This window comes from Pseudochaenichthys georgianus, chromosome 13 (genome assembly GCF_902827115.2).
Source record: "Pseudochaenichthys georgianus chromosome 13, fPseGeo1.2, whole genome shotgun sequence".
In the NCBI taxonomy this organism is placed as follows: Eukaryota; Metazoa; Chordata; class Actinopteri; order Perciformes; family Channichthyidae; genus Pseudochaenichthys; species Pseudochaenichthys georgianus.
In genome coordinates, this window is record NC_047515.1 from 25,008,290 (window position 1) to 25,119,660 (window position 111,371).

Sequence of the window (111,371 nt, forward strand, 5' to 3'; positions counted from 1 at the left end):
TCTGATTCAAATGAACATGTGTATTAAAGGATGTCAGTGGATTATCCCTAAATTAGTAGATTTAGGGAACGTTTACAGATAACAGATTAAGCTAGCATACCGAAGCAAGTTAGCAACACACGTTGAACAGCCTTTTAATTGTAAATTCCGTTCTCTTAATGTCATTTCGTCCAACATGTTGAATTAGAGAAGAGGGGCTTCTAAACGGGATTGTATGCGGGGGTGGAGGGAGTTAAATATTAGATAAATATAACTTTGGTGCGTGTAAGAGTGAGTGTTTTTAGCAGAGCCATATTGTGTCCTTGTGATTCTGTTGATTATTACCCGTCTGTATAATGTTGCAGCCCAGCTGATTCTGGATTGATGGCAAAGGGAGAGGGACTTAAGTGAGAGTGAAAACACAAGGTACGTTTAATACTACTGTTTTATATAAGTAAACACGTTATCTCCCCAAGGCAATAGGTGTGCTATATAGGTGTGTATAACCCTTTCTCCTGTCTGTTGCTCCCTCTCTCAGCACAAGAACCAGAGGGGGATTCAATGGAGCCTGAATACCTGCACTGAGACCCTCATCCTGCACCCTGAGTCTCAACTCTCAGTGTTTTTCAAGCCTTTCCCTGTTTTTTTGTATTAAACAAAACATTAAGCTCTCCCAATGGTGTGGTTTTCGTTTTGTGAAAAAGTGCAAATGCAGTGTTTGTATATAAATCACATATTTTGTTGCTGTTGGTCGTGAAATTGCTCCTGCTGACTTGAGCCAGCCATTTTTTCCTCCGCTCTGTGTCAGTGGGGAAGCCGTACATTCGTACTCCTTTCTCTGAGCGATTTGAGCATCCCCAGGCAGCACATCAAACCATGGTGGCGACTAGGAGGCAGCACAGCAAACCAGGACAACACGGAGGAAAAGGCACCGACAAACTGCATGATATGCTCTTCTATGTTTATTGAATTCCATGTATTTGCAATGGATGTTCCTAAAGCAACACATTTAACATCATCATCATCATATCCTGTCGGTCTCCTGTCCTTTCTGAAAGCCATAAAGACAACATTAGTCATTTAGATAACTTGTGTCCTCAATTACCAGGGGATTACTGAAACTACCATGAATTTAAGAAAATGGTAGAAATGAATCCAATCTGAATTTTAAAGCATTACTTTAGATCCCCTCCCTCTAAATGTATCAATAAACATTAGAAAGTGATGCTCCTGACTACCATACAAGTTTAAGAAGATAATATTGGTTTGAAAGAATTCAAAGCTATAAATAAACAGCAACAGGCTCTTTAACCAAGGCACTGTTAGTAACATGTAAACTAGTTGTTCACACTAATCCTAATATTATCACTTAATATTAGCAAATTCGATTTTATTTTTGAAAACATATTGATGTAAATACATACACATATCGATTTGTTGTATAAATATTGCAAATCAAAACCTTTATTCACTAATAATTACCAAAAATCGTAGTTCTATCTCCTGTTATCAATGCATTCACATTGCCCGCCATGAACTTCCGGGGAACGATCCCTCGTCTACATGAACCACGTGACGATAACCGTTTTTGGACTTCCGGTGTCGTAACTCTTCTATTAAATAGCTCTGGGTTTAGCCTTTTCCCACACCTACTACTTGCCTGATCAGCCTGCTCTCAGCTTTCTCATTTGTCTGTGTTGTAAATGTAAAATGACTGACATTTTGTTTTAAGAACTGTTCACCTGTGGAGATTGCAGTGGCAAAGTGTTCCTGTGTAGCTGGAACACAACTCTGCAACCACAATGTTGCACTGCTGTTCCAGACCGCACACTACTCCACACTCAACCTGGCTGCTGTACCCCCTGTCCTCAGCTGCACTGAAACAGACCAGCGATGGCACAAACCAAGAACCATGTTGAGTATTTCCTTTGTGCCAAGAGCTGATTTAGTATGTTGCATCAACGACCTTTTCAATTAATTTGACAATTCTTTTGTGTATTTAATAGGGTGTGAAACCAGGCAGAGTGAGTGACATGGTGTTCATTTCCACTAAGCCAAAGCAGTTTACAGTTGCTGACGGTGTAATTGTATGTAGCCTGCTACAACTTTGTGATTGTTGTTTGAGTGTAAACTTGTTCTTAAAGTCCTAATTATCATATACACATGTTCAAAGGAGTACACGTTAAAAGGCCGTGCGGGGGGAGCTGCCAGACCCAGATGTCCTCCAAGTCAGCGAGGCATACAAGGACTTCTCAGCAGAAAATCGCACCACGAAAAAAAAAAACGAATGGCTCACTACTCAACTCAACGACTAACACTCTTTCAGAGGATATGTTGGAAATGCACACATTATATATATTTTTTGCATCTACTTTCTGGATATTGTACATCTGTTCATCTGTTATATAAACTAGCATTACTTAAATATGCAGAGACTAATTGAAATGTTTAAATATGTATTTTTCCCCCCGATATAACATCAACCTATGTTTTGTAAAAGTTTATTAAATTAATCTGTAAAATGTTATCATATTGTGGATTTATTAAATTATGTATTTTCCTTTGTTATTTATGTGTGCGTTTGTTTTGAGGATATAATTCATTAGTACCTAAACATAGTATGGTATAACTGCTTTTTGCAATGAAATACACAATTGGTTTGGGAGCAAGAAATCTTTTAATCGTTGTTGCCCAGGCTTGCCGAAATGAATGGAAACTTATCTCCCGATTATAACATTGTGTAACTTGCTGCTGTTAAATACCGTCAAACTATGTGCAATATGTGCTTTATGTGCAATATATACTTTATATACATATGCCATCTTTAATAACTGTAATATATACAGGCCCGGTTCCAGAACAAAATGACTCAGGGTGCATCTGAGATTAGAGAGGGTGCAGTGGTAAAGTGCTATTTTTATAAGTGGGGAGTGGACCTAGCACCCTAGTGGTCCTCATCTCCTCTAGGAGGGTCCTCACCTCCTGTAGGGGGGTCCGGGGGCATGCTCCCCGGGAAGATTTTCTTTAAAATATTGAAGTTAAAAGCATCAATCTGGTGCACTTTGAGAGCAAAATGAAGAGATCTATGGATCTATGTGCTCTTTGCTTGATTCATGCCTTCCCAGTCCCTTATCACGTAGCCTATAAGAGCATGGCGCCAGTTGTTGTAGCCAGTTGTGGTGAAGGCATCTGACTTACTTGAACCGAAATGTCTACATGCAGAAGATGGCATCTTTTTTACATGAATATTCCAGCCAATCTCTGTTTTGAAACCATGAGCTGCAAAATGAGTAGCCTACAGGCGAGTTGGGCACTTTTTCAAATATACCTGGGCAGGCTCTGTTTTGCCGAGGTCCTCTGGCCAACCTGATCTCACCAGAATGCGTGACTCCACCACGACTCCTTAACACCACAATGCGTGGTGGACTCACGAACTTTGTTACATTTGCGTGTCGGCACCACGCAAACAAGCCCAATGTAAAGTGAATGAGGCTCCTTTGTCGTGGTGCACACACGCATTTCTACAACGTCCTTCAGGGAGCTTTTATTCTATAAAACGTTTTTAAAATATACTTTATAGCTTGTAGTAACTCGCGGGAGGCTTCTTTTATTTTATTTGTATTCATAATAATTTTTATTTTTCGTAAGAATGTATTATGGTGCATTATTTACGATTTTTTGTTCTAAAAAAACAGTGCATTGTGTGTAATACAACTGGGATTTTTATTAAATTAGTTAGTTTTTAAGGAAGGCCAGAGCTTCAGCCGTGTCCAATAGATTGTTCCCTTTAGTTAACGTTTTTTAAAAGAACATTATATTCCTATTTGATCATGTCCCCTTTATTGTATTACGGAGAGCAATGTGAGCATCCATTCCCATTGGATAACGGAGGATTTTACACCCGGAAGTAAGTATTCCCCTTACTGTCGATTAATTTTACAGTGCTATCTGCACTACTAATCGACTCAAAAACACCAGATTATCCTTGTTAATTACACAACATTGATTGGTTTAAATTGTGTGCAATGCTTTTGTATTTTTCCCCTTCGATTCGGAGAAACAAATATGTGTTCAGTTTAGGATGGCCGAAGACACTACACTACCCAGAATCCTCAGCTATCGTTTGGGACTCCACCATGTGCTTTGCTTGACAAACCCCGTGATTTGTCCTCAACCTCTGTGATTGGATGTTGGAGTGGCAGTGCGCGAAGTGTACGCTGAGCGACAAACAGCATTTTGAAATGGAATGAAACCCATCACGCCACACTATTCAAAACAGGAATCGAACGTGTCCTACCCCCCCCCCCCCCCCCCCCCCCCCCCCCCCCCCTTAGGTCACAGGCTCCTCCAACGGTGCAACACAATAAAACAGATACACAGAAAAAATAGTGCAAGTCAATACAAAAAGAAAATTAGTAAAATAGTAAAAAGTGAAATAGTGCAATAAGAGTCTATACAAGGGATTGGAATATGATATATTAAACAAATCATTTCTAAGTAGCAGCCAGATTAATGCTATGGATGTTATTTCAAAGTGCAGGTGTTTAATAGTTGTATGGCCTGTGGGATGTCCAGCTGCAGGTGGAGAGGATGGGTGGGGTTATCTGTCTGTCCAGCTGCAGGTGGAGAGAATGGGTGGGTTATCCATCATGGACAACAGCCTGTTCAGTGTCCTCCTCTCCAACACAGCTTCAAAGGGGTCCAGCTTGATGCCGATGACAGACCCAGCTTTCCTGATCACTTTATTGATCCTGCTGGTGTCACCGGCTCTGAATAATATCAAACAAATTATTACTACTAACTTTATTGTGAAATTAAAACAGAACGGTAAAAGAATAGTTTCCGGTCTATTTTGAGGCCAGATCTCTGTAGATAAAGAAAGAACTACGACAGATGTGTACTATTTACAATGCATTCATGTGATGACTTTCAAAGAGTAAAGCAAGCACTGCTGAATAAAGTATGATTTATCTTTAACGAAACGTTTTTTTTTCATATGGAGTTGGAGGTCAACCAATCACAGAGCTTGAGGCAACGCGGAACAATAGCTGAGGATTCTGGGTAGTGTAGTGTCTTGGGCCATCCTAAACTGAACAAATCTTTGTTTCTCCGAATCGAAGGGGAAAATTACAAAAGTATTGTACACAACTTAAACCAATCAATGTTGTATAATCAACAAGGATAATCTGGTGTTTTTTAGTTGATGAGTCGTGCAGATATCACTGTGACATCAATCGACAGTAAGGATAATACTTACTTCCGGGGTAAAATTCTCCGTTATCCAATGGGAATGGATGCTCACATTGCTCTCCGTAATACAATAAAGGGGACATGATCAAATTGGAATATAATGTTCTTTTAAAAAACATTAACTAAAGGGAACAATCTATTGGACACGGCTGAAGCTCTGGCCTTCCTTAAAAACTAACTAATTTAATAAAAATCACAGTTGTATTACACACAATGCACTGTTTTTTTAGAACAAAAAATCGTAACTAATGCAACATAATACATTCTGACGAAAAATAACAATTATTATGAATACAAATAAAATAAAAGAAGCCTCCCGCGAGTTACTACAAGCTATAAAGTATATTTTAAAAACGTTTTATAGAATAAAAGCTCCCTGAAGGACGTTGTAGAAATGCGTGTGTGCACCACGACAAAGGAGCCTCATTCACTTTACATTGGGCTTGTTTGCGTGGTACCGACACGCAAATGTAACAAAGTTCGTGAGTCCACCACGCATTGTGGTGTTAAGGAGTCGTGGTGGAGTCACGCATTCTGGTGAGATCAGGTTGCCTCTGGCACATGCGGGCCGCTGAGGGGTGGCGGTGTTTGGGGAAACGAAGACCGCTGCGGCTGCTCCGCCTCCGTGGGCGAGGCGGGCAAAGCCGACGAGGCGGGCAAAGCCGGCGAGTCGGGCGTTATTGTCCACGACAGTGGCCGCGGGTAACGTAATGTCCCCATGATCTGAACTGTTATTACCTGCAGTAGATGCAGTGTTACTGCTGGCGATAAGGGCTGGTTGTTTTAACCATTTTCTGATGTCCATCACCACTGACACTGATAGCTTTGTAAGAACCTTGCAGATGACGAACGCGCAGCGGCACAGGTCACACGCACCTGACATAATAACGTTACTTACCCTTTAAATTGACCAAATAAATGCAGCAATGTTATTTAACCACAATTCCAATTTATTTTATTTCAACTAAATTCTTCTTCTTAATATTCTTCTTATTATTATTACTACTATTATTATTATTATTATTATTATTATTATTATTATTATTATTATATATGTAATATTTTTCACTTTTTTTTTTTTTCACTTTTCATTTTTCAAATGAGGGTGCATAACGACTCAACTGAGGGTGCAATGCACCCTTATGCACCCCCGTAGAACCGGGCCTGAATATATATACCGGGCTGCTAAATCCCAAGAACTGCTACAGGATTTGATTTGTTTTTTATCTGTATTTTTGAAAATTATGTAACTTTTTATCTTTTTTTTTAGCATATTGGTTATTATATTATAACTTAGTACTTTTTAACGCATATAAGATATTCAACACTAAGCTGTCTGTGGATCTTTCCTGCTTCAATGCTGCACATTTCCCCTGTGTGGGACTAATAAAGGTATTCTGATTCTGATAACGGGACGAATTTGTACAAAGGGGCACACAGCAATGTAGTGTCGACTTTCTTACACGCTGGAAGGCCAATCGCTTTTCTTTACCCCGAAATCCGCTCATTCTTGCTCTCGGTGTGACAAGCTCTGTACTCAAACCGGAAGTACTCAGTCGCACACCCAGCCGCCGGAAGTTGATAGACGCCATCTTGTGCACAGAGCCTATAGGGATGAGACTATTCGACTGCAATCACAGCCTTGTGCAGGTCTACAATCTTGTCCCTGAGGTCCTTAGACCGCTCTTGAGTCTTGCCCATGGTGGAGACGTTGGAATCGGATTGATTGATTGATTGATTGATTCTGTGGACAGGTGTCTACAGGTAACAAGTTGATATTAGGACTATTTTTTAAAGGAAGAGGACGAACTAGTCTGTGGGAGCCATACTTATTGTTGGTTGAATTTCCCACAGTTAAATGCAAATCAATATCTCTTATATGATGGACATTTCCGGATATTATTTTTGATATTCTGTCTCTCATTAGTCAAATAAACCTACCATTAAAATTATAGGCTGTTAAATTCAAAACCTTTATTTATCCAGGTAAAATCCCATTGAGATCAATGATCTCTTTTTCAAGGGAGACCTGCAGACCTGTTCATTCATTTGTAAGTGTAAACTTACACAATCGGCAAGAGATCAAATAATTATTTCCTTCACTGTATATATTTGTTTGATGTAAAATGGTTGGGCTTGGCTTAGCCCCCAATGAGATCCAATGCCCCTGGTCCAGACACTTTTAGGATTTACATTTAACTATGTATAGTTTTCTGACCTTCTGAATGTAATGTTTTTGAAGAAATGTATAGTCTTTGACAACAAGCTACATACATTCGCACGCAAGATCTGTTGATTTCATCTTGTTTCAGATCAATTAATGCAACTCATCTGAGTCAATAGAATATCTTTATACATCCATAATCTTCAAAAATGCATGTTGGCCCAGTATTATTGAGTGATAAACTAGCAGCCTTTTAATATCTATGTTATACTTAACTGGAAGCACATTATGATTTAAGAACAGGGCATGGTTATCTTGGTTCTGCTTTGTATTCTGAATAAGCTCACGTTTTTTTTGTGATATTTCAAATTTGCATTCTCTTGAATATTTGAGGGGTTGTTGTGTGTTTTGGAGAAATGATGTTCCAAAATAACGAATTAGTGATTTTGTTTTGAATAACATACTATTTTTCATCAAGAAGTTTGAAAGTTTGACAATTAAATTTAGCTGGCTTTCATTCCTCTGGCGAGAGGATCTGTTTCGTCAAAAAAAATGCAGATAATTTTAAAAATGACCTAGCTTATTCAGGTTATTCAGGTTATTCTTATTTCTGTTAGTATTAATGTTGCTATTATTATTATTTTTATAATATCGACATAGACTCCGTTGAAATACAGCTCGGCCTATTTGTCTTTTTCAAATCTTTTATTGCACGATTATTTCAGAGACATTTTCAAGGAACACTTCTGCATAGATGCTGCTTTTGGGCAAGAGCCACATCGGTCATCGTCGCAACATGTCTCAGCAGATCCACGCTCTCTATAAATAATAAATTAATCACCCAAACCAACGAAAGTTGGGATTCAATTTATTAGACAATATGAGCGATGCATTTAGCTTGTTTATACATTTCAATTAAATCATGTTTATTAATGTATATGCTTCAATCCATGATATTTTTTTATTTTAACTTAAGCATTTAATTCGATGCTTTCTTCAAGAGGAGCTTGCACCGTTGTGGTTCAGGACAGGCCTTTTCTTATGTCCTTTTTCTTTTCTCACACAAATACACTTACACATACAATGCTTCCTTCAGTCACAGTAGGAACGGAAGGAAGATTATTATTGCATTGTGTTAATTATTAATGCTTGAAATGTAGAATGTCTGGATAGTTAAGATGATAAAATGGACCTTTAATAATCCCCGTAGGGAAATTCACGTTTCAAGGCAGCAACAGAATAAGAAGAAACACAGATAATACAAATAGAATATACAAAGGAATTACAAATAATACAAAAATAAAATAAGAATAAATATGTATTAACAGCAGAGATGGCAAAAGTAAATCCTTTACTCAAGTAGAAGTAGGCTACACATACTCGTGTTTAAAAATACTCTGGTGACTGCACTTCTTTACTCAAGTAAAAGTAAAGAAGTAGGCTATGGGCTTCGAAATGTATAAGTAAAACGTATATCTATATCAACCGTTTTAAAGAGTAACTGACCTCCCTTTATATTAATAGAACAATAATGTAATTGTTAGCTAAGGAATGTTTCGACGCTGAACAACGGCAAAATGACAAAGTTCTCATTGGTCCCTCTTCTTTAGAGAAGACCGGGAAATGATGGATACACGGATCGTGTTCAAATCAATAGGCACGCAATGACTCTAAATAATAATGATCATGAGACCAAAAACAGATTAAAACTAAAGTAACGAACCTGTTTTGAAAACGTAAAAAGTATAAAGTACAGGTTTGTGTTAAAAATGTAAGAAGTAAATGTCAAAAGTCGTCAGAAAAATAAGTAGTGGAGTAAAAACTGATACCAGAAAAATGTAGTTAGGCTAACGAAATATTTGTACTTTACTACTTCTCACCTCTGATTAAAAGCAGGCAAATATAAATAACAAATAACGGGAGCTAAACGATGTATCGGTGCATATATAAGTGAGCACAACAGATATTGAATATATAAACATTTAAGGAGGTACCAGAGCAGGGGCCTGTATACGAAGCTGGTTCAACCTAACCTGGATATGTTTGAGTTAGCCGGTTGGCCTAATCCAAAACATACGCGCTCTCGCTAAACGGTACTACGACGCGGGTTATCAAGTGGATCGCTCAAGCCAGCCGTGTCCTATCTATAGGTGCGCGTTCACATGAAAGGGGTGGTATTTGGAGCATTCGACCAATCACAAAGATGGACAAGCATACTGACAGCGCAGCGTCATACTTCCTGAATGAAAAGTCAACTATAATATTAGACATATGAAGAAGTTCAACTTTAAACATCCATGACTTAAACACTTTATCCAGGATAAAAGCCTGTATTCACCTGCAAGGTGAATACAGCTGGTAACATAAAAAGTGTTTGAATGCGTACATTAACATGTTTATGATATCACTGCCCCGTCTAAAACACGAGTGGATCTGACTTTAATTACATTTGTCTCGAGTGTTTCGTCAACTTAATGTGTTGCTTGAAATAATACTTCTGTATACGTGACACTGTGAGTGTTGCACGGCCAGATACGGCTCAGCTGACTCAGATAAGAAAATATATGATACATGAAGTGATATGCCGCGGACTGTAGGCTACTTAATGTTACTCTGATTGATGGGTTAACCCGGTTGTGTGCTCAGTGCTGTGCCGAGGAGGGATGAGTCTGTGGCTGAACGTGCTCCTCATCTAGTTCTGCATGGGGGAGGCCTTGTTATTAATTTCCCATCCCTTCCACTATATGGGGCATTGCTTGAACCTTACTGAACGAGGGAAGTTTGGTGATGCCTCATTACCCGAGGGTATTTTATTAAATTGACGCCCACACGGATTTTCTATTCAAACATGAACGTTCTTTTTTTTTAATGGAAAAATAAGACAGTGTCGACTCTAGACTGCTGAGTTGCTGAGTCAGGCGCAGTCAGCCCAGCATCTTACTATTCATTTCTTCAAGAAAAATTGCTGCTGGTATTCTTGAGTTTTAATATAACACAGTAGTGGAAAGGGGCCTATTTCTGAGGTAGGAGTCTTTAGTCTACTTTTACAAACGATTTTTGTCACGGCTATAATTCTGGCTACTCCATTTGGGCAAGTTTTAGTTTGGTTCACGCACAGTTTTATTCCGTATAATGTATGAGGAACTCTGCATGAGATCACTAAGAACCTCGGGGGATAAACAAGTAAGCCCAAATGGACCGATTGATTCTTATAGTGGCTTGTCTCCGTTTAACCTGATAACATTCTCAAAACCATGCAGGATGTTCATTTTTAACAGTGCTTGCATGTTGATTTTAAGTTACATTTAGAGAGTACTTCAGTTGCATGTAAACGAAATAGTTGGTGTGACGTCTAATGAATAGCTAGAAACCTCAGTGTCCTTAATAAGCATAACAATCCTCCACCTATGGACAAGTGTGTGGCTGGTGAATGCGTCAACGCATCTGCTTCGAGTCCAGAAAGAAAAGCAGACTAAACAACTGTAACCCCCCCCCCCCCCCCCCCCCCCCCCCCCCCCCCCCCCCCCCCCAAACTTGATAATAACTGGATATTTTGTTGGAGTAGGATGGCCAATTAGGATGGCTATAGTGTCTTATTTGCGTCACATGACCAGGACTCAGCGACGGGGTGACATATTTGTAGGTGTGTATAAGGAAGGAGGAGTGCCCCTTTGATATTATTTATACAGGCCTATCATTTTCATTTGCAACACTCTAACGGTTGACCAAACAGGCTCAAAGATGCTCACGCTGTTTGCTTTCGCTTACATTTCCTCCGTTTGGCTGATTGGCGGCTCCAATGTTTGTGGTAAGTGCACGGGCTAATTCACTTTCCTAATATAACGGAGCTTAATTGGCCGTTCTTGTTCCGTTATAATGTTGGTGTTTAGTCTTTCCTCACTCATTAAGTCATTAAATGATGTGGGGGAGAGTTTAATTAAATGATGTGGGGGAGAGTTTATTTAAATGAACATTTTTAAATTTAAAATCATCAAGGCACTATACGTGGAGGAAATGTTGGGTTCCAAGTTTAATAGTCTGTTTGCAAGATGCATGTTCTGGCATGAAAATGAAGGATGTTAAGGCTTCTCTGGCAGAGCTGTATAGCTTCATGTTAGCCCTGTACATCTTCTCTGAACCTGCTGATTCATCAACTCTCTCACAGTTTATGTGTTAAGTAAAAGCCTATACACAACAACTTCATTGTTTAATACTTTATTATGTTGATAAGAAAGAAATATGGGTATCTTGCATTTTGCTGCAGGATTATGGAGCAGTATTATTTTTTTTTAAATGTTGGCAGTTTAACAAATCCTGTTATTTTCCCAATGACTCATATCTGGGTTTGTGTGCAGGGGCTGCCATGGGAGGAAGAGAAGACCCTAAAAGCGACTGCGTCCTGTAAGTGTTCTTCTTGAGTGTGTGTGAGAGGACCAAGATTGTTTTTTGATGCCTTTGACATAAGGTATACTTTATCGAAGGTAAAGTTAGTTTGGCTGATTTTTTTAGACCTTGGATTGGGAGCTGAAGAATGCATTATGTGAGGTAGCTCGAAAACAGTGGCGTAGCCCAGGTCCGCCCAGTTTACTCATTACTCATTGGTATAAAGATTTTCTCTGGGTGGAATACAGCGCGTACAGGTGTGGGCAGGTGGTGGACCTCACCACCTGACCTCACCCCCTGTACTAGCCGGTAGGATTTAAGCAAAAAAAAAAATCAAATCCCGTTTCGGAAAATCTGACAGCTCAAGCCGTAGCCAATCAAACCGCGTCTAAACTGGGAGAGATATCCCGCTGTTCATTTCTATATTACAAAAAAAGATGGAGGAGAAACTAATTATCGCTGTAGCAAATCACCCGGTTTTGTATGACCAGACCCTCTTCACCTACCGGGATACAAACCGGAGGAACCAGGCATGGAGGGAGGTGGCAGAGACAGTGGGTGAAACGGGTAGGGTTTCGCCTGTTTGGGGAGTTTATATATATATTGCTCCCATAAAATCCCGGGAGTTTTTTGCTTTGTATGTCGGGGGCGGGAGATTCATGTGATTGGTTGTTGGTCGCGTTGCTTGAATAAAATCCCCAAGCTACAGACACGCCCAGCTCCAAGCTTTTTTTGAAGCTGTAGTGTGGACGCCCACGGAGCTGTAATAATGGATATATTACACATGTTTGCTGTAATTCATCATTTGTAAAATATTATACTACATGGGCTGTATGATGTAAATCTTGTATTAAATAAAGTTAATATTACCGACGTAGATTAACGTTCCTGTAGCTTCTTATTGCACTTGCAATTGTTTTAGTTACTTGTGGGCTACTAAACATGAATAATCACAGTTACTATCCTTTTACTCCATCACATTTCAAAAAGAAATAGGCTATTGTTATTTTAACTCCACCACAGTAATCCATCATCAGCTTTACTTTTTAGATAAAGTTTTAACTCACAATTGATCATAACAGGCTTCAACATATACATTTTTATATATTACCAAGTGGTTTCATGTACAACACACACAAGTATCATGCTAAATGAAGCTCTGTTGCTTGGATATCACTAGATCCTGATGTCAGCGTAATATAAAAGTACATAACGATTGATGTGTATAACTTAGCATTATTTACTAGCTAGCCGCTAGCTGCTAACTGCCGCCTTGTTAATATAAATCCAGTACCATGCTGTCATGAACGCGCGGTGCTGTTACGTGTACGCAAATTCACGTGCTTAATGTGAACGAGCCTTTTGGGCGGCGTGGTTAAAGTTGCGCATGCATAGATATATATAAACACTAGATGACTCACCCGCGCTGCTGGCCAATGGAGACCGACGTTGCCACTTGGCCGCCATCTGCTACAGGCAGTGCTCTCATTCATAACATTATGGTTTACTATTTAAATAACCATAGCTTGCTCAATTTTCAACCAATTTTCAAACGGTTTGGTTTTTTATAAACATCAAAGATGTAGTTATGATACTGCATACTTATAATCATGGACTTTCATATGAAAATAACATTAATCAGATAAAGCAATAGCAATACACACACACACACGGTATTTATATTAAATATTTGCCGGTGTATATATTTCCATTTATTTTATTATATTGTTAATATTTAAAATAAATTATAAATAAATTATAAAATTAAAATACATTTATATTTTATATATAAAAATCGGTCTCATGTTACCACTCTGTAAGCCAAGAGTTGTTAATTTAGCAATGCCTTAGCTTTAAGAACAGGGACACAACTAATGACAATAGCATATGTTGGTATATTATTTAGATATTCACACCTTTATCAGAAGAACCAAACCAACATAAAATGTGCTCACAGACAGGCCAGTTCTGTCTAATTTATCACAATTATTTTTGACATGAGATCTTCATATCATCCTAGTTTTGTATTTAGTTTCTAGATTTGTAAACAAATCCAGAACCTTTGAAATATGTTATTGAAAAAAGACCAAGAATAATATAAACTGTACCATGTGTCCTTTTGTGTCCTTCTGTAGTCCATTTGTGGTTTGTCTTGTCTCACCCCGGCTGATATATCACAAAATCCACTGTTTAAATTGTTCCCTATATTGCCCCTATGCCCCTGTAAGGTGTCCTTGGGTGTTATGAAAGGCGGCCCCCCAACATAAATGTATTATTATTATTAAGAAGAACAACTTGGTGTGGTGTGGAGGGGATGTAGGAAGCAGGAGCAGGTGGGGAGAGATGGGGGTTCAAGGTTATTTGTTTTAAATGTGTCTTGAAGATAAGGACCAGCTGCACACAATAAAATACAGTATAACACAAAATCAATAAGACACACGGTGACACATGGCACACCAACAATCAATCAGCCTCAGCTTTGGTATTCTTTCACAACCATGTTATGGGTTTATTAGACTGAGCAAACATAAACATATGTGGTGATCCCACGGGTTCTTGTTTGCAGACAGCGGTGAATGGAACATCCGTAGGCTGCACAAAGGTCCGGCATAGTCAGGTACTTCTGTAAACACAAAGCCAGCAAATTCCTGAAGGCTATCATAATGCAAGATGTTTTTAACAAGCCAAACCACTTGGAATAAATCATGTGTAACTTAAGTTATGTTGAAAAGAAAGAGCAGTTCTGCCTCTCCCACTGGTGTAAAGTTGCTGGGTGAACTTTGTAATACTAGGTCTCACTCACAGCCTCTTGTTATTAGCCAGCTAATAGATACAACCACATCAACACATCCTCACTCCCAGGTCGGCCTATGTTGACGTTATGTCAAGTCCCCTGCCGACTTTTTCCAACGCAAGGGGGGGGGGCCTTAGCGTCCATTTTCAACGCGAGGGGGGGGGGCCTTAGCGTCCATTTTCAACGCAAGGGGGGGGCCCTTAGCGTCCATTTTCAGCTTTCCGGGATGTCCATGTGCTTCTATGGACGCTCATGGAAGCACGGCATTCGTTTGTGTCAACTGCCCTTAAAGGCAATGAAGACACTACACTACCCAGAATCCCCAGCTATCGTTTGGACTACACCATGTGCTCTGTTTGACAAACCCCGTGATAGTCCTCAAGCTCTGTGATTGGAGAGTGTGCTCCGAGGGTTACCGAGCCTCGAACAGCACTTGAAATGGGATGGAACCACGGCAGACTGTTCAAAACTGGATTTGAACGGGTCCACCGCGTCCCCCCCCCTCCCCCACCCCGTCCCCAGAACTACACATGCTGGCTATTCTGTTTCGCAACATGTTCTCTATGGCACGTCTCTACTGGGAGTTGTAGTTTTAAAAGACGTTTTCGTATTTCCCATAATAAGAAGTTGCCAGTATTAAACTGTGTACATCCCTGGAGGTTTAGGGGACAGGAAACACTCACATTTAAAACATATAATTAATAAATGGGTGAAAATTGCTGGTGCCCATAATGGGCAGTATTAATATATATACCCACACGCCAGCTAAGGTCAGAAGAGCTTTATTTAACAGCTGGACTTATGTTTGTGACCCCTCCTGTTGTTAATTGATAACATTACATTACATTACATTAATTGATAAGCCTGAAACATGCACTTGTCAAGGTTCATAGGCACATTTTGCAAATATGGCAGTAGCCATCGATCAGCTTAAAATAAGATATACTTTATTGATCCCAAGTTGGAACATTTGCGTTACATCAGCATGTGTAACAGTTAAATCTGCAGTGGTGTTTATTTGAAAATCATTTAGTATAATCACACAAATTCTGTGTTTTATATTTAACAATTCTGTGTTCTTTATTTATTGATTGTTCAATACCTGACAAGGCCGGAGATGAAATATCTGCATACATCTTATAAGAGCATAATACATTATGTATAATATCAGTTAAAATAAGTGCTTCAACATAGTTAACATTGCTGGAGGTATGCACAAATATTGATAGATGTCTTGTAATGCACTATTGAGGAACCTGCGACCCAAGTTTTTCATTCAGTGCAGAACTACACCATAGTTGTGTAGGCCTATATGATCTGTCAATAAACCTTAGAAAATCTTGAAATCTTGAACGGGATGTGCAAAATAGTCATTATATACAGTCTTTAATTAACTATTAGTAGAGAATAACGAGTAATGAATATACTTTATAGGGATCCTATTAATATCTAATAATAAAAATAATGAAATTCAATAACATGCTTTAACCACCAGGTGTCTCTTTATATCATCTGTGCACCTTTATGGTGTAAATACAGCCTATCTACCAATTGGATCAAATATAAAAGTGAGCCGAATTAGTGTTGATACGGCAAAGAGACGTATTGTGTGAAAAGAAATGTAAGATGTTGTTTAATGGCTGATATATTTATGATCCACGTCACGTTTTCAGTTCCTCATGTTTGTCTTCTCATCAGGGCTCTATAAATACAGAACTACGGCAGATATGTAATATTTAATGCAGCCGAACCGTGTATTACAATGCCGTTATGTGATGACTTTCAAAGAGAAAAGCAAGCACACTCGGAATAAGGTATTATTTTATTTTCTTTAAACGTTTTCGGTCTGTTTCCGGTATTTGTTAATGACGATGTGCTGTGAGATGTGAGACTGGAATTGCACAGGGGGAAATAACGTATCTTTAGATGCGGATTTTGTTAACTAATATGTTTGCGCTGTGGACCAACACTATACATTGACGGGGAAGGGGGTAGCAATAAAGATAACACCATTAAACAGTTACACAACATAACAGAAATAATATCGATAGCAGCGTCCCTAGCAACCACCTTGGTAACAATGAAAACGTTGGACGCAATTTCCTGAAGTAATCTTCGTAATAACTAGCAAACTAAAGATCATGTACATCCACTGCACACATAATCTGAAATAACAACTCATATTTCTCGCATCAAATGACATCAAAACGCATTTTAATAGCCAAACTAACTTTACACCCAGAATAAAACGAAGTTCGGCCATGTTTTCTTTTTCTGCAGGGAGAAATGATAGCTGGGGATTCTGGGTAGTGTAGTGTCTTCTGCCATCATTTACTCCGAAAAAAGATTTGTTTCTCCGAATCGAAGGGGAAAAATACAAAAGCATTGCACACAATTTAAACCAATCAATGTTGTGTAATTAACAAGGATAATCTGGTGTTTTTTAGTCGATGAGTAGTGCAGATATCACTGTAAAATCAATCGTCAGTAAGGGGAATATTTACTTCCGGGTGTACAATTCTCCGCTATCCAATGAGAATGGACGCTCACATTGCCTTTAAGGGCAGTCGACACAAATGAATGCCGTGCTTCCATGAGCGTCCATAGAAGCACATGGACATCCCAGAAAGCTGAAAATGGACGCTAAGGCCCCCCCCCCTTGCGTTGAAAATGGACGCTAAGGCCCCCCCCCTCGCGTTGAAAATGGACGCTAAGGCCCCCCCCCTTGCGTTGGAAAAAGCCGGCAGGGGACTTGACATAACGTCAACATAGGCCGACCTGGGAGTGAGGATGTGTTGACCACATACACAAAGAAAAGCTGCAATTTCAACATGTCCAATCATCCTGTATCATAGCCATGCTAATAATGTTTATAATAAACCAAACCGTTTGTAAATCAGTCAAGATTTCAGCGAGTTAAGAGTATTTTTGTGCAGATCACTCACCTTACAACAGCTACCATAACGTGAATCAGAGTAACTGTTGACTGTAGCAAGATGGCGGCCGGTCAGCTACGCTGGAAAATCTCCCATGAGCCATCTAGTGTTTATATATATCTATGTGCGCATGCTCTATGAGTGCACATACGGGTACTTCTCAAGCATGCCGGGTAATCTGTGACGTTTCGCTCTCTCAAAAGTTGGGCCATTTTGTCATCATGCGCTAATGAGCAACTCTCATAGGAATGAATGAGGCCCCGCCTCCCACGCTGTATCCAGTTCTTATTATACTTTTTTTTTTTTATTGAACATTTTTAAAACATACAAAAGCTCGGTGAGGATATCATCAACTTATCAACATAAGTGCAAGACATTCATTCACAATAAGACAAAAAAAAATACATCCAATAAGAGCCAGGGGGAGAGAAAAAAAGCATAAAGGCACAAAAACATTTGAGAGGCATTAAGCTTACTTAAAATAATAACCATTTGGAAATGTCATTGCAAATCTTTATAGACATGTTACAAGATTGTATTTTCCTAAGGGACAGAAAATAGGACTTGAACTAATTTATGAGGGCTTGCCTCCTCTCCATTTACTACAATGTAAATGATATTTACCCAAAATAATAATTATATTTACCAAATCAGATATGGGAGAATCCAAATTATCAATATAATATAAAATGTGATATATTTTGATATATTCCAGTTCTTATTATACATCCATGGTCTCTGCACATTTGAACAATGGGAATAGCGGTCGCGGCTCTACGGGAACTCGCCCTGCAGCTGCAAAGTGCACGCCGGCTGGGAAGAGTAGGGAGACCAGGGACAGTTGTAACGCCTTCAATATCTCCAATCACAAACAAGCTAGAGTGATGAAACTCACTCTGCACATGCTCAGCTAGATGGAAAAATTGCTGTGAAAAAAAGGAGCCACGTTTAAATCTGTCGCGAAAGATATCAGCAAAAGTGTGTTTCTGAGGTAAAACATTAACAAAAATGATATGATGTATTTTTTGGATACTGTCTTGAGGTCAAATGTATTCAATCCAAACGTATTATTAGAATCACTGTTTTGTAAGCTAAACATATAACTAGCTAAATATGGGTCAAGCTAGCAATCAGGGAGGTTCACAGGGGGTGAAAACATGACTGGTGGTCCTGGGACGGTTGTAACAATGATCACCTGGGACGGTTGTAACATGGCACATTTACAATGATGATCAATATTATTGATTGGTGTGCATTGTCCCTGTAAAAATAAACAGAATAAAATACAGTACGTAAAGTGTGTGCGTGTGTTTACAGTATACCAAATATCAGAAAGAGGAAGACAGACAGGGGAGTGCCACTTCCTCTGCTGCAGAGGGCCTCAAATGAAGTTCAGGAGGGCAAATCAGTCAGGGCAGTGGCAAAGTCCCATGATTATGCCATGTCACCCTGTACCGGTTCCATAAAAAGAAGCTGAGGTTGGAGAGTCAGGGATCCAAATCACCCCAAAGAGTAGGCTACTGGACACCCAAGAAGGTGTTCTCAACAGAGCAAGAGATGCTTTTGAGAGACTACCTGATGGAGGCAGCTGATTTATACTATGTTCTCAGCTCAAAGGAGGTAGATCTATATAATTATGGTAGAATAGGCTAACTATACAGATGGAAGTGACTTTTACACCTGCCACAACTGTGAATCAGATTAATTCCATCTGGTGTTCTGTTCATTGTTTGTTGGAGGATGTGTGAAACCTGGTGAAACCCCATTTAAAATCTTGTTGCCTTAGAATTTGACAGCTTTCCCTCTTTTTTGTCATGTAGTGTGAAAAAAGGTAACCGTTATTAATATGTTACAACTGTCCCCGTCCCTTTAAAAAAAAAAAAAAATACATTTTCCAACCTGTACTTATTTCATAGAAACATCTTAAATACATTGTTTCAGTAGTTCACACATTGAGAATGTATAATATAGCAAAAATGGCTATCCTAGTGTAAATGTTTTTTTACTTATTGGGGAAAACACAAAAAGTGTTACAACTGTCCCTGGTCTCCCCTAGCCTACGTCCGGACTCGAGACAAAACTTGCAAGAGTTCGAGACCAATTCCGAACGTCAGTCGGTAGTCGGAGTTTGAGTCCGAGTCCGTCAGTGCGCGAGTCGAAGTCCGAGTCCTAGTGCACGAGAATTTGCGAGTCCATCACTGAGCGAGTCCGGGTTGGGTCACGATGCGCTATATCTATTTAATATTATTTTAGTAATATTAAAATACATAACAATGTCATTATTATAATTCAAACAAAATACTTTCTTAAACCTAACCAAGTAATTGGTATGATTTCATCACTCCCAATCCAATGTATTAAACTATACCAGCGTGCATCTCTAGTTGGTAAGGAAAATAGGGCAAAAGACGATAATGTGAAAGCATGAAATGCATAGACATGGCACTAGAAAGTGGCATGCTATTTATTGGCCTTCCTATGAAATGATGTTGGGCTTGGAGCACCTTATTTGCATAAGCCTAGAAACTATTCAGATTCCTTATTTGTGTACAAATAGTTTACTTGGCTACTAAAAGCTTCTGATCTCCCGTCCTCCCTTTTCCCTTCATTCCACACAAAATAGTTTGTAGTAAAAAGCTCATCAAGTATTCCAGAACTCTTTCCAGCAGACGTGTTTAGTTTAGATGTGATCTATTCCTGTAGGTGATTTTTTTCCCCCTGTGAAATATGTCTGCGTGTACAGCGAAGAGTGGAAATGTGTATGTACCGGTGTGGCTATACTTTTTTTAGAAAACTCCATCAGAGGGCAGTATTACAAAGGATAAGGCTAACATGTAAATACACATGAAGGAAGGATACATTTAAATGTAAAATAACTGTATTTCCTACATAATAACTGTGATGCTAATGCAATACCAATGACTGTCTTTCAGGACAAACTTTGAGAAACTAAGTAATGACATCGGCAAGGCTGAATGCTGTGGGAATCAAGTTTGTACAGGGGCAGAGCTGTGTTGTGGAGGGCAGGCTTTCAACCCTGAAGAAGGCACGTGTTGTGAAGTAGACAATGGACATAACAAAACAGGTAATTCTCACCCATTTTTGTTAGACTAGCAAGAACTTCCAATGTTAGATTTATGATTTTAACAAGAAAATAGAGACTATACTTTAGTATGGTTGACACGTCTCATCAACGTTGCGTGGAAGTCGGAAACGGTACCGAAGGAGTGGCAGACCGGGGTGGTGGTCCCCCTTTTCAAAAAGGGGGATCAGAGGGTGTGTGCCAATTACAGGGTTCGTACGGGTGCTTGAAATCCTTGAAAATGCTTGACATTTTACGTGGTGTTTTCAAGGTTGGGAAAGTGCTTGAATTTTGGGAATGGTGCTTGAAATTGAGATAAAGTGCTTGAAAATGTAAATGCTTTACTTTTACAATAAATTGCTGTCTGACTGAATAGTTCAGAATAATATATATGATATGTTTTATAATGATTGATCATGAAAGTGTTCTCAAAGCTGGTGAAGGTGCAGCTAGTCTGAATGACTTTGTAGACTGCAGGGTAGCTGGTGGATTTACTCCAGGTGGAACTAAAGTCTGATTCAACACTTGGTTAGATTTCACATCATTCATCCAGATCTGTGAAGTAACTAAAGGTATTAAATACATGTAGTGCAGTAGAAGTACACCATGTACCTCTGAACTGTAGTGCAGTAGAAGTACACCATATACCTCTGAACTGTAGTGGAGTAGAAGTACACCAGGTACCTCTGAACTGTAGAGAAGTAGAAGTACACCATGTACCTCTGAACTGTAGTGGAGTAGAAGTACACCATGTACCTCTGACTTGCGTTCACTACCAACCTAAAAGTACCTCAACAATTAATCAATAATGTATTGAAAAGTTATTTGGCTGATTGTTTTATATCGGCTCAGCCATGTTATATGGGAGGCCTAGTCTACGTACAGATCACTAATTTTGAAATATTAAACTTAGTTTTCTTTTCTTTAATTTTGCATCCTCGTGTAGAATGCTATCACGAAACACACATTTGGTTGTTTATCGCATAAAGAACATCTGATTTAATGTGAGGTAGGGAAATAATCATTTGAGTATGTGTATATAAATATGTAATTTACAACAGCTGTAAGATCCTTGAAAAGCTGGAAAATGCACCTTGAAAATGCTTGAAAAGTGCTTGAATTTGACTTTGGAAAAGGTGTAAGAACCCTGCAATTACAGAGGCATCACACTACTCAGCCTCCCCGGGAAAGTTTACTCCAAGGTACTCGAAAGGAGGGTCAGGCCGATTGTCGAACCTCAGATTGAGGAGGAACAATGCGGATTCCGTCCTGGTCGTGGAACGACGGATCAGCTTTTTACTCTCGCAAGGATCCAATCTCTGTACTCCCAAAGCGAGAGCTGTGTCCGGGTCCTCGGCAGTAAGTCGGACCCATTTCCGGTGAGGGTTGGCCTCCGCCAGGGCTGCGCTTTGTCACCAATCCTGTTTGTAATATACATGGATCGGATTTCGAGGTGTAGTCGTGGGGGGGGGGGGGGTCTGCAGTTCGGTGGACTAAGGATTGCACCACTGCTTTTTGCAGATGATGTGGTTCTAATGGCTTCATCGGTCTGCGACCTTCAGCACTCACTGGATCGGTTCGCAACCGAGTGTGAAGCGGCTGGGATGAGGATCAGCACCTCCAAATCTGAGGCCATGGTTCTCAGCAGGAAACCGATGGACTGTCCACTCCAAGTAGGGAATGAGTCCTTACCCCAAGTGAAGGAGTTCAAGTATCTCGGGGTCTTGTTCTCGAGTGAGGGAACAATGGAGCGTGAGATGGGCCGGAGAATCGGAGCAGCGGGAGCGGTACTGCAGTCGCTTTACCGCACCGTTGTGACGAAAAGGGAGCTGAGCCAGAAGGCAAAGCTCTCTGTCTACCGGGCCATTTTCGTTCCTACCCTCACCTATGGTCATGAAGGATGGGTCATGACCGAAAGAACGAGATCGCGGATACAAGCGGCCGAGATGGGTTTCCTCCGCCGGGTGGCTGGTGTCTCCCTTAGAGATAAGGTGAGAAGTTCGGTCATCAGTGAGGGACTCGGAGTTGAGCCGCTCCTCCTTCGCGTCGAAAGAAGCCAGTTGAGGTGGTTCGGGCACCTAGTTAGGATGTCACCTGGGCGCCTCCCTAGGGAGGTGTTCCAGACACGTCCAGCTGGGAAGAGACCAAGGGGTAGACCTAGGACCAGGTGGAGGGATTATATCTCTTCGCTGGCCTGGGAGCGCCTTGGGATCCCCCAGTCAGAGCTGGTTGATGTCGCCAGGGAAAAGAAAGTTTGGGGCTCTCTGCTGGAACTGCTACCCCCGCGACCCGACCACGGATAAGCGGGAGAAGATGGATGGATGGATGAACAAAGGTCTTAAAAGTACATGTTACCTTTTATTTCTTGTTTGAATAGGTTTATCTCTTCCATTATAAAATCGGCATACTTACCACAATATATATTCTGAATTGCTAGTTACACATAGGTAAAAGTAGTCTAAAACAACTGTCCAGCACAATATTCTACCCTCATGAAGTGAAAAATTCTGATTTTTTTTTAACACTGAAAGAGGGTTTAATTGAACTGTATTTCTAATACTTTATTCAATAAGCTTTGAAACTGGTAACTGCATGTGCATTCCTACTTTGATCACTATCACAGTAGTGACAGCATCACTATTTCATCGCTACTCATTATAGCATTACTGTGCCTTCTGACTCATCTAAAGACCCTCTAAAAATAGCCTTTATTTATAGGGTTATCTGTTTACCAGCACTCTATACCCTGATTTGAATCTGTTGTCCTCTCTTTGAACCTGACCTGTTTTTTTAACTTAAACACTCTCCTGCAAAACAGAATTTTGTTTTTTTTTCTTTGAAGTTCCCACATTGAAAGAAATATAACACTTTTTGGCTGTTACTGTATCTTGACTTGTTCGCATGTTGACATACACCCTTTTTGTTTTTACAGCTGTTACAAAGGGTCTTAGTCAAAAGGTGTCATCTTGCTGTGGACTGAAGGCCTACAACGAACTCAATGATATATGCTGTGAGTCTAACATTGCAGCCAAGCCTGGTCCAAACGCCAAATGTTGTGGTAAAGGTAAGTAGAGCTGGTTGTAAATCATCTAATAAAAACAGGGTCTACACTGACATAATACAATGTATTTAGGATTTGTTATTGTATACCATTCCCCCTGAAAAACTCTTGCTTCCTCTGATTGGCTGAAAGGTGTCGATTCCTTTATAGTAACCAGACAGAATAATCAGATACCTGTGATGCAGATGTTTGTCTACAGAGTATTAAACTCTGCCTCGGGACAGCCAGGCTGAACTAAACAGCTTAGAAGTTCACCAAAAAACATACATATGAATCTGATACAATGTCTGAAGTAAAGAACGAAAACGTCATGATTCTCCTACAGCTGCCACTGGTTCAAAATAACATTTATTTTAACGTTATTTTCTGTTCTTCTGTACTTTATCCAAACCCTTGTGGCTTGCAGGATTCAAACTTGTGGCTCAGATGAAAGGGAGTTGAAAATATCATCCTGATCTTTTCCACAGTGGCATTTGATGTGGACAAGCAGTTGTGTTGTGGTCCGAAAGGATCTAAGAAGGTCGTGCCGAAAACCTCCACTGAACACCGATGCTGTGGATATAAGCCGTTCAACCTTAGGAGCCAGTGCTGCTGTACTGTTCCTCCCGAGAGTCTTAAGATTGAATCCATCAATTCCCCTTGCTGTCAGTCAGGTGCGTTTGAACGTCGACCCTTACTGTGTAACGCAGTTCAAGGTAAAGCGTAGAGCTTTGACTTTTCTTACTTTCAGGTCCATGTTTATTATTTCTGATATGATCAGTCAAAGTCAACTTTAATGTCAAATGTTCTGTGTGTTTGTACAGACAGAGAGATCGAAATAACGTTTCCAACAATCCCGAATACAAAATACAATAATACAAATATACAAATCTGTATACAAATATGTGTAAAATATGTATATCCTCTATATATACAATCAACAGACACATGTACACACATTAAGATAAAACACAAAAATTAATATTTACAAAATAACAAAATAACAGTCACTTCAATATCTTAGGGAATGTACATAGTGCAAGATTACCCAGAGCAGTGTAAAAAAGTGTCTGGTGCTGGAATTGAGTGTCTGAGTGTTTGGGGAGTTATAGTCCAGTGGGGGCAGAGGGGAGGGAGGGGAGGGAGGGGAGAGAGTTCAGCCTCCTGACAGCCTGGTGTAAAAAACTGTTCTTTAGTCGAGTAGCGCTCAACCTCAGGCTGCGGAACCTCCTCCCTGAAGGATGGAGGCTGAAGAGGCAGTTGGAGGGATGGGTGGGGTCACCCACAATTGAGTGCTTTGCGGGTGTTGTAAATGTCCCGGAGTGATGGCACCGATGATCCTCTCAGCAGTGTTCACCACGCGCTGCAAGGTCTTGCGGTTCGATGCTGTAAATATATACACAAATATGCAAGCAGAGACAAGTCAGTAAACTTGTTCGGCTGCAATGTTTTATGCTGATGCTTTCTTTTTTCCTACTTGATAAAAAAATGCCGCAAAGAATAGACGCAATACTGGGTACGGATGCCTTTGTCGTAATTGGTTTATTTCTATAATTGCCTTCAGTGTCCAAGGCTAGTTTATTTTATGTAATTTCATAGATTTTTTTCATTTGTTGGTTTGTAGAATTTCATATTGTTCATCATGATTGAGAATTTAATATTTTCACCACATTTCTCCCATGAATGTCACATTTCATTTGAGACACAAAAATAGCTCCGCCTTTACACATCTCCCATTTTGAATCTGCAAAATCTGATTGTGTCAGGAACTTCATGCTAAAAATGTGTTTGGTGTCTGTATGTTGACCTGAATATGTTTTAACAGCTCTCTGTGGAGAGAAGCCCTACAACATATCCAGTGAACTATGCTGTGATTCAACAGTTGTAAATACAACTGTGCCAGATGCCAGTTGCTGCGGTAAAGGTGAGTAGAGCTGATACAGTATTGGTGTGCAAAATAAAATGATTTGTGTCAGATTTGTTGTGACAAAAGTGATAACGTTTTAAACAGCATCTTTCTCTTTTCTGCAGTGGCATTTGATAAACACACGCACTTGTGTTGTGGTCCGCATAATAACAAAGCGTTCCTGCAGAAAGACTCCAGTGGCCACGTGTGCTGTGGACATAAGCAGTACAACCCTAAGACTGAGTGCTGCCATGAGATGAATGGAAGCCTAGCGCCAATGCAGATCAATTCCAGCTCCTGTAAGAAGGATTTATGTACGTCTGAGCATCCTCATGTGGCAGTACTGATTCCCTAGAATTCATCTGATAGAGAGAGCCCAAGAACCATAATAATTTAATTATTAACTTGGAGAAAAACATTTTACAAGACACTTAAAGCAGCAACAAAAAATGCCTCTTCAACAATAAGTAGATTCCTCAACGATAATAGGGATCTGTTTATAAGTGGGCTTCTGATTCAAATATTAACCAATATATAAAATGACAAAATAAAGCCTGTAATCATACGGTTATCAATAGGCAGGTTTAAGCCCATTAGTATGTCTACATTCTGCCTTAATGTTAAAGTTGTTTTACAATCCAAGCTGAAAGTTGTCAAAGTGCTTTTAAACGAGTTGATCTTTTGATCGCTCTTCTTTAATTTTTTTATTTCAGTGTAGGTTTAAATGGCTAAGAGGTGAACCACCGCTGTAGGACTGAAAACCCAGAGTTAACCCTGAGGTTAATTTGCTAACCCCAAATTGTGCCTTGTTGTATGGGCCTCATGAGGCATGAAGTGATTGCCTGAACATGCAGGATGACTCACTGACAGTTGCTCAATGATCATGTTTAAATGACAAGCGCCCACACTTTTTATTCATGACACAATTATTATTTCCTCACACTCAATACTTTGTGTTTTTTCTCTACAGGCGTGCAGAATCAGGTAAGAAACAAATTGATATCTTTAATTTATGTGTTTGACCTCTCTGTCGTTTGAAAAAAAGAAAAAGAAAAATTACCTGTAGACCACTTCATGTATCCATCCATCAAGTGGATGGATAAAATAACAGAAGCAACGGACTATAGACCCACTCTGCTGCAGTAGTTCTGTAATTAAAATGTAGATTGTGTGTCGATTCAGATTGATCACAATGTTTTAAAGCATTAGGTGTTTTAAAGCATTAGTGGCGTTTTGAATTATATTACCTTGAAGAACAGGGAGAAATGTAAGGAAGTGGGTATAGAGTGGTGCAGGGATGACGTATTTACCCGGAAGTAAGCTGCGCATGGGTTTCCTTGACAAAAAAACAATGGGATTTCTCCATAGGATTTTGGAAAATAGCTCGAAATAAGGTAGATGGAAAATGAACCTGTCTGATGAATGCACGTTTTGTTCAGCCAGATAATATCCACATGTCTACCCTACTTTTATAATTTTTGAATCATAAATATAATCGCCAGAAGTAAAATGATAATATAAATAATAATAATAATAATATAATATAAATAAACTACAGCCGAGTACAGCAGGGTTGCATGACTTCAACGTCATGCCAACTTAAGATCGATATTCAAACATACAGATTAAACATTGTAGAAGTTAAAGCGTTTGTTTTAACAGTTTGCAAGAGCGCAGGTACTTGCTTTCAAGCAGAACAGAGGCAGACAAACTTAGCGGGAGTGTTTACGTGTTCGGCGTAATGACGTACAACGTCCTCGACAACTTCTGTAGTCCTATTCAGCCACTTGTTAACAACCATCGTTTTTCAGACACGTAAACTCTTCAAAAATCACCAGCGGGTTCACTGCTGGTGTATTTAATGTCGAAGAACAAAACGTGATCCGTCTCTTAAATTTGTGTCAAACACAGACCTTATTTCGAGCTATTTTCCAAAATCCTATGGAGAAATCCCATTGACTCTGAGACGAGGGAACCGGATGTGCTAAAATGCTAACTCAGTTCCGGGTTTTAGGACTCGTCACTGCACCACTCTATAGCTTAAAGATATTCACATTTTTGTGTTTTGTTTTCCAGAAACCCTCTTCTCTGCTCATTTGGTAAGTAAACCAACGTTTTTGACTATCTTACTGAGAACAGCAAAATGCTATTATTGCCAAAAACTGGCAAACAATATTGTGTTGAAAATATTGACTCAGTTTTGTTTGCAATACTTGGTTAATGTGCCTTTGTGTTTATTTTTCCTTATCTCTGCACGTCCACAGCAAAGAGACAACATTTTGTATCTGTGGGTCAAAGCGTTCCAGCTCCTGTGACAAAAACCAGCCAAAGTCTCAATGTTGCTGCACCTCAGGTGTGTAGTTTTGTGTGGGTTGGACTTTAATCAGTTACTTTTATCTGATGTTAAGTCATCATATTGATGCAGGTGTGATGACACAAACCCCCTAATACGATTCATGAGCCGATATTTGCTCACCTCAGTTGCACACAAAACACCTAAAGGCAAACTGTGAAGGGTTAGACTAATATGCTACTATGCCAGAAGACCAACTGTAGGTTTAATGATCTTATGATGACTATTTAACCTGGGCACGCACACGTTATGACATGTGGGAACCATCAACAATGTTACAAGCATGAATAGCTGCTTTTATATCGTATCTTGTAAAGGCTATGCAGCAAAACATATAAGGCTCCTTTTTGCAAAAGGTGTGAGACTTGATTGATCCCAAATAACACATGCTGTCAGATCTAACAACCTTACTAAGTTTACATTGCATGTTCCTTATACAAACTGTTACATATGACATTTACAAAACTCATTACTTCATACGAGGGCTAATCTGTCACAGGAGTGGTCAACATTTGTTTATGTAGTAATTTGTTGGGGAAAGATTGGGGTCATGGGTTAGTAAGTGTAAACAGATTTAAGACTACAGAAGGAATAGGCGAAACATCTGAAACATAACGTGAAAACAGAAATAAGACCTTGGTTGTATGTATCTTTTTCTTTTGGAGGAATAAATGTAGACTTTTTCTTTTTTTAGATGTTTAAATATGTTCAGTCTTAAGTCATAAAACTGTCTTTTTATAGCATTTGATATTTGCTCAATTTCCTCAAGGATAATGTTAAGTTCATAAAACCACACATATGTTATTCCACCCTTTGCCCAGATTAGAGAACAGTCTCCTTGTGTGTCTGTCAAAAAGGGAACTTTCTTGAGAAATATTTGCTGGTAAAGTCACTTTTCAAATATTGATCCCACCTCTGAGTTACAATTTTCCCAACGTCATTCATCCCAACACCGCCTAATAACCTTACTTGTTGTTCTCCTCCTAACCCCACCATCCCTGTCTGTTCTGTAGAACGTTATGAGGGTGTCCTCACTGTGTATGACCCAAGTGCGCACATCTGCTGCGATGGCTGTGTAACTGGAAGGAAACCTTGGAAAGATCAAGTAATATACTAAACATGTGATAACTGTTTCAACTCAGCTGGGTGGAGTATTTTTTCTGTAAAGGTCAAATATTTGTCTCTGTGTTTGTCTTTGGAAAAAGAAACAACACCCTTACCGTGAGATTTGAGGGATTTTTGGTTAACATCACCTCAAAAAACAAAGGAATTGTTAAACTCCCAAGTACTTTAAGTGGCTGCCTTATGGGTCTTCTGACAACGACCTGGATCACATTTCTTTATATTTTGCAAATAAATAATGTAGTAGTTTTAGAACTGATAGAAATTCATCTCAGATTATACTGTAAAAAACAAAACTGCTGTCGTGGTGCGGCTTAGTTCAGCGGGCTCAGAGCTCCACCCAGCTTCTTATATATAGCGAGTGACTGTGTTTTTTGATCTAATGGACAGTAGAGGCTGCTTACATTGGTGTCGTTTAAGTTGACGGCACAAGCAGAAGGACGATTTTCATTTTTATTTTGGGTCTGTATTTTTTTCAGAATTCCATTTGCACAGTTTTACTTTGTTTTCTGTGATTCTTAAAGTGCTTCGGACAGACGTCTTCTTGCTTGGCACAAAGCGGAGTCCTCTGTCGTAAAGGCACCTTGTACAAGTACAGAGATGATGGAGAGGTATGTTCAGCTGGAGGGACTCATCCCTCACCTGAACAACACTACTGCGGGAGAGAACTCTATCTTCCCGAGGAGGACATCTGCTGCCATGGACAAAGGTGATTAATTATTTGTGCATGTGTTTATATTTATCATTGAAAAACATTTGTAATTCAATGAGACGGTAAACATTTCTTTGGGGTCACTTTATTGTCTGGTATATGTTTTGGCCATAGACTTGAAGGGTTTTGGCTCACTTTTGAGTGCTGCAGTGTCTGGTATGTGTTTTGTGGGTGTTCAAAGATGAACTGACAGATCTGGAATTGTGCTGTTTCTCTTGTGAGTTAGGGTGCAGACAAACTCAGACAGGAGTGGCAAGGAAAAATTCTGTGTTATTGTTTGCATAATTTCTCCCAGACAGGAAGGCATTCCAACAGCCATGCACTGATCATGTGCCTCCTTTTTTGATTGCCTCTGGAAATTGTTGTGCACCATTGAGCCAAGGAATGACTGACTGTCTGGGTTTGCAACTGCATTTATGAACATCTGCCGTGTGTGGGAAGGTTTGGCAATACTTCTGCACGTCCCTGTTCTGTCTACCAGCGGTTTACTAAAACTTGATAGGGCCCTGACATTTAAGAGTTTACGAGTTACAGTATGTGCAAGTCTGTCCTTTGGTTGAATCTTAACTTATTCAGTACTTAAAAATAATCAAATGACAAATCCAGAGAAAAGTCTGACTCAGCAGCTCTTTTAGTTTAGTAAGCTTTGGGTCTTTTGGTTTATTTATTATTTCAATTTGTTGAATATAAATTACTCATCAATCCCTATCCTAGCTGACCAGCTTGAAAAGGATTAGTCTTTTTAAGTGATCTATTAGTTGGTGAAAAATTCTAGGGAAGCTAAAGACCCAGATATTTGTTTGAGGAGGTGGGGTAGACCACACCAGAGATATTAGGAGACTGCAGGTTGGATTTAACCAGACGTCTCTGCTGGAGATGCAAGTCGGTTTACTGATTAACATTAAACAGCCTCTTATGCATGTCTGATTAAAAAGATAAGACTATACGCTCCAGGCTTCAAGTCCTTTGTTATTTATCTCAATCACCTGATTTGATATTACAAAGCTATGTTTCCCCAGGCATGCCAAAAATGGAAACTCTCACTGCTGTGGGGGGGAAGCCTACAACATCTCAGACCCAAAGAAGAAGTGCTGTGCGGGAAGACTTTACAACCTGACTGGACAAAGTGGAGAGAAATATTATAACTGTTGTGGATCCCTTCTGCAAACCATAGAGGTAGATTTTGTAATAATAATGATACCCAAAACCATTTGGATTTCAACTTCACAACTGTTGTGAGTGAATCTTGAATATTATGTGTGATGTATCTGCGGTGACAAAATATTTCTATGATGAGAAACAGCCGAACCTCACAAGGCCAACAAACTCACCATGAGGACAGTACATGTGAGATTTACTTCACCTAAAACAATGCCATGTTTAAGATTCAAATTGTTCTTGATTATCTTTTGTCTTCAAATCTCAAAGAAAGTATGTCTTATTTTCTCATGAATATGACCATTCATATTATACATAACGTCTACTTCAAATGTAGAGTGTTTGCTGCTCCAGCGAGTTCAATGAGGTGCTCTACTCTAAAAAGAGTGGGTTCGGATGTTGTGGTCACCAGTACTTCAACGCCTCACTGTGGTCATGCTGCGCAGGCAGGCTGAGTCCAGCAAAGAACCAAAACAAGAGTATCAACGGTCAGTTGTGAGATGCTTGCCTAACAGAACAGTATCTGATCTTTGTCACTTTACATGCATGGTTCAGTTTCTGGATCTTAGCAATAATATATGTGTATTATGTCCTTTCAGAATCCAAACTCCTGTCCATAAACAATCTGAATGAATCAGATCTTTGCAACAAAAGTAAGATATAGGTTTATAATTTTCTACACATTTCTGTGTACATCTAAAGATGCCTCTTGACAAATGTACAGTGGTGCTTAAAACCGTTTGTGTTTATGTCCCTGTTTAGTGCAAATCGGAACAGTGGACAGTGTGTCTCTGAACAGCATCGTGTTTCGTGATGTGCTGGAAATCCATGGAAGAAATGCCACTATGACACATTTGGCCTTGCCTCACATCCTGAAGACACCTGACTGCTGCAGCTTCCCTAAACTGACCCCAGGAAAGATCTACTTCTTTGATGGAAAGAATGTCTTCGCTGATTTCATCCACGATTCTGTTCTCCAGTCACTCTATTTCATTTTTTCCAAGTGTTATGGTCCTTAGGTCACCACCTTTACATGTTACCACCACCAGTTTCTCTGTTGCTGTATTCATGGTCAGGGTTGGTAAATGTATCTGAAAAATCTTCAGTCTTTTATTACTTATCAGCTATTTAAAAAGTAGTTACAATATTTTTCTATTATCATCATCTTAAGGGACACTGTAATTAACACGCAGCCAACTACGGTTTTTAGGCTGACAGGCTTTTCTCATGCACTTTTTATACGTCAACACACCCTTGTGACTGACAGACATCAAGCCATCCCTCCAAAATGTCCAAGTATCAGGGCATTATTTTCAACAAACTTTTGCAGAGTTTTACTTGAAACTGATTTGATCTGAACTCTGTATTGACTTTGTCTTGACTGCCTTTGGACTGGTCTTGGAAACAGTTCAATACAGAATAAGCTAATGTGCTCTGGCTTTCAGTATATTATGCTAATCATTGTTTGTTAATTGTTATACTTTATTATTTGTATTCTTTCACTAAATTCCTAGATGAAAACTGTTTGCACACATGCCATTCACTCACATTGAAATGTAAATTACAGGATTTATCATGTCATTATTATTTAATAAAGCTATGACTTAATTTAAAAGAAACATCAGGGGTACTAATGTGCCATAAGGAAGCAAAACCTAATCGCCCAAACAATAAGCTGTGCATTGACATCATGTGTCTTTATTACAAACTATTAGGCTGCACCTTTTCTGTAGAGTAGCCTACTGTTCATCTCTGTACTGTATGAACTTAAACTAAAATATATTTTCCAAATCTATACTTGAATTTCTTTCTAGTTGAAGTAAGTGTTATAAACCTGGTATTACTGTCCATATCTATTGCATGTTTATTTTTTACGACAGGACATCCTTTTGTCCTTTGTGTTTTATACATTTTATCGCAATAAAATACAATCATAATACAACTTGTTATGACTTGCCTTATTTTGAGCATGAGCTTGGGGGCTTAAAGTAAAGACCATGACATGGTCTGTTGTTTTGTGTGTGCCTTTGTAGCTAAAACTATTACGTTTTCCATCCAAATTTAGCACACATCTTCACAGAACATTTGCAAACAATAAAACATCATGCAAACAGCTGTCCCACTACCCAAAGTAAGACCTTAGTGGGATTTATTTTTGCTCAATGCAAGCAAACGTATGTTAATAAATAATTATTACAGTGTAAGACTCTGGGGCATGGCCTTTACGACAGTATTTTTATTTGTATGTATTTTACATATACAGTATATGGTGCCTTACAACTATTCTGTTGGTGTTTCAGTGTAAGATCACCATTTACAGTAATACTGAAATAATAGTTGTCTTGTTATAAATAACCATTGACTAATTGGTGTGACATTTAAAGTATACTTGCTTTATATTGTGTTATTCCAGTAAGTCTCAGAGGAAGAAAAAGGGGTGTTCCTCTACATTGGGAAAATACCAAACATACCAGACATAATGGCAGCCGTTGAGATAAAATCGAAATACTTAACATGCCATTACGTATTAGCTCATTTAATTAACCACAACTACTTTGATGTCCCACTCATTTTATGTTTGTCTTACACTTAAACTTGAAAACTTGCCTAAAACAATGGAGAAAACTGCTCAGTTGAATATTTCTCCAATAGAAACACACTTATTGTTAAGTTTTTCGATTGAGATTCACACTTTCAAACTCAAACAGGATGCTTGAAATCTGATCAATTGGAAATATGTAGTGTTTGTAGAAGTTCTCTTCTCAGAAAGAAAAAGAAGTGTCATAACTTGACACTAACAGTGAGCGTGGACCAGATTGCATAAGGACCAGTATATCTGATACAGACTCAGGCAGTAAACACATACTGTATATTGTCTGTTTTATGCTAGGTAGAGCAGGACTGCATATGTTTGTGGCTCATAAAAAGAAGAGTCAAGATGGATTATTGAGCTGGTGATAAGCAGAAGCCATACATATACAAAGATCATTAAAGCCAGAGTTAATGCCACCTGTAGACCCAGATGCTGCCGTACTGACAGACTCTCAGTTGAGGAAACTGTTGCTGTGTAAGTAATGTGTTAAGTTGCTTTGAATATGCTAGGAGTGCATGGATGACGTATAGAAAGGCAGAGACAAGAACTGGACTTACAATGTGCTCTCCTGTTTCACCATACTGATGGTGTCAATCAGCTGAGCAAATATCATCGCTCTTGATGCTGTTGCCTCTAGCATTTGACCTTACAGCACACAAAGAAGAAAAATCCACTCTACAATGAAGACATATTTCTCCTGCTGCTGCCCATCCTTGATCCCTAGCAGGGAAACTGCTCGCATCTCCTTGCTCTGTGTGCTCATTGCTCTTTACATGCTGGCTGGCGCTGCCTTATTTTCGTCCTTGGAGAGACCAGCAGAGCTAAAGGCCCACCAGCTCTGGGAAAGGAGGCTAAGAGACTTCAGCTATGAGCATAACATAAACCTTGAAGACCTGAAATCCCTGTTGTGTCACTATGAAGAGGCCAGGACTGCAGGCATCAGGGCAGAACAAGGCAGAGCTCTATGGGATATACACGGTGCCTTCTACTTTGTGGGAACAGTAGTCTCCACCATTGGTGAGTCAAGAAGAATATGAGGTATAACTGGAATAAAGTATGAAAAATGGTAACATCAGCTGATGAATCCACAATTTATCAATTATCTTTCCAGTGTTCTGCACAACATCATTTTCATCAATGTTTTTTTTTTTAAATCATGTGGTTTAGCAGATTATCTTTGTCAAATGAATGTCCATTCTTTCAAAATGCAATATGAAATATAACACGGTTCGTTTTACTGTTAATTGCTAAGTGCAACATCTATTATTCTGACTACTGCAGCCAACATTTTTATGCCACACAAATCAAAGTCAAAGTCATAGTCACCTTTATTGTCAATCTCAAAATATGTTTGTACACACAGAAAGATCGAAATACTGTTTCCCACAGTCCCGAGGTCTAAAATAACACACAAAAATAGCAATTGACAAACCAACAGATAAAACAAATTGTTCAGCACTTCCTGACACAGAGATGATCCCTTTATGACCAAGCCATATATGTTCATGCAAAATAAATCATCCACAATTACACACAATGCACGAATCCTATGAACTGAATTATAAAGGACACATTAAGCCATATTGATTTGGGGAGGCATACAGGGGGAGTTGTTTTTAAACTCAATCAATCCAAATCCATATTCTACCTTAACTTGTAGAGGACAAACATGTTCTCAAGATAAAAAATGAAACAAGCCTCATCTCTGAGAATCAATTTACAGACTTATAATTGTATCTACTATCTTTAGTCCCACCCTGTCACTGTGGAAACCAAGCGACAGATGGCACAGAGCCCTGGTCAATTTCCTTTTAACAACAACTTCCTTATTTACTGACCGCTATCAGGATACTATGTGACACTAAAACACATCCTGACAAACTTTTTTCCCCACAATCAAATGCTTTACTTATCATATGACTCATGGCTTTGGCAGATATATTTTCCTTCCTCTAGACCACTGACCAAAACAAATAATCCTAAAGAATCTTTTCACATAGAAACAGAATAAACCTCACATGTGGTTCTCCTGGTCCACCCGATAAAGACATTTCCTGAAAAACTTGGAAGGGGAACAATGACAAAGCCAGCAGAAGACGTATTTTAATCATCCAAGTCAAACGCTCAGCCCAATATTTCAACTCTTTCCCAATAAAAATATTGGCAGCATGTTATTCCATCCCCTCTCCTCCCCTCTTCTCAACTGCTTTTCTATTCCTCCTAGCTGAAAGACCCTGTTGTACGAAAAACATCAAGTATATCTTTAAATATCTCTTAGTGAAAATGTTTACCTGTCAGTGGTGCCAAAGGAAATAATAATGTGGATAGGATATGGTAGCAGTAGGATAACATGGTGGGCTACCGCCTTCATTGCTGATCATACAGTAGTAGCATGGCTACAAGATTGGAAGTTCTGTTATTGCAACACTCCAGTGATCTATCCCTGTCAGTGTTGTTGTGAAATCCACATGGATTTTTGAAATGTGTTACTGATCAATGACAGCTTACTACTATATGAATACAGGAGAACATATGCAGGTCTCTGTGTGGTCTGTGCCCTCTGTGTACATTAATAGTCCAAGTGGCCTTTCAGTGTTCCAATACCAGAGCCTCATTGACTCTCGGATGTCCTCCAGACCTCACAAGATAGAGTGGGTGAAACCACAGGAACAGACACACGTGGTCAAGGATATGAGTAAGATTTGTTTTACAAGGAGGATGTTAGTGTAAGCCATAGTTTTAAGGATCGAGGTGAAGTTACTTTGAATACCTAACCCAGTCTCACGGCATGTTGTGTTATAGTCATAAAATGGGAAAATCGTGTTGGTGAAAACGAATCAATAGATTATATTTCGTGACTCTATAACACAACATGCCGTGATACTGGGTTGGATTACCTGATGTCAGATGTGGAAGAAGTACTCATATCTTGTACTTAAGTAAAAGTAGAAATACCACAATCTTGGAATACTCTGTTACAAGTAAAAGGACTGCAATGCAAATGTTTCTCAAGTAAAAGTCTTAGAATAAAAAAAAAACTTAAAATACCAAAAGTAAAAATACTCATTATTTAGATTATCCCATTTTCTAATACTATGTTTTGCTTACAATTATTGATGCATTAATGTGTTTATCACAGCTGGTAAACATGTAGGTACATCTAATTACTGTATATACTGCAGGATAGCTTATGAATGTTACTCCAGGTCTGACCAAAATCTTATTTAGGTATTGATTATATTTCATATCATAAATCTGCAAAGGAACCTAGTGTATGAAATAAATGTAGTGCACGATTAAGCTCTGAATTGTAGTGGGGAGAACAATTAAAATACTGAAGTAAAGTACTATCTCAAAATTGCACTTAAGTAGTGTACTTGGGTATATGTACTTGTAAAATGTTTTTAACAGATAAGTTTGTCTTAAATATTAAATAGATGCTTTACAGCAGCTGCTAAATTGTTTTGGGGTAAAGGTCACGACCTCACAGACATTAATTCAATTCTACCTCCTTGGGTGATTGGGGAATTGGTGAAATCAGTACAATCCGGTCATTAATAATACAAGAACAAACCGGGGGAAGGAGGGAAGGAGGGAAGGAGGGAAGGAGGGAAGCCAAAACCCCCGCCACGACCTCTGCTACTTGGCAAAGTTCAATATATCACATGGTCTCATTCGACCAAGGTCAATTATGGTTCAAGGGAACTTGGTGGAAGAACACTTTTATAGCCAAAAAGGATACTAGGCTTTTATGTTTTATTTTTATACACACCAGCATAAAAGTGTAACTTTGCCAGGTGCACCCTTTTATTCTTAAGCACATTAAATAAATCATTTCTAAATGGCCAGAATTATTATTATTATTATTATGCAGAACAATAGGACATATATAGACACCAAAGTTCTTCAGTGTTTTATCATCTCATTTCTATAGCTTTATAAGTAAAAAGGCAGGTGTTTTCTTGTTTTAAATATTACATAGTAAAACTTACATCCATCCTAATATTGCCAAAATGCACTTACTAGGCCATGGCGTAACACAACACATTTGACAGTGGTACAAATATAATTATATGTGCAAGGTCATTAATGGTATGATAGTGTCTGTAATTGCAGATGAGAGCTTTGACCATAAATGTTTCTTTTAGGGTTCGGAGTGACAGCCCCGATCACTGGTACGGGGAAGGCCTTGCTCGTTCTCTATGGGTTGCTGGGCTGCTCGGCTACCATACTCTTCTTCAATCTCTTCCTGGAGAGAGTCATAACAATGCTAAGCTTGCTTATATTTAGGTGTCACAGAAGGAGAATCAAACACAGTGGACTGCAGGGCCGAACCAGTGAAGATGACAGAAATTAAGACTGGAAACCATCTGTATACCAAGTCACATTCATCCTTTTTGTAGCTGTCCTGCTGGTTGCTTGTGGGGCTGCCTCTCTCTATTCAGTCATGGAGGGCTGGACTTACACACAGTCCCTTTACTTCTGCTTTGTGGCGTTCAGCACAGTGGGCTTTGGGGATTTTGTTAGTGGCCAGAGAGAGCACCATGAGGACATATGGACGTACCAGGTTGCAAACTGTCTCCTGATGCTCTTGGGAGTGTGCTGCACTTATTCCCTCTTTAACACCATCTCTGTGATCATCAAACAGGGTTTGGACTGGATGATGAGAACACTGGCATGGGTGTTTGGCAGGTTTCGCCAAAATATGCTGCAACTCAGACCACTACTCAAACTCTGTTTTCCTGACTCTGAACCTCCTATATGTTATTGTGAAGATGACACTGTGCATGGTCAACAGGTGCAAGCTACCCCCAGTTCAGGCCATGGCATGATGTGGCACTACTGTCTACACAATGCTATCGGTAAATGCCTTTGTGACAAGACTCAGGTGGAAACCGTGTGCCACAGAGAGATAGACAGAGGAATCTCTGAAAAACAGGAACAGGATAATTGTCGAGAGGAATTAAATCCACTGCTTACCCGGTTGAATAAAAAATTATTCTAAAATATAATATCAATAAACAGACAGATTGAAGTTTGAATTTTATCTGTTGGAGATTTAGCTTAATGCTAAAGCTATGTGGTGTTTTAACTCCCGGGAATTACCTGGCTGACCAGCTATAGGCTACTATGTGGATACAATACCGTTTGTGTTGTTGTTTCAATGAAGATTAGGTAGGCTCGTTATCAGGTGCAGAATAATAAAATCCATTTATTCTATATTGTTGTGAATCGTAAAAGAAGAGTCCATTTCTATTCAGATGTCATTCATACAAACAATCGTTGCGATACACTCGCGCTAAGGTGCATGGTCAGAAACCATATGCCCTTCCGGGGTCAGACACACCCAATCATATGACATGATACACCTTATACCTGTGCCCCGAATTCTGGTACTCTCTGACAAGAAGCAACCATAATAGTCAAAAACGTAAAGGAAATAAATCTTGCGTGTTCATTATGAACACCTGTTGCAGAAGCCTGATGGAATCACTGTATGAACTAAGTTATCAGTGTGATGCAAACTTCTGAAGCAATGGAGACAGGACTCGGAGAGACACGGGGAGAGCAGGAACATTGATGGCAAACACTGATTGTTTATTTGGGGCCCTGGCCGGAGAATTCACAAGACATGTGCTGTGCCACGAGTTGACACAGCGGTTGCCAAACCAATTCTGAAGATCTCTACCCCAGACCCCTGTATTTAACTAGTTCTGAGAGAATAATCAACATTGTGCATAACAAGATAAAGAACTATAACACCTCTATCAGCTGACGCCTTCAGGCAGGAATAGGGAGACAAAACACTGAGAGCACAGCAACCCAAGGTGGCAGGCCTGTGCTCAGTGAGGGCAGTACTAATAAACTGTGTCAAAGTTATGGCCCTATAGGAAAATATTTACAGTTAGTAGATGCATCTGTCCTTTACTTAAAATACATACTGTAGTCATCAAAGTGTTCAAGTAATTGTTTCCTGCTAGCGATAGATGAAGGTGAATATTATGAGAATCTTAACCACGCCTCCTGTACAATTCATAAAAGAACCACAATCAGTTGATCTGCATGAGTTCTCTTCCCCCACATCTGCGATGTTTTGCTTTGGCAACACACTTCTTTCCTAGCATGAAATCAGCTGAATTGAGATGAAAGAATGAATGGATTATAAGGGACAAACAACTAAATAAAAGGCTCTCATCTATAGGAGCAAGACTGAAAACACTTACTAACAATGTGGCCCATATGCTTTGTGTCTCTATGTTGTCTCTAAATTGACTTTTTTACTGAGAAATATCTTACTTCAGACCGACTCTGGTTTTGGGCCTATGCCCTTTATACCCATTCAGTACATCCATTACAGAAGGCGGAAAGAATGTAAAGAAGGACTTCTTGTAACCCGTGGGTGTGCAGATGTTTATGGCTGTTCCTGAATTTTTTTTAAAAACCCTATTGGTGAAGTGTTTACTCCACACCCCATACCAGACTTTGTGACCTAAAGTTTCTTGGAAAAATAAACACCAATCTTTTTATTATGTTTTACATTTCTGAATTTGTTTTGGGCATTCTTCCATTTCTTCTTGTTCCTTGATGTTCTTTTTACTGTCTGATGCAGCCTTGTGTCACTGTCACTGACCAGTTTTGGATGTTAACTATTGGAATTATTAGAGCAATGTCTCCCTCTCCTGGAGTGCTTTATAACTCACATTAATAAACTATACCGTTTACATTTTTAACACCAAAATCAAGTACATGCCCATGAATGGAGTTATTGTAAAGTGTTAGCATCTTAACATGAATCCCACTGAAGCCTGCACGGGGACTTAAGGGCATAAAAGATGTGTCGTCTATTCTTTTACAACAAATAATCCCTGGACAAGCATTCTGATTGAGCTGCAACTGACTTAGACAATTTGTGCAGACTTGTGGATAATGCTTTGTAGTTTTTGAGTGTACTCCCTTATGCAATAGGATGCACCCATCCTAAGTACCCCTGGAAGAAATAAAAGGTCTGGCCATTGCAATAATCTTTAGATGATATAACTCTAATATGCAGCTGGAACGTCAAGACAACATTAATGTGTGGTGGGCACTGCTTTTTAGTGTCAAACACTTAGTTTCCTGCATTCTGATTAGTTTTTATGCAACACTTAGACAGAGCATGCGGATAAAATGGGGGAATGCAGTCTCGGCTCCATTTGGTGTTGGTAATGGAGTCCGCCAGGGGGGGCTCCTCTCACCATGCCTTTTTAATATCTATATGAATGATCTATCAGATGATTTAAGTGTCTGTAAAACAGGGTGTGTGATTGGTAATGTGATTGTAAACCATCTGTATGCCGATGATATGGCAATTGTTTCTCCTAGCAGTGCTGGTTTTCAACAGTTGCTAAATGTTTAGACAGCGGCGTGTCTTATATATACAAGGCAACATGTTGGCTAGAAAATTCTCTTGGTGTTCAGATAAGGTTAAGGTGAACCTCTTTAGAGCTTATTGCACTCCTCTCTATACGGCCCCCTTGTGGGTCAAGTATAAGAAGGCGAGCCTCCGGAAGCTCCAGGTTGCATATAATGACTGTTTGCATATACTGCTTAGAAAACCAAGGTGGTGCAGTGCAAGTGAAATGTTCTGTAATGCACGAGTCAACACGTTCCATGCACTCTTGAGAAATCTAATGTACAAATTCATCTGTCGATTGAATGTTTCTCATAACTCATTGTGCTGCTTTCAAATCCGTGTTTCAGTGCTGTACGATACCAGTCACCTCTGTGGAAACATTGGTATAACTGCCTTTTTTTATTTATATTTGAGTGTTGTATGTTTTGTAATAATGGACCAAGAGTCTCTTTAAATAAAGATGATGATGATGATGTAAACAATATATATACACACTACGCCGTTTATTTTCTGTAAACTGTTATTTAAATGCAAACATTGATACAAACAGGTCCTTATGCCACAGTAACAATACTTACAGTTTCATAAACGCACAACGTGGAACACACAACGACCCGTTCACTTGCTGAAAGTCTGTTTATAACCGGCCGCGCGCTGCACGTGACTAATGACGTTACAGTAGGCTTGTTTGAGACACAATAGCCGCGTTCACACTGCGGTACTTTTCCCACAAAGGTTCATGCGAACTTAGTTCATGATCGCGTTCACACCAAAAAGAGCCGGTACTAAAAGTAGTTCATGCGAACCTTTTTACCCCCTCGAAAGTCCCTGCTAGAGAGCAGGGACTTTCGAACGGCTCTTTTTTGAGAAAAGAGCTATATTTCTGATTGGCTGGGCGGATTGCAAACCACGCCCCGTAAAACTCCCAAAAAGTTTTGTGAAGCCGCCATTTTATTATCCTCGCATTAGCATTATTAGCATTAGCATTAGCCCAGCGCAGAAACGCAGAGAGACTAACTTATGGCAACACAAAATAAAACATGGGAGCGGTGGAGATGAGGAGGTGTCGGCGTTCTGGCGATTTACTCGGTAGGCCTCAGTAGAAGCTGCTGGGACTCCCAGCAGCTTCTACTGAAGCCAGTCCCCAACTCCGGGGACTTCCGGCCGGGGACTTTGAGCGGCAGTATACGCCGTGAAGTGGGTTGCGGCCTGCCAGTAAACCCAAAGCAGAAGAAGAAGAAGAAGTGACGTCAGCGGCTTCATTTGCCTAATCCACCCCCAGGGACTTTTTCTGGTGTGAACGCGATCTGTACTTAGTTCATGCGAACTAAAGAGTTCGCATGAACTAAGTTCGCATGAACCTTTGTGGGAAAAGTACCGCAGTGTGAACGCGGCTATTGCGGCTCGCCTCGAAAGTAGACCAGAGTAGCCGATCGCAGCCGGGGGAGGTGTCAAAAAGCTCGCCTGAAGTCGGACAGCTCCGAGTCGGCTTCTTCTTCTTCATCTTCTTCTTCGCATTCTTCTTCTTCTTCTCTCGGTTTTTGGCGGATTGCAAACAACTTTAAGGTGCATACCGCCACCTTCGGTTTGCATTTATAAAGAATGCACACATGTGTTGTGTCGTTAATGTCAGATATGTACTAAGTAAATACATGTGTTCCTGCTCAAGATTAGATTCAACTTTATTGTTATTGCACAGATTACAGGTACTGAGACAACGAAATGCAGTTTAGCTTCTAACCAGGGGGGTATACTACGAAGCAGGATTTTCGCTTAGCCGGCTAAATTCAGGGAAAACTCCGGCTTTCCGGTCCTATGAAGCTGGTTCTCTTTTGAGCAGGCTAGATCTCTATGGTAACTTATGCTTAGCGGCTAACCTGGTCGGGACCAGGTTAGGTTGCAGGCTAAGAGCTCAACTCAGTGAAAGCACTGCCTGCTGACCAATCAGAGCTCAGTGTGCGGAGTTTAAAGCGATCAAGTCATATTACAGGAGAAAGGAAATACAGAAAAGCTGCCGTTGCAGGAAAGACGGCCGGCAAAAATCACCGACTGTGTGAACGTGAACATTAATAGAATATCACCTCCATCTTCAGAGCAATCTGACTATTATAACATTAGCGTTAAGAAAGCTTACTTAAATATCTGCCACGACATAAGTAACCGGATCAGAGTAACATTAAGTACAGTCCGCGGCATATCACTTCATAATGTATCATATATTTCCTTATCTGAGTCAGCTGAGCCGTATCTGGCCGTGCAACACTCACAGTGTCACATACTGTATGCAGAAGTATTATTTTAAGCAACACATTAAGTTGACGAAACACTCTCGAGTCAAATGTAATTAAAGTCAGATCGTGTCTTAGAGACGGGGCAGTGATATCATAAACCTGTTAATGTACGCATTCAAACACTTTTACCAGCTGTATTCACCTTGCAGGTGCAGCTATGTGGCTTTGATCCTGGATAAAGTGTTTAAGTCATGGATATTTAATTTAACTTCTTCATATGTCTAATATTATAGTTGACTTTTCATTCAGGAAGTATGACGCTGCGCTGTCAGTACGCTTCTCCATGTTTGTGATTGGTCGAATGCTCCAAATACCACCTCTTTCATGTGAACGCGCACCTAACTAGATAGGACACGGCTGGCTTGAGCGATCCACTTGATAACCCGTGTCGTAGGACCGTTTAGTGAGAGCGCGTATGTTTTGGATTAGGCCAACCGGCTACCTCAAACATATCCAGGTTAGGTTGAACCAGCTTCGTAGTATAGGCCCCAGGTGCAACAAGCAGTGAAGTGGAAAGTAATGTACACAATCTACAGAATAACATAGAATGAATTGAATGATGAATAAACAGTGAATCAGCCTGTGAGCAGTATGAACAGTGTGTATGAATATGCTAAGATATATAAAGTATGAAAACGGTAAGCAGTATAGTATAAAATATATAGATATTAATTTCATGATGATAAACATTGTGGAACAATGATGAAAAATGGGAATGGATGTGGCGATGTAAAACTGACACAAAACAACAACAAACTTTTGCCAGCCAATTGGAGAGTTTCATCAGCAGCACGTGGTAAAAACCACCAATGAGCACTCAGCTCGAGATACCAGCGAGCCGTTTCCCATCAAGCATTTCGCTTCCGCAGCTCGTGGAGAGCAACTGCGCCAACTCGCCTCGCCTCCCTCTCAAGGCTGCGGGCGTCTTTGTCCCGCGAGATCTCAAAGTCTCATGTGGGCGAGCCTCCAGAGCAAGGCTGAAGTCGAATAGTCCATTTAGCTTAGGAACCTTCCTAAAGGAGTGAAATGACCCGGAAGTCCCTCAGTGGCAGCCATGATAAGTGCCGTTCGAATTCTCCAGAATGATGAGAATGATAGGAAAGGAGGTTTCAAACTTCCTTTATAACCTCCTTTAGCTTAGGAACCACTGGACCTCCGTAACCGACAGGAGAAGCGAAAATGCTGCCCCACAATGCCTTGCAGCCGCAGCATTTGCCGTCACTCAACAGTCGGCCGTTCACGGAAACAACCGATTATGACCGAGAAATTATATCATGAAAGTTACGGTGCTTATTAAGCATTTTAAAACATAGGTGGTAAGTTGGCAAAGTGCTTTGTTTTGAACGTTCATCAGTATTATAATCAAAAAGAGAAATATGAACGTTAGTTTTCACTGAAATTATCAAATAAAGTCAACATTTCAGTCTTTACTGAGCTGTGTGGGGTTTTTCAACTTTTAAAAGATGTTTGAATGGTGATATACACAGAGATAGATGTTAAGGACTAACGTTTATAATAAATACATTTGTATTGATTTTAAGATCTTTAGTTCATACAATCATACGTATTGGGATCATTTGTATTAATGTGGACCGGAGGGAGAGGGTGACGAGCATAAGTTTCACTTTCCTTTTTTATTTCAATTCCAACTTTGGTCATGAAGAATATGTTTCTCTGTTGTCCACGTTCATAAAGCAAAGCAGCAGCATCAGAGCACGGAGCAGAGTCTCTAGATGAGTTCACAGCAGTCCCTTGTTCTTATTAAACATCCATGTTGTAGTCCGCTGTATAGAAAACTGTGGTTTCCATAGTTTCCCCACAGCAGCAGCAGACGCACACAATGACGTCCGCTGGCGCATCATAAACACGTTGGATAGTGAAAGTGCATTCGGATTCTCTAAAGTACCGGAGTCTCTTCTCCTAAGTCCTTTTGAATTCTCCTATCCACTATCCCTTAACCCCGTGACGTTTCACTCAGAGGTCAAGGAATAGACGATAGGGTTAGAACTTAGGAGCTGATTTTTAAACTATCCGACTGCAGCCCAAGTCGGACAAAATGACTAACCATCATGCAACGCACTAGCAAGACGTTGATCGCAACTGCGCAGGTCTGCGCAGGTCTTGCTTGTCTCAAACAAGCCTACTCATGACTTTCACGTAACACACACTGGAAAACGCACACACATACACACCTGGAAGGGGCGGTCTCTCCCTAACTCCCACCAACAACAACATTGCCTAAATAACGAACTTTTCCACCTCTCTGGCCTCATTCTGTGACTCACCTCCTCCTCCTCCTCCTCCTCCTCCTCCTCCTCCTCCTCCTCCTCCTCCTCCTCAGTTCTCTTCTCCTCATTCACAATTCCCCAGTGGGGCCTCACTGTCAGCACGCCTCGAACAATGCGCCATGTCGGAAAATACAACACATTCTTGATTCATTTAAAATTACCATTTGTAACTGAGAGGAGTGACTGCTCATTTCTGCCGAGATGCTCAAAGGGTGAGACGCTGTGTCTGAGAATCACTGACTAGCAGAATTTGTATATTCTGGAGCAGGGCCGTATCCAGGATTTCCTAAATACCGAGGTCCAAACATGCTAGGGGGGTTCGGGGGTATACTTCCCCGAGATTTTTGGGATTTTCATGATCTAGTTAGGTGCTTTTTAAGTCCTGTGGGGGGTCACAAATTGGATACTATATTGATTTCAAACCATGTCAGTGGGCTGCAGCATCAATTCTTTTTTTAAATGTAATGCATAACAATCAGTTGAGTGTTACTATTAATGATCTGGACATGCAGAAGAGGCTAAAGTGATCACACAACATTGTCAACATTCATTTTCCATGTCTCTCTCCTTTCCATAACCTGCAGCCTCTCTTCCATCTTCTTTAGTCTCTCTGTCTTCTTCCTGTTCATTACTCTCTCTGTCCTCTACTCTTTCTCTTTGTTCAATCTCTCCCTCGTTGCTCACTTCTTGCTCCTCCTCACTTGTCGTTCCTGCCAGTGAATTAAAATCAATTCAGCAATTTAGTTCATTTCACTTGTTTGTTTGCATTATTTTTTTTTAACTTTAAATCAGTTTTGTTTGATTCTCAAAAGAGAACAAAGATGTAAGCAAATTGTGTTTTATACAATTGTATGTTATTATGACATCATAACAAAGATGTTGTTTTAAAATTATGCCTATTGTCTATATTCTAAATGAAGACTACGTTATAGATAGATGGGGTTATTAAGCCTACATTCGTTTGTGTGACTATACCTGCAGTTCCTCCCTGGCTTCCATCACTTTCTCTCTCTCTCTTTCTCTCTGCCTGTCCTGTCTCTTCCTTACCAAAACTGAGCTTCGACTGACGTAGTCTTTTCATTATATCTGAGTCAGTGTGAAAAGAAAACAATACAATGTTATATCTTCAATGTTTTACTCAAATTGAAATGAAAGAAAAGCATTACAACGTTTGTTAAAAGGTAATCCTTCTGACATTGGATGAATGTAATTAAATAGCTCTCTAGCTAGTTTATTCACGCGATTTAAACTAAAGTATAGCCTATAGCTGCAATATAAGTTAGTGTGCATGTTGTCGGACGTCCACTGACTAACGTAGAGCGTTCACACAGGATCTGCTGGTCATATGATGTCCTGATGAACAGAAACACAAGCAGCCCGCTGGACTCAGATCTCTAGATGCCTCATCACTCCTCCTCTGCTCCGGTTCAAATCCGGGCTGCGGTGCGGTGGTTTGTTGATACATGTCGTCTTCTTCTGTTTGCTTTAATCGAGGCTATGTAGTTATGCAGCGCCCCCATCGGCAGTAAATGGAAGTACTACAAAGAATCCCTTTTACTGCAATTATATCACAAATTTTGTATACACAGCTCGGAAAAAATTACCGAGGTCTGGACCTCGGTGACCTCAATGGTGGATACGGCCATGTTCTGGAGTGGAGCTGGGTGGAGGAAATGAGGGCAGTGGATCATCACGGTGCGGAGAGGAGCAGCGCTTCCACTGCAGCTCGTGGTAGCAGCTAGCTGGTCCTGCTGCTGCGGGTGCAGCGGGTCAGTTGGCGGGGGCACCTGTTCTTCGTGGTCCAAATCCTCCCGGTTTTCATAGTGAACATCGGGATCCTTGTGGATAGCAGGGTTGTCCGTCTGGACCGGCTCCGTTGGAGAACGCGGTCGTTTACGCTGACTTGTGACTGTGAGAAATGTTTCCATTTTCGATCTACTGAGAATTAGCCAAGTAACAGTTCACGCAGTAAATTACAACGACCCGCCACTGATAGATCCCGCGAAAATGTATCATATTTATACACATTCTCGCGGGCTGCGAGAATGTGTATAAATATGATACATTTTCATATCAAAACAATGGGGTTGCTAAGCCGTTGCTAGGCCAATTGTTGGAGTTGCTATAGCAACTCCTAGATACCCCCTGGCGCTGCCCCTGCCCTCCTCTCTCCTCGGTCCCCCTTTGAAATTTGAGTATTGAGAAGCCTCTCTTGCGTCTCTCCATGTTTCCCTGGTGGGAGGGACTAGTCGCAGGGAAACGACGCAAGTGAGGGACGCAAGGAATCCATTTAACCGAAGTGAGAAGGACCCACTCTCTCAAAAGTTGGGCAATTTTATCATCATGAGCTAATGAGCAACTCTCATAGGAATGAATGAGGCCCCGCCTCCCACGCTGTATCCAGTTCTTATTATACATCCATGACCCTAAACCCTTTTCTAGCGCACTCGAGCTGGTTTCTCCAAAATGACCTACCCCACCTTTAACAGATGTTATTAATGTAGTAAAACCACCAGGGGGAGTGTGAGGAGATACGTGAAGTGACTTTGCTAGTATTTAATGGTTTTAAAATCGTAGTCACATTATTGGAAAATTAGAAAGGTGTTGTGTAGGTTGATTAATTTATTAAAAATAAAAACGACACAGTGACTACATTTCTTACATCTTCATATCTTCTCTCAATTTAAAATATATATATTTTTATTAACCTGTTCCTATTTTGTCAGATCCAATCAGCTGACATGGGACAGATCATGTGACCCAGCTGCTGTTTTGACAGGAAGAAATGTCAAAACTGTTCCTGTTTACTGTCGTTTAAATCTCTGTTTTGAGGCTCTGCTCTGGATATCTTTGTCCTTAACAAACTCAGTGGCGTTTTTATATGTACAAAAGTGGTGGTGGGGCACGAACAACTTAGATGTGTATATATAAGCTTCTGGTGCTTTTTTAAACATGTAAACAAATAGCTGTAGGCAGTGGCGTAACAAGGTTGTGATTGGCCCCGGTGCAAATATTGTTTTGGGCTCCCCCGCCCATCGCCCCAAACATAAGCGCACGCTGATGCGCTCACACACGCATGGACATACACAACCACTCAGAAGTGCCACATGTATAGGCTATCCAACCCAGTCTCACAAAAAAACATGTAATAACTACGTTGGTTCACAACGTAGGACGTAGTATTTCTACAAAAACGCCTCTGAAATTGTAAGATCCCTACGTTTTTTTTCACCATTCATTCCAATGGCTGGCGTCTACAGTATGTCACGTGATCTTCAAATTTCTCCCTGCAGAAAAAAAAAACATGGCCGAACTTCGTTTTGTTCTCGGTGTAAAATGCCTATTTTAAAGTTAGTTTGGCCATTAAAATGCGTTTTGATGTCATTTGATGCGAGAAGTATGAGTTGTTATTTCAGATTATGTGTGCAGTGGATGTACATGATCTTTAGTTTGCTAGTTATTACGAAGATTACTTCAGGAAATTGTGTCGATACAACGTTTTCATTGTTACCAAGGTGGTTGCTAGGGACGCTGCTATCGATATTATTTCTGTTATGTTGTGTAACAGTTTAATAGTGTAATCTTTATTGCTACCCCCTTCCCCGTCAATGTATAGTGTTGGTCCACAGCGCAAACGTATTAGTTTAAAAAAATCCGCATCTAAAATTGTGGCATAGATATGTTATTTTCCCCTTTCCCAATTTGTAAGACAGAAACTTGACATACAGGATTAATTACCTGGGAAAATGCTCTTCTGCACCTGGCCTAAATACAGGACTGGATATGATCACAACTAACTTTCTGTATCTCTGCAACTTCTGTATTATAGAATGAAGATAGAGCTAACGCAGTTCCATCTGGTGACGACACTCCCGAAGATCCAATGGTGAGATCATTTAGCTAAATGTGTTTATTTTTGCTTAAATATTGAAAATATAGACATTTTATTTTGATATTGACATATAATGTGTTAACCTTTTTATTAGGAGCATGTGTTTGACCCTACCTTCAATGGTGAGAAGAAGATCTATGCTGGTTCTTTAGTTACAATGGCAGCTCTCCTTCTTCTTCTCATGGCTTTTATCCTGAAGCATGGCGACAGGCAGCGACCAAACACCTCCTCGAGCTCCTAAACTTTGTGGTGCCCGGATGTGTGCCAAAGTCAGTGTGGTATTTAGATAAATACTTTCTTGATTATAATGACAAAACAGAAATTCATTTTTACTGTCCCAGATGTGCAAACTACCTCGGTGTTGAACCAGGTAATGAGCGTGGGGTGTGCCAGCAGAGCTTGAACAGAAAGGGTCTACTTGAGAAGGCATACTATTTCCTTGTAATGCCACTTAAAGTGCAACTGAGAAATATACTTGCCAATGTCCAATCAAAGCTAGGCAAGCATTTCACAAGAGATGCCTCCATTTCTGATATCAACACTGGAAGTGAATACAGACACGAGGCTCAGGAAGTCAACACTGACAGTATTACACTAACCTTCAATTGTGATGGCGCCCCTGTGTTCAATTCATCAAAAACTTCAATTTGGCCCATCTTGTGTACTATCAATGAATCAATTCAGCATTTGTGTTTGAAGACATGAATGGAAAACTCTTGCAGTTGTACTCTGGCATGCAATCAGTTTCATCACAGATTTTTAAGAATTTGTTGTCATATCAGAAAGTTGTAAGAAAAGGAAATACTTTACTCCTGGATTCAAGCAGAGAAATGCAAGATTTTTTCTTTCCCCTGACCAGTAGTAATATTGTTACGAAGTCAGCAAACTTACGAAAACAGTACACCCACAAGGTACCAACATCTTAATAGTGTAACTGAATGTAAGCGTTGTGTGTATAAAAACATTTTAGTCACCACCAGAGACTACAGGATGCATTTCAAAAGAAATAATTCAGTAATAGAAACCTCAAATTGCTTTGGTATGGTAGAGTCCTTGGTTGTTGTACCAAAACCCTGCAACTGTGAAAGAGGTGCAAACTGTTGTTGCAGAGAACTTCTTGTTTTCTACAAGCCATTGCAGCAGGAGCACATACAGCCAGCTATCGATGATGCAGAGATCCATACAACATTGCAACATTTCATGTAAAAGTAAAGATCTCCAATGAATTGTGTGTATTGACTTGTGAGGACATCATAGCTAAATGTATTGCAATTGAACATGGGGGTAAGCTATATGTGATGAAAATGCCTGTGTTTGAGACAAGTTAAATGTTGAGGGCTAGCACAAACTGTTGAGACTCAATTTGTCTGCACATATATGATGATGTTTTTATTTATGCTATTATTGTTTTTTTATAATTCACTGTTTGATCATTAACTGTATTTTGTAATGCATATGTGTTTGTGTCTGTGACTGGGTAAATCTGTATGGATATTTCTAAATATGTGAGTAAAACGCCACATTGAAGCGCTGTATGAACTCAGTTGTCTCATTCAATAACAACATCGAGAACATCTTTATCTAAAGTGTAATTCTCTGGCTATTTTGTGTGAAGATGTGTTGAAAAAGAAGATGAAAATATATGTTACCTAAAGGTAAACCAACTAAAACCAGCAATGAAAAATACTAAACAAGGTATAAGACTTGCATTCACATTTAAAAAAAAATGCATACAATGGGACTTGAGTGATTATCATGATACATACCATGGTAATGTCTGTAGTCCCATTTGAATACTCTATGGAGTACCAGTTATCTGAGGTACCGCGGCATGTACTATAGTATCGGAGGTACCATGGTACATACCATGGTAACAGCTGTGGTACAACGGTATGTACCAGGGTTATACCATGGTATGCATCATGGTAACATCTGAGGTACCATAGTACGTACTGGTACACTATGGTACGTACTGGTACACTATGGTACGTACCATGGTACGTACTGGTACACTATGGTAAAATCTGAGGTACCATGGTATACCATGGTACGTACTATGGTACACTATGGTAACATTTCTTATGGGCCACAGCGAACTAAGAAGAGGATTAAACCTCTTTCCTTGATGTTTGTCTCTGGGGAATGGGCCGGTAGGCCTTCATAGACCGGTTGCTATAATATAGCTTTTGATCTTGGCGTCGGGGGTCTCAATAGCGCCATAGAGTCCCCTTGGGGGAACTGTTGGACCACAGCCAAATCCAGCCTCTCCTCCTGGCTGGCTGGAGAAGAAGGTTGCACAGCCACGGCCACGGATACAGCTTCACTTGTGGAGCTAGATGGCAATGATGGTGGTGAGGCAGGTGAGCTATCGTTAGCCTCCGGCTCCGGCTGCCGCTGCCGCTGCACGTCAACATTGCTAACGTTAGTGCTCAATTTTGAGGACGATGTATGACAAAAAAAAGTCTAATTTTGTCAATGTAGCTGTTACATCTCCTTGTTCTCTCTTGTCCTTTCTCTTTTGAGCGCTGCACTTTTGCTTTGGTTTGCTGTACATTATAAATGCAAGCTATTACATTTTTTATAATGCTGCCGAACTTGCTGCTGCTAGCTACAGTACAGTATCAATCAATCAATGTTTATTTATATAGCCCAATATCACAAATGTTACATTTGTCTCAGTGGACTTCACAGTTTGTACAGAATATCAGTATGACAATACGACACCCTCTCTCCTTAGACCCTCACATCGTACAAGGAAACATTTCCAGAGAAAACCCACAGTTTAAAGGGGAAAAATGGGAGAAACCTCATGGAGAGCAACAGAGGAGGGATCCCTCTCCCAGGACGGACAGACGTGCAATAGATGCCGTGTGTAAATAGTACAGGTTGATTAAACGGTTAGCTCCTCACGCAAGGTATCACATGTCATGAAAGGGAGCAAGGTCATTGGACAGACAAATTACAAATGAATTTAGGTTGCTTGGTTACTTTGAAGACTGCGTGAAATCAATGCCATTGGGGCCCCTGGCCAGCTCTGGGCCCTGGTGCGTTGCACCGGCTGCACCGGCGATAGTTACGCCACTGGCTGTAGGCTATCCATGGTTCCGATAGAGCACATATGTCAAACTCAGGGGTCCGGGTATAAGGAAAACACAGACACTCATCACCGAGGTCACAATATCAATCGATCCACTGCCTCACACATTGAATTGAAAAATACTCCGAGCATGTGGAGTGTAGTTTTTACAGCACCCATTCTCTTAGACCACATGTGTCAAACTCAAGGCCCGGGGGCCAAATCAGGCCCTTGGTGGATTTAATTTCGGCCCGCCGGATAATTTTGAATTACTATTAGATCTGGCCCGCCGGTATATTGCATGCACACCTTCACTCAATCCTGAGGATCTCCTAAGCTCAGAGCCTGACCCCAAACATTGATGAACTTGCATCCAAGATGAGATGCCAAGTGTCTGGCTTGAACTAGCATCACAGATCAGCAAACTGAGTTTCAATGGATGTTTCCTTCTGCACTTTTTCTCTCATGACAACAGGGCATTGTTTTTTTTAAACCTGTGGGAAAATGTAATCATAAGAAATGACAGATAGAGCCATAAGAAATGAATGCAACTGATTATTTAATGTTTAATGTTGTTTTTATAGGCAATCATTTAAGCGTTGTTAGTTCCAGGTTTAATAATATGTGCAATAAGTTCATTTCAATACGTTTTGCAATAAACATTGAACCAGTCCAGCCCTCGACTAGTACCGATTTTTTTTATTTTGGCCCACTGTGTATTTGAGTTTCACACCCCTGACTTAGACAGTGAGAGAGAGGGGCTAGATCGACCTGCCCCTAATGACCAGTCGCCACTGAACACACTGCCCGATTATTCAATGTATTAATGAAGATGTTGGAGAGCAGCTCCACAAAGTTGTGTGTGTTCCCGGAGAACCCGCACTGTGGCCGGGTCTCCGAGGTCCATAGGGCGGATCTGGCCCCCAGAGGCTCCCTGCTCCTCGGCTGTCTGAGGGACTCCAACAGAGAGTCAACGCAGAGTGAGTCCCTCTTTCAGAAATAAACATTGTTGTTATTGTGACCAGGGGCGTCACTTTGTTTTCAAAAGTGGTTATGAAAATGATTCAGGAAGCCAATGATCTCCTTTTTTTGTTTTACGAGTCTTGAACACACCTGTTCTCCACCGAGACAAATGCACACTCACCAATAGAGTGCCACAGTGATGCGTCCTAAAACCCCGAGGTAAGCTGCGCATGGGTTCCTTCGACAAAAAAGCAATGCAATTTCTCCATAGGATTTTGGAAAATAACTCGAAATAAGGTCTGTGGTTGGTTGACACACATTTAAGAGACGGATCACGTTTTGTTCAGTCGGATAATATCCACATGTCTACCCTACCTTTATAATTTTCTAATCGTAAATCTAATCGATAGATTTATGATCGATAGATTTATGATGCACTCTATTGTGAGACAGAACCCCTGCAAGAAGATTTTGGTTTCCTTTTAAAGGAAGTCGTTAGTCGGACGACGAAGCTTACCCTGTCGCCCAAACTCAATTTGGTGTGTCCCGCACAGTCGGCCGTGACACGCCTTATTTGGTCTTTCATGCCGATTCAACATGCGTTGGCCACAGGCAATCGGACAAAGAAATCACTCTGATTGGCTGTTCAGCTAGCGAATCAGTGCATGAGAAGCAAAACGGTTGCTTGAGAATGTCTTCCACAAGCAACACTCCAATGGCTGATAGCTCCAGTACCGCACGAAACATGTTTTTGATGGACGAGAGTGAAAATGGAACGCACACGCTATTTGTTGTTTGTTTATATCAAGCAGTCTGTTCTTCTTCTCTGTGTCCGGTTGTTGCCTATTTTGAATGACGAATACACTGCCGCCTGCTGGTAAGGAGAGTTATTGGCACTCACGCATGCGCAGTTTGTACGTGCTCGGTTGAAGTCTTTGCAGTGTGTTCCAGTGCGACACATGGGCTGCATCTCAGGTCGATTATTTTCATTTCCTCGGTCCTCGGTATCACCGAAAGTTGATTTGTCTGCGCCATCTTACCAAGCCATGGCGCTTATTTCTGCCGGAGGACCGAGGATCGAGGGGCGATAATAGAGGAGCGATAATCGAGGAACCAGCAAACCATCCTCCGATGAAATCCTCAGATACTCTCCCCGCCCCCATACTGTGTATCGCTCACTGATTGGACGATGCGGTGCATGCACTGATCTGATGCTTCTTGACATGAGAGCAGTTTCCCAGCGGAGTGAAGAAAATACATGAAACTCACAACAGTCACTCCTCAGTCTATACTGTGTTTTATTGAAATTAATGTATAATTTAGTTACAAATATGTGATGTGTCGGAACAACAAAGTGGTCAAAAATAATTTAATTCATTTATTGGACACATTTTCATGATCGCTTTTTTCGCTTATACATTTTAAGAATGGCGTTTATCTTTTTTGAGAATGAATTCTTATTTTATTTAATGTATTTGGGTCTACAACAAATGATACAAATGTTTGTGTCAGTAAATGTGTACTAACAGAGGCGGGGGTGTTTGTGAAAATAACGGGGTCAGAGCTGGCTGCTGTCAGACGAACAGCTGTGCGGCGTCATCACAAATGGACGTCGCTTCATGTGACACTCTAGAAAGGACGTCCCATTGCTCTTAAAACTAATTTCCCTGCTTCTCGTGGTTTCCTTGCATCTCTCCATGCTTCCCTGGTGGGAGGGACTACACGCAGGGAAACGACGCAAGTGAGGGACGCAAGGATTCCATTTAATCGACCTGAGATGCAGCCATGGCCAAGACGCAGGAGCACACAGTGACGCAACAGTCGGCGTCTGTGAGTTCTCTGGTGACTGCTTGGTGTGTCAGGGCCTTTACATGTAAACGCATTCTGGTACACTGACAAGAAAATAAAGCAAAAAGACAACATTTACTTCAGGCAAACGGGCCAAACAATATTGATAACGGACGAGACCCGAGCCAGCGTAAAGTTGAGACGATCTCTGTTTAATGACTGACAACAGATAAAATGATCAGTTTTATATCAATTTCCCTCACAGTGACTCCTCTCACGTGGAACATTTTCAAAAAGGGAAGAGGAAACGTGAGGGACACAATATATAGGGGGGAAAGTCCTCACAACAATAAACTCCTGAGCACAGCACCCACACTTCAGAGGTTCCGCCCACTGATCTCCGACCTTGCCAGGTATTTAACATTCAATAAAATGAAGAACACAGAATAAAATAATATAAAACACAGCATTTGTGTGATTATACAAAATTAAATTAAATAAACCCCACTGCATATTTACATCTGTTACATTAAGAAGGAATTCTTTATTTGAGATTCCTTTTTAATTTGCCTGGGCCCTGCTTCTGCACAGTGGGAGCAATGTATTTTTTTACATTTTCTATTAAAAGTTTACTAATATATCCAATATGTCAGAATATTCTGGTGCAGTAGAACATCCTTGTATTTTATTATTCTTAATTTCACATACTATGTATAGAAACGTTTTTTTCAGTCATACTAAATGTTGGAGCTATATAATTCACTATTAGGCTACGGAACGCGGAGTATGGCATTGTTAATCTTCCATACACTGTCACTCCTTGAGACTGGGTGGTGAGGATGGTATCTTTGCGCGTTTGGTGAATATAGAGCAACACGAATTATGGTTTTGCATAGCGTATGTATGAAATAGCCATTTAATAACAAATAGTAAACGTATATTGCAATTAAAACACTTCCACCTGTGCAGTGTTCAATATTTTTGAAATTGCATTAAGTGGGAGGACCAAACAGGCACCGGCGGAAGGATACAGTACTCAGGCATAGGACACACTGGATTAAGGTTTCCGGGCCACTCTGGTGCAACACGGGGACAGTCTCCACAGATTACTCACAACATATATTGTAATAAAGTTTGATATCATTTAAGGACTTCTTACGTGTAAAGTCAATACAAAACCTTAGATTTGTCGTCATCTTCACGGAGCTCGAAACGTCAACGATACAATGGTGAGTACGGGCTAACGCTAGCCATGTTAGTTGACGTTAGGTCGTTAATATGATTACACTGCAGTAGCAAACTAATCGTTATTGCAATGAAACATATCCTCTGCTTGTCATTCAGTAAACCAACTTAATCCGAGCTAAAGATAGCTGTTTAATGTTTTTTACAAGCTTGATAAACTGCAGTAAGTCCTGAGGTTGATGTGCACAAACGTTGTCGATAATCACTTTATCTTTATATCACAATGTTACTCAGTGTTTTTCTACATATGAAGTAAACCAAAGGAAACCAATGTATTTATTATCACCTGCGCAGCTTAATGTGCACGTCGTATTGCGAGCGGAACCACACCGTATGCTCTCTGCTGTTATGTTATAGCTATAATTTAGCTAATTTCCTTTAAGTGTGTGTAAATACTGTGGTTTAACCTCCATGCTCGGATCAAGGTTTGCAGCGTTTTTTATCTCTTTTGCTTTGAGTCGAGAGTGGGCGTGGTGGTGCTGGTGAAGGAGGTGCTGTGTAAAAATAGACCGTCCAGTGTTAAGGCGATCTGAAATCCATCTCGTTAATCTTGCAAGATGACTATCAAAGCTCTGGCTAACTGTCTTGATAACTACCATTTGACATCCCACATTACAAGTTGGTGCAATATGGGTAGAACCTCTTGCAGGCAAAACAGCATGGAGGCTTTAGATGTAGAGTGACATGCGCAACAAGCGGGAAAAAAGGTTGTAATCGCCAACAATTTCGATTACATAAGAACACAGCTCACAGGTAGTAGTTTGTGGTTTACCATAAGCAACAATTGTTTTTCACATTGCATGGATATTATGACGGTTGTGTTGCAACATTTTTGGGCTGTGTGCTCTCGAAACACCTCATTGACAGCATCTCCACCGTTACGTATTGCGCCATAACGTGGATCCGCATTCTGCTCCTGCTGAATGATCCTCTTTGCCACCCCTCCTTCCGCCCTCCCTTTCCCCCGCATTGAACCAAACCATGCTTGGTGCAGTAGGCTGTCAGGACCCGCAGTGCACCCCTCAAAAATGACAGCTAAAAATACATATTTCAAATAAACCCAACAGTGGCACTATAACCAATGTCTTAATCTGCCATTATTCTTATTTACAGTACTGTGCAAGAACAGACACATGGTCTGTTAGATTTTAAGGACACTACATAACCCCATTGAGTCACATGCATGAAAATAAATCACCTGTGGCCCTTAGTTTTCTATATTCGACATGAGAAAATGCGATATTTTGTTTAATAATGTTGAAAAGCAGCAATTTTGCTGAGCACTTTCACAGCAGCTGTACAAATCCTCTTACACTCAACCTTGCTTTGCTCTGATCCAGACACTGCTTGCTTCAGCACCGCTGAACTGGTTTGCAGTGGACGGAGTGAATACTCTGCAGTCTCTCTTGCTCCCTTTTCTTTATCCCCACAACCCCCTCCCCAAAACCAACACGGTGACTCATAGAAATTGACTCGAGGAACACATGGTGTTAACACCTTATTGAGCTACAGAAATGTTAGCGTTTATCTCTTTAGTTCTGAAATAGCACAACATTTTTAGTAACCAATTAATGCTTCACTCTGTGATGCAACAGAGGAACCATTTATTTATTTATTGTTGCATTATCTACATATTTACTTGTTTAATTGCCTAACTTAGGTTATACTCGAATGAACAAGTCCTTTATCAGTACTATATTATTGTAGGCTATTGGGATTTCATGTGGCTAGTACATTCTTGTTATACCTGAATATGCCAGTTGTTTCTAATCTAATTTCCTGACAACATGAAGGACTTCACAAAGCAGAAAGCAATGTCAAGCAACAGTTGGCACGGGGCTAGCCCATGATGATAAACTACACCTCACATCTGTTCAGTAAAGAAGATACAAAGAGGTGGTTAGTTTTGCTGTGATATTCAGTGTGCTACATTGGCGACCCTGTTCGTGTCTCACTAATTATAGCTGGCGTGTGTATTTCTGGCTATGGAGTATTTATACTCGTCCCTCATCACACTTTCTCAGCCTGAAGTGGGCATGTTGACTGACTTAGACAGGCCTGGTAAGAACTCACAGGAGTGGCAAAATGACCTGTCAAATTAAGTTAATGAAAATAAATTGTGTGTTAGAAATGCCAAAGCAAAAAGTGCAATCTTAAGAGCAACATTGACCCACTGATATTAGCATGTGGGTTTGTGTAAAATACTAATATATGTTTTACTTAATACAAAAAATAAACTGAATTCCCATTAGGGTTCCTGCAGATCCTTTAAAAATATTAATTTATCTAAAAATAGGGCTTTATTTATATTATGGCTTAAATGAATTTTTCTAAATTAGCTGACCAAAGTAATACATTTTTGAAATACAATTTACCGAATGTAACATTTGATTGAAACCAGTACCAGGCTATGTATATGAGGCAGGAAGCATGCTGTATTTAGAGGAGGAGTAGGTAAGATTGGAATCAAGGTGGCTCAATCCGACATGCAGACTGTGAAACTCACAGCTGTGAAGTCAACCCGGCGCTGACTGACGCTATGTTTTTCCCAGTTCAGTTTTACCGTCTTCTCCACCACACAACCACCCCTATCTCCGAGTCTGTCTTCTATTATTTTTAGTGATTATCAAAATGACTTGAAATGTTTAGGTCTGCCACCTAAACATAGCCACCCCGAAAATGTGTATGGAGCCAAATTGTATAAAATATAAGTTTTATAAATAAAGTATAAAGCCAATAAATCCACTTTCTCCATTGGGCACGCTTTCAATAAAGGAAGTGGTGTTCCACAATATTTAGCTTGTTTTAATAGCCTTTTGTCTGAAGGGATAGTCTTTTGGTAGTTCGTAGGCAATGACTGTGCCCAGCTGTCAGATTATATCACAGTCTGTTTTGAATTACTTTGTTTATAGTGCATTGGCATAGATTACTTTGTTTATAGTGCATTGGCATAGATCTTTAGATGATGATTGAAGAGTGAAATCTGCTGCCAGTGCTTCTCATTAGGCAAACCCAAAGCTTATATCTGTATAATCATGGTACTGGAAGATTTCAAAGTGACATTCACCTAAAATAAATCTTTGAGTATTAACACTCACCCACCGAAAGCTTAAAATGTTCATTTTAAAAGTCTGTAGTTACCTTCTACACAAAGAAGAGCAGCTGAGTCATGTTGAGGTGTTCCGAGTGTGCATGGTAGAAAAACGAAACTCGTAGATACTTAACAACTGTAAGGCTAGGCAGGCTTATTTATGCAGCACATTTTCAACATCAAGGCAATTCAAATTAAAAGCATTATGACATATATATGGCAAAAAAAAACATATCTAAATACTGTAGCCTTATCCATATTGTTAGGAACAGGTTATTTATTTAGGATATAGAGTGCCACAGTGACGCGTCCTAAAATCTATCGATCATAAATCTATCGATTTAGTTTTATGATTCGAAAATTATAAAAGTAGGGTAGACATGTGGATATTATCCGGCTGAACAAAACGTGATCTGTCTCTTCAATTTGTGTCAACCACAGACCTTATTTTGAGCTATTTTCCAAAATCCTATGGAGAAATTGCATTGGTTTTTGTCGAAGGAACCGGAAGTGGTAAAATGCTAACTTACTTCCGGGTTTTAGGACTGTGGCACTCTATTGCCTCTGATCTTTACAGAACACTGCATTGAAAATAGATCTTGAGCATATGAACCTTGAACACCCTCCCAATAAGATGAATGTCACAATTGACAATGAGTACTGGATTTGAAGGACAATTTTGTCATAAGTCAGACTAAAAGGGCTCCAGCAACTCCAGCCATACACACCATCAGTGAAGGCAATTAAATCTAGTTTTTATAAGTCTTCCCTAGGATAATTGTCAAGAGTGTTGGCCTTTATTCAGTGTTTTGCCCAAACTTGAGAGGCTGGTGGGCAACAGAGGACGCTTGGACAACTTTATTTTCTGCTCAGCAGTTTTTAAATCAGACTTTGCATCAGATTTTCATCAGGTTGAAAACCTTCAAAACACAGAGGACAAACAAATGTTAGTTCACATGCAAATCAAATTATAAACATTTTGTATGCCTCTTTGCATTATTTCTAATAATAATAATAATAATTCAGTCACATTGCTTTTCAGGGTATTATAATTCAAATGATAAATTGTGAGTTATTTTACAAAACATCATTAACTTAAATTAATTAATAAGAAAGTATATTTCTCTAGTTGAAACCAAGCAACCCAGAAAACCTCAACTGAACACCATCTGCGCTGTCTAAAATATACACCAAACAAAACAAAGTGCACACAAACCACGCTGCGTAAAAGCCGTCCATTGCGCAACAGCACTCTCACACAATAAGGCAATAGATCAAGTACGCAAAACACAATAAACAACGGAGAAACATACCAACGGCATCTCTCAAGCCTCACACACACTGTCGCCAACTTCTCCCCCCGTCAATTTTGGGAACAAAGACCGGCCATCATAATTCCTGCCCCTTTTGTTGCTGTGTTACCGGAAGCGGCATTAACAACAACCGCTCGCTTATCATTCAGAAAAAGTAGCCTATGCTATTAAAAAATACCCCTATTGGTAAACGAAAATACATACAAATTATTATTTATCCGTCCGTATTTCCTCAGATATTATTGACTTTTGTCTCGACAATAATGTAAAAAACCCTCATATTTCAACTAACCTACTCACTACTTTTACATTTGACTTTTAAACAATACATTTGTAATAAATCTACCGAACTAAAAAGTATAAAATATATGATAATCATTGGCAGGACTGCCCACAATACGATTTTCATGTTGGACTAACAGTGTTTTTATCAATGTCTTATTCTTTTGTTAACAGGCTGATCAGCTGACTGAGGAGCAGATTGCTGGTGAGGGCATACCTTAACAGTGTTTGGTTTGTTTTAGGTTAAGCACCTTCGTTCTCCAACAAACCTGAGAAACTTGAATGTCTTCAGAGATTTAAGTAACCAGAGATCTGTGAGGATAATTGCTGGTGGTTGACAAGTGTAAAAGGAGTCTCAGGATAATACTTACACGTGAAAAAACTCACATAGGCACATCAATTTCTAGGAATCAACAGATGCACCAATGCTTTAACTCATGCTGTGCTGTTGTTTAAATCAGGGGTCCAGCACCCCACATGTAACATTATTTCATAGCATTGCATTAGTCATGCACACACCCTGCTAATGCTGAGCACGTGTTTTCTATTCAGGCTGCTTGAAAGCATGACAGTGAAGTGTCTGTATTGACTAGTGTTATTTCTGTCAATGCACAGAGTTCAAGGAGGCATTCTCGCTGTTTGACAAGGATGGCGATGGTACAATCACTACCAAGGAGCTCGGGACTGTGATGCGCTCTTTGGGACAGAACCCCACTGAGGCCGAGCTGCAGGACATGATCAATGAGGTGGATGCTGATGGTGAGGAGGAAACACACAAACACACAATAAAATGATATATTGAAACTTTTAATTGCCACAATGTAAAGGGTAATCTTGGTCAGTTGTTGCTCATGCCTTAAACCAGGGGTTCCCAACCTTTATTGTGCCAAGGACCGGCAGATTTACTCACCACCAGCAGGTAGCAACAGAGGCTAATTGTATGTAACAGCCTGAACAAATACAAGAACAATATGCATCCAAAACATATTAACAACGTTTAAAAAAGAACCAGTGTCGTTTTTTTGTTTTTCGGAAAAACGGTAAACCAAAACGACGTTATTCAGTTTTTAAACCAAAACGGATAAATCAACTGTGTGTGTGTGTGTGTGTGTGTGTGTGTGTGTGTGTGTGTGTGTGTGTGTGTGTGTGTGTGTGTGTGTGTGTGTGTGTGTGTGTGTGTGTGTGTGTGTGTGTGTGTGTGTGTGTGTGTGTGTGTGTGTGTGTGTGTGTGTGTGTGTGTGTGTGTGTGTGTGTGTGTGTGTGTGTGTGTGTGTGTGTGTGTGTGTGTGTGTGTGTGTGTGTGTGTGTGTGTGTGTGTGTGTGTGTGTGTGTGTGTGTGTGTGTGTGTGTGTGTGTGTGTGTGTGTGTGTGTGTGTGTGTGTGTGTGTGTGTGTGTGTGTGTGTGTGTGTGTGTGTGTGTGTGTGTGTGTGTGTGTGTGTGTGGCAGGCACTCCGACAGCATTTAGCACTACATCGAGATTAAGATTAAACTAACTTCTTTTGGGAACACCCACATATACCTATGGAGTTAGCCAGCTGTGTGTAAATGACTGTTCATGGTCATTTGAAAACAAATGTCGGTGACAAACACACAGAGCTGAGCAGAGCGCGCACACACACACACACACACACACCCATCTTGCGCTTTGGTGACCGGACATCTCCTTCATAAAACTAATAAAAGGGGGAGTAATCGGGCAGTTCGATGGTGCTGCACTTCACTTTCATGAAGTGAAGGAGGTTTTCCTTCTATAAAACAGCTGTGGGCAGCAGATACCGTGAGAGTCCCGGACATGAATTCATAGATCAAGGCAGACTGGTTTACAGACTCTCCTGTTTTGCCAATCCGGTGCTTAAACAAATAGCTCTACACCCTCTGGACACACATGTCCTTAAAATGAAGTCCGAGTTTGAAATATATCTCAAATAATGTCTGCACTGCCATTTCCCCACATAAACATAACAGTCTGCAGTTAAACGGTTGTCGCCTGTGCGCTCCTCTTCCTACTTGGAGCACCGGTAACTTTCTTGTGCGAACGAGAGGCTGAGACCTTAGGCTGAGCCGCCGAATCCCTCGGTACACCATAACAGCAATTTTCAACTGTTTTCTGGTGGAAGTTTAACGAGGCTACTGGATGAAATAATATGACTGGTAAAGGTGCGAAAATTACAAATATTATGATAAAATATTTTTATATATTTATAATTCTGCAAATATTACAATAAACTCAGCTATTTTGTGGCCCGGCAGCAGTGTTGGGACTAACGCGTTACAAAGTAACGCGTTACTGTAACGCCGTTATTTTTGGCAGTAACTAGTACTCTAACGCATTACTTTTTAAATTCAGTAACTCAGTTACCGTTACTACATGGTGCGTTACTCCGTTACTGCGTTAGTTTTTGTATATAGTCAACAGCCAGGTGAACAGAGATGAGAACTGTACTTAAGTACAGTACTTGAGTAAATGTACTTAAATACTTCCTGTGTCACATGCGGAGACGGGCTGTGGGCGTGTTTGTGTTGTTTACTAACAAGACTATCATGGCGGCGGCGGAGCTCAAGTCGAGTTTCTCCGCCTGGAGATATTCTCACTATTTCACTTTTGTCGAGCACAAAGAAAAGAACGTTTTAGTTAAATGTAAGTTGTGTCATGGCGGGTCAAAGAGCCTATCTACTGCCCAAACCAGTCATTCAAATCTCTTAAAACATCTGTAAAAACAACATGCTGGGATGAAGCTAGTAGCTAAGACCACAGAGACTCAGCCGACGCCACTCCACCTGCACCTAAGCAACAGCGGCTGGATCTTAACCAAGGGACTGCTAGCCAGGGAAAAGTCGATAAAGTCATTGCACGGTATGTTGTAGAACACATGCAGGCTATCGCTACAGTGGAGTCACCCGCTTTCAGGGAGCTAGTTAGCATGATAGCATGTCCGGGCGGCACACGGCATATGAAACGGAACACTTTTTCCAACTACCTGGAGAAAGAATATACAAAAATGTAAAGCCAGCTAATATCGATGCTATCCAGATTGCATATAATGCATGTCAAGTTGATCAACAGATTGTATTATTCTCCAATGCAATAACAGTACTGAAATGAAGGCTATAAGGGCATTAATATAATGGGAGCCCTTTTTTAAGTAACTAAAAAGTTACTTTTCACAGTAACGCATTACTTTTTGGTGTAAGTAATCAGTAAAGTAACTGAGTTACTTTTGAAATGAAGTAACTAGTAATGGTAACTAGTTACTGGTTTTCAGTAACTAGCACAACACTGCCCGGCAGTAACACCTCCGCGGCCCGGTACCGGTCTGCGGCCCAGGGGTTGGGAACCCCTGCCTTAAACCACCAAGGAGGTTTGCCCAGTCTATGCAGTGCAGAGATATTTAGGGTATCAGTGGAAGCACTTGGTTTTAAATTACCACCATGACATTTACGTCATCCTTAAGAAATGTGACATTTTCTCTGGTGACTGTTGTCTGGCAGATAACCCCTTCCCTGTTACTCATGTGATAGGCCGTCATCTTAATGCTGTTGCTTCAAACATATTTTATTCCTGACAAATAAGTAGTGCCACTAGTTTCAGCAATGCAGATGTATTCGTTGGATTCTACTCAAGATTGAACACAGCCTGATGTAGTCACAACTTGCTGGTGACAACTGCTCTGACCTCGCTCTGTTTGTGTGACCGTGTAGGTAATGGTACAATTGACTTTCCTGAGTTCCTGACCATGATGGCCAGGAAGATGAAAGACACAGACAGTGAAGAGGAGATCAGAGAAGCCTTCAGAGTCTTTGACAAGGTATGATAGGACCGAGTGGACCTAACTAGAACCTCTCAATAGGATCTCCACACAGATGTGTTTATCCACTGTATCATTGTGATGGCTAGCCAAATTCTGAAAAGACAAAACATGGACAAAGTCTTTTATGTGATTAAACTCCCTTGCACAAGGTCACAGCTTATTTATTTTTCCTTTGAACAGCACTTTCATCCATTAAAAGGATCAGGCCTCTCTGCTAGCTCAACAATTATCTTTTACATGCCAATATGCAAATATTTAGCATTAGGCTCAATGTACAGTTGAGGATTAGGAATAGAGATCATTAGGTTTACTGACCTATCTTTCGTGTAACCTAATAATAGAGAAACTGAAACTAACATAAGTGATATTTTCAGTTTTTAGCTGCTGTACTGTATAGAATCTTAAATAGTGCATTAACAATGGTTCTTGTTGGCCATGGGCAGGATGGTAACGGATACATCAGCGCAGCAGAGCTACGGCACGTCATGACCAACTTGGGGGAGAAGCTCACTGACGAGGAGGTGGACGAAATGATCCGTGAGGCGGACATTGATGGCGATGGGCAGGTCAACTACGAAGGTGAGATGCTCTTTTTGTTGGTTTCTTCCTGAAAATACATTTTTTTTCTCTAATAGACACTAATTAAAACATTGCACTTGCTTGTTCTCTGTGCAACTAGTTTTTACAACAACATAATCTCTGTATATTTAATACATTCTTAGAACAAGAAAACATATACACAATGTTTTAAAATGTACTGTACCAAAAGCCTAAACGGATTCATTTGCAACTATCATTAAAGAATTGTTTTCTGTTATGTTCACAGAGTTTGTCCAGATGATGACTGCCAAGTGAAGAGAACACTGAATTGCTTCTCAATGTTGCTTGTCCTCCTAAGATCACTGTCTTTAAGAACCAAAAAAAGGAACAATTCTCAAATGATAAACAAACTTACCCCCCAACATTATTTCTGTTGAACTTAACAATCTGTGCTTCAGTATATCCAAATTCTGTAAATCAAACACCAACAGAATAATCCCTAAAGAAGTGAATGGACCAAGCTTTAAGTCTGCCGAAGCCTTGACTTCAGACCAAGATTCTGCTGAGTCACCCAGCCCTTGATTAATTTAGAGGAAAGAGCAATACTGAAATGGCAGAGGGGTAGGAGCCCATGCCACAGTTCGTATAGAGAAGTTGGCTATTTAATTATTTCCAATATTCAACAAAGAACTCTAAATACTGAATTAAGTACTCTTCTTGCATGCACCCTTCCTGTGGCGGTCTCTTGTCACAACAAGGACGCTCTGATCCCATCAGAGGTAGTGGTCAGACTGTGTACACACTGGAGGTATATACATAACTATATAGCTATCTGTAACATTTGTGTCACTATTGATTATTGCAAGAGCAAATAGTTGCGATATAGGGGTGTTTATTGGTGGTGGGTTGCAGAAGAGCATCCTTAAACCTTGGAAGAGTTCAGACAAGAACGAAAGACTGAAAAGTGCTGATGTTTTTTTCCTCTTGGGGATGATGTATTGTCTGGTTTTGAGTTGTGGGCTTTACATGGCCCACGGCACTGATTGGAGACGGACAGTAGTATGTTGCATTGCTTCAGAAGGATTATTGTGAAAACAATACTTAAAGGACTGCAGTTAAAATATTTGTCCTGCAATCAGATATCCTGATGGTACAATATTGATGTAATGCTTTATAAATGTGTTCTCAAATATTAAAGTGTTGATGACTAACTTTGGTCACCAGATATATCTATACATATATATATTAGTGTGTCGTAAAGTTTGCATTGCCTATTGTTGTAGTTAATGACATGTGACATGTTTTATCTTTGGTTTTGAAATGTGCCATAATACTCTTAACGCCTCAACCTTCTTGCAAGACTCGTAGTTCATTAGACTATATTAAACCTACTTAATGTAATAACATAACAAATATAAGCAGTTCAACATATTTGCACTTTGGTATAAACCATATGGATATAAAAAAAAAGTTTTGTTGTAAAAGAAGAAAAAGAAACCAAAAGTCACTGTTGCTGCTGCTATAACAACTATATGTTACACTCATGTCCCGTGCTTGGTGTCTCATCTTCAATTTGTAGTCTGGTGATTCAAACTTCAATCTGCTTGCTGTTTTATTGAACAGGATACATAAACTGTATATTCACCAAAACTACAGGTGGTGGAGTTTAAGTGTTACATTTGGGCTATTGGAAAGGGACTTTAAGATAGAGATGAATTTGGGTTGTAGCAAATAATTCAGCTTTAGATGGGAAATGTTTTAGGATTTTGAACAGTAGGCTACATTTAAGAAGCGGGTTAGCTGATTTCTTTAATGCACGGAACTTAAATGCTGCTCGGCTTGAGGAGTTTCAATTGGTTATCTTTGATTCGGATGTCAGAAAGAAAATGGTTAATGGACTGTTAATTTCTGAAGGTATCAAAAATGTAAAGATGTGATATATTTTCCATAAATCAATAAATTGAGCTTTACTTCACCTGCATTTCATTGTCATGTTTAATCTAACTGTCACTCTTCAAGCTCTTTTCCTGCCAGAAAGGAGCACTAATCTCCTCCAGACAGTTTGAGATTGGGTCAGGGCTGGTCACCCTAGCCCTTCACTGGAGACACTATCCCTGGCACAGGCTATATTTAGTGGCTCATGAGATCTCTAACAGGAGTGTGTGGTAATCCATGTCAGCTATAGGGTTGTGACCTTTCACACTAAATGCAAAGGAGGAGCCTTGCCCTCTTGCTGACAGGCAGCACCAACAGCCAATGGGACAAGCCGTTATCTGGGTCAGGTAGAGGTCATTGGATGTGTGTCCACCTGCTAATCGTTTGGTTTGAATAGATAAGGAGAATGAATTAGGAGCACGCTCAGCAGGATAATAAGAACTGAATCACAGGCACAGGAAGGTGTGATTATCCCTCTGGTTGTGTAACCGAAGAAATGCCCACTGGTGTTGCTCCCACTGCAGTTATGAGAGAATACTAGAGATACTTTGTAAATGTTTTTGCTGGTTTCATAAGATGCATGTTTATGTTAATCATACATGCATACATTATACATGTAGAGTGTTCAGTATATGCTAATATTGGGGTCTTAAAGAATGCATACTATTAACTTTAAAGAAAGCTTAAAATCTATCACATTATCTCCTGTGGTTACGTACATGAAGTAATACTGAAGTACAAGTGTTGGGCGCTTTTACTTTTTAGACATATACTGTACGGTGTTTAAATTAGTTGAATGTTAATGCAACTATAATAATGATGCAGTGATATAGAGGCAGCTTTCTGCATAATGAGAAGTGTATCTCTGATACGTAAAGTATGTTTTGATGGCAATATATCTGTGCTTTTACTCATACAATCTAAATACTTCTTCCACTGCTGAAAGAAGACATGTAAATAACAATCAAAATGGTATAGTGCCTCACAATTGTACTTAAGTAAATGACTTGATTAGTTACATTGTTGGCCTCAAGACACCATACATTCATGGCCAATAATAAATAAAACATGACAGGTGCACAGGATTTGACCTTAACTTCGACACTAGGTGGTGCTGTTTTATCAGCCAACTCAACTGCCTGTGTCTAATTTTAGACATGATAGAGTGAGCCTGAGACAGTAAGGAGTCAACACACTTACATTTAAAACAGCTGTATAACACATTATATAAAACCCAGTTAAGTTCTCTATAAATTACATGCAACTTGACTTAAGGTGCACCACACTCACTATCCATAATGTGATAATGTACACACTTTGCAATCTGACTTTACCCCTTAGACTGCGAAACACTGTGTGTTTCCTTTTTATTCTCATTATGCCTGGGGGAGGGGATTTGGAGGACTATAACTATAGGCTACTGTGCAATTGGGACTCCTGAACAATGTTTATATTTTTGGAATCATATATGTACAGTTTGTTACATTACTTTACATTACATTGCATTAGCTGACGCTTTTATCCAAAGTGAAAATAAGTGCGTTCGACCAACAAGATACAAACTTGAAGAAAACAGAATCATATAAGTACATCAGGTTTCATAGAGCTAAAACATTTCAAGTGCTACTCAACTGGCTTTAGATAAGCCAGCCCTTTATTAGTATATAAGTGCTTTGTTAGTAATTCTATCGCTCGAAGTGGAGTCGAAAGATGAGTTTTTAGTCTCCCCCGGAACAGTGGCGGTTCTAGACCAATTTGACTGGGGGGCCAGTTATTTTCTGACGGGGGCACAATAAATGCAGGATGAAAAAGAGAACTAGACAGTATGAAGTAATTGCGCATAAGAAAACAATGCAATACAGTTATTGATATTTGTTTCAGTACACTTATTTATTTCAGATAGATCTTATAGTTATTACTGTTAGCTTCAGCTTAAGTTATAGTGCAATGTTTGCACTAACACCATATTTATATAAAAATAAAGGCAATGAACAGTTACATCTCTACTTTACATAAGGGTGTCTGCACAATCTCACATTACAGCAACAAAATCCCGCGGTTTTTGGCAAACCGAGTACCAGAAAATATACATTTAAAAAAAAAAAAAAATGTAGGGGGGTCAGAGGTCAGTGTTAGGGGGGCACTGGCCCCCCCTTCCCCCACTAGAACCACCCCATGCCCCGGAAGATGTGCAAGCTATCTGCTGTCCTAATGTCAATGGGGAGCTCATTCCACCATTTTGGAGCCAGGATAGCAAACCCACGTGTTTTTGCTGATGGGAACTTGGGTCCCCCTCGCAGTGAGGGTGCAGCGAGCTGTTTGGCTGATGCAGAGCGGAGTGCACGCGCTGGGGTGTACAGTTTAACCATGCCCTGGATGTAGGAAGGGCCAGATCCATTCGCAGCATGGTATGCAAGTACCAGTGTCTTGAAGTGGATTCTAGCAGTTACCGGAAGCCAGTGAAGGGAGCGGAGGAGCAGCGTGGTGTGGGAACATTTAGGAAGGTTGAAGACCAGGAGAGCCGCTGCATTCTGGATGAGCTGCAGAGGTCGGATGGCACATGCAGGTAGACCAGCCAGGAGGGAGTTGCAGTAGCCTAGGCGTGAGATGACGAGAGCCTGGACCAGAACCTGCGTGGCTTTCTGGGTCAGCTGGGGACACATCCTCCTGATGTTGTAAAGCGTGTATCTGCAGCAGCGGGTTGTAGCAGCGATGTTTGCAGTGAAGGACAGTTTGTTATCTCGGATCACACCCAGATTCCTTGCAGTCTGAGTCGGGGAAACAATAGAGGTGCCGATGTTGATTGTTTTAAGTTCCGTGCATTAAAGAAATCAGCTTACCCGCTTCTTAAATTTAGCCTACTGTTCAAAACCCTAAAACATTTCCCATCTAAAGCTGAGAATTGTTGAATTTATAAGCTAAATCTCTCCTCCCAAGAACATACACAGAATCTCCCTCTTTGACATGGTTCACTATTCCCCCGCTCACTTTGCATGTGACCAAACTAACACATTTGCTTACTCTTGTGTTGTCCTACTTTATGTTGGTTACCAAGCTGTAACACTGAAACAAACTTAGATACAGAATCGTTTTTAGGGTGTAGGTATGTCTGGTTTCAGAGGCTCATTGCTCAGTGTCTCTGGTGATACTTAATTCACCTCCAACATATTCATTGTAACAAAAGTACCTGAAACTAATCTTTACATGTCTTCTTTCTTTCTTGATTTTATGCCACTTCCGTCTGTATTGGACAGTTCGAGTCAGACGTAACAAGGAATAGAGCCGCGGTTATGTGGCATCCATCTTAACCACTCACCAATTCAACACCTCCCCTTTAGTATATTCTGGATAATTTCTCAAGAAGGACACACAAACAGCATTAATATAGCTTTTTAACCACTGCATTAAAACCCAGGACACATTTGTAACTACTAACACATATTTAAAAACTACAATTGGGTAATGTTACCGTTTTTCATTTTATGGAAGTTGAAAAATTGATTTTCAAAAAAGAATTGCATTTTCTTTTAAGCCAAATTTAAAGTGTACTTATTTACTGTGCTGTGTGCCTTTTTGTATAGTTTTCACACCTTGCAGTATTAGAGCTTTTACTGTCTATTTATAAAAATGTGTTCAGTTTTGTTCTTAAAATGTCATGTTCAAAAACATTGTATCATACCATAGGACCTCATGTAAAGATCTAACTAATAAAACATGTTCCTTCTTCAGAGGAACATGACGATCACAGTGTTCCAGTCAAAACTTGACTGAGCAAATCTGTAACATTTCTGCATAATATTTTGTGATATCACTGAACGTGCATGCTTTTATAATCATTAGACTGTCTATTGCACGACCATCGGCTGTGTAATGGCTGTATCTCCCTTTCACACTGACAAATGTTCTTTTCTAATATACAGTACTCTGCTAAACATGATTAAAACTTAATCTTATTAAAACACTATGTGATGGTAGCCACTGTTTAGAAAAGGCTGATCGTTTTTCAAATGAGATTGTGGATGAGTCATGCCTGAAAGACTATGAGTTTCAATCAATAACAGAAACTGATGTGGGAAGCTTGAAGAAGAAACTATTAGGTTTGAGTCGATGCTCCCCTGATCTTAAATGTTTTGTTCTTAAAACATTAGTACTCATCAATACATCAGTGGACTGGTTTTAAATGGAAAATTCCCAGCAGGACCTTTTTCTAATTAAAGACCACATTTGCTTTCTGTTCGTATTGACTGTATTGAACTGCATGTTCATTAACCTCAAAACCAACCCAAAGTATTGTCATAGCTGATGAACAAATATATCTGGAGGAAAAGTAACAACAGATGCTAAACACTGCTCAACTAGTTTTAGTGTTTTTAGTTTTTTCGAGTTCAGCACCAAAACTATTGTTAAGACAAACTGTCCGTTACTGTCTGCAAAAGAGAATAGAAAGGGAAGTGAACATATCTTACTTTCAACACTTAAAACGGGAACTACATTAGTAATCTTTCACTTTCCAGTTATAAAGATCAGAGGGCTGCTGTGATATTTCATTGTTGTTAGGGTGTTGTCCCTTTCTAATTGTGGAACATAACGTACCTCATGCGTAAGGGTTCGGCAGAAATTATTTAGAAATTTGAAATGTCTTAATACGCAATACAATAATTGCAATGATGCAACAAAGATCTGCGGTTGTAGCCTATTCCAGGGGGCATCCGAAGAGCTTTATTATATCTTCCCAAGAATTGTATTTATAGTGTGTGTCTTAAACTGGATATAAGGAATTTAACTTAACATGATGAGGGGGAAACTGTGACCATGACGTCTCTTCCCCGAAGCAGGGCGTTTCTTTGTAAAAATGAAAAGTGATGGCAGTAGTTTTGTGAGAATAGAAGAATAGAAAAAGGTCTAACTTCATCACACCTCAACACACATCCAAGGGCTTATTTGGTTGTGTGTGTAGACGGTGGAAGCAGGGAGAGGCATCAACGTACGTGCCTTGATCCCTGCCGAGCCGACGCACAACTGTTGATTGGTGTCAGTGCCAAAAACACTTTTTAGGAGCAATGCGCTCATAGTTTAGATGTGGCGCATACATCTTAGTTTATATACTCTTTTCCCTCACCATATCATAAGGGAGTGCATGTACGTAGACACGTTGTGCCTCTCCACCTCTGTTCCTTACTTCTTACTTGCTAGTTGCTACCCCTTTCCCTCAATCTATCCTAAAGGAGTGCATGTACGTAGACACATTGTGCCTCTCCACCTCTGTTCCTTACTTCTTACTTGCTACCCCTTTCCCTCAACCTATCCTAAGGGAGTGCATGTATGTAGACACGTTAGTTTTGCTGCTATAGGCTTAGACTGTCGGGGGACACCTTACTTCTTCCTTCTGTCTGTACCTGTGTACTCTCATGTTCCGAATAACCCAGCTTCCCCAAATTTCTTTTTGGTATCTATCTACGCTGGGATCCTGAGTCGTGGCTGATCCTGTTGCTGCGGTCCTGGATCCTGAATCATGTGTCCTGGATCCGGAGTCCTGGATCCTTAGTCCTGAGTCCTGGATTCTGTGTCCTGGATCCTCTATCCTGAGTTCAGGATTTGAGTCCTGGACTTCGAGTCGTGGCTGAACCTGTCACTGTGGTCCTGCCTGACTCTTATCATACTACTTCCCTGATGGCTCCCACAGGATTGTTGACATCCTCGTGGATTCATCTTAATAGACACATGCATTTCCAAACATTTGGTCTACCTATGCTGTAAAATGTATTATCTCTTCGATTTACACACGGCATCTATTGCACGTCTGTCCGTCCTGGGAGAGGGATCCCTCCTCTGTTGCTCTCCCTGAGGTTTCTCCCATTTTTCCCTTTAAACTGTGGGTTTTCTCCGGAAGTTTTTCCTTGTACGATGTGAGGGTCTAAGGAGAGAGGGTGTCGTATTGTCATACTGATATTCTGTACACACTGTGAAGACCACTGAGACAAATGTAACATTTGTGATATTGGGCTATATAAATAAACATTGATTGATTGATTGATTGATTCTTTAAGTGGCTGTGCTTGTCTAGGTTGCAGATGCAATAGTTGACTTGATTTAACATCCCTTAAATATACACATTTTGGTTTGGGTGTGTACTGCAAAGAGAAAGCTTTTGAAAGTTTAAAATGATGTTGTCGACTGAGTTTAGTATCATACTTTTCATTTGTTATGTGGGAAATGCAGTCTCCAAAGCCTGTTTAGACAGAGACAGCAGGAAAAGCTGCTAAAACAAACATAGTCTATTAGCAGAGAACACATATTTAAATTCCATTATGTTCTGAATTACATCAAACAAGGTAAACCAATGCAGGCCTTGATCATTATTGTTGTATTATTTCTGTGTACATTTCCACTGTGCATATATGTGGGTGTGTTTCTTTACGCCTGTCAAATGTCCTTCAGCACTATATATTTTACTATGTATGGGTAAACAAAAGAATTACACTTCTTGACTTATAAGAGAATAAGAAAAGTAAGTAAGCGGTCAACTGAGAATTTGCCTTTTTTTTACTATTTTGCCTCAAATTAAACCACAAAATTCAGTTTACAGAATGACAAGCTTGTTATTGTAGGACACACATCTTAATAACAGTAAGCAACTATGAGAATATGTTCTGCTAATAAAAACAGTTTAATTTATGGTAAATAAATACATCATTTTTTATATGAAAATGTCATGTCATATTTGGGGATGTGATCAAAGTCAAATGTGTACTGTAGACATGAGCAAGATGGGACAGACATCACAGTGTAGCAAGGTCTCCAATGTTTACCTGATTCCATTACAAATTAGTGGTTTATTTTGAAAGTACAAACAGCGGGGGAGCCAATACACAAATACAAGTCAAGTTTTTACTGCACAACAAACGTCTTTTAATGTATATCGAAAAGTACTATGCAAATCTAATAAACTTTCATATTGGGATTAAGTTCTTAACTAGTCATCTATCAGAAGCAGGTGTGCTGGCTGGAGAGGTCAACCAGGTGTGAAACATTTAGTGTGGAATATATGAAGTACATAGTTATACTGTGACTTCTTGAGTTACAATTATTTACAGTTACCATCAGAATTATGCTCTGTGTGTGGTCTCACAGTTGAAATCAGCAGCATCTCCGTCACCATCTCAAGCTTAAGTCTTTACACTCAGCGTCGCACCGGCTCATTAGCAGTATTTACCATTATTGATGTTAAAACCTTTTTTCCACCGCTGGTTTTCCTAAAGTAAAAACAAACACAGAGAAGAACTGACGTCTTGGAAGGCAGACATCATGACATGCACAGCTGAAAACATGTGCCGGCTGATTAAATACATTGGTGATTAACATTTCCATGACTTGCAGACTTGATACCTATCATCTGATGAATACCCATTGTAATTGTTACAGAGGAGATTTCTTGACAAGGAAGGCAATCTGACAGAAGAAAGAAATATGTAACGACAACAACTCCTTATTTGTTCTCTCTTACTTTCTCTAAAACACACACACACACACACACACACACACACACACACACACACACACACACACACACACACACACACACACACACACACACACACACACACACACACACACACACACACACACACACACACACACACACACACACACACACACACACACACTCTGCTATTCTGAGTTTGATCATGTTGTTGAACTGTAACAATACATGCATTGTTGGCTGCGGATTTGAGTTCCTTTGATCTGTGTTACCACTTTAAATTCTGCTTTCAATTAGGATTGAAACAGTCCAAGAAAAACCACCGAGACCGAAACTCCCTGGGCTCCATGTGTTTTGCAAATATATGTGATTACCTCACAGTCTTTCAGTGAATTATGAGGTACGATAAATTCACTTGCTTACCGGTACTGGTCCTCTTCCTGACGATTTCCAAATTCTTGCGTCATATTCCAACCAACAAGCAGATGGTCAGGCTTGAACTGACACCAGACAGGCCAGAGGTTGACATGAGACACCTCATTCCTTTAATAGTAAGTTGAAAGGAGCAAGGTTTTCTGGAATTCACTTGGAGGAACAAACGATGCCTAATAATGACCAGACATGTCCATCTCATAGTGACAGACTCATAGACAGCTCCAGACAACAGCTTTTATTGTAAATTGATGCTGTGCTGAACTTATTATAAACTTATGTATCATGACCTGGGTGTCTCGTTTGGATTTTGTTTCCAAACCCGTCTGCTGGTTTTGGAAAAGTATGCATGTATGTCTGTGTTTGTTTTGCACGTTCTTGTCTGCTGTTTATTTAAAGGTGGCAGCCTGGTTTGTTTTATCGGCTGGGCAACTGTAAACATCTCGGATGCCATCCATGCCTTCAGGTGTCTTGTGTAATTAAAAGTAAATTAGAGCTTTGTTTGTCAGAGAGGGAGTGAGGGCTGGAGGGATGGAGTGAAACTAAAAAGAAGATTAAAAACAAACATCAGCATGTCTTTGTCTAACAATATCCCAGTGATCTGTGCCAGCATGCTACCACGCACTAGCAGCTGTGTAACAGTGAAATGGAATCTCCATTCCTCCGTCCAGAATTGAAAATTGGCGCTGTTATCTATTTGTTCTGTCAATTACAGAAACCGCCAGGAAGCAAATGAGAGTGAAACTAAGCAATAAAATGTAATTACTATGCAGCAATATGTATTCGTGCCTATTTTGTTGGTTGTGGTGATGTTATTGCTGCTACATCTTATTTTAGTTGTCATGAAAAGAAACCATTATGAAGAGCAGCAATGGCACCTCAGCACTACCATTATCATATCCTATGTCTTTAAATGGTGATGTGTTCATTTTATATCCATCAACCAACATATCATTACAGCAATTGGATACAACCTTCATGTTTTGTTGAATTCATTAAAATAGATCAACCTACAGATAATTCAGTTTACTATCTCAAAGGGTAAGAAAAACATTGTATTCACACAGATAACTATTACTCATGAAGTTATAACCTTTGCTAAATCACTGTGCGGTAGCTGTTCATAACTGTGAGTTAGCTATGGCTACAGTATATATTATTAATTTTAATTATTCTGTTTTGTATTCATGTGGAGGCTATCAAGGCCATTTAGGTCACCCTCCAAATGTTGTAAGCGCAGTATAATATTTAACTGTATATGTAGGTCCTTGCTACGTTTCTCTTTCAAATAATGGGTTCTGGGCCTAAAAACATTTAAGACCCCTGTTCCACCTGTTTAGACCCCTGCTCAGGTTGAAGATGTAAGATTTATGCTGGAAATCACTGTGTCATCAGGGAAATCAGGCACAGTCCTGAGAAGATCTAATTTGGATCATAAGTGAAATCACCTTTGTACCATAGTGGACTGCATCAGGGCCTTCAGGTAGGGTTTACATTATGAACAAAATCTAAATCAAATATTATCGACATTAATAATTCAATAAAGCGCCTTTGGGCTGCTATTGTATCATTGTAATGGGTCAATCAGTAACATCTATTTTTGGGTGTTTAGGCAAACGAAGAGGTCACAATCTCCTGGGACTAAGCAATAATTAAAATACAATACAATTTATAATATGTCATTGAGTAGAGCAACCTGTGTAGGATGTACACTTTGTTGTTGATAGTACCTCTACTTGGGGTCACATTTTGAATGATAGATGTAATGGTAAATGAGGCTTAACAGCATTTCTCTGTTTCCTGGACTTTTGTCAAACACTCTTCGAGTTGTTCAAATATTTGACGGCATATTCAGTATTCACAACGGGCGAGGGCCAAATCAAAGCATGCAAGGCTGCACAACAAAAAACTGTATCCAGGATATTAAATAAAAAATCTAAATCAAGAATTTTCTTTCTTGGCATTTATATTTGTCAGGAGCATTGTTTGATTTTTTTATTTGCTGTTGTAATTTATTGTCTTCTGTTTGCTATCGCAGTAAAGTGTTTTTTATTGCATGTACCCAAAACTCGTTTTTAAAATGTGCTATATAAATAGAACTTGATTTGATTTATATTTAACTAAAGCACTGGTTCTTCCTTTCTTGTTTGAGTTCCAAAGACTGCATGAAATGTAAACTAGCAGAGATTACTGCTGATAAAAACACTTTCTTTTTAATCCAAGAAGAGACTCTGCCAAACCAAATACTTACACAAAAGACTATATTAGATTAGTTATTTTTAAACTCACATGGGGAACAATTAAGCCAATACAGCTGAGGCGTTTGAAAAAAGCTAATTGTGTCTCTGCATTTTTGTTATTTCACTCAATAAAAAAAACTAGTCCACTCTAAAAGTTACATCTTTAGGTTTTGTCTAAACTAAAGATGAGTAAAACATCTGATAAGGGGGTGATAAGAGTGTGCTCACGCATCTGCTTATATGTTTGGGACACAAACTTCAATATCTAAGAACAAGGAAGAACACAAGTCAACACATAGTTTATATTGGTTGATAGACAGCATACACAAGTGCATTCTTTAACATTTCCCCTTTTTTAGAGCTAGAAAGTCCCTCTAAAGAGTATCTGTCAGCGTCTTTCGGTGCAACGGTGCAGTGGGTGGGACTATGTATCGATCCGAAAACAGAGGGAGGTACAAAGAGACACACACGGAGAAAGTCAGCTGAAGCTTGTTCACTCCTTCTCCGTGTCCCGTAAGGTTCAGCGTGTATCTGTCGAGAAGTTACCGGCGGAGGGAGTTTAAAACACTTTTGTCTGAGTCCGCGGAAGAAGAGGAACAAAAAGAAGAAGTAGTTGTGACAGCGTGTTTACCCGCTCAAGTGGTACATCTTTCCGACAGAGCCAGTGAAAGGTGAGCGATTTTAGTAAAGTTACTCAAATTAAATAATTCTAAACACTGTTCTATCAGGGTTTTAGTTCTAAAACCCTGATAGAACAGTGTTTAGAATTATACAAGAAACATAGTTTGCTCAGAAGGAAAACTTTAACAGCATGCCACTGTTTTATTTTACCTATAGCTCCTAAGCAGCTTTTTCTTTATTTCCACAGACATATTTCAAAAGTGTCTGCAAGCAAAAGAGACCACGTTTTAAGTCAACGCAGCAGTATGATTCTTACGAAAAAACATTGCCTTCTGTGATGTCAAATGATGGTATCAAGACGTCATGATCTTCTTTTGTTGTGTGGGAGTTCCTTATCACTTTCACACTGAGCAGGGATATTTCATTGCAGAGAGCTAAACATGAACATGAACATAAGCATGGTTTTAAACGAATCATGTAACAATACCACCTGCAATGACACTCGCATTGTGAATGGGAATGGCAAGCCAGTTATCAGCATCATCATGTTTCTGGCTGCCGTGGTGGGGAACCTCCTGGCTCTCTTCATCCTCGGGGTGCACCAGAAAGAGCATCGCTCCAGGTCCTCTGTCTTCTGCATCCTGGTGACGGGCTTGGCCCTCACTGACCTGCTGGGCACCTGCCTCCTCAGCCCACCTGTGTTCATCTGCTACGCCAGCAACAAGTCCCTGATCACTCTGGGGGGTGCGGGCCTTTGCAACCTCTTTGGCTTTGCCATGAGTTTCTTCGGCCTGGCTCCCACGCTCATCCTGTGCACTATGGCCGTGGAGCGCTGCCTGGCCATCAGCCACCCTTACTTTTACTCTGTACACATCCGCCACAGCTTTGCCAAATTCACTCTTTTCTTTATCTACCTCTTTTCTTTGGCCTTTTGCCTCCTGCCATACAGCGGCTATGGCAAATTCAGACAGTACTGTCCCGGGACGTGGTGCTTCATCGACATGGACGCCACAGGGGATGACAAGTCCAGCTTGGTGCTTGCCTTCTCCCTGTCCTACTCTTCTCTCATGGCCCTGCTGATCTTTGCAGTGTTTGTGTGCAACGGCTCAGTGATTGTCAGCCTGTGCCAGATGCACCGGAGCCAGATGATGCGGCGTGGCTCGGTCGGGTCGGCGGGGAGGAGGAGGAGGATAAGCCTGGCCTGGTTTGTACAGGGGGAAGAAGAGGTGGACCATCTAGTGCTGCTGGCACTCATCACCGTCATCTTCGTGGTCTGCTCCCTGCCACTCACTGTGAGTTCATTTTTGGCATTCCCTTGTGTTTGTGTGTCTCACAGAATGAAATCCATTTTTTGTTTTTCCACTCCCTCTCACTCTTTCTGTGACTTTTACAACACATTTTGTGGATCCTAGGCGGCAATTATTTTGCAGATTTCACCTCTGAATCATGATATGTCAGCATGCTATGAATGTTATGTGGAAAAAAGTAAAGACCGGACAACCTATTGTGACATCTATTGAAATCAAGAGGAGTCAAAGAAGGTTTATTCTGAAACGGAAACAGAAAGAAGGAGTGAAGGTATTGTTCCCCTTTAACACAAGTCCTTGGCTGGACGTATGTCTCAAAGCTGACAGTGAAGGGTAGTTTCAAGCATGGAGATTAGTTTTTTTTAGAATTTATGATTTATACTACTTCCCCTCACTCTCTAATCATTATGTACATAGAAAGCTCAGCCGGCATGGCGACCGTTGCTCAGGTGTTTGCATGTACTGTTGGAGATGCCATGAATAAAAGGTGTGCCTTAAAGTGCAGCCCTCCTCACACAAAGCATGTTGGCTGTGTTTGCATGCACTAAGCTCCATATCTGTCCCTGTTGGAGAGGAGTGCGCCAAACCTGCCAACCCTGGAGGACTGGTCCGACACTGCCTTTCCCAGAGGGCAACGCTCCATTCAGAGGAGGTTGCGCTTTCCCGTCTGTGCCCATAAACATCAGCCAGAGGTCCTGATGTCACTGACGTTTGGGAAATAAATATCTGCGTTGCATTACAAAGGCATCCCTACTTTCACATGTTGTAAACCTTGTTAACAGCGGTGGTCTGAAGATCAGGTAGTTTACAGGAATCAGTAAAAAGGTTTTCACGTTCCGTTCTTTGCCATTTACTCATCGTCTGCATCCGAATGGGTTGTGGTAAGACTTGGTTTGACTAACCTACAGTGCATGCAGCTGCATTTGCCAGAAGTTGTCAAAGAGAGGGCCCTGGGGAATGAAAATGATGACGTTACGCACACTCAACACTATGAGTCAGACTTCAGGAAACAAAAATCCCAACTTCAACACTTGCAAATGTAATTTAGCTGTAATTGTGGGTCGTTTCATATTAGAAAACTTGCAGCTTCGCCATGTTACCTCAATTCTTTCACTTTTCCTTCTAAAATACATTTTTGTTCTCTGAATTGATTGGAGGACTTTCACAACCCTAATTTTAGATGTACTCATCAATATTCTTATGTTAATCATCCCTACCAAAAAAATCTAGAGTTACAAGTATTCACTAGTATGTTACTCTGAATAATTCAAGACCCCGTTATTAAGCTGTTAGTGATTCATGCATCATCTCAGCAGACATTTCTGTTTTTGTGTTAGCTTGCCTGCCAATGAGCATGTTCATCATTGTGGTTGTAAGTTACCGATACATGTGATACATTGGTGATAAAGCGAGTTCACCACAGCAGACTTAACAAGCAACAAAGGTTGCAGCTTGATGATTCACATCAGTTTCTGTGGCCTGAAGCTCACCGGGCAGTGGTGAAAAAGTCTTATTGTTTACTATGAAGAGAATATAGTCAAGCACATATTTAGTTGATGCTGCTTACAGCACTGACACAGTTCTGACGTTTGTTCCTTCACTTGCACAAGTATTCAAGCTGCACGCAATCATTATTCCTCCACGTGTTACATGTGTTTCCATGAAGTCTTAATTTGCTCAAAGCGCTTTCATGTATCTGATAGCACCTTGAAGGATGATGTTTTTGAAGCTTTGATGGCATCAGCAAGGACTGCACGCTGTGGGTGAGATTGAAAACAGATGCTGGAAACCCAATGCTTCCTTTTCTCATTGTAAGTTTGGCATGTGAATAGACTAAATAGAAACTTGTCAAATCAGAAACATTCATTATTTTCTGTGTTCTTAGCCACACTGGAGTTTGAGTTGCTTTAGCACAAAAACAAATGAGGCAGTATTTGCTCTGTGCGTTACAGAGGTGTGACCCTGAATGTTACCTATTATTCAGGAGGTAAAACACATTTACTGATCAAGGAAGTGGTAAAAGATGACCAGATGTGTGGGAATTTCTCAGAAAATGCTCAATCTTTATTTGATGATGGTGGGTGGCGTATTGTAAATACGCTATCTGTTGGCTCTGTATATTTGATCTGTTTGCTGTTACCTGATTAAAATAGCTTCCCACGCTGGTCACACTACAACACTGCCAAATGTTATATATCACATAACTGATTTAAACACACAGTTCACACATTGAGCAATTAAAGTAGACAGCTGAAGGATAAAAGGTGCCATTAATCTAGACAACTTAATGAACATTATCATTGCAGCTGTTCTGTGAAAGAACAGTGTATTGGTACTGATGCAAAAAACATGAGGAACATCTTGGTCTGTTCTAGGAAGCAGAATTGACATGTTATTGTCATGTTGTGCCATTTGCAGTATATGGCCACTGCTTGTTAAACATTTTAAAATACAGATACAAAAACCTTCACTAGCTGTAGAACAGTTGTTTTGGGGGGATTTTAGGGTCAGTATTTCATACACCTTGACAGGTTTCCCTCTAAAATGGAAATCCACAGGTCTTGTTGTCCTCCTCTTTGGTTTGGCTTCCTCAGTTAATTGTTCAGAGCTGTCTCCTTCAGGGGAGATGTACAGACTGATATAACCTGTACAGTTCCTGTGGGAACCACAGAAGCAGCCCAGGGTCAATATGTTGATATAGTCAATACCAGGATCAATAACGTGCTGCACTCATATCACAAGCTTTGTGCAAGATTGTACATGTTTTTAACTGTACATTAGAGAATGACATAGTTCACAATGCAAAATAAATCTACCCTCAATAACCCCATGGCATGTTTTGTTTTTAGGTGACTGTAACTTTAATCCAGAGCTGCACTCTGGGATGGATTTGAATCACTGATGCTTTGTATAATGAAAGGGTTTCCATTCCATTCCAAAGATCCATAAACTGAATTATATTTAATTGCGCTGTTGAAAGTTTTATAGTTTTAAAAATAGTAGCTGTAATGGATTATTTAGTGTTCATAGATCCTATGATCATGAAATTGAAGTCAAGAAAAATACTGGACTAGAGGTCAGGAAGTTGTAAACCCTGTGGAGTTGTTTATAAACAAGTGTATTAAAAGCCTATTTTGCATGCACTGTTTCTCATCAAAATTAAACTATTAAAGAGATGATTTTAGGAAAGAGCTCAACTCACATGATTTACATTCAAGTTTGCATTCCAGAAATCTTCATCTTTGCTGGTGTTGGCACAGTTTTACATTTATTGGCACATTACCAACATCAAGATCTATCACAAAGCCTAAAACCAAAGTGTTTAAATCCGAGGATTTTCTTCCCACTTGGTTAACTACAGTACATGTCCCTCTATCTATCCCCTGTGGCTTCCAAATAAAGAGTAACATGCTAAGAAAGAAATTCTCAAGGGCTATACACAAGCACAGTTCTTCGATATTGTAAAAAAAAAAAAAAAAATACCTCATCACTTCCTATAGCTCTGAGCAAAATGAGCCAGAGGGCAGATTGTCAGTAAAAAAAATGAATAACAGCTCTGACACATTTATAGACACCGGGCATCATGCCTCATACATCTTAAATCAGGTCTGTCTGACAGTCAGTAAGAGGCAACATCTTCCTTTGCTTAAAGCCACAAAAACATACAAAGTTTTACCTTTTCAGGGGCTCTGAGACTAAACATTGATTAAGGAACCAGTTAATAGTTATACATCATGAAGAATATTATGTATTAGGAGAGAGCCTGCTCTTAATAAACAATAAGACAAACGTGGTTTAGCCGCATGACTCAGACCATAAGCATACAATAGTTTATAAACAGCCAGGATCTCTTAAGTCCTTCGATAGGCCCGCTCAAAGCCGGATTTAAAGGACACTGAACATATGCAGAATGAGAGGTATCAACTACCCACATCCAACTGGATCCAGATTTAGTGAATCAGTATGAATGAAAAGGGGAATTCCTCAAATCCAGACACATTCAAGATGCCTGAAAGCTGATATCCCTGTAATGCAGCGGTGGGGAACCTCCGGCCTCCGGGCCGTAGACAGCCCGCGAGACAATTTGGTACGGCCCTCGAGGTAATTTATAAACACACGCAAAAAAGAAAAAATGTAAGAAATCTAGACCGCAAAAAAATTAAACAAGCGAGTACCTGTTTTTTCCTGGCCAAGATCAGGGTCCTTGAACACAACACGAGCCTAACGTGTCATCACGTGGTACGTGAACGCTTTATCCTCTATTCAACCTATACACAACACACACACACACACACACACACACACACACACACACACACACACACACACACACACACACACACACACACACACACACACACACACACACACACACACACACACACACACACACACACACACACACACACACTTAATATGTACGCACACAAATACTCCTATTACAGCAGTCAGAAGGCTGCAGGTTCAACAACAAATGACAGCAATGAAGGTAACGAGGTGTAGATATTGAACCCATTTAGTGTTTCGTTAAAGTGTGTTGCAGCTGAAGAACATGGCCTCAGGCTTTAGTCAGACAATAAGAGGTGCTGAACAACATTATGAAGGCTGTGAATGACGAACAGTGTGTAAAGACAGATGTAGAGAGCAGATTCGAGATTGCACGTTTGAACTCAATCCCCTGAAGTAAACTTTATTTTTTATAGCAGAGATTTTGACCAAAACCTGTATTCAGTGTATACATATCGTTATTCTGAAGTGTATCGGCAGCTATTTGCTAAATGTTGGCTGTTGTGTGCTGAAAACAGGTGTCTGCTGTCACTGGAACAATGCTGATGAAAATGAGAGTGAATTAAAAAAGTTGCAGGCTAGAAAAAACTAAACAATGAGCAGAGAGGTAATAGTTGTCTGTGAATTTGTCATTGGGTTGTACAACTTTCACATATAATCCATTTTGTGTGAACAATATTTAGTGTAAACCCTTTAAATCGTATTTCTTTCCTCTGTATCCCCTCTATTTTCTTTCTTTTGTTGTAGTTTGAGTTTCCCTATTTATGTCATAATGCGTCACAACTTTACGGTTAACCCTGTGGGGAAATCTTTGCGGATTTGAAATCAATGCAATGTTGCAATGAATATCCTGTTTGGGTCTTTAGGGCTTTGTGTACGATATATTCGTATTCCTTGTCCCTTAAATGATCTTTATCGACGTCCAATCAGACTGCTTGCCACATATTTTCTCTGCAGCTACAAATTGAAAACATTGCTTTGGTGGTAAAAGCAGGGGATGCAAAGCGGGAAAGTATTATCAAATTAATTTGTTTCCCAGTACTGCTGATTTGCAATCACTGCATACATCTGTTAAATGACAGGCTCTTAATTAACATATTCTAGTGACCCTGTATAGGGTGCTGAGTGTGTCACTCAAGCATCCCCCATCTCTCTGCCAATCACAGAGCTGCACAGTGATGCTGGTCTGGGTGCAGATGGGGGAGGGCGGGGACGTTGTGACGTTGACCCTATATATGGGTGTGAGTTGGGGTGTAGAGTGTGGGTGAGGATAAACCTGCAACCTAATATGTAACCGGTGTCTGTGTGCGAACAAAGGAGTGAATAAACCCCAATAACTTGAAGCCTGTTTCCGACTCCCTTTGTAGAACGCTACAATATTGTATAAGGAGTCCTTGATAGATCCTGTGTGTGTTTATGGATAATTTACATCATCACTATTGGACATACTGCCTGTATTATTTCATATATATTGAATAATAATACCCACTGCAGCCAAAATTGGGCAAAAAATTATTTGATATGCATTCACAGTTTGACATTAATTTAAGTTGTTTTTATTATTTGTGATGGTTTCATTGTGCAGATATTCTTCACAAGTCATGACTGCTCTTTTATTACAACATTACAACCCTAAACGGTGTCTGTATTTTATGGGGATCAGTGGAGAGATCTCTTTGTAAAAACACTAGTGCAGAATCACACTAAATCTGGCTGTATACTGTACATACGACAGATGGTTAAAGGTGGTGGTGGCATAAAACGTGCATACATTCTATGTTGGTTTTAAAAAATCGACTTTACTGATAGATTTAAATGCCACATCTGAACGATTATTACATTGAACAAACCGTGAAACAGTCTTGATTTTGGCAAATGTGATTAGTCGTTGGCCTAGCTTGCTTCTTCAGGAGATGAAGAGTGGTCAGCCAAAAAGAATTCTTCTTCTCACATCGACTGCTGCCTTCAGGCTGATTTGTTTAACAAGAGACACGAAGAGACATGTAGGACGTCTTCCTTAAAATGCTGCCATTTCATCATCAGCTTCTCTTTTAAGACCTGAGGTTATGTTTGCCCCATGTTACATGAAATGTTATTTATTTAGTTTGTTCTTGGAGACGTTAATCAATAGCTCACACGCAATATTTAGTGGTTCTTGCCATGTGTGTCTACAGTTATTTGTCTATCCATCAGCACCTTCATTGTTCCCACAGCATTGTGTGAGATGTGTTCCACACCCAAGTGTAGAGTTTCTCAACCTCAGGGTTGGGACCTTTTGTGGGTTCACTTGATATGCGTAGACTGATACATTTATATTTGTTTGTTCCCAGTATATTTATTAAATACTTTTATAATAAAACAAGTTTCTCTCATGGTTTTAAAAAGACGCTGGACCCAAAAAAAGTAAAAGAGGAAGGCAGGTATAACAAAAAGCGAACTTTTAATTAAATAAAGCTGATACAAAAACAGGACGACCAGACAAGGCGAAACAAAACAACACAAATAAAGAAACACTGACACTCAAGAGCAACAACAAGATACAACAAGAGACAACAAGAGCGGGAACACAGGTAGGATATCGGAGAAAACAAACCGGTACAAAGACGATGAACTGACCGGGAACACTAGAGAATACTTATATACAAGAAAAATCACAAAGACAAGACACAGGTGGAGAAACACAAGGGCAGGAAGTAATACAAGACACTAGGAGAAAGGCATGTACAAATAAAACAGGAAACCAAAACTAAGATCATGACAGTTTCAGGCCTACACTGAAAAATACATTTGGAGAATCATGCTTTTGAAAACTTAATATATGAGTATGCCAAAAATAGAACAGCAGACACACTGAAGCGACGCATGCTTGTACAAGTGTGTTATAGAGTAATGTGTCTTTTCCCTCACCAAAAATATTTGGATAACAGGCCAAGAAAACACACCAACAACAGCCCAAATTGCAGAATTTGAGCAGTTACTGAGTTTATGTTCGGGGACGGGGAAGCTGATCTAAGCTGTTATCATCAGCTAGGAATGAAAAGCTTGCTATCCATTGCTTTGACATTGCTCTTTGCTAATAAATAAGCAAGAAGTGAATAAAGAGTTTGATATTTAAGTCAGAACAAATCCAGGTATCTTTCCAACCAGGAACCAGATCAAAAACGGAGTTAGGTAATTGAAACCATCCCTGGTGATGGTTTAGTAACAACATCTTCTTCGAAATGTTGGGAGAACAAAAGGATTCTTGTTTCATACTCCAACTCTCCAACAGTGTCAGGATATTTATGGCCTAATAAAACTTGGCTGAGCAGCAGGAGAGAAATACAATACAACAAACGATACACCCTCGTGTCAAACAAAGCAGAATCTGCTCATCTGTTGCTGTGCCCGCAGGGACTTGGGATGATGGAACACGTCGGTATCCAACAGATATTATAAATGACTGAAACCAACAGTTTAGGGCCACGCACTTCAGATAATCTCAAACATTCATTATGAGAAGAAAAAACAAGAATTCTCCCTTGTGATTTCTTGCATCATATTAAATATGAAATACTTGTGACAGAATTCATGAGTAAATGAGTTAGCCATGATTTCAGTCCAGTCATATACTTACCCTTTTCTTGTTCCATGGAGTTGATTTCAGAGGTTATGATTCATAAAGTGTAAGGATGATTCCCATGTGACAACACAAAATGAATCATTCATCTTTCAATTATTGATTATTTCTATCAAAACACTCACACTTTTTTGCAATTCTGGGAACAGGTGATATAATGTATTATTTGTGGTCTTCCTAAAATGTTATTGTGCTGTGTATGAAACGAGTTATATCTTCAGAGAGCGTCTGAGCTCTTTGACAACTGGGACTAAACAAATCCAACAAGATAATTGCAACCAGGCGGCCAGGAAAGAATCTATGGTTTGGGATTTATTTGCCCAGTGAACTCTAGCTGAAAATATGTGGTGGGAATAAAATCTCCCCCACTCTCCTCTACTCCCTGAGAGTCCCTCGATGTCCTAAAAATACCTCCAAAAGTCTTGTGTGTAACAAAAGCTTTAGGATTGACTCTGTGTAATGATGCTAATAAATGGTAAGATTTTAATATGCGCAGCCCAGTTATGAAACTAGTTCATGTTTAGAAAGAAAATAAGTTAATGAGAATAAGTGGGTTGATGCATACCAAGCATTTAAAAATAGATTTGACATAATTTGCTTATTCATTTTGAAAAAGATCCTGACACCATCCCAACACACACATGCTCCCAGCATCCCAGCCAGTAGGAAAAACTCCCGGTTTGATGTTGACAGAGGGGAATGCTGGCTACCAACTGTCCAGACGGACAGATAATTAATATAACAAATGAGTTAGCAAACATTCTCAGGATAATTAAAGATCAAAGTAAACACACAAGCACAGCCGAATGTGTGCTACCTGACAGTACTCACACTCATTCACACTACACACCGTTTTCCTAAATTGATTTGTGGTTGTCTTTAATTCACCATAGCAGCATGAAGAGGAAGTGCGTTTGTTGACTAAAGTCTGAATTATGCAAATCTGCACTGCGCCTGCAGAGTGAAATGTGTTTTAGTTGTATACAGTGACATTATATGCCATTATGCAGCAGGTGGTGTTTTAAAGCGCTGGCATTACTGCAGCCTCATTCAGGTCATCATCTGATTAATGCTGTAATCTTCCTGTCTTTAAACCAAAACAGTGTAATAATGATGTTGTTTTTTCAATGTATTTAGGTTTAATGAAGTATATCAGGTTATGTTTGTACAAAGTCCAAAAAACACCTACAGAGTTTGTGTGTTTGAGACATGACAGATTAATTTGGCTTTAGTTTGTTGTCAGTCAATCTTGGGAAAGTCATACAACTGCAGGCCAGCAGTGCTTGTCAAGACTGGTAACTCTTTTGTGTGTGTGGTTTGTTTATCCTGTTACAGTCTGTAGTTACCTTGCTTAAATGCCAAATAAAATTATCTAGAATCCCCTAATATTGTTATAGTTATTGTCAGATAAGCTGAAATCTGTAACTTTCATTTAAGATTTGAAGTAGTTGACAGTATGTTTTTGTTAGATAAGAAATGTCAGGCATACAATTTAATATTTCAATTGTGGGTGAAAATAGTACCATCGTTTTTAAACAACATCATTATTTCAAGTGAATGTTGTTCAATGACTATCATGCCCTACTTTTGGCAAATGAGATGATGAGGTGTGCAATGGCTAGGGAATGAGAAAGGATGGATGAAAGCGGGTCTTATCGTCAAACAAAACACAAGTCAACAATAATCTCACAAATTGAAGTTTTAATTTCCAGAACACAACAAAAAGGACTCCTCTTGGCATTAACACACAGTTGTTTCACTTCCTCTTTGGTGTTCTCCCATGTATGTTATGTCAGCATTTCCTTCAGCAGCACCACAAACTCTCAGTGTATCTCACGCCACACAGTTTGAGCTCACAGTGACCATTTTAGTTTGCACTTAATTCTTCAGCTAACATCACTGCTGATCATGATAGATTATGTAAACATGAAGGCCGTTTCTTCTTTTTTTAATACTTATTCTTCACAAACTGTGGAAGAGAAGAAAGCATTTAACACAACATATTGATAGCAGAAGGTCGTTGTGTGCTTGCATGTAAAACTTGTATTAACTCGCTCAGTGATCACTTCTTCTTCTTCCCAATAGTTGTCTGAATTGAGTGACAAAGAAGCGCCTGTTCTCTTGAATAGTTTTCGTATGCTTTACCTCTTGCCCAATGCTGGTAAAGGTGTATTGGCTGCAGGTAACTCACTGCAGCCTTGTGCAGAGTGACTCACTACTGGAGGTTCAGACAGCACTTGTCTGAAGACAAACACAATCTGACTTTACTACCTCACGTTGCTGCAACTCATTAACATTTGATGTTTTCTTGCTCCAGAAACAGAACACATTTACATTTCTTCATGTAATCGTTTATTTGAATAGGGACAATGCACATTAATGAACACTTAAGACACATAATGCTTCAAGTGTAAATATGCCGGATTTTAGCTTTGAGCTCATTTTCATCTGTAGTCCCTGACATACAACATAAGAACATGACATATATATACATAGCAACAAATAAATACATGATATGCAAAAAGAGCAAGAGCAGCACACACAAGTATTTATCATATGGCAGTACAATGGAGCAGCAACGACATATAAAGTGCAAGAGATGATACAAGAGCTACATAAAGTGCAAGAGGAGTTAACCCTGTATTAAAGTTCAGTTAGCTGTGATTGCACGTCTGTTTGTTTCTCAACCATTCTTTGAGTTGACCTTTAAAGCTATTGAGAGTGGGACAATCCCATATGTGACTCCTTTGAGTTGATGCTTCTTAAGTGAATAACATAATACTGACAACTTCCACTTCTATGTTCTGGCCACTAGAGATTTGTTTGAAGTGTTGTGTAGGTCACTAAACAAAGCCTGTAGAGCAGGGATGGGCAACTTGGGTGCTGGTGGGGGCCACATAATGTATGTACTGGCCACCAGGGGGCCGCAGATTTACTTGGAACACACACACACATTCCATGTAATTATTAACAAATTAAGTCTGACATCTTCATTGACATTTTACAATCTTTCAGGGAACATCCTCTAATAAGCTCACTAAACAAATATCAGTTCACAGACATTTTATTTAATTTTCACAAGTGGCATGTTTGTATTGAACAGGTTATTTAACAGTGGAATAAAACTATTTTAAAACTATTGAAAAGCACGGAACATGTGTGTGCATCAAAATTAAACATTAAGATGACATGAAGTCATGACCACTAACCCAGACATTAGTTGTCTAACTTGAACCTAGCTAAGACACATGTAGCCTGTCTCTGCTGACGCACAATAAGGGGAATGTCAACACAGACACCCGTCAACCCGCACTCTGCTGTTCCTCAGCGCCGCTGAAATTATGAATTTTATTTTATTTATTTTTTTATTTATTTTTTTAAAGCACTTTGAATTGCCTTGTGTTGAAAAGTGCTATATAAATAAACTTGCCTTGCCTATAGTAATCATAGATAACACGGCAGTTTTCATCTGATTTCAAATAAACAAAGTCTTGGTTTTTAGAATATTAAACTTGTTTCGCCAAATGTATATGATAAATGCAACTTTTAAGCTTGTAAAGGCATAATTACAAGTGGTAACTTAACGTCACAGCAGGCATAACAACAGCCGGTGTTTCTTGTGAGGGTTTCCCGGGATTATTTTTTGCGGTATTTGGCTGCCGAACGAAATCATGTACGCAGTTCGCGACGTAACCAGGAGTCTAGTGGACGGTATCAGTACTACAAGTACAAAAATAACAAACATTTGTTTTCTTTTTATTAATTACGTTGTTTATAAATTAATCTGAGGGCCACAAAAAGAGGAGGTGGGGGCTGCATGGGGCCCCCGGGCCGCCATTTGCCCATCCCTGCTGTAGATAAATCAGCATGAGGGACCTAATGATGACATTCACCACCGGATGCATTTTAACACACTTGTAGGGCTGCTCGATTATGGCAAAAATCATAATCTCGATTATTTGGGTCAATAATTGATATCACGATTATTAAAAACGATTATCCATTTACTTTGAAAACATCCATTTATTGAAAAGAAAAATGTGAACAGTATGTTTTTAACAGTTGATTACCCTGAACTTTAAGTATAATTCAACTGAAAAACCAATACAAATAATAATTAAAAAAAATAAAATAAAAAAAATAATCGTTTTATTTCGATTATGTTGTTTTCATAATCGTTGCAAGCCAAAATCCTAATTGCGAAAAGGGGTGCCAGTACTCTAAATCAGCAACTGTTTCAAGTCAATTTATTTATACATAGTATATCCTGAAATGCTGGTGGGTTTGTCTCTTTACTGTATATTTTTAGAAAGGCTCACTGTACTTAAACAAAATAACTCAGGGTGCATCTGAGATTAGAGGGGGTGCAGAGGTAAAGTGCTATTTTTATAAGTGGGGAGTGGATCTAACACAAGATTTTTTTTAAATATTGAAGTTAAAAGCATCAATCTGGTGCACTTTGAGAGCAAAATTAAGAGATCTATGGATACATCTCTCAACATCCATATGAAACAGAACTGTAAACAGATTTTCTATTTCTTTATGGATATTTTACAAATCACTCTCCTTTTAAACTCTATTCTTGTTTTACTGTCATATAGTATTTCATTTTTAGTGAGTTACTCAGATGAGTACCAGGAGACAGTGTTTGGTACTCTGGTACAATTGTGGTGAAGGCATCTGAGTTAGATGTATTTGAACCAAAATGTCTACAGGCATAGCAGAAGATGGCATCTTTTTTTACAGCAAATTCCAGCCAATCTCTGTTTTTAAACCATGAGCTGCAAAATGAGCGCCTTACCCCACTGTACAGGCGAGTTGGGAACTTGTTAAAATATACCTGGGCAGGCTCTGTTTTGCCGAGGTCCTCTGGCACTTGCGGGCCGAGGGGTGGCGGTGTTTGGGGCAACGAAGACTGCTGCTCCGGGGGCGAGGCGGACAAAGCGGTGGCGGCACCTCATAACGCAACTACTGAGTACCGCTGTACCGGCTGTACCGGCACCGTGCCGATACTCAGTAAGAAGTAACGGTACCAGATGGGTAACAATCAGAAGTCCCGGTACTGCGTACCGGTGTGTACCGGCCCAATTCAAGCACTGATTACACCGACTCCTTTTTCCTCTCTGTATCTTCATCCGTATCTCAGACCAAACTAACCACCCCCTCACTAACTTCTTAACTGCTCAATTGTGGAGCTGCCTTCCCCTTCAGTGTAGAAACATGCATTACATTAAAGCACCTTATGACTCATCAGTGATCACCAGACAGTTTATCATCGTTTCCTTCAGGAGGTAAATCTGGTAAAAGGTCAGCGTGGTCGTTCAGCCCGGGGCAAATGTATTGGTTTCGTTGGAGGAGCTTGGGGAGGTTTGAAGCTACTCATATGTTCTTGTGAAGCCTGGATCGATTTATTTGACATCACAGCGTCAAGCAGGAACAAATGACAGACAATCATGCAGTCAACGTGTGTGAAAACTCAATGAACAGTATCTTCAGTCTGAGGATAGAAAGTGAGGTTAATGATAGGGCAGATGAAGAGTGGACAGACTGAAGTTAAATTAGGAGTAATAACTCTTTGTGTCACCTCACTGGCTGTAAAACACGTGTTAGTTTCTCACGCCTTCGGTAAACTGTGCTGCTGTGTCATACTGAACATTGATATCAGTCTCCTGTCTTTACATTGAGAACAAGGAGTCATTATTCTGTTAGGCCTCATAAAGACTTTAGGGCAGTTAGCCAGAATCTGTCCAAGTACATGTATGCCTGCCAGCCGCTTTCAAGTTTAATTATTAACACACTCTACTTGTTTATCCGATATATGAAAAGGACATTAACAACAACATTTTGAGCTTTCAGAATAGGTTTACATGATGTAACTAGTTCCCTAACCCTATAATCATCAATGATTACTGTGATATACACTACAAAGGCAAACATGTTGAATGAATGCACTTAAAAATGTATCAGTGAGGTGGACAGGAACTTAACAGATACAATACACATTACAATACAAGCTGTGTTTGAAGCTTGTTCCCCTGCCTCCACGATGAGATGTTTTGTTGCCTGTCCAAGAAACAGGCATGAGATCTTCTTATCCTAGACTGTCTGTAGGAAAGCAATTAAGCATGTTTCCCAAAAATGTTGGACTACTCCTTTTAAAGTCTACTGTAGCACTGCACAATTTCTCTCTTTCTTTCTGGCTCATTGCTGTAAACGGTGCTCTCTGAAAGGCCTGTAATCTCTGCGCTGCCTCCTCTCATCCTCGTGTAATGATCCCTCAGTGAAACAGGATCAGGAAGAAGGGATTGGGAAGAGTCCTCCAGGACCATGAGATGGGAAATAATGGCTCATAGAGTGCAGACATCCATTACGTGGTCTGCTTCCTGAAAGACACAGCGATCATCCGCCCCATTTAGCATCTTATGTGTCTCTGACAGGATGTTCCCATTTACACCAACAAGGTTCAGGTACTCAGTCAGCAGGATATCGAATTCAAATAAAAAATCTTCACGCCTAAAATATCAATCTAGTTCACTTTGATATAGTGGTTGTAGAGATACATTCAGATTGCATATTAGTGAATGGTGATGAATGTGGATGTGTTGTGCATGTACACAATGTGCATCTGCCTGCAAATGTACTGTATCATGCATCTGTAAATACAGTACATGTGTGAATGGATCTATGATTTATGACTATCAGCTAGTCGTTCTTTAGAAGCTTTAAGCATTGGCGTCATTCTCTGTTCACCTAAATAATCCCCATGCACTCGGCTGCTGGGCTCTTCAACCACAGACTGATTCATTAATATGCTCCTGTTTAAGGAGAGCATGACATCTCATCAGTTTTGGCCCCACAGTCTGCAGTCCTTTGGAGAGGACGGCTTGTGATTTGTGGCCCTCTCTGCAGCGCTTGAGGTCTGTGGAGAGGACCATAAGAGGCAGAGTGGCATGCGGGAACAGAAGCAATGCTGAAAGTGAAATGTGGAGGGAGACAACAAGGGCAAGGAATGGCCGAGCAAATGAAGATGCTTGTCTGTTTTGAAATGTTTCTGTAACATCACATGATGAATAAAGTATACGATAACTCCTACTTGAGCGCTACAGGCATTTGTCATCGTCTTTGTTAGTGTGTTTAGTGCCAGTAGGCCTAAGATGCATTTTTACTTCAAATATTATTTCAAATAACAAGTTGTTGCAAGTGCGAGGTCTGTTTCTGTGATAGCTAGTGGTATCTGAGTTTTTAAGGTCAAAAAAGGACATTATTTCACTTTTTAACATTTTTAAACATGAGCATCCATGTGTGAGAACTACCTCTTGCATTCTGCTGATGTCATTGCAAACAGATATAACTTATACACATATTAGGTTTAGACTAGCTAGAAGTTAATAAAAACTAGTGATCGACCAAATAATCTGTCTGCCAATAAATGCGTCACATTTGTGCCATTTGAAATAATAGGCATGTCTATTTTAACAAGGCCCATTGGTGTTTTTTTAAAATACAATTTTACTTTGCCAAGAACAGGGAAGGTTACAACACTGACATTGTTTTATGTTCCTTGTTTTAAAGTTTAGTTTTTTAAATACATTTACATTAATATAGTTGATTCACTTTTATTTAAAATACAATACGTGCAGTGGAGACAGGGTGGCTATGTTAAATTAATGTTCATCTAGGTTTAGCGATTCTATGTCTGATTTGATAATATTATTATTTTTTTATTTATTGTTTTATCCAATGCAGAAGAAAATCCCCTAAAACAACACAATGAAAACAAGAACAATATTTCTGCATTATATATATCAGATATCCCCCCCCCTCCCTCTCTATTAATATTGGCCTCAGCATGGCCAATTCAAAGACCAATATGGCTTGAACTCTACTATAAACCTAAGATAACTAAATGTAGTAATGGATTTATTAATAGATGCAACCCAATGTGCTTTACATTATTCATTACGCAACTTGGGCATATTGTGATTATAATCCATAAAATGTTTTTGCTTCATGTATTAAGCCTCTGCATTCAGTGAGAATTCAACAACAATCCTGACGACATTGGTTGTGCAATTCAAGAAATTTGACATTGCCTCCTGAAACCTTGAATACTTCCTGAAACAGCCAAGAACATCTGTCTGTTGTTAGGTTCAAATGTAGACTCTTACCACTTCTGACACAAATAAGATGACGATGGTGTTCCAGGGTGTGGGTTTTTAGTTATTATACGACTGATCTCAACCCTTTCTTAGAAGAGTCACAACATAATTGCTGTTGTTTTGGGGTTTGCCGGCCTCTTCTCCCTTCTCTGTCTTTCTCATGGATGTAAATCAATATGTGAGCGACCACATCCGTGTGAGGTAATCCACTAAATAAGCATGGAGAGGACAGAGTAAGCCCTGTGCCTGCTTGATCCCTGTTGGCCTGGCTCTAGTCTTGCTCCCTCTGGCCCTTCTCACTTTAGATTATTAGTTTTCAGTCCAAGCCCTAGCAACAGGGAAACATTTACACCAATGTATTAAAGCACTCAATCAGCACAGGCCATTCATTAGACCACTGCTTGTTGGATATTTCATGGAGGAAATGGATAATTGTTGATAGAGAAGAGGAGCGAGGTGACAATGATGCTTCCTGGGCCAGCTGCTGCTTCTCTCTTGGCAGGATGAATAATCAGCCAGCTGCTGCTGTCTGGGCTGCCTCCCTGCTGACTGTCATACCTTCAAGGTCAATACAGGAAGGAGTTGTGGTTTTCTTATTATAGGAGCATTGTACGTCTCAAAATTGAAGTGCTCACACTCCTGAATCAGCCTCTCCTGTCTCCCCCTCTCCCCCTTCTCCTCTTTGTGGCAGCAGCAAAGACTAGTTTTAGCTCTCAACAAGTTTTTAAAGTTTATCTTACATTTTTTCACCTAGTTAACGTTTTTTATTATTATTCATGCATATGTTACTAATCACTCCCCCTTCAAATGGAAATATGTGTTTACATGAATGGTGATCAAACCTTGAGACCCACTGAGAACTAAGTTAACTATCTAAACACTCAGCAGAGTCCTTTACCTCACCTGAGCTGTAGTTATCAGTCTCTCAGTCTGACAGGAGAGGACTCTCCTCCACCTTGTTGTTGAAACAGCTCCTTATATCCGTTAGCGCAGCTAGCTAGCACCAGATGCTAACAACAACAATAGCCTACACGTAACCGGTGCACGCGCTTTCTCGCTCTCGCTCGCGCCACACATACACCCTCCCGAGCTTGAATGACACACAGAGACCAATCGAGGGCATTCGTGTATGGTCTGTATGAAAGTGGCCATGTCGGTAGGCCACATCATGTAGACAGCCTCTGTGAGGCAGAGTCAGACCCACATTTGCGCAGCGTTGCGTTCACAATACATACATAAACAAAATCTTCAGGCCAGCAGGCCACTTAGCAGGCCAGGCCATCGGGAAACCTCCCGGTGCTCCCGATGGTCAGTCCGGGCCTGCCCTTTGCTACCTCAACGATGTCAAAGAATGACTCGCTGTCACTGTCCTCTGAGTCCTCTGAGACTCCCTCTGGCTGAGAGGAGGAACACAGCAACTCCTTCTTTGACACCTTCCCTTTTTGAGCTCACTTGTTCATTTTTTCTTTTAACAGGTAACCTTAATAAATCCTCATCCATTACCACATCCTCCAGAACAGACTCAGCCACTCTGGCTGCAGTGTGCTCACTATCTGATTCCTGTGTGACCTGAGTGTCCGTATGTGTGATACTGTGTGTACCGGCTGCCTGTGTGCTTTCCACGCGTGAAAACGTTGGCTCTGCCCCTGACCGACTGACCTGCGGCTCCACCACCGGCGTTTCCGCCGCGGGCGAAGCAACCGACAGCGGCTCCGCAGCTGGCGCGGACCCCAGCACCGGCGGCCCGGCCGCGGACAAAAAAAACGGCAGCGGCTCTGCCGCGGGCGCGGACCCCAGCACCGGCGGCCCGGCCGCGGACAAAGGGACCTGCAGCGGCTCTGCCGCGGACCCCATCACCGGCGGCCCGGCCGCGGACAAGGCAATCTGTAGCGGCTCTGCCGCAGGCACCGTCGGGCCTTTTATACTTGAGTCAGATTTAATTCCCCTTCATCCTTTTCCAGGACCATAAGCACCTGTCTCCTAAAAGACACAACGTGCTTGAGGTGCGGGGATTTGCAGCCCAGGGGGATCAACTTAATGGGAGACACAAGCTGCCCGTGTCGAGCCAGCTCTCTCTCTGCCATATCCCACCACAGCCCCCACAGCCAGACCACACTCCTCCACCGACACACCGACAGGTGGAGAGAGCTTGATGGCGTGTTGGCGAGTCAGCTTCTCTAACACAGCGCAGCTGCCACGGAACGCCATACCTGGCGGCGTGACTGCAGCTGCAGCCGCTCGACAAACCTGAAGTGCAAGACACCACAGCATTTCAGAAAACACTACAGCATTTCACAAAACACTACAGCATTTCACAAAACACCACAGCATTTCACAAAACACCACAGCATTTCACAAAACACCACAGCATTTCACAAAACACCACAGCATTTCACAAAACACCACAGCATTTCACAAAACACCACCCAGAGAAAAATGAATTGTAAACAATGGTTTGAAAAGTTGTAAAACTTTAAACGATCGCTCTCCGCTATACTCACCGGTCCACTCACAATGAGAGAGAGAGAGAGAGAGAGAGAGAGAGAGAGAAGAGAGAGAGAGAGAGAGAGAGAGAGAGAGAGAGAGAGAGAGAGAGAGAGAGAGAGAGAGAGAGAGAGAGAAGAAGCAGCGCGTCTACTCTCTCCTCTTACGCTCCTCCCATCTCTCTAGAGAGAGAGAGAGAGAGATAGTAGCGCGATCTCTCGACTAGCCTCTAGAACGCGAGATCTCTCCCTCTCCTAGGACAAGAGCCCCCCCCTTCTTTAACACCCGAAGAACCACAGCTTTGCCTGTCACTAACAACAAAGTAATGTGCTCTCATCTGGTTTTCATATCAAAGTGCAGACGGGTCAGTTCAGTTGGGCTGACGGGTTACCAAAGCTCTTGTTTAGCACTTAGAGCATTTCTTGTAAATCCCACAACTATTGTTCTGGTTTGCTTGTTATGGGAAGCATACAGTACCCAAAACACTAAAGAAAACCGGCTCCAAGTGTGCCGACACCCAGATAGAATGCTCATCTTGTTCTGTAAATTAAATAAACATGGTTCAGAGTTATTTATAATCTAAACAACGAGTCTTAAAAAGAAAAAGAGTCGAAGCTAGTGTCCAGACAAATTACTGATGATCATTTACAGGAGAAATACACCCAAAATATCTAAGCTGATCAGAAAGAGATTTTTTTAGAGTAATACAGAAAGTTGAACAGGTGGGTAGGGAGAAGACATAAAGCCCAGTGTTTGAGGAAGTATTCACATCTTAACTTAACTAAAAGAACATATAATGTCATAGAGTTTCGAAGATAAAGTATTAGGAATAATGTTCTTAAAGTACTAGGTGTAGTACCCAATGCAGAACAATCTAAAATAAAAACATAAAAAGCTTTACAATTATTCAAAATCCAAAGGTAAATTGTGTAGAGATGACATTTAATGATCTCTTACTCAGCTAAATTATTAATTGTCTTTCTTTAAGCTGTTCATGAAAAATATGTCGGTTAGTTTAACCTAACAAAACATCAGGGACAGAAAACCAGCGTTTCTCTTGCTTCCGTGTAGGGGACTCAACTCTTTAATATTTTAAATGTTTTTTATTTTTAAGTAACCTCCACCCTCTTTTTCTTCAGATTGCAGGCTTCATCAACGCCATTCACCCATTTTGTGGTGACACAGAGAACCTGACAGCCTTCCGCTTCTACGCCCTGAACCCCATCGTGGATCCCTGGGTCTTCATCATCTGCCGCAAGTCTGTGTTTCGCCACCTTGGCTCTCTTCTGAGCTGCCGCTTCAGCAAAAGAGCGGTGAAGACGACGGCAAACTGCGCTCTTTCTTTACCAATTGACAATCACATACAGCGCAACCCCCCAGATGTGACAGATCCACAGACCAACATGTACTCCGGTTTACCTCTGCGACCCCACAGATGACCTCTCAACTGGAGGCAAGAGGCTTTTACGTCTCGTAAAACATGTTGAAATGAAACATTTGCAAACAGGATTCCTGCCCTCACCATTTAAAGGCACACAACATTGACAAATCTTTGTCCATGAACTAACTTTGGAAAAACAATTGCACTACGTCTTAAACTTCCATTGACTCATGGAAACTGTTTCAAAGTATCATGGAGAGATGTCCCATTAACAAGCAGCACTGTAACATAGCACTAAGGACCACATTAAACCATCACATGCCTATAAATATTTACTATAAATTCAGAATATAGGTAATCAGTTAATTGCTATATCGTTAAACAATATGCATGAATGTATACTGTCTTCTTTTTCTCTCAGCCTTTTCTTTACGACGGCCGGGTAACTCTACTAATGGACATCTACAGCATCTATGACATGAGAAGCAAGTCACGCTCAACATGTGAATCCATTTCAGAAAAAGTTGTCATTTGGTCTCCCTGACAAGGTGCAGTGTAAATATTATTATAATTAATGGAGAGTAGTTAATCATGTCACAAGCCTAAAAGTCTACAGCCATGTCAGCAGTCATTTTAAGGCTTCACTTTTGCAGAGCTGTGCTTTGAGCTAAATGCTAACGGCAGCATGCTGACTGATGCTATGTTTACCCTTTCAGTTTGTCATGTTTCCTTGTTAACATTTGCTAATTAGCACTGAACACAATGTACAGTACAGCTGAGGTTTAGGAATATCATTACTTCTTTAGTGTTTTGTTATAAAGTGAAAAGTTAAGGAGTTGGCACCAGTGCGTGAGCATCAGGGTGTCATTCAGCAAAAGGTCAAGGGATCACCACACGTCCTCAGGCTTCATCTTTTCAGGAACTTAAATGTGAATGATTTTATGGGAATTATTTTGCAATTCTTCAGTGTGTGAACCCACAGACTTACACTGCCATCTCTTGAGTGATACCGGGAGAAAAAAAAGTAGTTTTCTAGAGACAAATGTTGTATTTACATTGTACTGTTCCATGGGCACAGACTGATGGTACTTTAAAACATCTGAATGTGATATATATAATTGGAATGGATATGAATCGTGTCTTTTTGATTGTTGTTATTTAAAAAAGTACAGTTATAAAAGAATAGCAAAGCACTCCTGAATTGCAATAAATTAGGAGCAAAACTAAATAATCTGTTTAAATTCAAACTAAGTTCTCTGCCTTTTTGAAAGTTTAGATCTAATGTTTGATAAAGAAATAAAACTAGACCATTTTTGATTTCTCGAAACTACACCATAGAGTGCTGATGTAACCTGGTATCAATCAATCAATCAATCAATCAATCAATCAATCAATCAATCAATGTTTATTTATATAGCCCAATATCACAAATGTTACATTTGTCTTAGTGGACTTCACAGTTTGTACAGAATATCAGTATGACAATACGACACCCTCTGTCCTTAGACCCTCACATCGTACAAGGAAAAACTTCTGGAGAAAACCCACAGTTTAAAGGGAAAAATGGGAGAAACCTAAGGGAGAGCAACAGAGGAGGGATCCCTCTCCCAGGACGGACAGACGTGCAATAGATGCCGTGTGTAAATTGAAAAGATAATACATTTGCAACATAGGTAGTCCAAATGTTTGGAAATGCATGTGTGTATAATAGGAAGATGAATCCACGAGGATATCCATCCAGGACCGATGATCCAGGACCACAGCCACGACTCGCGATCCAGGGCTCGCGATCCAGGACACAGGACCGCAGGATCATCCATGACTCCGGATCCCGGCGTATATAGACACCAAAAAGAAAGACATTTGGGGAAGCTGGGTTAATCGGAACATGAGAGTACACAGGTATAGACAGAGAGAAGGAAGAAGTAAGATGTCCCCCGACAAACTAAGCCTATATCAGCAAAACTAGGGGCTGAATCTAATCAGCCCTAACTATAAGCTTTATCAAAAAGGAAGGTCTTAAGCGCACTCTTAAAAACGGATAGGGTGTCTGCCGCCCAAACACAAACTGGAAGCTGATTCCACAAATGTGGAGCTTGATAAGAAAAGGCTCTGGCTCCCATTGTACTTTTAGAGACTCTAGGAACAACCAACAACCCTGCATGCTTGGAACGCAATGCCCTAGTAGGACAGTAGGGTATAATGAGTTCTTTAAGGTAAGATGGCGCCTGCCCATTAAGGGCTTTGTAGGCGAGAAGAAGAATTTTAAATTCTATCCTGTGTTCTATAGGGAGCCAGTGTAAGGCAGCCAGAACAGGAGTAATGTGGTCCCTTTTCCTAACTCTGGTTAGTACACGAGCCGCAGCATTTTGAATCAGCTGAAGCGACTTGATTGACTTCTTGGTACTCCCTGATAATAAAGAGTTACAATAATCCAGCCTTGAAGTAACAAATGCCTGGACTAGTTTCTCTGCATCGTTTTGAGGCAAGATATGCCTGATTTTTGCAATGTTACGTAGATGGAAGTAGGCGGTCCTTGAAATTGATTATCAAAGCGTTACTAGTTCATTTTATTAAGACAATAATGATAAAAAGGACACTTTAGTCGCTCTAATAATTCCTATTCCTGCCTTTTCATTGTATTGCTAACACATATACTTCCTCCCCTTCTCTTTTGTGTCTCACTGATTTCTAAGCTACCTATGATGATTGTCTTTGAATGTTAAACTCTGCTGCTGCTTAACGCACTGTGAGAATGTGTTTTGTATTGTGACTTTAATGCTGTACTGTAACTGCATTTAAATGTATTTATGCCTTAATGTTGTGTTTTCTTACAATTGTGCCGGTTTGGTGGAGTGCAAAGCTACTGGGATACCAGACATGAGGTATTTTTGTATTTTCTGGCTGTGTTGCACATATCATGTTTGCTTAGTCATTTGAAACTTAGTCATGCATGACCTGAGGAAAGAAAGACACATTACCACTTGAGTTGTACATTCATTCGTATTTAAATGAAATTATAAATTTAAGAAAAAAATTCAAATGGTGTTTGTTATGCGTCTCACACTTTGTTTGTGTGGAATAATATATTGATACAGTATAAGGATAAACGGTCTCACAACTTATGTCTGTGTATGTTCCCAAAGAGAAATGTCTATGCTGATTTTGTGATGTCCAACAGTCTCTGCTCTGTAACTCAGCCCATGTGAAGTTCTTGACTGTCATAAGACCTGAGCATGTTTGCTTCCCAAATAAACAGAAGATGATTGTGTTTGAGTTTGGACCATCATTTGTTTTTGTCTTGTTACAACCCCTTACATTAATCTTGACTCCTGGGGAACATTTACAGTTTATAACGCGCAGTGTTCTGCTTGGTTGTCCGTAGTCATGTGGAAATGTCAAAAGCTTATTTTAGTGTTTAAAACAATCAAAAAGGAAGCGTCCGTAAGTAACATTTCAAGTTTCAGAATGAAAGAAAGTTAGTAGTCATGGAATTGATTGTTGACGGGATTGTGACATTTGGATTCCTGTTATACTTTGTTTTTATTTTAATTAAGAATAAATACATGTTTGTATTTGACATGTGCACAAAAGGATGAGAAATATGAATCGTTCTTGCAAATTAGACCCCATTGTGACATCATATATTTTATGGGAGTGTTGAAGCTGTAAGTAAAATATGAGTCTGGACAAGGATGGTGGTTCTGACCGGATGAAGAGAATGCTTAAGATCTGGATTTGATAAGGAGTGGACTTCTGATGAGCTTATCATGGGCACACAGTTTGATGCCTGGAGGCCGATGGGGCGGAGGAGGGCAGCACCAATATCTCATGAATAGCTGAGAGCTGACAGCAGGAAGGAAAACAGATTAAAAGTATGACAACATAGAATTAAGTTGCTTACCGTGAAGAAAGAACCCGTATCAGCTGATTAAGGAACAGCAGGAGAGAGAGAAAGCATTTGAATGAATTAAGCTTAAAGATAGTCTTACTTATTGAACTTTGTTTGAAAAATATCACTTGTCACCGGCTTGAGCTTCAATATCAGGATACATGTATTTATTATCCTTGCAAGAATGGAAGTAGTCATCACATACAGAGCATATGGTACAACTAGTTCCCCGAATAGTGTCCTTCACTTGCTTATATACAAGAGAGGGTGTTACACAGTCACAAGATGGATAATACTGGTTCAAAGCAGTATACTATGTTCTGTTTAGATTAGCTAAGGCCCACGTCAGAAATGATCATGCTCGTCATATGTCTATCTCCATGGAGGCTGAATCGTCATGTTAATCGTTGTCACATGGCGCTCTTCTCGGTAATCATACATCCTGTTACGTACACAGCTACGTAGGGCCTTTGTATTAATGTGCTACTCTGATATTAGAAGAGTACATTCAGTATTTTCCCAACAAACTTATACTGAGCTTCATTTTTATGTTCACCACTTTAGGAGAAAATTGAGAGAGCATCGCTTTACAGAAACAGTTTTTGTGGGTGAAATAGTTTTGTGAATTAATAAAATCATGGAGTCCTGATTTAGCCTGAAGAAAGCAGACTGGCATACTTTATTAAAAGTGAAAGGCTCTAAAAAAAAAGTGGAATGTTACATGCTTACAGATAGTCACCGCATGTAATTCAAAGTAATAGAAAGTGTTAATACTGACATAAATATTTACATTTTTAACTGTTGGCTTGTGTGGGAAATAAGGAGGGATCACACAAATAGAAATGAAATGCGAAACATTAACAATGAATAAGAGCTGAATGATGACAGTATGATGTAAACGGTAACATTTGTATGTATTAATATTGGTTTTGTCATCTTTAGAAACATGACTGGCAAACAAAGACCTAAAAGTCTAATGTAAAAATGATATTAAAGCAGCAGAGTATTGGCTTGTACTTTAGCGCCACTATCTGGTTAACCAGTGAACACTTCCAAAACTGTCCCCAGGCAACCACTTGTCAGTGACAAAGATTATTAGGTTATATAAATCAAAGCAGAGTGTTTGATAACATAAGATTCACATACAAGAGTAATCCGGATGTGGCTCCAATGTGGTTACCTTAATTAGCGGCTAAGTCTGTGACTTATCACAACACCAATGCCGCCAAATTGGTTAACACAAGCCACATGTTCTTAAAAATGAATTATTGGAAATTACCAATGACATTTAAGATTTCTTCTTGTGTAACAAAACATGCCTGCTTTTAAATCATGGGAAAGAATAGTAAACTTAAAAGACTTAAAACCCATCTCTTTCGACTCCACTTCGAGCGATAGAATTACTAACAAAGAACTTATATAAGGACTGGCTTATCTAAAGCCAGTTGAGTAGCACTTGAAATGTTTTGGCTCTATGAAACCTGATGTACTTCTATGATTCCATTTGCATCTTGTTGGTCGAATGCACTTATTGTAAGTCGCTTTGGATAAAAGCGTCAGCTAAATGCAATGTAATATAAAACATCTGGAGTCCAGACTGTTTACATATGCGTTTTCTTTGTGTATAGAAACAGCCATAAATTACCTATCATTTTTTCCTTTCAGGCAAGACTAATTCTGCCTGGAAACCGATATACATAACGATGGAGAATTGTTTTACTATTCATACTCAAATGTCGAGTTATCTAATCCAAACTTGCTTTTTTCATTTAAAAGTTATTAATACAGTAAGACTGAACATATTATTTAGTTCTTTAAAACCATGCCTTCACACTTTTAACTAGTTTTCTGAACTCATTTCGACTTACAGCTAAAAAAGTATGTTACTGTAAATAAAAAGATGCCTCGGGTATTCAACAATCAAAATAAGGGTCTACAGGACTAAAGATCACCATCATCCCAACAAATAAAAGCCACATGCAACACAGAACCATTCTTTTATTTTGTGTGACCTCCGAGCACATACATACAAAAATGACAAATCACAGTATCTAAATCGACACTTAAATGATTAAGAGAAGCTCTACGAGTAGCTTCCTGCCTCGAACAGCTTGATGACGATGGCTTCATGGGGCCGCAGCTCCAGCGCTTCCAGAGATGTCGCCCCCAAACGGTCCATTCGTGTGCTGCTCACAAACACTCCGGCTTTGGGCAGGCTCGGTGCCCAGGCTGGATCCAAGGGGCGAAGCCCAGGCCCGACGTTGAGCAGAATGAGGAAGTGGACACAGCCCCAGGAGCGCAAGAAGGCCAGGATCGGGGGAGATGGAGGACTGGGCAGGGTGGAGTTGGAGGATGAGGAGCTGGAGGAAGAATTGAAGGGCAGGAAAGTGAAGCTGCCGAACTGAAGAGCTTCTTCTCTGGCTCTGGAGTGACTGAGGGAGGTGAAGAGAGCTACAGCCAAACGCCTGTTCTTCTCCTCGTTCTAAGGTAGGGATTGTACGGACAGTTACTATAACATGCATACTAATGCTTTGTTTCTTTCACATAGATGACTCCAAAATACAGGTTTATCTAGAGCAGGGGTCTCCAACCTTTCTCCACCTGAGAGCTACTTTGAAAAAATGAAAGTGGCCAAGAGCTACTTGCATCGCATCGCTTACATTTATTCACATAGCACTCATCAGTTGAATTAAGCTACTTTTTTGTGAAATCAATACCTAAAGCTTATCTAAAATCTTAACTTCACATCAAGGTGCAACAAAACGACAATTTCTCACGTATTAATATGGACAACATAGTAAGTACTTCACTGAAGATTCACATAAATGTCCAAGAGCAAATTACAATGTTTTCACTTCTTCTTATGGCCCACATAGTAAATACATCACCTTAATCACCACCTTGCAAGCATCTTATGGCACGTCTGTAAAATAAGTGCATTCACTCTTTTGTACAGTCAGTGAGATGACTGGCGCTGCATGGAGTCCACCATACAGGTGTATGCTGGACCCACTTAGGTTCACTCTAATAGAGTCATTTACATGTTCATCAGTCGGTCTTGTTCTGTATTTAGATTTCATTCATGCCAGAAAAGGCTGCTTCACAAAGGCAATTAGAGCCACATAAAGCAGACAGGTTCAGTGCTGCTTGGTGATGTTCTTATAGTTTTCTGGGCGTACAAGGCTCCAGAAATGTTGTGAGTTTTGCTGAGACTTAAGCTGAACATGATTTTGGAGATTTATAACCTCCATCTCTATCTCCACAGGATTGACACTGAACCGTGCAGCCATCTTTTCTTCTTCTTCGTGTTGACATGACATTATAAGCCATAATAAATCAATTGTATAGGTCTAGCCTCCCTATATCTGTGTGTGACATTTTTCCATCCTCAAAAACAAATACTTCTGCAGTCTAGCTGCAGCTTCAAGCAACGGTCTTCTGTTAAAAAAAGGACACTGAATGTCTTGAATGAGGCATCACACACATGACCTGAGTCTGAACAAAGCAGACAACAGGAGTATTTACAACAGCATTATAAAAACAAAAATAGTGCATGTGGGTGCACACTTACATTCTCTGTTTTACCGTTACATGAATCCCATGAATGTATGAGATTAAGTTATCTTCATCATCTCAATCAGTGATTAAGTGAATAATAACGTTTCTATCAGGTCACTATCAGCCTGTCACTCTTATTAGTAGTTATTTTCAGGAGGGGGCGGGGCTTGGAGGAACAGAGAGGAGACGGTGATCGCGGAAGCTTTCCTCCTGCCTTCACAAACTTTACACGCGTATTTAACTGAAAATAGCAAGAGGACATTCATACTCTGCAATCCAAGACTTGATTAAATCCACCAAAAACCTGACATGACGATAACGAGTGTTTTTCAAAAACACAAATCCCTCCCTCTGTGTCTGAGCCGCAGCGACAGGGCCTGATTCAGAGCGGGTCATTCTGCCGTTGGTTCTGACTGGTGCTGCTGGAGAAAGCAGACTGCTCCGTGTGTGGTGTCGCTGTGCCGCTGTCACATCTGCTCCTTGATCTCTGCGTCACGGACCAATGTTATATTCGTGTGACAGAAACAATTCTAAAATAAAAAAACGTTATTGTCCGGCCGCGGCCGAAAAATCAAGAAGCAACCTTACTACGCTATAATCGATAATCGAGCGGCGAGCTACTGAAAAGCTGCCCGCGAGCTACCGGTAGCTCGCGATCGACGTGTTGGAGACCCCTGATCTAGTGCTTTGTTACTCACTGTAATGACGTCTAATGATATATTCGTGTCTCTATGTGACGAGTTGACTTTTAGAGACACACTCTGTGAAACAGAGAAGTACATTTGGTAATGGGAAATTATAAAATGTTAAACATATTGACTTCAAGTTTTGTGTCTTACCGGTGTTTGGTTGATGTCTTCGTCATACGAGACTGCAGGTGATCCTGGCAGAGTCATCATCAACACCATCAGTAAATTCTTCAAATCACGGGAAGCTTTACCACCAACCTGCAGAAACACATTGTAGTTTTATAATAAGTCACCAAATTAAATACATTTAAAAATTATATAGTTTAATTTACTGTCCAGCTGGGCCAGAAGTCGTCTTCTTTTGTTTGCAGCTGTGTCTCTATGGCAGCAGCGACTTCCTCTGATGACAGGAGGTGTTGTGAAGTTGGCAGAATTGACTTCAAGACTACATCCACCACTGTGACATTGCTATGGCTCGAGTTTTTTAGCGGAGGCAGAACGTCGCTCGTCTGTTTCACCACCACAATCCTGAAGAAACACACAGATGTGGTTTAAAGTTCATTTTCAAATAAAAAACAAACAAACACCTTTCAACATGTATAACAATACCTTTCCTCCTCCTCACTGCCAAACTCTTTGAAGACACCTTTCCACTCCAGCAGAGTCTGAAATGTTAAAAACATAGTTGGAGGAGGGGAGTTTGGGAAACTCTTCTTGTAACAATCAAAACACGTGCGAGAGCATCACTTTACCTTTTCTGAATACGCTGCATCTGTGTCACAGATTTCAAAGCCTGCCGCACCCTGTTCCAGCCAGAACCGCAGTGCATGCTGTGGAAAAAGTATTGCCATGTTTATAAAAAATCAAGCACTGAGAACTTAAAATGTTTACCAGCATGACAAGAGAGGAGGTTTTACATGGACGGTGCCTGAGACACCCGAGGTCTTGCTAGCATTTCCCGCTTCATCTCCAAGTCCCAACAGATCCACGTCACAGACGTTTAACAGCACCTTGAGACCTGTAGGGCCAATAAAAAGCAACATTTTGTCTACTGGTGCAGGCTGTTTGAAAAGAAAATAGGCCCTTACCCACCTGCTTTGTTGCTCTCTGCTAGCAGATGCTGGATCTGAGGCAAAGTCCCAATCCTTTCACCAGTAGCATTGTTTGTGGGATACGCCTTCTTGTCAAACAGACCCTGCAGAATTAGAGCTCCTATACCCAAGGACTTGAGGTAAGGAAGTTCATCACACAGCGCTAGGGGGTTTAATTAAAGACAAAGATAAAATGTTTTAGATTGGGTTTTTGGTATGTACCAGATGCAGATATGGCTATTTGCGGATGCTTATCTGTACTAGACAACATTTCTTGAACACATTAAAATTGTTAAAATTAATTTAGCACTCTGACCCACTCAACCCTGTTACTGATATTATCAGAATAAAGCATATTCATTTCAAAGTTATCTTTCTTGCATTAGATATCCAAGTTTGTCCTTGCCTTGAAAGTAGCATTACATGCTACATCTAGCAATAATTCCTGAGGTTAAAGCTCAAATTAGCATTGATTTTCAACCCTGTTACTATAATTAGAGTAACAGGTAACTCTTCATTGGAAAATATACATTTGATGCCTAGCTTGGCAAATCACTTTTTTTGATGGTTTATTATCTGTTTTTCCTAAATACATAAAAAAAAATTATAAAATAAAAGGTTCATTTTTCAAAAATGTTGGTGTCTAAATTGTCCTCCAATTCTGGAATGACCCTAGACGTTTCTGCGATAAATCAAAACTGTTTATTACATTTTAATACAATTAAATACCAATGTGGCTTTTTTATCTCCATACCAAGATTGTTGCACATTAATTATGATTTGGCTCACAATATTAATGCTGTGATGGGAATAAATCAAGTAAATGTCCACACCAATTGAAAACATATCTTCAGCTTTCATGCGAATTATGACTGTTTGGCCTCAAACTTTTTTCTCAGTAATCAAGGAGTTTATTTGTTAAAATGTAAATTGGGGTGAGGTTTGAATGTTCCTATACTGTGTATGACAGCACTATGATTGCTAGAGAATATATGAATGATAAGCGCCCTGAAGTGTCAGAAGGTCCTGAATACAAAATCTACTTTAAGACCACTTACATTTTGAACATGAAACAATAAGTATTACAGCATAGAAAACGATATACATTATCTTGCGCATGTAATATGTTTAGCTTATATTCTTTATCCTCAACAGGTCAATCTGGCCCACAACAAGACACCACACACACCATAAGTGTTACAATGAAGACGTTCTTACTGCTCTAGCTTTAATATTATGTTCATACTGACATTGCTCACTGTAATGTTCACAGTAAGACACAAGCAACATCAAGTTTGTTGTTTTGATTTGCAAAAACTGTTGAATAAACTATGAATTCCACCAAATGGCCACTAGAAGGCAGTAAATCCAACTATTTTATTCCTCCAAATTGGCATTTCCTCACCATTGATGCCCCACGACCCCTCGGCCTGCTTCTCCAGGGTCAGCTCTGGCTCCACCTGGTAGAACAGGGATTTCTGCCACCACTTCAGCTGCGTCACAACCGGTCGTGGGCTCATGGTTATAATGGCGATGGCGATGGCGAGCATGGCTAACCAGGCCAGCCAGAACAGCAGCACCAGGTAACACCGCACTTTCTTCCAGCCCGGACCCCCGGCTGCCAGCTTCAGCTCCTCCTTGGAGAGGGGCTGCCACTGCTGGATGGGCTCCGGTTCGTCCTCCGGGATGAGCAGCTGGGCCGACTCCGAGCCGCCCACGGTGCTCGACAGCCCCGGGCCTGCCACGCTGCCATACCCGGCGTTCAGAGGCATCCTTTCCGGATAGGTAACATATAGTTAGATTAAAGGGTTTATTTGTGTGGTAATGCATACAGAGACTTAAGTTACAGCAGGCAGGAGTAGGCCCATGTTGCAGAGTTGAAGTTTTGTTTGGTGGTCTAACCGTACCTTATCAGTTTGCTCCAAGTGAAGAACAATGGCACTCTAGATATAAACCCAGGTGCTGCAGGATTCAAAGTTTCTACATTAAAGTCATTCCACACTCAGCAAGCTGCTCTGCCATGACCTGCACTCAACACCCCCCTGCTGCTACTACCGGGTTTACACAGGTGTTTCCATTGATTCAATTAGCTGATTTGACTTGTTACAGGTCAGGTGACATACAGCGGTGAAGTTAGTTTTAGGTTGGATATCCAACAGACATCACTGTTGATATGAAAGGAAGCTATAGAAACAAACTTAATTAAATAAAGAGTGTTGTGTCCATTGTAATCCTAAAATCTGGTATGGACATGAAAGCAATTGAAACAAACTGAAATTGTATTTTTTGAGCATAGTTTTGACAAATGTGTTTGCATAGCCATAGAGGATTGACAATAACATTGTTTTTTTGTCATTCAAAGAGTTATTTGTTATTAATTGAAATGTAAGAGTAATAGCCTCACATGTGAGCGAACTGACCCCTGACTTCGAACAGTCTGTGAAACTGAGTAGGCTAGTTGATTATCTAACCTAAAAACTAACTTCAGTGCGGTAATTGATATTACTACTGATCCTGGAGCCAAACCAAAAGCAAATGTGCACATAAACACATCAAGAAAGTAATTTAAACACAACAAAAATGTCTTCTAATGCTGCTATACAAAACAACACAATGAAATGTTATTCTACTTATATTTATTCAGACTTAGAGATGGTGAACAGAAAACAAGCGGTTTCTCCAATTTCCAAGAGATTTGCATGCTTAAAAATAATAGGTAGACTTAATTGTGTCTCTACGGAGGTTAACTGCA

General features: G+C 40.1%; 4 protein-coding genes and 3 long non-coding RNA genes across 10 annotated transcripts in view; 6 read left to right on the forward strand and 1 right to left on the reverse strand.

Moving 5' to 3' along the window:
- The window catches only part of LOC139434997 (uncharacterized), a 1,236-nt gene extending 200 nt beyond the window's left edge, over window positions 1-1,036 (forward strand). The window contains exons 2-3 of the long non-coding RNA XR_011644267.1: window positions 345-405; window positions 518-1,036. This is a non-coding gene — a long non-coding RNA (uncharacterized lncRNA). The remainder of the gene's footprint in view (window positions 1-344; window positions 406-517) is intronic.
- Window positions 1,037-31,331: 30,295 nt separating this feature from the next.
- LOC139434998 (uncharacterized) lies at window positions 31,332-32,733 on the forward strand. Its single transcript, XR_011644268.1, has 3 exons — window positions 31,332-31,367; window positions 31,479-31,532; window positions 31,642-32,733. It is a non-coding gene; the product is annotated as an uncharacterized lncRNA (long non-coding RNA).
- Window positions 32,734-34,152: 1,419 nt separating this feature from the next.
- On the forward strand, window positions 34,153-38,304 carry LOC117457025 (potassium channel subfamily K member 13). Its single transcript, XM_034096892.1, is given in 3 exon segments — window positions 34,153-34,489; window positions 37,621-38,153; window positions 38,248-38,304. Coding segments are annotated over 3 exon segments (927 nt in total).
- An 8,316-nt stretch (window positions 38,305-46,620) lies between these two features.
- Window positions 46,621-50,846, forward strand: LOC117457842 (uncharacterized). Its single transcript, XR_004553366.2, has 3 exons — window positions 46,621-47,355; window positions 49,274-49,330; window positions 49,431-50,846. It is a non-coding gene; the product is annotated as an uncharacterized lncRNA (long non-coding RNA).
- A 5,171-nt stretch (window positions 50,847-56,017) lies between these two features.
- Window positions 56,018-67,419, forward strand: calm3a (calmodulin 3a (phosphorylase kinase, delta)). The gene is made up of 6 exons (XM_034097146.2): window positions 56,018-56,392; window positions 61,269-61,299; window positions 61,710-61,853; window positions 64,795-64,901; window positions 65,348-65,483; window positions 65,731-67,419. Exons 1-6 carry the CDS (start codon window positions 56,390-56,392, stop codon window positions 65,757-65,759), a joined length of 450 nt encoding a protein of 149 aa, XP_033953037.1. The 5' UTR covers window positions 56,018-56,389; the 3' UTR covers window positions 65,760-67,419.
- A 10,553-nt stretch (window positions 67,420-77,972) lies between these two features.
- On the forward strand, window positions 77,973-101,161 carry ptgir (prostaglandin I2 receptor). Of its 2 annotated transcripts, XM_034098202.2 has the most exons (4): window positions 77,973-78,202; window positions 78,400-79,444; window positions 99,148-99,461; window positions 99,811-101,161. In XM_034098202.2, exons 2-3 carry the CDS (start codon window positions 78,593-78,595, stop codon window positions 99,445-99,447), a joined length of 1,152 nt encoding a protein of 383 aa, XP_033954093.1. In that variant the 5' UTR covers window positions 77,973-78,202; window positions 78,400-78,592; the 3' UTR covers window positions 99,448-99,461; window positions 99,811-101,161. The 2 variants fall into 2 exon arrangements, with proteins under 2 accessions (XP_033954093.1, XP_033954092.1); XM_034098201.2 differs by having other exon boundaries at window positions 99,148-101,161.
- A 4,100-nt stretch (window positions 101,162-105,261) lies between these two features.
- Window positions 105,262-110,671, reverse strand: LOC117457722 (amino acid transporter heavy chain SLC3A2). Of its 3 annotated transcripts, XM_034097937.1 has the most exons (10): window positions 110,527-110,671; window positions 110,025-110,392; window positions 108,621-108,782; window positions 108,446-108,546; window positions 108,281-108,358; window positions 108,138-108,193; window positions 107,861-108,056; window positions 107,679-107,786; window positions 107,538-107,600; window positions 105,262-105,763 (listed from the first exon to the last, which is right to left on the reverse strand). In XM_034097937.1, the coding sequence occupies exons 2-10, from the start codon at window positions 110,389-110,391 to the stop codon at window positions 105,365-105,367; spliced, it is 1,530 nt and encodes a 509-aa protein (XP_033953828.1). In that variant the 5' UTR covers window position 110,392; window positions 110,527-110,671; the 3' UTR covers window positions 105,262-105,364. The 3 variants fall into 3 exon arrangements, with proteins under 3 accessions (XP_033953828.1, XP_033953830.1, XP_033953829.1); XM_034097939.1 differs by lacking the exon at window positions 107,538-107,600 and having other exon boundaries at window positions 105,262-105,641; XM_034097938.1 differs by lacking the exon at window positions 107,538-107,600.
- Window positions 110,672-111,371: the final 700 nt, after the last annotated feature.

What these genes read in the sequence shown, in the direction of transcription:
- ptgir (XM_034098201.2), top strand. Translation starts at nt 78,593, where the DNA reads ATGAACATGAACATAAGCATGGTTTTAAACGAATCATGTAACAATACC. An exon ending in TCTGCTCCCTGCCACTCACT is followed by an intron (nt 79,445 to 99,147) that starts GTGAGTTCATTT and finishes CTTTTTCTTCAG; the next exon opens with ATTGCAGGCTTCATCAACGC.
- calm3a (XM_034097146.2), top strand. An exon ending in CCTTCAGAGTCTTTGACAAG is followed by an intron (nt 64,902 to 65,347) that starts GTATGATAGGAC and finishes GGCCATGGGCAG; the next exon opens with GATGGTAACGGATACATCAG. An exon ending in TGGGCAGGTCAACTACGAAG is followed by an intron (nt 65,484 to 65,730) that starts GTGAGATGCTCT and finishes TTATGTTCACAG; the next exon opens with AGTTTGTCCAGATGATGACT.
- LOC117457722 (XM_034097937.1), bottom strand. Translation starts at nt 110,391, where the DNA reads ATGCCTCTGAACGCCGGGTATGGCAGCGTGGCAGGCCCGGGGCTGTCG. An exon ending in AGCAGAGAGCAACAAAGCAG is followed by an intron (nt 108,547 to 108,620) that starts GTGGGTAAGGGC and finishes TTGGCCCTACAG; the next exon opens with GTCTCAAGGTGCTGTTAAAC. An exon ending in GTGTCTCAGGCACCGTCCAT is followed by an intron (nt 108,359 to 108,445) that starts GTAAAACCTCCT and finishes CTTTTTCCACAG; the next exon opens with CATGCACTGCGGTTCTGGCT.